Source organism: Scyliorhinus torazame, chromosome 12 (genome assembly GCF_047496885.1).
Source record: "Scyliorhinus torazame isolate Kashiwa2021f chromosome 12, sScyTor2.1, whole genome shotgun sequence".
Classification (NCBI taxonomy): domain Eukaryota; kingdom Metazoa; phylum Chordata; class Chondrichthyes; order Carcharhiniformes; family Scyliorhinidae; genus Scyliorhinus; species Scyliorhinus torazame.
This window is the reverse complement of record NC_092718.1, coordinates 93,292,411-93,403,401: the sequence shown is the minus strand read 5'-3', so window position 1 is coordinate 93,403,401 and position 110,991 is coordinate 93,292,411. Positions and strand designations below refer to the sequence as shown.

The following is a 110,991-nucleotide window of genomic DNA, read 5'->3' as shown; positions in this document are numbered from 1 at the left end:
CGCAATGAGGCGGAGAACCGCTACAATGATGCCCATGTAGCGACAAGGGGAGTGATAGAGAGGTGCTTTGGCGTGCTGATGATGCGTTTCAGGTGCCTGGACCTCTCTGGGGGCGCCCTCCAGTATCGGTCAGATAGGGTCGGCCGCATCATTGTGGTGTGCTGCGTCCTGCACAACATAGCCCAGCAGAGGGGCGATGTGCCGCAGGCAGAGGAGGGCGGAGTGGAGGAGCAGCAGGAAGAGGCGCAGTCCTCCCCAGATGAGGGGGATGGGGGTAATGGTCAGGGCAGATGGGGTAGACACAGGCGGGTGGCTGTCCACCGTTACTGGCTGGCCCAGCGGGCACGGGACAGACTGATAGCCGCCCGCTTCACTGACTAGATGGGCGTGGGAATCGGGTAGTATGGCCACAGACCGCACACCATGGCAACAGCCGACCACCCACACCCCCCACCCATCCACCCACCCAGCACCCTCACCCCCCTCCCCAACCCCACCCACCCCACCCGCATGCACACCACCCCCCCCCCCCCCATTGCCCCCCTGCGGCACAACGGGCCGGGCTCACATAGTTGCGGGTGGATGCGTGTCTATTGCAGGCCATGGAGGATGATGACAACCCGCCCTGCGGTGAGCTCCTGGCTCTACATCGTTGGACTATGTCTGACCCATGCCCACAGTACCACCGTCCACCCGGACCATTCCTGCATGCGGCTGTGACACTGCAGCGCACGGTCCTGTCCTCTGCCCGGGGGATGTTGATGGCGGCCCAGGGGGAAGGGGGAAGACTCACCTGGGGCTGAGGTAAGACCACCCCTCACACATACACTTGCGCTCAACGTACATGACACCCCCGCACGCTTTGGACAGAGCACAAAGGCAGCTTCTGTAGGAGTTCATGCACGTGCCCGAGCCCCTAAAACTCATCTGTGCCCTGCACCCGTGCCATCTTACTCAGTGTCTAATTGTTTGGCCTTACGGGCCCTTTGACTACGTCTACGTGGTTCCCCAGACGGTACAGCAGAACTGGAGGTGGACTCCTGTGATTCCTGCCCTCTGACACTGGATCCCTTTGGCGGCCGTTTCCTGGGGCGTCCTGGCCTAGATGGGCTAGGCTGCAGCCCGGGCGACTGGGATGGCGAGCTGCCAGCCTGTCCTGCCCGTTGCCCACCCGATGCACCTGGGACGGAAGGGGGGGAGTCCGAGGTGTCGCGGTGTACCGGGACCTCCCCTACAGGGGGAGCCGGGACGGACCACACCACCTCCTCCTCCCTCGGGGTGCCCGATGGCCCCCAGGCCTCTACATGGGTGGGGGTGCGAACGGACTGGCCATTCGACGCCCCCCCGACATCTGGCGCTGCCAGTCCTGGAGGCCCGTGCTGGTATCGACAGGGGTCTGCAGGTTTGCAGCCATGGAGCCCAGGGGGTTGGCAAACCCTGTCTGTGACAGTGCGACGCCGGCTCGCACATGGCCACTGGCGCCGATGCCCTAAGCGATGGCCTGCAGAGACTGGGCCATGGCCTGCAGAGACTGGGCCATGGCCTGCTGAGACTGGGCCATGGCCTGCAGAGACTGGGCTATGGCGTTGAGCGCCTCTGCCATCTGGCGCTGGCACTGGCTCATGGCCTCCTGTGAGAGGGCAGCTATTTCCTGGGCCACAGACGCCGCCTGCACGGAAAGCCCCAGGCCTTGCAAACCGTTCCCCATGTCTGACACCGTCACACCCATTGCCTCCATCGCGGACGCCACCCGTGCGGTGTCAGCTTGGGTGGCACGCATGACCGGCACCACTCCCAGCTCCTGGACGTGGGTGGACTCCTCCACCTGCGACCGCAGCCGCCGCGAGCCGCCCGTCACCCTCTTCGCTCGTCTCCGGGTCGGTGGTTGCATCGGATCTATGTGTGGGTGTGGTAACTCCAGGAACCCGGGATCCATCTGGGCGGCAGATATTCGCTTGGGCTGGGCTGCCCTCCGACCGCCCGGCCCCTCTGCTGCTCCTACTTCCACCTGCTGTACCGGGACGGCTGTGTTGTGCGCACCAGTGAGTGTACCAGACACCTCATCACTAAAGTGCCCAACCAAGGTGAGTGTTTCTGCGATGGTGGAGGGTGTTGGTGACAGCAGTGGTGTTGTGCCGTGCTCTTCGTCCCACTCTGAGTCCATGGCACTTTGGGGTGGGGGTTCGTCTCCACCCATCCACTCTGAGTCACTGTCCGGTATTTCGTCTTCCTGGGTAGTGCTGTCCCGGGTAGGGGTGTCCTGGGCAGTGCTGTCCCGGGTAGTGGTGTCCCGGGTAGTGGTGTCCTGGGTAGTGGTGTCCTGGGTAGTGGTGTCCTGGGTACTGGTGTCCTGGCTCGGATGTGACGGGGGCCTGTGGCTGCCCCCCTCGTCGCTGGGTGGTCGCTCCCGCACGTGACGGGGGTGTCGTCTCCCTGTTGCTCCAGGTCTCTCCGTCTCCCGTGGCCTCCGAGGGGCATCCTGCGGGCGTCGCATGCTGGAGGGTGCGGGTCTCTCCGTCTCCCGTGGTGTGCGAGGGGCATCCTGCGGGTGTCGCATGCTGGATGGTCCGGGTCTCTCCATCTCCCGTGGCCTCCGAGGGGCATCCTGCGGGCATTGCATGCTGGAGGGTGCGGGTCTCTCCGTCTCCCGTGGTGTGCGAGGGGCATCCTGCGGGCGTCGCATGCTGGAGGGTCTGGGTCTCTCCGTCTCCCGTGGCCTCTGAGGGGCATCCTGCGGGCGTCGCATGCTGGAGGGGTCGTGTCTCTCCGTCTCCCGTGGCCTCCGAGGGGCATGCTGCGGGCGGTCTGCATCTGCGGGGATGGGTGCCTGGACGTTTGGTCCTGCGATACACAATGAAGCATGCATGGTTAGACATCAGGCAGTGATCAGGTGATATGGGGGAGGGGGATATAGGGGAGGGGGGATATGGGGACGGGCTGTCAGTGGCTCACTTGCTACTACGCCCCCGACCTCTGCATCAGCAACCTCCCGGTCATCAGGTCCGCCAGCCAGTTCCAGGGCCCTTTCCTCGTGTTCGGTCAGTGGCCTCTCATCAGCGGGGCCTCCTCCAGTCCTCACATGCTCCCTATTGTTGTGTGCGCGCTTATCCTGTGGGGGGGGGGGGGGGGGTGGCAGGGGTAAAAGGCAACACTGTTAGGCAGGTATATGAATGCACGCCATCGGTTGCGCGTGCATTGCAGAGGTTAAGGTTAGGGCTGGATTCACTTGGGGATATGGGGGATATGGGGGAGGGGGGATATGGGGGAAGGGGGGATATGGGGAGGGGGGATATGGGGGAGGGGGGGATATGGGGGAGGGGGGATATGGGGGATATGGGGAGGGGGGATATGGGGGAGGGGGGACATGGGTGAGGGGGGATATGGGGAGGGGGATATGGGGAGGGGGGATATGGGGGAGGGGGGATATGGGGGAGGGGGGATATGGGGGAAGGGGGGATATGGGGATGGGGGAAATATGGGGATATGGGGGAGGGGGGATATGGGGAGGGGGGATCTGGGGGAGGGGGGATATGGGGGATATGGGGAGGGGGATATGGAGGAGGGGGGATATGGGGAAGGGGGGATATGGGGAGGGGGATATGGGGAGGGGGGATATGGGGAGGGGGCATATTAGGGAGGGGATATGGGGGAAGGGGGGATATGGGGAGGGGGGATATGGGGAGGGGGGATATGGGGGAGGAGGGAGGGGGGATATGGGGGAGGGGGATATGGGGGAGGGGGGATATGGCGGAAGGGGGATATGGGGGGATATGGGGGAGGGGGGATATGGGGGAGGGGGGATATGGGGGAAGGGGGGATATGGGGAAGGGGGATATGGGGGAGGGGGGATATGGGGAGGTGGGATATGGGGAGGGGGGATATGGGGAGGGGGGATATGGGGGAAGGGGGGACATGGGGAAGGGGGATATGGGGGAGGGGGGATATGGGGAGGGGGGATATGGGGGATATGGGGGAGGGGGGATATGGGGAGGGGGGATATGGGGTGGGGGGATATGGGGGAGGGGGATATGGGGGAGGGGGGATATGGGGTGGGGGGATATGGGGAGGGGCATATGGGGAGGGGGGATATGGGGAGGGGGATATGGGGGGTATCGGGAGGGGGGATATGGGTGAGGGGGATATGGGGAAGGGGGATATGGGGAGGGGGGATATGGGGAGGGGGGATATGGGGGAGGGGGGGTTATGGGGGAGGGGGATAAGGGGTGGGAGGATATGGGGGAGGGGGATATGGGGAGGGGGGATATGGGGGAGGGGGGTATGGGGGGTATGGGGAGGGGGGATACGGGTGAGGGGGATATGGGGAGGGGGGATATGGGGAGGGGGGATATGGGGAGGGGGGATATGGGGGAGGGGGGATATGGGGGAGGGGGAGATATTAAGGAGGGGGGATATGGGGAGGCTCACCCTGCCTGCTCTGACGAGGTCGTTCACCTTCTTGTGGCACTGGGTGCCTGTCCGTGGTGTCAGGGCCACAGCGGTGACGGCCTCTGCCACTTCCCTCCACAGACGCCAGCTGTGGTGTGGGGCAACTCTGCGGCCGTGCCCGGGATACAGGGCGTGCCTCCTCTGCTCCACCGCGTCCAGGAGCGCCTCCACATCCCGTGACTCGAACCTCGGGGCTGAGCGTCGGCCAGCCATCCAGTCGGGTGTTGCGGTCGGGTGTTCCGGTCGGGTGGGGGGGAGCAGCGCGGCCTTATGAGCCGTCACGCCGTGCGGCGCGTATGACGCTGCACGGCGTGAACCACTGCGCAAGCGCGGATCCCGTAACGTCGCTGCTCGCCCATTTCGGGCCGGAGACTTTCGACCCATTTTTCCGACGTGACACAAGTCGGATTTGCGCCGTTTTTTGCGCCGGTCGGCGGACTTTCCGCCGATAACAGAGAATTTCGCCCCTGGACTCACTCATTTAGGACAAAGATGAGGAAAAACATTTTCTCTGAGAGGATTGTGAGTCTCTGGAACAGTGGCGCCAAAGCTTCTGAATATGTTTAAGGCAAGATTCTTAATTTATAAGGGGGTGATAGGTTATCACGGGTGAGGCAGGAATGTGGGGCAGGAGTTACAATCCGGTCAGCCATGATCTTATTGAACGTTCGAGGGACCAAGTGGACTAATGTTTGTGTGTGCATACGTTCCAGCCCCTACAACCCTCTGAAAGTCCGTAATCTCTTCAATCCCCCGACAGCACTCCCTATCGCGGTAACCTCATCCAGCCGCTACAACCCTTCCTAACTCTGTAACTTTCTCCAGCCCCTACAACCCTCTCTAAGACCCTATCCTCAAACACATATAACCCTTCCCATCTCTGTAACTTCCTGTAGCCCCTACAATCCTCCCTATCTCTGTAACGTGCTCCAGCCCCTACAACCCTTCCTATCTCTGTAACCTCCTTCAGCTCCTACAATGCTCCCTATCTCTGTAACGTCCTCCAGCTCATCAACCCCCATCTCTGTAACCTCCTCCAGCCCTTACAGCCCTCCCTATCTCTGTAATCTCCTCCAGCCCCTACCACCCTCCCCGTTTCTGTAACTTCCTCCAGTAACTACAACACTCCCTATCTCTGTAATCTCCTCCAGCCCCTACCACCCTTCCTGTTGCTATAACTTCCTCCAGTCCCTCCATCTCTTCCTATCTCTGTAACCTCCTCCAGCTCCACCACCCACCAACTTCTCTGCGCTCCCTGCAATCCCTGCCTCTTAAGTAATCCTGCTTTTCAACTATCCATCTCTCTAGCATTTCATCCACCAATCTATCACTCTGTCTGTCTATCTCTCTGTCTGCATATCTGACTGTCTCTCCGTCTACCCTCTCATGCACCTTCGCAATCTTACAATGAATTGAAGTTATTTGGAGAATTCTCACCCACTGTCAGTGTGGCTAAGATAGTTCTGCAGTTCAGGTTCAGAGCCGGATCACATACTTCCTGCTGTGTACACTTTTCTGTTGGACTTTCACAACTGAAACACATCAGAGGCGAGGCTGGAACAAAGCAAACAGGGAAAAACCGTCAGTCGCCGTTTCAGTCATGTGGAACGAAGATAATGTACAAATCTCATAATCGGGCACAATGTTCCTGAGCATTTCAAATACAATGTTGTCGGTCTGAAGTGGAGCCACTGTTGTGATAAATGGAAATCCAATTAACACACAGCAAGATCCCACTAAGATCACTGAGATAAATGACCAAATATGTGATATTCCTGAGAGATAAACTTTGGCCCAGGACACCAGGGAGAACTCACCTTCTCTTCTGGTAGCCGCACAATCTTTTATGCCCACCTGAGGGAGCAGACAGGGTCTCAGTTTAACGTCACATTGAAAACATGCACACGGTCCACATCATTCAGGTGCCCAAAAATGGAACCTATTACATAGAATTTACAGTGCACAAGGAGGCCATTCAGCCCATCGAGCCTGCACTGGCTCTTGGAAAGAGCACCCTACCCAAGTCCACACCTCCACCCTATCCCCATAACCCAGCAACCCCCTCAAGCACTAAGGGCAATTTTGGACACTAAGGGCAATTTAGCTTGGCCAATCCACCTAACCTGCACATCTTTGGACTGTGGGAGGAAACCGAAGCACCCGGAGGAAACCCACGCAGACACGGGGAGAACGTGCAGACTCCGCACAGACAGTGACCCAGCGGGGAATTGAACCTGGGACCTTGGAGCTGTGAAGCAATTATGCTAACCATCATGCTGCCCTATTGACACATGGGGTCAAACCCTTTTCTATAGGTTGGCTTTTGTACTCTATGCCTCTAGTTATAATGCCCATCGAAAGCTAAGATTTCAATATGATGACCTTTACAACCACGGCTTCATCAGACAATTACACACCACTCATATTATGCAACAAGCTCTGCTTCTTTGATACTGTGATGTGGAGATGCCGGCATTGGACTGGGGTGAGCACAGTAAGAAGTCTAGCAACACCAGGTTAAAGTCCAACAAGTTTGTTTCGAATCACTAGCTTTCGGAGAACTGCTCCTTCCTCTTTGAAACTGGCCCTATGCAAATCCAGAAAGCAACATCCAAAAGACTTGAACCTCACTGCAAACAACAATCCTACGTACAAATGAAAATATCTTTGACGTGACATGTTCTATTGGTACATGACGCCTGGTTTTACTTCCAAGTTTAAGAGTAGCAAAATCTTGCAGTAAACTCGCATCTGACAATCCCACCTGTAACAATGTACTATTTCTATCCAAACAGTGGGCTTTTTTGGATTTGTCTCGTGTACCGAGATACAGTGAAAAGTATTGTTCTACGTACAGTTCAGACAGATCACTCCATACATGAAAAACATGGAGCAAAACATAAATTCACAATGTAAATACATAGACACAGATATTGAGTGAAGCATGCAGGAATGTAGTACTACTCAGTAGAGATGTGTGAAGAGATCAGATCAGTCCATAAGAGGCTCGTTCAGGAGCCTGGTAACAGCGGGGAAGAAGCTGTTTTTGAATCTGTTAGTGCGTGTTCTCAGACTTCTGTATCTCTTGCCCGATGGAAGAAATTGGAAGAGTGAATAAGCCGGGTGGGAGGGATCTTTGATTATGCTGCCCGTTTTCCAAGGCAGCGGGAGGTGTAGACAGAGTTAATGGATGGAAGGCGGGTTCGCGTGATGGACTGGGCCGTTCACGACTCTCTATAATTTCTTACGGTCTTGGGCCAAGTAGTTGCCGGACCAGACTGTGATGCATTCAGATAGGATGCTTTCTATGGTGCATCTGTAAAAGTTGGTAAGAATCAGTGCGGACACGCCGACTTTCCTTAATTTCCTGAGGAAGTATAGGCGCTGTTGTGCTTCCTTGGTCATAGCATTGACGTGGGTGGACCATGATAGATTGTTGGTGATGTGCACCCCTAGGGAATTGCGCTGTCAACCAGCTCCCCCTCAGCACAGTGGCGCAGTGGTTAGCACTGCTGCCCCACGACGCCGAGGTCCCAGGTTCGATCCCGGCTCTGGGTCACTGTCAGTGTGGAGTTTGCACATTCTCGACGTGTCTGCATGGGTCTTGCCCCCACAACCCAAAGATGTGCAAGGTAGGTGGCTTGGCCATGCTAAATTGCCCCTTAATTGGGAAAAAAAATAATTGGCTCCTCTAAATGTTTTTTTAAAAAATCATCTTCATCTCAGCCCTGTTGGTGCAAACAGGGGTGTGTACGATACTTTGCTTCCTGAAGTCAATGACCAGCTCTTTAGTTTTGCTGGCGTTGAGGGAGAGATTGTTGTCATTACACCATGCCACTAGGTTCTCTCTCTCCCTCCTATACTCTGACTCAACATTGTTCGAGATCCGACCCATTACGGTCGTGTCGCCAGCAAACGTGTAGATGGTGTTGGAACAGAAAACTGACACTTTGTATAGAGTGATTAAGTTGAAACGAACCACATTAACAAATGCCCAGGGTGGAGCTTATAGTAAGTGAGTAAAGTATTGACGATGCTGGAAATCTGAACTACAGACAGATAATGCTGGAAATGCTCAGCAGGCCTGGCAGCATCTGGAGAGAGAGAAACAGAATCGACGCTCCAGGTCCCCAATCTTCACTCGCCCTGACGAAAGACCTCTGTTTCTCTCTGCACACTGACCACCAGGCATGCTGAGAATTTCCAACACTTCCCATTTCTAATGGATCAAAAGCGACTCCTTTTGTCAGCTCTCCAAAAGAAACAATCACACTCCAGTGAGCCTCTCCTTCCCCTTAAACCATAAACACAGCAGCAGCTGCCTGGGATCCAGTTTGGCATTTGGCACAAGACATGAAAAAAAATGTTTAGGTATGAACAAAACATAACTTGATGAGCAAGAAAAGTCAATGTCAAGGTTCGCACGGTAGCATTGTGGATAGCACAATTGCTTCACAGCATCAAGGTCTTAGGTTTGATTCCTGCTTGGGTCACTGTCTGTGCGGAGTCTGCACATCCTCCCCGTGTGTGGGTGGGTTTCCTCCGGGTGCTCCGGTTTCCTCCCACAGTCCAAAGATGTTCAGGTTAGGTGGATTGGCCATGATAAATTGCCCTTAGTGTCCAAAATTGCCCTTAGTGTTGGGTGGGGTTACTGGGTTATGGGGATAGGGTGGAGGTGTTGACCTTGGGTAGCGTGCTCTTTCCAAGAGCCAGTGCAGACTCGATGGGCCGAATGGCCTCCTTCTGCACTGTAAATTCTATGAAGGTGATGATTTAATAATTTAAAAAGAAGTAACATAAATGACCAGTAAAAGTGCCAAGCGGCAGAGCTAATGGAGAAAACCTTTATTGCCCTTTTGGTTAGAGTTCGAGAGAGACAGACTAGGCCTCGAGCACTGGTCACCGGGAAAGGGGTGGAGGGCAGGGGCTGAGATAAGGAGTTGGGTTTAACTAACACTGACCTTGCATTCGCCTCTGGCGACGCTGCAATCAGTGGAATTCATGCAAAGGTTGGGGTTGTAAGTATGTTGTTCAGTCAGGATTTCCCTTCCCTTCTGGCCAATTGTGTGGATAGGGGTTGAGATTCTCTGATTCCCATTGTTATAGCCCCAGTGGAGGTCCTGGGATCAGGGCTATGATTTTCCAAGACGTCACTGTTATATGAACTTCCCCTTTAAGATAGGCAGGCCTTCCCCTTTAAGGGGGGCGGGGTTCCTCCTTTACAAGGAGAGCCTCAGTTGTGTAAAAACTCCGGCCTACCTGCAGGTAGAGGAAGGAGACCCTTGGGAGACTGGAGGAGTATTGTAATAGTATTGAAGTAAACTGTGTTCTGTAATTTTTACTTTCGTCCATGCGTTCTGCCTACCACAGATTCAACAATGGCGATATTGGAGCTGCCGTCGACACCAGTTGCTACACGCCCAATCACCTCATCCAAGCTTTGGCAGGCCCCACTACTAACCACCGAAATGCCACTCATTGGAAAGTTGGAACCTTTTGATGCAGGTACAGACGATTGGGGGCAATATGTTGAACGCCTGTACTATTTTTTCCAAACAAATGCGATTACTGGCGATACAAGAAAAACTGTGATATTACTGACGACATGTGGAGGGCCCACCCACAGTGTGATAAAGAGCCTGACTCACCCGGACGCCTCAGATTCCCCGATCGTTTGTCACCCTGGTAACCCTGGTGGAGGAGCATTTCAACCCGAAATCACCGCTCATCGTGCGCCGTTTCCGGTTCTACGCGGTTGCTCAGGTCCAAGCCGAGTCGGCGAGTGACTTCCTGGCCCACCTCCGGAAACTGGCTGAAACTTGCGAATTCGGAATGATGCAGAATGAGACACTCAGGGAACGTTTGGTGCGTGAACTCTGCGATGCGGCAAAGCAACAGAAATTACTAGCTGAGGTCCACCTGGACCTGCAATGCATGGTGGGGCTGGCTTTCTCCAGAGAAAGCGTTGAACAAGGGGTCCAGGAACTCCAGGGATTGACAGTGCTCAGTCTGGGACGCAATCACAAGCACCTTTCACACTCGGCTAGACCTGCAGAGGCTGCTCCCCGGCAACAGGACACAGACTGCCGTAATAGAGGCTGGGGACGCCGCCGAATGTTCTCCCCTGACCAGGTGGAACAGGACTATGAACTCCAGCCAGCGTGGGCTGCAGAAACCAGAGAGACAAGAGACCATGCGGGGATCTACCTGCCTGCCGACCCACTAGGCGTGACCACCCCCCACATGACAGGGACTACTACGTGGATGATGCGCAGAGCGCCTACCAGCAGTTGCACTGTGAGGCTGCGCCAAGAGTAGCACCATTCCAGATCTCCCTGCGGATTAATGAACATCCAATCTGCATGGAACTCGACACTGGGGCATGCGTGTCCGTAGTCAGTCACTGTACGTTCAACCGCATTATGTCTGGCCTTCTATCACTGACCCTGTCAGACTCCAACACCAGGCTGGCCACTTATACGGTGCAAGCACTTCAATGCTTGTTGAGTCTGGTCAACAGATTGCAAACCTTCCTCTGGTGGTCATCCACGGGAGCGCTCCGAGCTTGTTGGGCGTGACTGGCTATGCCACTTGTGGTTAAATTGGCAGTGGGTGTGCCACATGCACCCACATGGCCCTGAGGGATTTCTGATGAGGTTTCCATCGGTATTCCAGGATGGCTTGGCACCATAAAAGGAGCTCTGGCCGGAATAAATGTGGAACCCATTGCTCGACCGTGCTACTTCCGTGCCCGACCTGTTCCATATGTCTTGCCACTCAAGGTGGATGCTGTGTTAGATCAGATGGAGAACTTGGGCATCTTCCACCCAGTACAGTTCTCCGACTGGGTGGAACAGTACGCTTGTGTGGTGACTACAAAATCATGGTCAACTGTGTGTCTTGACTGGACCATTACCCAGTTCCCTGGATCGAGGACCTTTACGCAAAGCTCAGCAGAGGGCACATGTTTATGAAACTCACGCTTACCTCCAGTTGATCCTGGCCTCAGAATCCAGACGCTTTGTAACCGTGAACACGCACAGGGGGCTATATGAATACACCCGCTGCAATTTGGGGTTTCCTCTGCCTGTGCGATATTCCAGCGAGTAATGGAGAATATCCTGCATGGTGGTCTATCTCAACGACATTCTGATCACAGGCTCAAACACCAACAAAACCTGTCCGATGTGTTGGGGCATTTTGAGCATGCCGGCATCCGCCTCAGGTGGGGAAAATGTGCGTTCAACACTGGCAAAGTAATGTACTTTTTAGCTCGGCATGGAAAAGCAAACATCGGGATACTGGGAGACTCGCTTAGCAAGGTTCTTATTTTGCTACCAGACAACCCCTCCGCAACAACGGGCATCACACCAGCCAAGATATTGATAGGTTGCGGTCTCCACACCGGTTCTTCCGGATATTGTCAGAAAGGTCCGCCGTGCTCCGGACCGAACCGAGGCAGACACAGGTCTCCGCAGGTCACTGCGTTGATTCACACCAGGAGTCGCAGTACACGTCCGGAACATCGACGGAGGGGCCGATGGATCCTGGGTGTTGTTTTGTTGAAAACAGGTCCGGTTTCTTACCAAAGACGGGCACAGGGCTGAGAGTCTAATCGCCACATGGACCATCGCTGAAGCTGCGTGCCAGATACTCCTGCCATACTGGCCGATGATTTGGACATCTCGTCTTCACCGCTGCACCGGCCACAGCTGTTGGCACCAAAGCACCCAGCTCCGCGGATTGCGGAGGATTCAGCGGTGATTTTTGAGGACACTGGGATGCCGGATAAAGAATCGCACAGCTCTAACTCGGAAACTGAGGTGGACATTCTTTCACAACTGGAGGTGCCCACGACGGCTCCCGTGGCCATGCCGCATTGCTGTCACCACCCAGAAGCTTGTCACAGAAACACCACTCCCCAGTCCGATATACGCCCCCTGAAGCCGCAAGGTTGGCGCCGGCACGCCATCCACAGGCAAAACGGTCATAAGGCACACTTGGATGTGGACGTTGTTCCGGATTTAGGGGGGCAGGGCTATACGATTTCCCATGACCTCCCTGGATTATGAACTTCCCCTTTAAGATAGTCAGGCCTTCTTTCTCTTTAACGGAGTGGGATTTCTCCTTTTATAAGGAGAGCCTCAGTTGTATAAAAACCCTGGCCTAGCTGCAGGTTGGGGAAGGAGACCCTTAGGGGAGTGGAGGAGTATTGTAATTGTATCAAAATAAATCAGGTTCTGTAATTTCTACTTTCGTCTATGCGTTCTGCCTACCACGGACTCAACACCCGCTGTGGCACACTGTTCGCTGGCGGAGGAATGCTCTCTAATCCCGCTGCTTGTTAATGTGATTTCCCATTGAAGACATCCATGCCTCTGGGAAACCCATGGACAGTGTTGCACTGTGGTGGGAACAGAGGATCCCAACTGGAGAATTCCGGCCCGGGTTTTCGGGAGCGGAGAGGCGGAGAAAAGGGATGGGTGTCCCTGCGCTGATGTGTGCGCGCATCCAGCTCAATCCTGCACAGATAGCATGGAGCACAGTGGTTAGCACTGCTGCCTCACAGCACCAGGGACTCGTGTTGAATTCTGACCTCGAGTCTTCTCCCCATGTCGGTGTGGGTTTCCTCGGGGTGCTCCGGTTTCCTCCCACATTCCAAACATGTGCAGGTTAGGTGGATTGGCCGTGCTAAATTGCCCCTAGATGGGGTAACGGGGTTAGGATGGGAGATTGGACCGAAGTACAGTATTCTTTCAGAGGGCTGGTGCAGACGCAATTGGCCAAATGGCTTCCTTCTGCACTGTGAGGATTCTATTAATCCCAGTTTTAAAGTTCTCACACTCACCCCACCTCCATTTTTCAGAATTCAGGGACCACAGTTTTTAGAAAATGGAAATTCCCCATCCATAATTGCCCTTGACAAGGTGATGGTGAGCTGCCATCTTGAACTGATGTAGTTCAGGTACACCCACAGTGCTTTTAAGGAGGGAGTTCCAAGATTTTGAACCCAGTGACCGTGAAGGAGTGGCGATATATTTCCAAGTGAGGATGGTGATTGACTTGGAGGGGAACATCCAGGCAGTGGTGCTCCCAGGTATCTGCTGCTCTTGTCCTTCTGTATTGATGATTTCTGTTATTCACTGGAGAAGCCCATGATGTGGCTTGCTCCCCGCTGGCATAATCAATAAACTGGTTGACGTTTGGAACAGACCCGAGGGTTGAGTGATTCTGGATCCCGTCCCACTAATGGCAGGGGATGGGGTTCAAGAAGGACGCTCACCACCACCTTCTAAAAGAGCAACTAAAGTTATACATTGAGCACCCATATATCAATGAGAATATAAATATCTCAATAGTATATCAGTCATCAGTACAAAATGCAGATGTGCGTATACAAACATTTATTTATATATACATATATATATATATATATATATAAATACATATGTATCACACTGTGCTACTAGCTCAAGACGATTGAAATATTTAATCTGAAGCAGATTAATAAGTGACCTATTTAATGAAAATTCTCACCTTCAGTAACTAGAGCACAAATGATGAAAATGATGGTGAAATACTTCATCTTGCTTTGATTGTAGATGTTCCTCGTACAGACCAGTGACACAAAGCTCTTTACATCAACTCTCCGTCCATCAGACACTTTATATATTCACAAGTAGGTGTGGGCAGATCCAGCATATGCTGCTTCCTTGTGCCTTTGCCAAGGTGATTTTTATTCCATACCAATGACGGCCAGTGTGTATCGACCCACCCACATCACTCCCTCAGAGACTGGGCTGGAGGTTCCACACGGCCGTCTCGCTCTTGCTGGTTCTGTATGAGAGGGATGGTTGGATTGAAGAAATCCAGACAGAGCCCGTCTCACAAAACATCACTGACATTAAAACCAAAAGATAAAAACCCTCTGAGTTGAATCATTTAGTTTTGTTTCGGGTTTGCGGTCCAACCAGATCTGAGACAAGCAGAAGGCTTTAGGCTCTTTTTTAAAAAATCCTCCTTCTGGATTACAATCTCTCTGGATCAGTGAGCACAGGCTCTGTTTCTTGCTTACTCCTTACATAGTTCGTCCACACGCTACGGAATTGTCCTCGAATGGGTGATTTATTAGGGGTTTTTTTCTAACGCACGGGGTGGGATTCTCTGCCGGCCACACAAAAATCAGAAAAGGCGATTGGGTGGAGAATTGGTTGTGAGTCCAAATCGTAGCCGGCGCTGGGCATCCAGCAGATGCCATGCCCTGGCGCCTCGACAGCGGTGTCAATGCATTCTACTCCGCATGTGCAGTAAATGGCGTTCACATTACCGGCCTTGACTGGTATTCTCTCGGGCCTCCGCAATGCTCCACCTTCCCCAGGAGGAATTACCAATGGTGTGTTTCACTTGTGATTTCAAACATCTGGAAACAGGCGTCGGGGCTGGTGAGAGGGAAAGAGGTAGGACATGCAGAAGCACGATTGTGAGCTGCAGGACCTGCTACTGACATGACTAGCTGAGGGTGGGGGGGAGAGGGGGGTGACTAGGGAATGGGCGGTGAGGTCGGGCTGACCCCCCCCAAGGGTCCGGGGCTCCCAGACATGGACTGCAATTGCCGCAGCCTGCAAGGCAGCCATCTTGCTGCGCACCCCACTGATCGCCCACTGTGGCGCATGGTTATGCACAGTGACACCTGCCATATGGGTGCACCCATCAGGAGTGGAGGCAGCCTGCTGCGATTCCCACCCTGTGACTTAGGTTCCCTTTGGCGGCTGTCTTCAAGGACGACTGGGCTTGGATGGGCCCGGCAGCTGCTGGGTGTCCCAGGTGGCTTGCTTGCTTGCTGATGAGCCCGGGGCAAGAGGGGAGAGTTTGAGGTGCTGCGGTGTTCTGGCACATCCCCTGTAGGAGTCACTGGCATTGGGTCCATCACCTGCTCCTCCCTCAGGGTACCCGATGGCCATGGACTATTCCTTGAGACAGTGGTGTAAGAAGAGCTAACCCCTGAGGCTCCCACACCACATGGCACTGCCAGTCTTGGAGGTCCGCTCCCATCTCAACCAGGGTCTCAATGCTCGCGGCCAAAGAGTACAGGGAGTGGACCACCTCCCTCTGGGACTGTGCCACATCATCCAGCAACTGAGTCACCTCCCTCTAGGTCTGTGCCACATCAGCCAGTGACTGTACCACCTCCCTCTGTAGCTGGCCCAGGTCAGCCAGGGTCCGGACAATTACGCTGATGTCCTTAGCCCCAATACCTTCACACCCAAGGCGTCCACTGCCGACACCCATGTGGTGTTGGCCTTGGTGGCATACAAGGTCGACACCACCTCCTGCCCCTGCAGGTGTTTGTATTCCTCCAACTGCACCGGCAGGCGCTGGATGATAGTTGACAACCCCTCATGCAGTCCCAGGCTCTGTGACTGCATCTCCACTATCGATGGGACTGCCCTTTCCAGAATCCTGAAACCCATCTGAATGAAAACTAGTCCCTGGGGTTGGCCCGCCATCTGACCATCCAACCCCTCGGAGTTTCCTACCTCCACCTGATATATCGCAGCACCTGTGTGGTGCGCACCAGATAGTGCCCCAGGAACCTCTGCGCTAAAGTGCCCAGCCAAGGTGAGTGCCGCTGGGATGGTGGAGAATATTGGAGACAGCTGTGTTGGGAAGTCAGTGCCGTCCCAGACTGGTGCTCCGGTCCCGGACTGGTGCCCCGGCGTTCGCTGTCTATGTCCACTTCCTCGCTGCGATCCAATTGGGGTTTGGGTTGGGGTTGGAGGGGTTGGTGACACACATGCCATTGGGGACCGCAACTCAGTAGGGTCTCACTTGCACGACCGATGCCAACATCTGCCTTGGTGACTGCCCTCTCTACGGGCCCACCAACCAGTTCCAGTGCCCGCTGCTCTGTTGTGGTGAGGGGCCATAGGTCCGACAGTTCCCCACCAGTCTTTTCCCTCTCCCGCAGTTGTGGGCCACCGCCTTGCGTGAGGGTGGGGGGGGGGGGGGGGGCGGGGGGGGGGGGGGTGGACGGAAAGTTCACAATGTTAGACAGTCAGATGCGTGCAGCACAGGAGTTGGGTAGCTGGTGGCCTTTGTGGCAAGGCATCTAGCCATGGCGGCCGGTATGGGTGCTGGCATGTGGTGGTTTGGTTTGGTCGCCCTCTGGAGGGGGCATGTGTGGGATGGGGGTTAGTTCCAGGGGCACAGAGCTGCCTCCTACCCTGGCTGACCTGAGGAGATCGTGCAGCTTTTTGCGGCACTGCTGACCGGTCCTGGTGGTGGGGCCCGTATCGCTAACAGATCTGCCATCTGCGCCCAGCCCTGATGTACGGCGCCGGCTGGCAACCTCCTTCCCATCCGGGGTTCAGGTTAGCCCGCCTCTCCTCCACAGCGTATGGCAGGGTCTCCAGCTCCGCATCTGCAAACCGGGGTGGTGCTCTCTGTGCTTCCATCTTGTTGGCTGGAATGAGTGTGTGTGGGGAGGGGAATGCTAATATGCGGCTGCAGCTTGTCAGCCTCTCAAGGTGCAAATTTTGTTGTTGTAGAAGTCCACCATTTCTGTCCTTGCCTCAGTACTTAGTCTCTGAAACAGAGAATCCTGTCCACGGTGTTTCCGAAAATGGTATGAGACAGGCATCATGTTGGCACAGTGGTTAACACTGCTGTTTACAGCACCAGGGACCTGGGTTCAAAGAACAAAGAAGAATACAGCATAGGAAGAGGCCCTTCAGCCCTCCAAGCCTGTACCAGTCATGATACCAACCTTTACCAAAACCCTCAGCACTTCCTTGTGCTGTATCCCTCTGTACCCATTCTACCTATGTGTTTGTTAAGATGGCGTTTCAACGCCGTTAATGTATCTGCTTCCACAACTTCCCCCGGCAACGCGTTCCAGGCATTCACCACCCTCTGCGTAAAAAACCTGCATCACACATCTCCTCTAAACTTTGCCCCACCGACCTTAAACCTACACCCCCTGGGGACTGACTCCTCCACCCTGGGAAAGAGTGCCTGCCCATCCACTCTATCCTTGCCCCTCATAATCTTCTATCAGGTCACCCCTTAACCTCTGTCTTTCTAATGAAAACAGTCCAAGTCTTTTCAGCCTCTCCACATAGCTAACACCCTCCAGACCAGGCAACATTCTGGTAAACTCCTCTGCACCCTCTCCAAAGCCTCCGCATCCTTCTCGTAGTGTGGTAACCAGGATTGTGCACAAAATTCTAAGTGCGGCCTTACCAAGGTTCTACACAACTGTAGCATGACTTGCCAGTTTTTATACTTGATGTCCCGCCCAATGAAGGCAAGCATTTCGTATGCTTCCTTGACTACCTTGTCCACTTGTATTGCCACCTTCAAAGATCTGTGGACTTGCACGCCCAGATCTCTCTGACTTTCTATATTCCTAAGAGTTTTGCCATTTACGGTATATTTCTCTTTTATGTTCGACCTACCAAAATGCATTACCTCACATTTGGCCGGCTAAACTACATTTGCCATTTCTCTGCCCAAGTCTCCAACCTATCTATGTCCTGTTGTATCCTCTGACAATCCTCAATACTATCTGCCACTCCACCAACCTTGGTGTCATCCGTGAACTTACTAATCAGACAGGCGACATTTTCCTCCAAATTATTTATGTACACTGCAAAAAACAGAGGCCCAAGCATAGATCCCTGTGGAACACCACTAGTCACAACCTTCCATTCAGAAAACATCCTTCTCCTGCTACCCTTTGCCTTCTGTGACCGACCCAGTTCTGTATCCATCTTACCACCTCCTCTCTTTGGATCCTCACAGAAATCTTTGGATCCTGTCTTCAGGGGATGTCCCGGAGGACTGGAGAATAGCCAATGTTGTTCCTCTGTTTAAGAAGGGTAGCAAGGATAATCCAGGGAACTACAGGCCGGTGAGCCTTACTTCAGTGGTAGGGAAATTACTGGAGAGAATTCTTCGAGACATTGGAAGCAAATGGACGTATTAGTGAGAGGCAGCATGGTTTTGTGAAGGGGAGGTCGTGTCTCACTAACTTGATAGAGTTTTTCGAGGAGGTCACTAAGATGATTGATGCAGGTAGGGCAGTGGATGTTGTCTATATGAACTTCAGTAAGGCCTTTGACAAGGTCCCTCATGGTAGACTAGTACAAAAGGTGAAGTCACATGGGATCAGGGGTGAGCTGGCAAGGTGGATACAGAACTGGCTAGGTCATAGAAGGCAGAGAGTAGCAATGGAAGGATGCTTTTCTAATTGGAGGGCTGTGACCAGTGGTGTTCCACAGGGATCAGTGCTGGGACCTTTGCTCTTTGTAGTATATATAAATGATTTGGAGGAAAATGTAACTGGTCTGATTAGTAAGTTTGCAGACGACACAAAGGTTGGTGGAATTGCGGATTGCGATGAGGACTGTCAGAGGATACAGCAGGATTTAGATTGTTTGGAGACTTGGGCGGAGAGATGGCAGATAGAGTTTAATCCGGACAAATGTGAGGTAATGCATTTTGGAAGGTCTAATGCAGGTAGGGAATATACAGTGAATGGTAGAACCCTCAAGAGTATTGAAAGTCAAAGAGATCTAGGAGTACAGGTCCACAGCTCATTGAAAGGGGCAACACAGGTGGAGAAGGTAGTCAAGAAGGCATACGGCATGCTTGCCTTCATTGGCCGGGGCATTGAGTATAAGAATTGGCAAGTCACGTTGCAGCTGTATAGAACCTTAGTTAGGCCACACTTGGAGTACAGTGTTCAATTCTGGTCGCCACACTACCAGAAGGATGTGGAGGCTTTAGAGAGGGTGCAGAAGAGATTTACCAGAATGTTGCCTGGTATGGAGGGCATTAGCTATGAGGAGTGGTTGAATAAACTCGGTTTGTTCTCACTGGAACGAAGGAGGTTGAGGGGTGACCTGATAGAGGTCTACAAAATTATGAGGGGCATAGACAGAGTGGATAGTCAGAGGCTTTTCCCCAGGGTAGAGGGGTCAATTACTAGGGGGCATAGGTTTAAGGTGAGAGGGGCAATGTTTAGAGTAGATGTATGAGGCAAGTTTTTTACGCAGAGGGTAGTGGGTGCCTGGAACCCGCTACCGGAGGAGGTGGTGGAAGCAGGGACGATAGTGACATTTAAGGGGCATCTTGACAAATACATGAATAGGATGGGAATAGAGGGATACGGACCCAGGAAGTGTAGAAGATTGTAGTTTAGTCGGGCAGCATGGTCGGCACGGGCTTGGAGGGCCGAAGGGCCTGTTCCTGTGCTGTACATTTCTTTGTTCTTTTTCTCTGATCCCGTGTGACCTCACCTTTTGTACCAATCTGTCTTAAGGCACCTGGTCAAAGGCTTCACTGAAGTTCAATCTTGGTGACTGTGTGGAGTTTGCACTTTCTCCCCTTTTCTGTGTGGGTTTCCTCCGGGTGTTCCGGTTTCCTCCCACAGTCCAAAGATGTGGAGATTGGGGGGGTTATGAGGATAGGGTGGGGAGTGGGCTTCGGTAGGGTGGTCTTTCAGAGAGTCATTGCAGACTTGGTGGGCCGACTGGCCTCCTTCTGCACTGTCGAATCATAGAATCATAGAATTTACAGTGCAGAAAGAGGCCATTCGGCCCATCGAGTCTGCACCAGCTCTTGGAAAGAGCACCCTACCCAAGCCCACACCTCCACCCTATCCCTATAACCCAGTAACCCCACCCAACACTAAGGGCAATTTTGGACACTAAGAGCAAATTAGCATGGCCAATCCACCTAACCTGCACATCTTTGGACTGTAGGAATTTTATGGTTAACCAAAGCCATGTCCTGCGATCCACCTTGTTGAGAGAATGAGAATATTTCAGCACAAGTTTGATAGAATTATATAATGATCCAATGGAGAAGGAGGACATTCAGCCCATTAGCACAGTGGTTAGCATCGTTGCTTCACAGCGCCAGGTACTCGGGTTCAATTTCCGGCTTGGGTCACTGTCTGTGCAGAGTCCGCACGTTCTCCCCGTATCTCCACGGATTTCCTCCGGGTGCTCCGGTTTCCTCCCACAAGTTACAAAAGACTTGCTGTTAGGTAATTTGGATATTCTGAATTCTCCCTCAGTGTACCCGAACAGGCGCCGGAGTGTGGCGACTGGGGGATTTACACAGTAACTTCATTGCAGTTAATGTAAGCCTACTTGTGACAATAAAGATTATTATTATTTTCATAAGTGCTTTTTAAAATATTGATTTGTGGGTGTGGGCGTCGCTGACTATGCCAGCATTTGTTGCCCATTCCTATTTGATCCTTTGAGAAGTTGATGGTGAACTGCCTTCTTGAACCGCTCTAGTCCCTGTAGGTACACCCACTGTGCTGTTAAGGAGGGAGCTCCAGGATTTTGACCCAGCGATAGTGAAGGAACAATGATATATTTCCAAGTCAGGATGGTGAGTGGTTTGGAGTGGAACCTCTAGGTGGTGGGGTTCCCAGGTATCTGCTTCCCTTTTTCTCTCGATGGTTGTGGTTGTGGGGTTTGGAAGGTGTTGTCAAAGGAACCTTGGTGAACCCTGTTCATCAGTGGTGCAGGGATTGAATGTTTGTGAAAGGGATGCCAATCAAACTGGATGATGTTGATCTTCTTGAGTGTTCTTGGTGCTGCACTCATCCAGGCAAGTGGAGGGTATTTCATTACACTCCTGACTTGTACCTTGTAGATTATGACACATCCTGGGGGCTACCATTGACAGCAAATGAACTGGACTAGCCCTATTAATACTGAGGTAAGCAGAGTAAGTCAGATACTGGAAACCCTGCGGCGAGTAACTCACCTCGGCACCCATCAAAGCCAGTCCAACCTGCCAGCCGTGTGGTGGAACTGTGCCTGTTCCTGCTGTTTGAAAGAAATCATTTCCACTTCCTGAGCTCTTTCCCTATCGTCCTGTAAAATTTCCCATTTCGAGTATTTTTCCAATTTCACTTGTGAACTTTGGAATCTGTTTCCTCCATCCTTTCAGGCACCGCATTCCAGATCACGACCCACTGTGTAAAACCTTCTCCTAATTCCTCCCTGTGATTATTTGCCAATTAGCTTCTACTGGCCCCACCCTCAACCCAAACCTCTTGTAATTCAAGTAAAAGATTCTGGAATGTACCTGCACTATAATTATCTGTGAAATTCATCCCACCATCCTGTAGTTGTGTAACAGTCCTCTGACATTCACCCTCCAGCTCATTCCATATCTCTCTTACCACTGATCAAGTTACTCTGGTGAAAGTGAGAAGGTGAAATAGAGAGAGAGACGGAGAGAGACTGATTGGCTGTGAGTGATGGAGACAAACAGAAAGACGAGAAAGATAGAAAGTGAAAGAGACAGGAGACGGCTGAGAGAGGGCGAGACACACACAAACATGTAGATGGACAAAGAAGGAAGGAGAAAGTAAGACAGCCAGGCAGAGAGACAAAGAGTTAACAGTGAGGGGCAGTGACAGAGTGTGAAAGCTGGAGAGATAGAGACAGAAAGGTAATGTTTGTGCTGAGAGTGAGTGAGAAAGGAAAACAAAGTGAGAAAGAGAGAGAGTGGCAGAGGGAAAGAGGACCTGAAGACCTGTGTTGAGAGGGCAAGAAGATGAAATGAGAGCGAGAGATGGAGAAACACATATAGAGATTGTGAGTGAGAGAGTGACAGAGACAAATGGAGAGGGCATGAGACTGTGTGCTGTGTTGGAATGTGCCTTTAAGGTGGGATCCGGCCCATCATACTTTATTACCGGCACTCGGGGAGATTGTAAAGCGCAGTTCCCGCCGGGTACTCTGGGCCAGCCGTCACCATGTTCTGATGCCTGTTCCTTGGCCACAGTCACCAGAGGCCCAAATTGTGGGGAGGGAGCAAGGCCCGCGATCTCGGATAGGGAGGGTAAAGCACCGGCTGCCGATTGGGTGCCCTGGGTCAGGGGAGAAAGGGAGCAGGACACCCGGCTCGATCAGTGGCTCAACCCCCTCCCCCTCCCAGGACAAGGGCTCAGCCCTAGTTGCTGATACACCATCAATAACACACGACGAGTGATGAACGTAACTGAGGCTTTAATACACTAAACAGCAAGCCTCCTGTCTCTGGACCCGAACTGGGTTGGAGGCGGAGACTTGCCACCTTTATACATAAGCCCGAGGGGAGGAGCCACAGCTGGAGCCAGCCTGGACAAGCCCAGGCATGCACAATACAACACAATGCCATATAATGCAATACCGTGGTTTACCACATTCACCCTCTGTTTAAAAAAGAGTCCGGTGGGGGTGAAGTGGTCTAAAAGGTCAAGTCGGTCGGGGGCCTTGACCTTCCGCCACGATCGCCTCAGTCCCGGCTGTGGTGTGGGCGCCGGTGTCGAGACCTGCGCATCTGGGAGCGTGTTGTCCTCTTCTTCACCCATTTGTTGAGTCGGTGGAAGGGGGGGGCCGTGTATGGGCGGAGGTGGTGGTGCTTGTCGCCGGTGGGCCTGCGGGTGTTGGTTCGTGATGAAGGTGGGCAGGAGTGGGGGAGACAGTGTATGGTGGGGGGTGGTGGTGATGGTCGCCGGGGAACCTGCAGGTGCCAAATCCTGAAGGGAGACCGTATCCTGCCACCCGTCCTGGTGTGCCACGTAGGCATATTGGGGGTTTGCATGGAGGAGCAGGACATTCTCGATGAGGGGGTCGGTTTTATGACTCCTCGCATGCTTCCCGAGAAGGATGGGCCCCGGGACTGTCAGCCAGGACGAAAGCGAGACCCCAGAGGTGGATTTCCGTATCTGGGTGTATGAAGCCGTCTGTGCTCCTGGAGTCGAAAAGGCAGGCCGTCTCGTGCCCATTGATCCGGACGGTCATCGTGGACTAGGCGAGGTGGTGCGGTCGGAACTGATCAAGTGTGACGGAGGCGAGCATCGGAAAGCGGTCGGCAGGCTAGTCGGAGGTAGCGGCGGCCAGCGTACGTTTGGGTGAGCTGGTCTCCTGGGAGGCTGCGGAGTGGTCCCAAGGTGGCGGCCCCATGAGTCGCGGGTGGCATCGGCGATGGCATCCAAGGTGGCGGCCCCCTTGGGTGGCGGGTGGCAGCGGCGATGGCATCTAAGGTGGCGGCCCCCATGGGTCATGTGTGGCGGGTGGCAGCGGCGATGGCATCCAAGATAGCAGCCCCCGTGGATCGCACGTGGCGGTCGAAATGGAAGATGGTGGCGAAGATGGTGGCGGTCACAAATCGCACATGGCGGGTGGTGCGGCAGCTGGGGGTTGCCCCGACAGGCAGCAGGCAGCGCTGCCGGGCCTAGAAGATTTAGCGGGGGATCGGGCCTGGCAAGCTTTTGCGAAGTGGCCCTTCTTCCCACAGCCGTTACAAGTTGCGTTCTGTGCTGGGCAGCGTTGTCTGGGGCGAATACACTGACTGCAGAAGTAGCACCTCGGGCCTCCGGCGTTGGCGGGTTGCTGCGCGGCACAGGCTTGCATCGCATCCCGGGTTGGTTGATGGCTGCGCCCATGAGGCCTACGAGGGTGCCGCGTGGTCGGAGGTGTAGGCCCCCATGTTCTGGGAGGCCACCTCCAGCGAGTTGGAGAGTTGTACTGCCTCTGGGAGGCCGAGTGTCCCCCCTTCTAGTAATCACTGGCGGATATAGTTCGAGTACATGCCTGCGACATAAGCGTCCCTGATCAGCAGCTCCGCGTGCTGGGTAGCCAATATCGCTCGGCAGTCACAGTTCCGGCAGAGCATGCGTAAGGCGCGCAGGAATTCTGCAAGTGATTCCCCAGGGCATTGGCGTCTCGTGGCGAGGAGGTGCCTAGCATATACCCGGTTGACGGATTTCACGTATTGTCCTTTTAGCAGCGTTGTTGCCTCCGTGTACGAGGGGGCGTCCCTGATGAGACAAAAGACTCTTGGGCTCACCCGTGCGTGGAGGGTCTGCTTCTTCTCGAGGTCTGTGAAGTCTTCGTTGAAGGATGCGAGGTACGCTTCGAAGCAGCTTAGCCAGTGTTCAAATATTTCTGTAGTGTCGGCTGCCTGTGGGTCCAGCTCCAAGGGATCAGGCTTGAGTGATGAGTTCATTTTTAGGAGTTTAGTGTATTAAATTGATACACCATCAATAACACACGACAAGTGATGAATGTAACTGAGGCTTTAATACACTAAACAGCAAGCCTCCTGTCTCTGGACCCGAACTGGGTCGGAGGCGGAGACTTGCCACCTTTATACATAAGCCCGAGGGAGCAGCCACAGATGGAGCCCAGGCACGCACAATACAATACAATGCCATATAATGCAATACCGTGGTTTACCACAGTTGCAAACTGAGGAACAAGACCAGGCTCCAGGCCCAGCTGCAGCCTTGGACTGGGAGTTGATCAGGACCTTGGTTTGTTGGGTCACTGCCATGGGCTAGCTTGGGCGTGAGACAGATGGGGAAAGGAGAGTGAGGGAGAGATAGAGAGAGACAAAGTGGAAAAGGAGAAAGAAAGACTCGGGGGAAAAAAAGAAACTGATGGAAAAGGAGAGAGGGCGAGAGAGAAAGTGGGCAAGGAGAGGGAGGGAGAGAGAGGGGCAGACAGACAGCTTGGGAATTGAAAGAGACAGACAGATTGGGAAAGAAGAGTGACAGACATAGTAGGAAAGGAGAGTGACAAAGTGGGAAAGGAGAGTGCCAGAGTGGGAAAGGTCAGTGACAGAGTGGGAAAGGAGAGAGAAAGAGAGGTTTACTGAATGGAAAGAGAGAGAGAGACCGAATGGAAAGGGTGAGCGATAGACAAGACAGATGGATAAGGAAAGGAGAAAGAGAGAGAGAGGCAGACAGACAGACAGACTGGAAATGGATTGAGAGAAACACGGGAGAGAGAGAGAGAGACAGAGGGCTTGATTCTCTGGCCTTGTTGCGCTCTCGCTCGAGCAAAACGAGGTCGGTGAATAGCGGGAAAGGCCAGAATGAGAACCGCGCCAGGCACCAAACAGTTTGCGATGCAACCGGCCTGCTCCCATAGGCGAAATCGGGATCTCACTCATGGCGAGAAACCAATTATCACCACTTAAGCCATTTTCCGTACAAGTAACGGAGTGACCCCATATCCAATGCCCTCCTGTCATTCATCGGCCTCCCCAGCAAGTGGTCACACTGGGGTGAGCCGCCAAGGGAAGGGAGGGGGAGAGGCTGGAGGCACTTGGGGATCACCATGGATCATGTGTGCCCATTCCGTGGGCAACCCTAGCCCCTGCCCGTCTTCCCCACCGACAACCCATAACCCCCACCGACTGCCGAGGTCTCTGGGCGTGTAGCTGAAGGCGATTGCTAATAGGGAATTGGCAATTATGGTTAAGTGAGCATTTCACACAACCCAAGTGGATTCCCATGGGTGAGGGAGCCATGTAGCATGTGAGAGTCATTGCCTCGCATCCCAATCAGACCGCGATGCCTGGACATTGTGCTTTAACACTGCGGGAGGCAACAGCACACGTGCAACAGCCAACATTCGAATACCCAGGGAATGGGACACAGCTCCGGGGCCATGTCCATGACTGTAGGGTGGGTAAGTCCTACAGGGATGGGGGGATGCCTGGAGAGATGGGCCAAGAGTTCAGCGGTCACGCCACATTGCGGAAAAAGGTGACAGAGGCATCATTGTGGTCAAGGATGTTTATTATGTTTTACAATTCCCCACTCTCTTGATGGTACTGCTCCCTCCCCAATCCTCCTCCCCACCCCTCTTCCCCAACCCCCTCACCCCCTACGTACCCTCCTCCCCCGGTGCCCTCATTGATCCTCAATGTGCTTTGCCTTTCTAGTTCTACCACTACGTCTAGGTGTGTCCACAGCATGCATATCAGAGGTGGAGGCAGCCAGCTGCTTACCTCGTCCAATGGTCTTCAATGCCCCTGGCAGGAGTCCTCCTGGGATTCTGAGGCTGAAGGGCCCCTATGCACTTGTCGGCGGCACATGAGACATGGCCTCATCAGAGGGGTGGAACTCTGGGCTGCTGGAGGCCACCAACGCCACTCTGTGGGCCGGTCCGGCTTGCCACACAGCGCTCCCTTCTCCTGGTCAGTACCCACAGGGCCCTGGGGTTCACTTTGGGACAGAGGGTCGACTGGTTCAAGCCCCGGCTGCCCCTGCATCATCTGGCTCTGCCAGCCCTGGTGGCTCCCCGATGCCTGCACCATCGTATTGACACCCTCGACAATGCTCCTTGGTAATTGGGCCAATGCTCTGCAGTGCCTCGGCAACGCCCACCTGTGACTGGGACAAGCTCTGCAGCGCCTCGGCCATCCCCATCTGAGAGCGTGGCATGTCCCGCAGAACCTCATCAAGGTCAGCCTGGCACTGGGTAACATCCCCCAGCCAACCGGACATACTGTCGAGACCCTCAGCCATGGCCATCACTGACTGCATGATGCTTTGGCCACCTACAGTGATGGTGCTGACGTCATGGACCAGGCTTTCCACTGCCACCCTAGCAGTGTTGGCCTTGGTGCCATGCATTGCCGGCGACACCTCCTGTGCCAGTAGCCCCTGGGACTCCTCACAATCGGCAATGGATCTGCCATATCTCCCTCTGAATGGCCTGACCACTCCCTATCATCCCATCAGCTCTGGAATGACCTCTTCCACAGACTCAGCATCAGGCTGGGACACCAGCTGGGTCCTGGGATCCAGCAGACCTCCAACTGCTGTCTCATCTGGGGGTTCCTGCCTCCACCTGATGTACATCATTAGCTGTGTGGTGCTCACCAGATTGTGCCCCGAAGCCTGTCCACGAACATTTCCAACCAAGGTGCGTGTATCTGTGCTGGTTGAGGGTGGGGATGACAGCTGTAACACCTCAATCGTATTTACCTCGGAGCTCCCCTCCAATGTGGTCTGGGAGGCTGGAGAGGGGGCCACCCAGGATGGGCTGGCACTGTCGGCCGGAGGACCTGTGGGAGAATGGACATGTGATCATGGGAGGGATGGGTCAGTCAGTAAGGCAATAACTACTCACGTTTGACAGGTCCTCTGGTGGAGCCCTGTGATTCCTCACCTTTGCGGCACCACCAACCTCCATGTGGGTCACTTCCCTCGAAGGAGGTGAGGAATCGTAAGTCCGGCACCCCTCTGCCAGTCTTGGCCCACTCCCGGCAATTGTGGGAGAGATTTTCCTCAGGAGACACAGGGCAGCACGGTAGCTTTGTGGATAGCACAATTGCTTCACAGCTCCAGGGTCCCAGGTTCAATTCCGGCTTGGGTCACTGTCTGTGCGGAGTATGCACATCCTCCCCGTGTGTGCGTGGGTTTCCTCCGGGTGCTCCGGTTTCCTCCCACAGTCGAAAGATGGGCAGGTTAGGTGGATTGGCCATGATAAATTGCCCTTCATGTCCAAAATTGCCCTTAGTGTTGGGTGGGGTTACTGGGTTATGGGGATAGGGTGGAGGTGTTGACCTTGGGTAGGGTGCTCTTTCCAAGAGCTGGTGCAGTCTTGATGGGCCGAATGGCCTCCTTCTGCACTGTAAATTCTATGTTAATCTATGTTAGTCACATGTATGGTTCACAGTGGTGGGAGGGAGGGTTGTGAAGGAAGTGTTGAAGGGAAGGGGCTGAAGGGAGTGTTCGGGGTTGCATGGTGAGTTGGGTGGTGGAGGATCTCACGTGCGGGGGGGGGAAGGTCTCGTGGGGGGGGGCAATGGGGGGGAGGTGGGGGGGCAATGGGGGGAAGGTGGGGGGGGGGGTTGGAGGTCCTTTGGTGTCTACACACTCGTGCTGCCCGGTGTAGGTCGTTGACCTTTTTTCGTCACTGGAGGCCAGTCCGCCTGGAGCTTACAGCCAACACCACCTCATCCCAGGCAGCGTGGCTGCCCTGTGGCTCACCCTCCAGGACTCTCAGGGGAACAGGCCATCCCTCCTGGCCTCCACTGCATCGAGACGTCTCCCCACATCTGCATTCCCAAATCTTGGGGCCTGTCTCCTGGGCGCCATTGTTGCGAGCTGACTGGGATTGGCTGAGAAGTGCTGTTCGAACATGTTAGCGGGAGGCTGCGAGTGCAGAGCCGGCGAATTGGCAGGCGAGCTTTCATTTGCGGCGAGAGGCCCGTGGGGCCTCGTTAAGTGGACCAATTAACGTTGAATTGCATTGCCGGCCTCGCTGGGCCGAGCGCCGGGAAGCTCGCGGCAGTCCCGCTCGCTCCCACACTTAGAAATCGTTCCAGACAATCACGCCCAAAGCAGGGAAGGAGAAAGAGAGATAATGGGAAAGGAAAGCAAGCAAAATGTTGAGTTGAGTTTCACCAATGCGGCCTTTGAAACACAGTGGCTGTGAGACTCATGCAGGACAAGCTGATTCAGCCATCGCATCAAAGCAGTGAGTGAGTTGAACATTTCTGTATTCTCTTTAAAAATAATGAAGTTGACTTTGATGTGCCTGTGTGAGTGTGGCCCGCAGCTGATTCAGCCCTGGGTAAGACAGAGGTTTCCGACACGTGCTTCATGTGTAGCAGTATAGCAGGCAGCGGTAAAGGAGTGTGCCATGCAATCCTCTGTTTAGTTTCACTTCTGCTTGCAGCAGAGTACAGCTCTACAACTCTCATGACCTGGAGCTTTATAACCCCTTTAAATATGTGCCTCGTCTTCAAAAATGAACCACAATGTGTTTACCCAATCCTTTCAGAGTGACGTGTGCCTTTGCACCATTGTAACACACCGATGGAGAGACAGAGAGAGTATGCGTTATATAGAGACAACAGCAGCTGGGCGGGAGGGGGGGGTCATGATTCATTGAATTGCTGGGGAATCGGATTGTCCACACCTTTTACAAAATGTGGGAAATCTTCATGCCTCACTTACATTGAACAATAAACTGACTTATCAAGTGGTCGTCTGGCGCGAGAGTCGCTTTTGGAATCTCACTTAGGTTCCGAGTCGTACTCTAGATGAACAGGAATGAGTGAAGATGACAATTAACACGTGAAAACAACAATTTTATTGAATATTAAATAATGACTATAATGACAATAATATGGCAATTTTAATTGATCATATAAAAAAGTAAAATGAAAAATTACTTTACTGAAAGGAGGTGCATATATATTATTTATATGAAGTGCTTTCTGCTTTCAATAAAGATATACATAATCAGAAGGAAAAGAGATTTGCTTCGAAGCACGAACATTAGCCCCAATTTGATCTGCTCCATGACAGCGCCCCAAAATTGGTACATGTGTTATCATCCCCTTGGTACAGACATTACCCAGCAACCCAGCATGTGGGCACCACAGTCAGTTACTCTGATCCTGGCCCTTCCTCCCATCTACAGCAGTCGACTATACCACTACGACTACAGCGCTGAGTCGTTGAAGTGGCATCCCTTTTTGCCAAACTTCTGGCCCTGTGACAGCCTTCCAAAAAGAATCTCAGTCCACCTCACAGCCACGCGGACTTTGCAATATCCATTTTGTTTACCCAACTTGTTGGCCTTCTCGCCTGCCATCAATCAGGAGTTACATCCAGCAGTCAAACTCTATTTTGTGATACTTCAGTGGTTGACCACCCCAAATAAGGCCACTCATCGTCCTTGCTTGTAGTTCAAGGGTCACTGGGGTCAATACAATAAGAACAGTCCTCTTTTTAAAGCAATGGGGGCTGGGGCGGAGAAATCACTTTTTGTTAAACCGGCGTCTACAATATTCAGTAAAAGTAGGAGCTGTGAAGATGACGTACAAGGAAAACCCTTGGGGGATAAAGATCAAATGTATCAGTTAACAATGTTACCGAGTGCCGTATTTTCCGGTGTATAAGTTGCTGTGGTGAATCAGTCCAATGGGTGGGATTCTCCAGCCTCCCAGCCTCGTGTTTTTCGGAGACGGGAGGCGACACGCCATTCACTGGCAACAGGATTCTGTGCCCCCGCCGCTGTCAATGGGAATTCCCACTGAACCCACCCCACGCCGCCAGGAAACCAGCTGGTGGGGATGCGCTACCGATGGGATCAGAGAACACAGCGAACGGCTGGAGAATTCCAATTTTTCCAAACTCCATTTCTATACAGGTTGAAGCGGTGTATAAGGCGACACCAGACCCGAAGACCGGTTCAATTTAAACCTCTTGTTCTTTTCTTCATCAATGAAAATGGAAAATCATGTGATGCGACCATCAATTTACTCGAAGACACGTGGAGAAGTAAACCGTGGTTTTAATCAGCTTAGAACTGAGCCTGCCTGTGACCGGACCAACACTGAAGGCAGCCCCGCAGGTCGGCAGCTCTTATACTTCCTGTAAAGGGGGTGGAGCCATGGGCGGAGCCCGTACATGCCCCAATATCCCCTGTGGGTGAAGCCACACAATGGCCCATAGATAGAGCCCACAGGGTTAACAACATGACACAATGCACTGGTGAATTATCAGTAATTATACATTCACCGCATTCACCCCCTGTTTAAAAATGAAGTCCGGCGGGGGTGACGGGCTCATAGATTCAGTCGGTCTGGTGCCCGGATCGTACGTTGTGACCGCCGAAGCACTGGTGTTGCAGCCACTTCGGGTGGCTGTGGAAGTGGGTCCGGAGCGGGCACAGGCGTGGACTCCGGGAGCGGCTCTTCCGGAGCTTCATTCCCGTGGACCGGTGTGGCGGGTGGGAGGGAGCACGGGAACCATAAAGGGGTGGGGGCGCTGAACATGGGAGGTTGGACAGGACATAGTGTGGGGGATGCAGTAGTGGTAGTGGTGTTGGAGCCTGCGGGCACCAGGTCCCGGAGGGAGACGATATCTTGCCGGCCATCGGGGTGTTCGACGTACGCATAGTGTGGGTTGGAGTGCAGGAGCTGGACCCTCTCTACCAGGGGGTCGGTCTTATGGCTCCGAACATGTTTTCGGAGTAGGATTGGACCCGGTGTCATCAGTCAGGGCGGAAGCGAGGCCCCTGAGGTAGCTCCCCTAGAGAAAACAAACAAACGGTCATGAGGAGTCTGATTTGTGGCCGTGCAAAGGAGGGAGCTAATAGAATGGAGTGCATCGGGGAGGACCTCCTGCCAGAGAGAAACTGGGAGATTCCTGGACCGCAGGGTCAGTAGGACGATCTTCCAGACCGTCGTGTTCTCCCTCTCCACCTGCCCGTTTCCCCTGGGGTTATAACTGGTAGTCCTGCTCGAGGCGATGCCCTTACTGAGCAGGTACTGATGCAGTGCATCGCTCATGAACGACGAGCCCCTGTCGCTGTGGACATAACTGTGAAAACCAAACAGGGTGAAGACACTATGCAGGGCTTTAATGACAGTGAGGGTGGTCATATCAGGGCAGCGCATGGCAAAAGGGAAGCGGGAGAACTCATCTATGATGTTAAGGAAGTACGTGTTGCGGTTATTGGAGGGGAGGGGCTCTTTGAAATCGATACTGAGGCGTTCAAAGGGCCGGGATGCCTTTACCAAGTGGGCCTTATCCGGTCGATAGAAGTGCGGTTTACACTCCGCCTTAAATAGTGGGCGGGCTTTGTCTGCATACTGGGGGACCCACTGGGCGTAGTAGGAGAAAAATCCAAGGCACCTCTTCAGGGCCTTGGGACAGTGAGGGAGAGGGAGTTGTAGGAGCGGGGCATACGGTCAGGGTCGGGCCCTAGGACCCCGTTTTCCACGACGTAGCCGAGGATGGTTAGCCTGGTTGTGCAGAAAACACATTTCTCCTTGTTGTAGGTGAGGTTGAGATTTTGGGCGGTTTGGAGAAATCGGTGGAGGTTGGTGTCGTGGTCCTGCTGATCATGGCCGCAGATGGTGACATTGTCCAAGATCGGAAACCTGGCCCGCAGCCCGTACTGGTCCACCATTCGGTTCATTGCTCGTTGGAACACCGAAACCCCGTCCGTGACGCCAAAGGGGACCCGGAGGAAATGGAAAAGGTGGCCGTCTGCCTCAAAAGCGGTGTAGTGGCGGTCCTCCGGGCAGATTGGGAGCTGGTGGTATGCAGACTTCAGATCCACCGTGGAGAACACACGGTAGTGCGCGATCTGATTTACCATGTCTGCAATCCGGGGAAGGGGGTACGCATCGAGATGCATAAACCGGTTAATGGTCTGGCTGTAATCAACCACCATCCGGAACTTTTCCCCGGTCTTGACGACCACCACCTGAGCTCTCCAGGGGCTATTGCTGGCCTCTATGACCCCCTCCCGCAAGAGACGCTGGACCTCGGACCTACTGAACGTCCTGTCCTGCATGCTATACCGCCTGCTTCTGATGGCTACTAGCTTGCAATCGGCGGTGAGGTTTGCGAAAGGGGGGGGTGGGGGTTGATTTTTAGGGTCACGAGGCTGCATATGGTGAGCGGGGGCAGGGGCCCCCCGAACTTACGAGTTAGGCTCCTGAGGTTGCACTGGAAGTCGAGTCTCAAAAGGAGAGGGGCACAGAGGTCTGGGAGCACATACAGTTGAAAATTAGCGTACTCAGTGCCCTGTATCGCTAGGGTTGCAGTAGTGCACCCTTGGATTTGAACCGAGTGCGACCCAGAGGCGAGGGATATGGTTTGTTGCATCGCGAATATTGGGAGCGAGCAGCGTCTTGCCATGTCCGTGGCTGGTTTAGCACACTGGGCTAAATCGCTGGTTTTAAAGCAGACCAAGGCAGGCCAGCAGCACGGTTCGATTCCTGTACCAGCCTCCCCGAACAGGCGCCGGAATGTGACGACCAGGGGTTTTTCACAGTAACTTCATTGAAGCCTACTCGTGACAATAAGCGATTTTCATTTCATTTCATTCTTCATTTCATTTCATTTCATGAAGCTCTCTGTGCTCCCGAAGTCGAAAAGGCAAGGTGTCTCGTACCCGTTAACCCGGACGGCCATCATGGAGCTCCAGAGGTGCTTCGGTCGCGACTGGTCCAGGGTGACCGCGCTGAGTTGTGGGTAGCCAGTGGCGTGCTTGGAGGTGCTGGGGCGGCCCTGCGATGGCTGTCCGTGTAGGTCGTACGCGTCGAGCGGCGTAGCAGTTGGCGGCCAAGATGTCGGCCCCCATGGATCGCACGTGGCCGGCCGCGTGGGGGAGGATGACCAAGTTGGCGGCCCCCATGAGTCGCACGTGTTGTGCGGAGGCGGAGTCGACAGAACACACTGCCACCTTGCGGGGTCTGCGGGCCTGTGAGTCTGTGGATCGGGTCTGTGAGTTTGAGTTCTTAGACCTGGCCAGGCAGACCTTGGCGAAGTGTCCTTTTCGCCCGCAGCTGCTGCAGTTCGCGTTGCGGGCCGGGGAGTGCAGTCGGGGGTGTTGGGACTGGTCGCAAAAATAGCAGGGCAGCCCCCCATGATGGGCGGGCGGCCGTGCGGCACAGGCCTGGGGTAGTCTCGGGTCGGGGGCCCACGAGGGGGTCGCGTGATCGGCAGGGAACGCAGTAAGGCTCTGAAAAGCGGCCTCCAGAGAGGTAGCCAGTTTTACCGTGTCGTCCAGGTCCTGGGCCCCTTTTCCGAGTAGGCGCTGTCTCACATAGTTCGATGGGACCCCCGCCACGTAAACGTCTCGGACGGCGAGCCCCATGTGCTGAGTGGCCGTAACGGCCTGGTAGTTACAGTTGCGCGCGAGGGCTTTGAGGTCACGTAGGTAATCATCTAGCAATTCTCCGGGGCACTGGCGGTGAGTGGTGAAGACGTGTCGCGCGTATACCTCGTTCACAGGCCGCACATAGAGGCGTTCGAGTGGTGCGAGGGCCTTTGTATAGGAAGCAGCTTCGTCGAGCTGGACAGAAATGCGATGGCTCACCCGTGCGTGGAGGAGGCTCAGCTTCTGTTCGTCAGTGACGGATGGCGTAGACGACGTGCCGAGATAGGCCTTGAAGCATCAAAGCCAATGTGAAAAAATGTCTTTCGTCTCCGCGGCCTGTGGATCGAGTTCCAGTCTGTCAGGTTTGAGGGCTAATTCCATAGTAGTATTTTAAGCTGATTAAATTGATGCGACCATCAATTCTCTCGAAGACACGTGGAGAAGTAAACTGTGGTTTTAATCAGCTTAGAACTGAGCCTGCCTGTGACCGGTACAACACTGAAGGTGGCCCTGCAGGTCGGCAACTTTTATACTTCCTGTAAAGGGTGTGGAGCCATGGGCGGAGCCCGTACATGCCCCAACATATCCCCTGTGGGTGAAGCCACACACTGGCCCATAGGTAGAGCCCACAGGGTTAATAACATAACACAGCGCACTGGTAAATTATCAATAATTATACATTCACCACATCATGCACAACATTGTTTTCATCAAATCCAAATCAGGTTCATTAAAAATGGTAGCGGACGTAACTCCCAAGACAATACAAAACTGCTTATTAGCGCCTGTATCACTGGCCATGAACAATTTCAACACAGGTTACTCTACATCAGCTAAGTCTTTGGATTCTTCATCCTCGGTGCCTGGAGAATGGTTCTGCCGCTCGCTCAAGGCAGAGGCCAGGAGCGATGTTTCCTTTGACCTCCATGTCACAGACTTTGCATACATCCCGTGTCCGCAAAACTATGTTCTTCCGTAGACATCCAACTTTCCCAAATCATCTTTGGCTCTTTTAGACCATCTTGAGCCTGTCCCAAACATTATTCCTTGCTGGCTTCGTACTTACTCTTCTTTCAGCGCCACTGTTTTCCTCTCCACTTCCAGCGTGGACGCCGCCATAGAAAATGGGCGTGACTTGACTGGAAGTATTTTGGTACAAGGCATGGGGTTTGCACGCGTTTATTTATTACACGCCAGCGTCTAAAACCTACTTAAACGGTAGGTAAGTCGAAGTGGCGTAGAAGACGAGGCCTAATCCTCTGGGAGGAGGGGTTGACCTATCTTATACACCTCAAGATTGGGAATATAATTGATCAGTAAACAAAGCACAATCACGTCTAGGTTTATATCAACCTTTACAAAGTAAGACTCAATGCAAAATAACTTCAAATAGTCAACATAGGCTTAAAAGAAAGAATAAAGCAGAAATAAAACGCAAAGTTGCGCTGGTAGCCCTCAGGTCTAGAGTGGTGTTTATCGCCTTTCATTTAATACTTTTAATTCCAAGAAACCTCTTCCATTGTGTGGGGACTTTGGTCTGAATCTCAGAGAGTGTGATTGTCAGCCTCAGGGATGGTGACATCTGTGAGGGAGAATGAGTGAGGGAGCGTGGCATAGTGGACAAGCAATCCAGAGGCCAGATTAATGCTCTGGGGGAAATCTAGGTTCAAATACTACCAAAGTAGATTGTGAAATGTGAATCCAATAAATCTCTGGAATTAAAAGTTCTATTGATTGTTCATCTATACACTATCGAGGTGGAAATCTGTCATCCTTAACTGGCCTGGCCTACATGTGAGTGCAGATCCACAGCAAATGTGACTCTTAAATGCCCTCTCAGTTTAGGAATGGGCGATAAATGTTGGCCCAGCCCCTTAAGCCCACATCCCATGAATGAACAAAAAAAAAAATACAAATTGTGTGATAAGTTGTCAAGGGGCAAGAATGTGGGAATGCACTGGTGATGTCACTTGAGGCAATGTACTTCATTGGCTGTCAAACACTTTGGGATATCCTGAGGTCACGAGAGAGTCCACATGAATGCATTTTGCCTATTTTATTAAACACAGCGTACAAACAGTTTAAACAGCTTAAACTCCAACAACACCCAAGAAGCTTGGCACCATCCAGGACAAAGCATGCGACTGGATTGGCACACCATCCATCATCTTCAAAATTCCCTCCTTCCACAACAGCGCTCAGTGGCAGCACAGTGTTCCATCTATAGCATGCAATGCAACAATTCATTTTGTTGAGTTCCTTCAACAGCACCTTCCAAACCCACAATCTTTACCAGCTAGAAGGACAAGAGCAGTCGATAACTGGAAAGAGATTGGGTCGACTGGGCCTGTATTCATTGGAGTTTAGAAGAATGAGCGGAGATCTGAGTTAAACATATAAAATTCTGGCAAGGCTGAACAGACTGGATGCAGGGATGTAGGGATGTTGTTTTCCTCTGGCTGTAGGGGGGGTATCTAACATAGGAACACAGGGATGAGGAGCAGAAGTAGGCAATTCAGGCCTTTGGGCCTGCTCCGCTATTCAATCAGATCATGGTTGATCTGTTCCTGGTCTCAAATCGACCTCCCTACCTGTTCCCCATATCCCTTCATTTTTTTAAAATCAGAAATATATCTAACTCGTTGAAACATTTAGTCTCAGAATACGGGGTAGGCATTTAGAACTGAGATGAGGAGAGAGGGTGATTAATCTGTGGAATTCTTTACCACAGAAGGCTGTGGAGACCAAATCACTGAATATATTTAAGAACAACTTAGATATCTCAACTTTAAAGGTATCAAGTGGCATGGGGCAAGCGCTGGAGTATCGTGTTGAGATAGAGGATCAGCCATTGTCATAATATACACCAGTATATCATTGTGCAGACACACACTGATGGACATACAGTGGGACCAATCAACACACACAACACCGCAGCCAATCACCAGTGAGAGCACACACTATAAAGACAGGGGGCATCAGAGTTCCCGCTTATTCGAGCTGCAGCTAGCTAGGAGGACAGAGCTCACAGCCTGTAACACAGACATTCACCATGTGCTGAGTGCATCGACTGGTTAGGACAAGGTAAAGGTCTTTAGTTAAAGCTAGTATTGTATTCACCCACAGTCTGCATATGTTTAAACAGTTAATGATTCAATAAAATAGTGTTGCACTATTTCAAAGTGTTGGTGACCTGTATGTGATCCAGAACACCCAACACATCAGCCATGATCATATTGAATGGCAGAATAGGCTCGGAGGGCCGAATGGCCTACTCCTGTTCATATTTTGTATGTTTCTATCAACACCGCTATCTGTAAGTTCCCCTCCAAGTCACTCACCATCTGACTTGGAAATATATCAGCCGTTCCTTCACTGTCACTGGGTGAAAATCCTGGAACTCCCTGCCTAACATCATTGCGGGTGTACGTACCGCGTATGGGCTGCAGCAGTTCAAGATGGCTCACCACCACCTTCTGAAGGGCAATTCAGGATGGGCATCAAATTGTGGCCTAGCCAGCTACGCCTACCAACCTATGAATGAATAAAAGGAAACAAGTGAACAAATTGCAGATTAGCGAACACCAAGCCATAAGCGGCATTAGCTTGAGTTGATTAGCGACCAATTAATAACCCCATAGGAAATCTTCACAACCAGAATTGCTGACTTTAACATGCAAAGCTCCTCCTTTCACCAGCTAGTGACAGGCGCTGTCTCATATTTATTTTCTTTTATTCCCTTTTCTTCTCATGTACTTAATGATCTGTTGAGCTGCTCGCAGAAAAATACTTTTCACTGTACCTCGGTACACGTGACAATAAACAAATCCAATCCAATCCAAATATTGTCGTGAAGAGGCAGAGAAATAGATAGTCCCTTGGAAGTGATATCCTTCTCGAGTGATACCAAATACCAAGCAATTAGAGAGAGACTGTTGCGCAGTCACCACCAAGGGCAGCAGGAGCTTCAGGTCACCAGGTATTCCAGAAATCCAGGATCATGCTTTGAACACATCACACAGGTCCGGACTCTATATTTGGAGGAAGTCAAGACAGGGATTCAGATACAGGAATGGCAACATCTTGTACTCCTATTCCGCCTTCAACGCACTACTACTCACTAAAGTGCTTCACAGAAGCAGTATAAAACAAACTTTGACCCTGTACCACACACTGGTACAGATGACCAAAAGCTTAGTCAAAGTGGTTGGTTTAAAGGAGCTTTTTAAAGGAGCAGAGAGAGACAGAGAGAGAAAGAGAGAGAGAGGTAGAGAGATTTAGGGAGGGGATTCCAGAGCTTGGGTCCCCCCATGCAGCTGAAGTACCGCCACTAATGGCGGAGCGATGAGAATCGAGAGGCTGGAATTGGAGGAGGAAAGAGATCTCAAAGGGGTATAGGGGCTTGAGGAGGTTACAGAGATGGGGAGGGCTATAGGGGCTGGAGGAGGTTACAGAGCTAAGGAGGGTTGTAAAGGCTGGAGAAGGTTCCAGAGAGAGGGAGCATTGTAGGGGCTGGAGGATGTTACCAAGATAGGGAAGGGTGTAGGGGCTGGAGAAGGTCACAGAGATAGGGAAGTTGTCGGGGCTGGAGGAGGTTACAGAGATAGGTTGTAGGGGCTGGAGGAGGTTATATAGCTGGGCAGTGTTGTAGAGCTGGAGGATGTGTTATGGGCCAGGGTTTAGAGAACCCCAAAGTGTATCATGGAGTTCACCTGATCCACAACTTTTAATAGATTGTGGTATGGGGAGCACACGGTCTACTCTACAGGTGTGGTACAGCAGAAATCGAAAAGTAATTTTTAAAGCAAAACAATGTTTATTCTATGAACTCAAGTTAGCCTTTTTAAAACATACAGTGAACATCTTAGCAACCATCAATTCAAATACAACCCCCAAAGAATACAACACTAAGTAATCCTTAATAACTTCCCAAACAACATCCAGAAGACAAAAGAAACACCTTTTAACAGAAGCACATCAGGTTTACATTCACTACTGAAAACATTTATAATTCTGAATTCGCCAAATGATCAAGAGATAGTTTTTTCATGGCAGAGAGAACAGCAGTACACCTGTTTTGTCTGGCTTCAGCTCCAACACTGAAAACGAAACTAAAACACACCCTGCAGCAAACAGCCTAAAACAAAAGTAAAAAGCTGACAGACAGTCCAGCTCCACCCACACTCTGACATCACTGATAAACACCCATTTCATAAAGGTACATTTCTTAAACACCCATCTCGTAAAGGTACTCTCACATGACAGATGTTACAGAGATAGGGTGGATTGTCGGGGCTGGAAGAGGTTCCAGAGATAATTATTCTGATCAGACTACACCATGTGTTTTGAGTCAATTGATATAGTCCTGAAGAGATTTGGGGCTACTAATTGGATATTTGTTTATCAAGGGCCCAGCCTAAACACAACAGGGAGAAAGGACTCCTTTCATGTTTTGTGATTTTATAAATGAAGCAAAAGTAATTTTTTTTTCACAAGGACATCGCACTGACCTCTTTTATACTTGTGGCAAAGGCAACATACCCCCACCATTATCAGAAAACCAACTATGACTCCAATCACCGATCCAACAATACACCCTACGTTTCCTACAGAAGGAATTGGAAATGCAAGTTAATAAATGACAACATTGTTGAGTTGGGCTGCCTGTTCCACAATGTTGAGCAAGTGTCAGGGGCCAGTAAAGACTGGGAATTGTTGCCTCGGCCACCCAGACACAAGCCTTTTAAACTCTAACATAGGAACAGGAGGAGCCCATTCAGCCTCTCGAGCCTATTACACAGGAACAGGAGCCCATTCAGCCCCCGGAAACTTGTTACACAGGAACAGGAGGAGCCATTCAGTCCCTTAGCCTGTAACACAGGAACAGGAGGAGCCTATTCAGTCCCTCGAGCCCGTTACACAAGAACAGGAGGAGCCCATTCAGCCTCCTCTGACCTGTTACACAGGAACAAGATGAGACCTGTCACAGGTACACAGATCCCAGTTCATTTATACACGTCTATTGATTCTTAGAATAAAATATGATGTGAATTCATACCCTTGCTGTCAGCTGGCCCTTTGCTGCTGATTTCTGGTGTCACTGGGCTCTTTGTTATGACTAATGATCGACCAATCAGGGAAAGAGAAGAGAAATGAAGAGATAATTTAATCAATTATCTCAGGGTATTCCAAACACACTTTTGATTGGGTATACTACGTACCCAATCTTAGGCTCAGGGCTTGTGAATGTGGAGGTCGGTCAGGATTATATAATCATAGAGGATAAGGCCATTGTTCCCATTATGCCCTTTACTAGCTCTTTGAACGATCTCTCCAACTTGTCCCCACTCCTCCTCCTGCTCTTGCCCCCTCATCATTCCTGCAAACTTTCGCCCCTTCCAGTATTTTTCTAATTCCCACCTTTTCAGAGTTCCTATCAAAACTGCTTCCACCGCTCTTTCAGGCAGCATCTTCCAGATCAGATCACAACAACTCGCTGTGCAGAAAGAAATTCTCCTCATCTCCCCCAACTCCTCTGGTTCTCTTCAATCTATGTCCCCTCTGGTTGCCCACCCTCCTGCGAACTGTGAAGAAACGCCGTGCTGTGTTTAATTTAAAAAATGTTAAAAGATGTTTCTGCTTTCTATATTTGGATCTGTCAATGCCATGACACTCTATATCTCTCTCTCTCTCGTTCTGTCACTCATTCTGTTTTTCCTTTCATTTCTCCTTTCCTTTCTCTATCGTTTTCCCCCGTCACAATCTCCCACCCTTTTTCCTCTCCTTCCTATCTCTTTCAAGTTTTGGTGTTGATCAATTAATTGCTCTCCGCTCAGGGCCTGTGCCCCCATTCCCCTTGCCAACCCCTGCCCCGCCCCGGCCCGCAGGTTACCTGGCTCCGGTGTGGAGGTGCCTATCTCGGGGTCACCATTGCAGAAGTCCCCCTTACAACACGTGGGAAGCTCGTTAAACCGCATTCCGAATTCAATCATGCTGTCGACTGCCTGGCAGATTTGCGCAGAGACACAGCCCTTGCCGAAGAAAGTGAAACCAGGCACTAGAAACAGACAGAATAGAGGTTGGATACTGAGGGGATTATGCATCGGCCTCTGCTGTTTACAAGGTTTCAAAATTGTGGGCAGCAAATTGGGACAGTCGAGTGGCAGTGTTTGACCCGTGTTTAAGCTGTTTGGGACACATTTGCTGCTTCAGCTGAACAACAAGATAACAACAACTTATATCTTTGCAGCACCTGGAATATAATGAAACACCCCAAGGTGCTTCACTGTGCAACACCAGACCACATTAGGAGATGTTAGCTGGAATTCCCCAGCCACTTTCTGGCGGTGGGATTCCCTGGTCCCGCGGGCAGCGCAACCTCACCCGCGGGTTTCCTGACATCGTGGGGTGGCATCAATGAGAATTCCCATTGAGAGGCCGCCAGCGAATGGCGCGCCACCGGCGAGCAGGTGGTTGGGGGAACAAGAGGCTCCAGCCCTGTTATCACATTTTTTAAAAGAAGCGAGAGTGAGAGGCGGAGAGATTTCGAGAGGGAGAGCACAGGTCAGGACCCAGGCAGCAGAAGACATGGGTGGCCATGGTGGAGCATTTGTAACCGGGCAAAATCAGGAGGTTCAACACTTTGGAGAGTTCTGGGAATGCAGGAGGTTTTAAGATTTAGGGATTGATGGGGGGCGGGGGGGGGGGGGGGGAACAACGCCATCATGGAATTTGAAAAGAAGGATGAGAATTTTAAAGTTAACTGGTTGGATTCTTCATTCCTGGGACTAAGTGTTGATGCCAGGGCAGGATTAGTGGAGTTCTACAACAGCGAAACTGGGACCGCACCTGGACCAATTCAGCAACCGTTAAGGGGCTAGCATCGGCGTCATGTGGAACACGATCGATTCCAATGAGTAATGGTGCGGGATTCGCCGGGTTCAGAATGGACACCCGGAGGCTGACAAGCTGCAGCCACATATACACACTGCACTCCACACACACACCATCCCAGCCAACAAGATGGCAGCAAGACGAGCAGCCCCGAGGTTTACAGATGCGGAACTGGAGACCTTGCATTAAACCGTGGAGGAGAGGCAGGCGGCCCTGCAGCCCAGGATGGGAAGGAGGCTGCCGGCCGCCGCCATTCACCGGGCCTGGGCGCAGGTAGCAGAGGGAGTCAGTGCCATGGGCAACACCATGAGGACCGGCCAGTCGTGCCAAAATAAACTGCACAACCTCCTCAAGGTGCGGTCAGGAGAAGGCTGCAACCAGCGAGATAAACAAAAGAGATTATTATTTAAATGATAAAATATTAAAACATGCTGCTGTGCAGAGAGACCTGGGTGTGCTAGTGCATGAGCCGCAAAAAGTTGGTTTACAGGTGCAACAGGTGATTAAGAAGGGGAATGGAATTTTGTCCTTCATTGCTAGAAGGATGGACACAGTAAGAAGTCTTACAACACCAGGTTAAAGTCCAACAGGTTTGTTTCGATGTCACTAGCTTTCGGAGCGCTGCTCCTTCCTCAGGTGAATGAATAGGTATGTTCCAGAAACATACATATTGACAGATTCAAAGATGCCAGACAATGCTTGGAATGCGAGCATTAGCAGGTGATTAAATCTTTACAGATCCAGAGATGGGGTAACCCCAGGTTAAAGAGGTGTGAATTGTGTCAAGCCAGGACAGTTGGTAGGATTTCGCAGGCCAGATGGTGGGGGATGAATGTAATGCAACATGAATCCCAGGTCCCGGTTGAGGCCGCACTCATGTGTGCGGAACTTGGCTATAAGCTTCTGCTCGGCGATTCTGCGCTGTCGCACGTCCTGAAGGCCACCTTGGAGAACGCTTACCTGGAGATCAGAGGCTGAATGCCCTTGACTGTTGAAGTGTTCCCCGACTGAAAGGGAACATTCCTGCCTGGTGATTGTCGCGCGATGTCCGTTCATTCGTTGTCGCAGCGTCTGCATGGTCTCGCCAATGTACCACGCTTCGGGACATCCTTTCCTGCAGCGTATGAGGTAGACAACGTTGGCCGAGTCGCATGAGTATGTACAGCGTACCTGGTGGGTGGTGTTCTCACGTGTAATGGTGGTATCCATGTCGATGATCTGGCACGTCTTGCAGAGATTGCCATGGCAGGGTTGTGTGGTGTCGTGGTCACTGTTCTGAAGGCTGGGTAGTTTGCTGCAAACAATGGTTTGTTTGAGGTTGCGCGGTTGTTTGAAGGCAAGTAGTAGGGGTGTGGGGATGACCTTGGCAAGATGTTCATCTTCATCGATGACGTGTTGAAGGCTGTGAAGAAGATGTCGTAGTTTCTCCGCTCCGGGGAAGTACTGGACGACGAAGGGTATTCTGTCGGTTGTGTCCCATGTTTGTCTTCTGAGGAGGTCGGTGCGGTGTTTTGCTGTGGCGCGTTGGAACTGTCGATCGATGAGTCGAGCGCCATATCCCGTTCGTACGAGGGCATCTTTCAACGTCCGTAGATGTCTGTTACGCTCCTCCTCGTCTGAGCAGATCCTGTGTATACGGAGAGCTTGTCTATAGGGGATGGCTTCTTTAATGTGTTTAGGGTGGAAGCTGGAAGCATCTCCACATCATAGAGGAATGGAGTTTAAGACGAGGGAGGTTATGCTGCAATTGTATAAGGTGTTAGTGAGGCGACATCTGGAGTATTGTGTTCAGTTTTGGTCTCCTTACCTGAGAAAGGACGTACTGGCGCTGCAGGGTATGCAGAGGAGATTCACTAGATTAATCCTAGAGGTGAGGGGGTTGGATTACGAGGAGAGGTTGAGTAGACTGTACTCATTGGAATTTAGAAGGATGAGGGGGGATCCTATAGAAACATATAAAATTATGAAGGGAATAGATAGGGTAGATGCGGGCTGGTTGTTTCCACTGGCGGGTGAAAGCAGAACTAGGGGGCAGAGCCTCAAAATAAGGGGAAGTAGATTTAGGACTGAGTTTAGGAGGAATGTCTTCACCCATCAAAGGGTTGTGAATCTATGGAATTAATTGCCCAGTGAAGCAGTTGAGGCTTCTTCATTAAATGTTTTTAAGATAAAGATAGATAGTTTTTTGAAGAATAAGGGGATTAAGGGTTATGGTGTTCGGGCCGGAAAGTGGAGCTGAGTCCACAAAAGATCAGCCATGATCTCATTGAATGGCGGAGCAGGCTCGAGGGGCCAGATGGCCTACTCCTGCTCCTAGTTCTTATGTTCTTGTGAGATGCGAGAAGATTGCAGTGGGACTGTCGGACGTGCAGCCTCTCACCGCAGCAGAACAGAGGGCACTGGACGAGGTTGGAGGGCCTGAAGAAAGAACAGTCACCCAGGGACTCACTGCAGTCCAGACGGGTTTCGGGCTTCTGGAACGGACGGTTCCATCGATTGTGGAGATGCAGTCGCAGAGCCAGGGACTACATGAGTGTCAGCGAGCATCCAGCACCTGCAGGCGCAGGTTTTAGAGTCCAATCGCAAGCAGGAGCAGGAGGTGGTGCCACCCATGCATGCCACCCAAGCCAACACCGCACGGGTGGCGTCCGTGGTAGAGGACTCGGGGCCAAAGATTCCGGCCATGATTCACAAGTTCAAGGCCTGGGGCAAGCTGTGGAGGCTGTGCCTGAGACCCAAAACAGGGCTGCCCAATCAAAGGCAGCCATATAGCAGAGCCACCCGGATATTGCAGCTGCGCTCCAATGTATGGTCCAATTATAGCAGGCCATGGCTGAGAGTGTCGGCAGCATTGCCCTGGCTCTGGCCTACATGGCACAGAGCCAGGGGGAGGCGACCCAGTCTCAGAGGGGGATGGCGCAGTCATTGGCTCATGTGGCACAGACCAAGAGGGCGGTGACAAAGTCGCGCAATGATGTGATACAGTCCCAGACGGAAGTTGCCTGGAACTGTATGCAGCATGAGAGCATGCAGATCCTGGTCGAGACGAGAGCAGCCTCCAGGACTGGCAGCGCCAGGTGCCGGATGGCCTCAGGGGTTAGCTCCGCTCGCAATCCCGTCCCATGAAGTAGCCCAGGGGCCATCAGGCAAACCAGGGGAGGAGGAGATGATGGGATCCGTGCCGGTGAGTCCTTCAGGGGCGGTGCCGGAACACGACTGTTGGTTAAATTCCAATATCCATTGTCTGTGGGGGATGAAAGGTCATGGTGTCCCGTCCCCCCCGTGCCCAACCAGGCCCAACAGGCTATATGGTGGCTCTGGTTGGCACTGCAGACCTGCCCCACTTGTCTCCCTTCCCTCCCATCCCGCATCCCTGGCCTCATCGGTGGGGGCCTCTGACCCTGGCGCCCGTCCCTGCTTCCAGGGACACCATCGGCTAATGTTGTCCATGCCAGCTCTACGCTCCACGGCCCAACCTTCAGCGATCCCTGTAGGGGCTACTGTGGACATTGTCCTTGGATGGGTAGAGTAATGCCCTGCCGGCGACTGACGGCCGGTTGGGGGGGAGGGGGGTGGGGGGGATGGATGCAGAGGGTGATGGGATGGAGGGTGGGGTGTGCAGGGTGGTGGGGTGGGGGCACCCATACAGCCAAAACCATGGGCCACGTTGGGTGGTCAGTGGGCTGCGCAGCAAGATAACTGTCTTGCTGGCCACATCGATATGGTCCATGCCTGGATATCCCGGTCCGATGGGGGGTCACCCTGACCCCACTGCCCATCCCCTGGTCACCCCCTGTTTCCACCCAGCCCTGGCAGGCCCCCCCACGCAGCCAGCCCGGCCAGTGTCAGGACCGGCACCCCACGGTCATGCCTCTGCATGTCCTATCTCCTCTCTCTCCCTCATCAGCCACGGCGCCTATTTACCAATTTTTAAAAACACAAATGAACCAAGCCGTCGGGAATTCCCCAAAGGATGCGAATGATCGCGGAGGCCCTGGAAAAAACCGGGTCAGGCCCGCGACTGATATGCGAATGGCATTTACTGTAGGTGCGGAGTAGAACGCATTGACACCACTGTCGAGGCATCGGAGAAATGTGATTTGGCGTGAACCCAGCGCCCGCAATGATTTCACTGTCAAGACTGATTATCCGCCCAATCCTCTTTCCAGATTTTGCCGTCGACTGATGGGGAATCCCGCCCAATGTGTTGCTTGACCGGGATTCAGTGTGGTTCAGTGAGCATAGTGGTGATAGGGGAGGGGAACTTTGTAAAGGGTAAAAACATAAGAACATAAGAACTAGGAGCAAGAGGAGACTATCTGGCCCCTCGAGCCTGCTGATCGTTTTGTGGACGCCGTTCCACTTAGCAGCCTGCTCACCATAACCCTTAATTCCTTTACTGTTCAAAAATCTATCTATCTTTGCCTTAAAAACGTTAAATGGGTTAGCCTCAACTGCTTCACTGGGCAGGGATTTCCACAGATTCACAACCCTTTGGGTGAAGAAATTCTTCCTCAACTCGGTCCTAAATCTCCCCCCTTATTTTGAGACTATGCCCCATAGTTCTAGTTTCACCTTCCTGTGGAAACAACCTCCGTGCTTCTATCTTATCTATTCCCTTCACTATTTTATATGTTTCTGTAAGAACCCCCCTCAATCTTTTAAATTCCAATGAGAAAAGGCATAGTCTAATCAGTCTCTTCTCATAAGCCAATCCTCTCAACTCTGGAATAAACCAAGTGAATTTCCTCTGCACCCTCCCCAGAGACAGTACAACCTTTCTTAAGTAAGGAGACCAAAACCGTACACAGTACTCCAGGTGTGGCCTCACCAGCACCTTATACGACTGGAACATAACTTCCCTGTTTTTAAACTCCATCCCTCTAGCAATGCAGGACAAATTCCCATTTGCCTTCTTAATTACCTGCTGCACCTGCAAACCAACTTTTTGCGATTCATGCACAAGGACACCCAGGTCCCTCTGCACAGCAGCATGCTGCAATTTTTTACCATTTAAATAATAGTCCATTTTGCCATCTTTCCAACCAAAATGGATGACCTCACATTTACCAACTTGTACTCCACTTGCCAGACCCTTTCCCACACACTTAAACTATCTGCATCCCTCTGCAGACTTTCAGTGTCCACTGCACACTTTGTTCTACGACTCATCTTAGTGTCATCTGTGAACTTTGACACATTACACTTGGTCCCCAACTCCTAATCATCTATGTAAAGTGTGAACAATTGCGGTCCCAACATTGGTCCCTGAGGCACACAACTAGCTCTGATCAACAAACGAAAAACACCCATTTATCCACATTCTTTGCTTTCTGTTCGTTAACCAATCCTCTACCCATGTAAATACATTAGCAGGAATGCTGTACACCTTTATCTAGCAGCAGCCTTTTGTGAGGCAGCTTGTCAAATGCCTTCTGGAAATCCAGATACACCACATTCCCTGTTGTCCATCATGTTCATAATCATTCCAGTAAATTAGTTAAACATGACCTGCTTTTCATGATCCCATGCTGCGTCTGCCCAATGGGACAATTTCCATCTAGATGTCTAGCTGTTTCTTCCTTGATGATAGATTCAAGCACAGGGGCTGGTCTAGCACACGGGCTGGTTTAGCACAGGGCTAAATCGCTGGCTTTGAAAGCAGACCAAGGCAGACCAGCAGCACGGTTCAATTCCCATACCAGCCTCCCCGAACAGGCGCCAGAATGTGGCGACTAGGGACTTTTCACAGTATCTTCATTTGAAGCCTACTTGTGACAATGACGATTTTCATTTAATTTCATTTTCATTTCCCCCACTACAGAGGTTAAGCCAACCAGCCTATAGTTCCCCACCTTTTGTCTACCTCCTTTTTTAAACAGTGGCATCACATTTGCTGTTTTCCAATCTGCTGGAATCACCCCAGAGTCCAGCAAATTTTGGAAAATTACCACAAGGGCATTTGCTATTTTCCTCGCCATCTCTTTTTGGAATCCTGGGATGCAATCCACCGGGGCCAGGAGACTTGTCTACCTTTAGTCCATCAGCTTGCCCAACACTACCATCATAGTGATAATGACCACCTGCCATCGCCTTCTTGCCATCAATTATTGCCGTGTTATTTGTGTCTTCCACTGTGAAGACCAACACAAAATACCTGTTCAATGCTTCGGCCATTTCCTCGTTTCCCATTATTAAATCCCAGACAGCAGATTTTGAAGTAGATCCAGGAGCATACCGGAATTGTTAGATCCAGTGGTAACAAAGTGTTGCAGCCAGTAGATAAGCTGAACACAAAGACGCAGTCGAGAGGGGCAGAACTCCCATTCAGTTCATCCAAAGGTGACTTTGGGATCTTTTACATTGAGCAGAGAGAGCAACCCACAGTTGAAGGCCTCCTCCGAAAGGTGGCACCACTGACAGAGCAGCACACCCTCTATGTGGACATCATAGAGTCAGGGGAGAGGACCCATCAGTAAACAAAATGTGATGGGGGGGGGTGAGGAGGAAGGAAATTAATTGAAAGCCTCACGCCGCTGGCAGAGGATTGTACGTACAACGGTCCGTGATGCCTGAGACATTCATGCAGCGATTTTCTGCCCCAACGCACTTCACCGTCTGTTCAGAGTCCCTGCAGGAATCGGACGAGTTGCTGAAACACCCTCGACATTGCAGTCCATTCGCCGTGTCATTCAGAGGTGCTGAAATACAAATAAAAGCTGTTATGACCAGAGGAGATGGTAATCAGCCAGTAAACCAAATCCCAGAGCGAAGCTTGGCTTGAGGGTCATATCCTGTTTTGTGTATTCTGAAAATGAGAAGGACCCCAGCAGCAAGAAGTCTGGTAACACTTTGTTAAAGGTTTATTGAGGAGAAGAAAAGAAAACTTAAACATGCAAGACTATGATTACACAGTTAAAAACAGACTTACAAAATATTCTCCTCAAAAGACTCCATTATTAGGCAGACCCCCAAGTAAACACCTCCAAGGCAACACTAGATAATTAAAAACAGAAAATGCTGGAAAAAATCAGTAGGTCTGGCAGCATCTGTGGAAAGAAAGAGAAAGAGCGACAAGAGTTAATATTTAAGACTGTATGATCTTTCTTCAGAGCTCTTTTACTCCCTCATAGCTATGAAAACTATAATAACTATAAAAATCCATTAATGGTGACTTCTGGTGACGAGGATATGCTGTGAAGTCGCACATCAGCTGTCTCCGACCCTCCTGCGAACCTCAAAAATAGCCACTTTTCACCTGAAAAAAAGAGCAACCCATCCCCACGGTTTTAGCAGAACAGGGAATAAAAGGATGTCGAACAAAAGTTAATCCAGGTGCCGACCAGAGACCAGGAGTGAGAAGAGCCTGGAGCAGCAACGGGCGGATGAACCGACCGGAGCATGAGACGTCGAAATCCGAACTTCGTCTGAGCGAGAAGGCACGACTAGCCGCACAAGAAGCCCTCCCTCAGCAGGGGATTGCTGGATGGCGTTCCTTTCAAGAGCATTGAGGGAGCACATAGGCGAGACAAAATCGGACATTCAGGCAGCGGTGAAGGGCATTGTAGAGGAAGCCCTGGCACGCATGCAACTGGCCCTGGACAAAGCTGAAAAGCGATTGGAGGTCCAGGAGGGGACGATCACGGACCTGGGAAGGGCAGCAACGGACCAGAGCGACCGGATCGTCGTCCAAGAAAAAGAGGTGGCGAGGCTGGTCGCGACACAAGACATCCTGAAAGGAAAGGTCAAAGATCAAGAGAACCAGACGAGGAGCCCGAACTTGCGAATCGTGGGCCTACCAGAGGGGATCAAAGGTAAGGACCCCACAGTTTTCGTGGCCCAAATGCTGGGTAACCTGGAGGGAAGGGAGAGCTTCACCAACCCACCAGAGGTAGACAGAGCACACCGGGAGAGAATTCTGCGCTGGGCCAGGCATTCCAAATACTGCTGCTGGGAAGGATATAAGATCCGGATATACCAGGACATTGAGGCTGACCTGGCCAAGCACTGGGCCGAGTTCAAAAAAGCAAAGGCTGCGCAGTACAAGAACAGCTTAAGATTTGGAATGCTGTACCCAGCCAATCTCCGACCATGCTCCACACTACATGGATGTGAAGTTGGAGACGGGCAATGCCCAATGCCCCCCATGGAGGTTGGACATGACCCTCCTGGCTGACAAGGATTTCTTCGAGAAAATATCACAGGCCAGAGACGCGTATATTACTAACAACCAGAATGGGGAGGTCTCCCCCTCCATGTTCTGGGAGGTGTTAAAGGCTGTGATCAGGAGACAAATTAAGGCTTTTAAAGCACAAAGAGACAGGGAAGAGAGGGCGGCTAGGCAACAGCTAGTTGACTCCATACTGGAGGTGTACCGGCGATACTCCGAGCACCACTAGCTTCATGCAGGCAGGGAAGGCACCGGCATCGGACGGATTCCTGGCAAACCTCTACAAAAGATTCACACTGCCGCCTATGCTAGCACAAGCCTCAATCTCACTGATACCTAAAGAAGAAAAAGACACAACAGAATGTAGTTCCTATAGCTACTAAATGTTAATGCAAAAATAATGGCCAAATTTCTAGCCAAAAGGCTAGAGGACCTCGTGCCTGAGGTGATTGCAGAGGACCAAACGGGCTTTGTCAAAGGTAGAATTGAATGCAAGTACCTCATTGAGGTACTGGAGTGGCTCGGGCTTGGAGCAGCGTTCACCGCCTGGGTGAAACTCCTGTACAGCATTCCCACGGCAAGCGTAGGGACAAAACACCACCAGCTCTAAGTACTTCCAACTGCATAGGGGCACAAGGCAGGGATGCCCATTATCCCTGCTGCGGTTCGCCTGAGCAAAACTCATCTTATTACAATACAGTGTCTGATTGTGAATAACCATGGGAAGCATGATTAGCACTGCTGCCTCACAGCTCCAGGGTCCCAGGTTCAATTCTGGCCTCAGGTGAATGTCTGTGTGGAGTTTGTACATTCTCCCCGTGTCTGCGTGGGTTTCCTCCGGGTGTTCTGCTTCCCTCCCACAGTCCAAAGATGTGCATGTTAGGTGGATTGGCCATGCTAAATTATCCTTCGAGTCCAAAGGTTTGGGTCAGGTTACTGGGTTATGGGGATAGGATGGAAGCCTGGGCACTCTTTCCAAGGGCCGATGCAGACTCAATGGTCCTCCTTCTGCACTGTTGATTCTATGGTTCTATGAACAGGTTTCACCGCCTGGGTGAAACCCCTGTATAACGCCCCTACGGCAAGCATATGGACAAACACCACCAGCCCCATGTACTTCCAGCTGCACAGGGGCAGGGATGCCCGTTATCCCCGCTGTTGTTTGCCTTAGCGATAGAACCACAAGTGATTGCGCTCAGAGCGGCAAAGAATTGGGAGGGGATCTAAAGAGGAGGCACAGAGTCTCACTCTACGCAAATGACCTGCTCCTCTACATCTCAAACCCGCGAAGCAGCATAGAAGGAATCATGACACTCTTGTAGCCTTCTCGGACTACAAACTCAATGTGAGCAAAAGCGAGATTTTCCCGGTGAACCCGCGAGGGGGAGGGACAGAGCTGTTTAAACAGGCTGGGCACAAATTCCACTACCTGGAGAACCCAATCGTCCATAACTGGACAGGGGTTCACAAATGGAACTGACCAGCCTGACGAAGGACGGAAAAAAGAACCTGCAGCGATGGAACACACTCCCACTCTCCCTGGCAGGAAGCACGCAGACGATCAAAATTAACGTACTGCCCAGGTACCTCTTCCTACTTCGATCCATCCTGATCTATATCCCCAACTCCTTTTTCAACTTACTGGAGAAACTCATTATGGCGTTCATGTGGGCGGGCGGGTGGGGGGGGAGGGGGGGGGGGCGGGAGAATGCAAGGATCCCAAAGAAAGTACGATCGGGAACAAAATCCATGGGGGGTCTCGCCCTCCAAACCTGCAATATTACCACTGCCAGATACAACAGAGAGAGTAAAGGGGTGGATAAAAAAGCCGGAAGCTGAATGGGTGCTCACAGAGGACGTTTCCTGCAAGGGGATCTTCCTCTGGGCCCGAGCCACGGCATCACTCCCATCCCCACCCAAGAAGCATTCAACCAGCCCAGTGGTGGTGGCAACACTCCAGTCATGGAATCAACTGCGACAACATTTCGGCCTAACCGAAATGTCTGACAAAGCTCCCATCTGTAACAACCACAAGTTTGTGCCAGCACTCATTGATGCCTCCTTCAAAAGGTGGAGACCGGACTGGGGATGCTGACAGCTCGGGGCCTGTACACTGACAACAGCGTAACAATGCTCGAAGAGCTGACGGAAAGATTCCAACTTACAGGGGGCAATGAGTTCAAGTCCCACCAACTCAAAAACTTTCTGTGAAAAGAAACAAGGACATACACACGACCGCCACGACAGTCACTCCTAGAGGAACTGCTGGACGTGGACATCATCGGGAAAGGGAACTGTTGTGACATGTACAAACGACTGCTAAGGAGGGCCGACACCGGACGAGACAAGGAAAAAGTGGGAGGAAGACTTGGGATTTGAAATAGGGTGGAGACTCTGAAGCGAACCACTGCACAGGGTCCACTCCATCTCCACACGCGTGAGGCTCAACCTAACACAGCTAATAGTGGTACATAGAGCCCACTTGACAAGGACCCGAATGAGCAGGTTCTTCCCGGAGGTGGAGGACACATGTGAATGGTGCCAAGGAGGCCCAGCCAACCACGCGCACATGTTCTGGTCTTGCTCCGACTTGCTGGGTACTGGACAGCCTTCTGGAATATAGTGTCCAAGGTGGTGGGCATGAGGGTGGAGCTGGGAGAATGTGCAATTTGAATCAGCCATCTAGTCAAGACAGAAAAGCTTTGGGTTACCAAAAGCATTCACCAAGGTGGTGGGGATGAGGGTGGAGCTGTGCCTGAGAGTGGCAGTCTTCGGGGTATCGGAACAGCCAGATCTCTTCATGGGGAAGAGGGCCGACGGACTTGCCTTTGCTTCCCTGATCACACTCCGGAGAATCCTGCTCGGTCAGCAGCACCACCCAAAGCTGCAGACTGGCTGTCCGAGCTATCGGAATTTCTCCAAATGGAGAAAATCAAATTCGCCATCCGTGGGTTGGAGGATGGCTTCCACTAAACGTGGGAGCCGTTCATTCGGTTGTTCCAAGACCTGTCTGTAGCCAACAACTAGGTAGCCAAAGATCAAGAAAGAGTTGCCATGACATAGAAAGGAAGAAAGGGGGGGGGGGGGGGAAGAAGGGGGATTGGGAAACCAGAAATTCCACCAAACCCAACAGGAGAGCCAGGGGAATCAAGGGAGGGTGGTGGAGGGCAGAAGTAACAACAATGGGAATCAGGGGAGTGAAAGGAGTGAGGAAAACAGTCAGGGAGTGATACACGGGACCAAAACGGCCACAGCAAACGCTGTGAGCGAAGGACAAAAGAACAGAAAGGGGAAACTGTGATATATCCATGTAAATAGTTAAAACTGATCTCGATGTAAATAACTCTAATGGTATTCCCTCTGTACTCTCATACACAACTCTCACTGTTCTGTTCGTATTTATATTTGTTTTGTACACCAAAAAAAACAATTTAAAAATTTTTTAAAAATAAATGTCCAGAAATATTACCCACGCTGCTGTTATTTTAATAAAGGCATACCACATGACCTCTCATGCCAACTTCCACTCTGCTGTGGAAAACCAAGAAACCTTAAGACACAAGAATGCTTTTGATAACAGAAGACTTTTCTGTCTTGACTAGATGGCTGATTCAAAATGCACATTCTCCCAGCCCGGAGCTCTTTTCAGCAGGCCTTCCCCCATTGTGACAAAATATCATATTTTTCAATATTTTCCCAATACCACTGTGCTATACTGTGAAACAGGCTTGTGTGTATGTGTGTTCAGGTGGGTGTGACTCATGGAATCAAACTAAAGGCACTTTGACTGCAAGATCAAAAACGTCAAAAAGAGGTTTGGTGTGAAAGCAAGTATTTGGAAGTCGAGATGAGCAAGGTGGGAAGAGTGAGCAGCATAAATAGAAATTTGCATTATGGAGTTAAGTGGTTGGGGGGGGGGGGGGTTGACCTGAGGTTTAACTGTTGTATTTCAAAAGAAAAATGTACAATTGGCAGAGATTGCAAATTAATATGGCAAAATATTAATTTTATATATACCCAAAAGTGGTAGGCATAAAATAACATGAACAATCGACATGTTCTGAGAAAGAGATCTTCCAAAGGGATGTAAATACAATGATGAAAGGGCAAAAACATGTTAAAAGAGAGATGCAAGGTTGTTAAGCAGCACCCTCAGAGAAGAAAATTATTTTATCATTGGCTTTCCAGTGTCCAATGAGAGAGGGAGAAACCTGGAAATATTTTTCCTGTAGCAACAGTGAATGTTTGTGGTAATCTTCCTGGAATTCTTATATTGAAAATCCATGAGGACTGGTGCCTAAAAGAGCTCTGAGTTTAACTAAGAAGAAATCTTTTCGGAAGGTTTTTTTGGAACGACTTTAACTGTGTAATTGTAATCTTGTGTGTTTAGGATTTTTTCTTCAATTTTATGTTTATATTTATTATTTAAAGTCTCCAAAATAGGTTTGAAACTTTTGCTCCTGACTTCAGTGCAGATTCCTAGTCATAATAAAATACAAATTTCAAATCATTGTGATGGTTTGATCCAAGTTTCCTTTTGGGAGTTGGTCTGCTCGACAATGACCAACTGAATATCATAACAAAATTGGGGGCTTTTTATTTTTTAATTCCTTGATTCGCTTGGAATTGGTGAGTCTGAAGGCTATGAGTGTGAGGATAACACTGAAGTCAGAAGTTGGTGTTGGAAAATATGTCAAAATTATAAGAGATGCAGGAGCTAGTCAGTCCTTAATGTTCTGAGACAATGTTACTTCTTGTCCTGAGGGGGTATTGCAGGAAAAGTATTATTAAGTGGAATTCAAGGAAAAACTGAAAATATTACACTTGTAAGGAGAATTTAAAAAGTAGTTTGAAAACAGGCAAAGTGATTGTTGGGGTAGTGGAGAAATTGCCCATCGCAGGGATTCAAGTTATTCTCGGAAATGATGCAGCTGAGTCATAGAATCATAGAATTTATTGTGCAGAATGAGTCCATTCGGTCCATCGAGTCTGTACCGGCTCTTGGAAAGAGCACCCTACTTAAGCCGATGCCTCCACCCTATCCCCGTCACCCAGTAACCCCAGCTAACCTTTTTTTGGACACTTAAGGGCAATTTATCATAGCCAATCCACCAAACCTGCACATCTTTGGATTGTGGGTGGAAACCGGGGCACCCGGAGGAAACCCACGCAGGCACTGGGAGAACATGCAGACTCTGCACAGACAGTGACCCAAGCAGGGAATCGAACCTGGGACCCTGGAGCTGTGAAACTACTGTGCTAACCACAAAGCAGTCAAAAATGTTGGCAATGCCAACAGTAGTCGACCCAGCCTATGGGGATGCAATCAATAGAAGTGTTGCAGAAAGAATATCCTGGATTGTTTCCAGACTGTGTTGTAACAAGATCACAGGCTCACAAGTCAAAACAGGAAGAAGAGAAGTACAAAAGCAAGAGGAAGGATCTTGAAATTCAGTTTGTGGAAACTATATTTTGAAAAGATTGTTCAGACGGGGAAGTTTGAAGAGAACGAGGCTGAAGTGTTTAGCTCAGTGAAATTTGTGGAGTTACAGCAGTAAGATCATGAAAAAGCAGTTATACTGGACAGCTTATTCTGAAACAGAGGCAGAATGCGACAACAATCTCTCCCTCAATGTTGAGTCAGAGTATAGGAGGGAGAGAGAGAACCTAGTGGCATGGTGTAATGACAACAATCTCTCCCTCAATGCCAGCAAAACTAAAGAGCTGGTCATTGACTTCAGGAAGCAAAGTACTGTACACACCCCTGTCAGTATAAACGGGGCCGAGATGGAGATGGTTAGCAGTTTCAAATTCCGAGGGGTGCACATCTCCAAAAATCTATCCTGGTCCACCCACGTCGACGCTACCACCAAGAAAGCACAACAGCGCCTATACTCCTCAGGAAACTAAGGCAATTCGGCATGTCCACATTAACTCTTACCAACTTTTACAGATGCACCATAGAAAGCATCCTATCGGGCTGCATCACAGCCTGGTATGGCAACTGCTCGGCCCAGGGCCGCAAGAAACTTCAGAGAGTCGTGAACACCGCCCAGACCATCACACAAACCTGCCTCCCATCCATTGACTCCATCTACACCTCCCGCTGCTTGGGGAAAGCGGGCAGCATAATCAAAGACCCCTCCCACCCGGTTTACTCACTCTTCCAACTTCTTCCATCGGGCAAGAGATACAGAAGTCTGAGAACACGCACGAACAGACTCAAAAACAGCTTCTTCCCCACTGTCACCAGACTCCTAAATGACCCTCTTATGGACTGACCTCATTAACACTACACCCTGTATGCTTCATCCGATGCCAGTGCTTATGTAGTTCCATTGTATATGTTGTGTTGCCCTATTATGTATTTTCTTTTATTCCCCTTTCTTCCCATGTACTTAATGATCTGTTGAGCTGCTTGCAGAAAAATACTTTTCACTGTACCTCGGTACACGTGACATTAAACAAATCCAATCCAATCCAATCCAAGAATGTACTCCAGAGTGTTATTCCCTTAAGATTAATGTATTTAATGAGAAAGTGGAGACTTCCTTGCATTCTGAGAAGTGGGTGGTAGTCAATCAGACAGTAATAGGCTGGGATTCTCCCGCAATTGGCCCGACGCTGACGCGAACCACTCCGGCATCGAGCCGCCTGGAAGTTGTGGAATCCTCCGCACTTCTGGAGGCTATGCTGGCGCCAGCGGGGTTGGTGCTGCGCCAACCGGTACCGAAGGGCCGCCATGGGCCGCCGCAAGTTGGCGCATGCGCAGAACCGCCGGAGTGTTATGGAACATGCGCAGAAACGCCGCCGTGTTTCCTGCGCATGCGCTGGGGATTTCTCCTCCGCACTGGCCATGGCAGAGCCTTACAGAAGCCAGTGTGGAGGGAAAAAGTGCCCCCACGCCACAGGCCCGCCCGCAGATCGACGGGCCCCGATCGCGGGCCAGGCCAGGCCCGCCCCAGCCCGGAAACTGCGCCGAAGAATTCGGCAGGCGCCGTCGGAGCGGCGGGGCGGGATTCACGCCACCCCCCAGCGATTCTCCGACCCGGCGGGGGGTCAGAGAATCCTGCCCATACTGTCTGGGTATGAGAAACTGGAACTGCCTTTTAGAATGATGACAGTTCATTTTTCAGTCAGGACAGAAATGTTACAAAATACAATATCTTTCAATACTTTCCCCAATATCAATGTGGGAAACTGTGAAACAGGCTGTGTGTGTGTGTTTGCATGGGTGTGGCTAATGTAATTCAACTGCAGAAAGTTAGACTGCAAAGTCAAAAACATCAAAAAGGGGTTTGGTGTGTAAGCAAGTATTTTGAAGGGGCAATGAGGAGGGCTAAGATGGGAAGAGTGAGCAGTATGAATATACATTTGCATTGGGAAGATAAGGGGGTGACAAAGTTTAACTGTTGTATTTCGAAAAGAAAATGTCCAATTGGCAAAAATCATAAATGAATAAAGCAAAGTATTACATTTATTTTTTGAACCCAATGGCAGTCGACATAAAATAATACAAATGATCTGTATGTTCTAGTAAAGGGAAATTCCAAAGGGATATAAACACAATTAATTTAAAGATGAAAGGGTGAAAACATATTAAAAGAGAGATAGGAGGCTGACTAGGGAGGAGTATGGTCATGAGATTCTAAAGAGCATGTGTGCTGAAACGGACCTGTGAGGAAAGAACCTGCAGCTACACTCAAAGAGAAGACAACTATTGTGACTACAAGGCTTTCATACAAGCTTTGCTTCCCAGGGTTAAATGAGAGAGGGAGAAGCCTGTCAAATAATAACATAATAACAATGCATGCTTGTAGCAATCTTACTGAAATTTGTACGTTGAAAGTACATGAGGACTGTTACCTAAAAGAAGTGTTTAGTTCTGAGTTTAACTGAGCAGAAAATATTGGCCAAGTGTTGGTAGAACTACGGTTAACTATGGAATTGTAATCTTGACTGTTTAGGTTTTTTAAATTAATATTTATGTTTATTACTTAAAGTCTCGAAAAGTGGTTTGAAATGTTTGCTCCTGATATCAGTTTAGATATTTTCTCATAATAAAGTGCAAATTGCAAATTGTTGTGCTAGCTTGCTCAATTTTTCCTTTGGAATTTGGGCAGCCAAGCAATTACCACCTGTCATTGGTAACAGCCACGTAGCCAACAACAAATCCGTTCCTTAAATATCCGTTTTCCCTTTTATCTCCGATTCCATTTTTCTCAGCACTTCTTTGAATGCACCTGTTACAAAACATGTTTTCTTGTTCCACTTTATTCCACTTTAGGATCAAATTAAATTGAATAACCTTCCCATTTTTATTTATGAAACCGTTTCGAGCTGTAAAAGCCTTTTAGTTCCACAACTGAAAACAACAGCTTCCTATGTATCTCTTAATGCAAATTTCTAAAACCAGTCTAATTATTTATAAAGTCACTTAAAGGTAGTTTCATTACAGGTACACACATTTGGCATCTCTACGCTGTTTTCCTCAACTCCTCCGCACAAATTGTATCCATTAAACTTTCCCATACTTAAATTATTCTTTACAGAATAACAAAATATTCCTTGTTAATGTTGAAAAATATCACCCACTCTCATAATGGGCCCATAGATCACATACAAACATTAGCTCAGCATTTCTCAACCAGTCGACTGTTTTCAATGGAAAGAATTGTAGATGTGCAGGGCTAAGGTGGGAAGAGCGAGCAGTATGAATAGAAATTTGCATTCGGAATTTAAGGAGTTGACTTAAAGTTTAACTATTGTATTTCAAAAGAAAAATCTACAATTGGCAAAGATCATGAATGAATAAAGAAAAGTGTACTTTTTACCGAAAAGCAGTAGTCGTAAAATAACATGAATTTCAATTCCGAAACATGTTCTTTACTTTGTTTCAAAGGGGGAGGCTATCTTTGGGTGTTGTTCCTCTGTGCGCTTCTATCCTTCCTTGCCAGCATCTTGGATAGCAAACATAGCTCCATGTCCTGTCATAACCTTAATCATTAATAATGTATCAGGAAAGGTTGAATCATTTCACTGTCCATGAGCCCAGATTCCCTCAACACAGGGATTTTTTTAAAAAAGAGTTTAATCGGTATATAACCCTGTGCTGTACCTGTCCTGGGAGTGTTGGGGACAGTGTGGAGGGAACTTGGAAGTGTTGGTTTTGTTCAATTGCAGTATAACTCAGTAGGCAATCTCATTATCAGATTAATCTATCAGAATATGAATTGAATTGTGATGCAATGGAACCTTACCTGTATCTACCTGTGTATTACAGAGATCAGTGTCACAACAATTGCTGCTCTGGGAGACGACCACACTCCCACAGTTAAAGGATACAGGATCAGAGCACGGACCACAGGAATTACTAATCTGCTTTTTGGTTATTCCCCCTGAAAACAAGCAAAGGTTTTAGATACAATTTCACACATTCTGTTCACCACTGAAGGAAATTTCACACATTCTGTTCACCACTGAAGGAAAGAAAGAGAGAAGGAGGCTGGTGGAACAATAGACAGAGAGCGGGAAATAGTGTAACGAAGAGAAAACCGAGAGAAAGAAAGAAGATGTTCAGAACAGAGGGCATCAAAGTGGGAAAATGAGAGAAAGAGTGCAAAGGAGAGACAAATAAAAAAAGCAAAAAAGACAGATGTCATGATCACCTAAGGACTGATAATTTTAAGAATAAATTAAAACTTTCAGTTCATAGCTAAGGGGAGACAATAACAAGGTTTCCCATTTGAAGACATTGAATGTAACAAATAGACACTACTGACAAAGCACTATTTTTTCAAGAAACCTATACTTTAAACTCCTGTCATGTGAGCATACCTTTAAGAAATGGGTGTTTATCAAATACCTGTAGTGGATGTACCTTTCAGAAATGGGGTTTATCAAATAGCTGCAGTGATGTCAGAGTGTGGGTGGAGCTGGGCTGTCTGTCTGCTTTACTTTCGCTTTGAGCTAGCAGCTACAGGGTGTATTTAGTTTAGTTTTGCAGATTGGGTGCTGCATCCAGAGAAACAATGTGTAATTCTGATCTCTCTCTGTATGAAAAGAATGCCTTCAGATCACTTGCTAATTTAACAGTGATAACTGCTCTCAGTAGAGAATTTAAACCTGCTGTCTTTCTATAAAAAGGGTCTTTTGTCTTATGGATGTTGTAAGGAAAGATTAAGGGTTACTTATAGAGTACTGTATGTTTTGGAGGGGGAGTATTTGAGTTGATAGTTGCTAAGATGTTTACTGTGTGTTTATTAAAATGTTAACTGAATTCATAGAATAAACAATGTTTTTGTTTAAACATACTTTAGTTCTCTGTTGCACCACACCTGTAAAGTGGGCCCTTGTGCTCCCCATAACCAAAATCTATTTAAAGTTGTGGGTCAGGTGAACTCCATGATACACTTTGGGGTTCTCTAAACCCTGGCCCGAAATACTACAGAGCAGAACGTTGTGCTCCTCAAGCCCATTTCCCTGTAAATGTGAGTTCCATGAGCCTTATATCCAGGCAGAAATGTGAAGTACCTATTCTTAAGAGCCCAGCTCTCTTTCATCTTGTCCACTAAATGGACAAAACAGTTGAAACCAACATTCTCAAAAAAATTTTAAGGACATTGGAGATGCACAGACTATCCACTGTGTGCGCACAGGTTGCTGTCAATGTCTACAAGTGTAAGCACCTCACCCCTTCTTCGCAGTAAAACAAACTGGACCACTTTTAACCTGAAGCAATCAATGCAGCCAGGATTGCTGATGGGCAGATTTCAGAACAGATCACATGACTCCCTTCATTTCACCCTGTTTTAAAGACACAGCCCCAAAACTTAATAATCTTATAAATCTCTTTGTAACAGAGAGAAAATGGAAAGGAGAGAAAGAAAGCAAGAGTGAGCAAGAGCAAAGGGAAGAGAGAAAGAGAGAGAAAAAGGGTCAGAGAAAGGGCAAGAGGGAAAGGAAGATATGGAGAGCACGGCCATATGAGGAAGAGGGAAAGAATGAGAGAGAGGGAGAGAAGGGAAAGAGAGCAGAGAGAGAGAAAGAGAGGGAGAGACTGAATGAAGCGAGACAGAGAAAGAGGGAGAGATAAGGAAGGAATGAGAGAGAGGGATAAAACAAATGGCTAACAAAATGAAAGAGAAAATCTTACCATCAATTTGTGTGCTCGAAGTGGTCCTGCAGACGGTGGTTCCTAACTTACATGTCGATGATTCGAATATGCAGGTACCAGACATCCCTGAACATTGGTTACAGTTTAAAGGTTGCACTGAGGGGGGAGAAAAAATGGACCAGAATGAGTGGCATTAACAATTCACAGCTAAAGACAATAGTTCAGTGTAGCCCCTCAGCCCAATCAGCTTGGCCACATAGAGAGAACCTTTAAAGACCCCCTTGGGCTGATTCTCCCCTCAAAGCCACTCTGGGACCAGCCACCATATAGCAAACAGGAGAAGGCCATTCAACCGACCCAGGCCCTGCCAGCTCTCTGCAGAACAACCATGTCAGTCCTGCACTCTATCCTTGCACCCCTACAAGTTTACTCCCTTCAAGTTTCCATCCGTCTTCAATTTGAGTTTCTGATTTTTTTTTTGTTTCCCTTCTCATGGACAGAGTTCTAAGTCACTTTGGCAAAACATTTTTCCTGCCATCCACCCTCCCTCCTCCCCCGCATCTCTTGCCCAAAACCCTAAATCTGTACCCCCATATTCCTATACTTTCAGCTCATGGGAGCAGCATTTATTTGTCTGACCTTTTCTAAACCTGTCGTCATCTTGTCCACCTCCATCAGATCTCGCCTCAATCTCCTTCACTCCAAGGAGAACAACCCTGGTTTCTCCAATCAACCCGTGTTGCTAAAATCTCTCACACCTGGAACCCTTCTGGTGAACCTGCACCGTACCATCACATCTCCTCATCACATGACCTGTGGTGACCAGAACTGGATTCAAGTCTCTAGTATGGTGGATGTAAGAGTTTCAGATATTGTATTATATGTATTTGGTGCAGTAAGGGTTAAAAGCCTGGGTTAGTGTGTGCATGACTGCTGCAGTCATGTGTTTAACAATCCTGGTTTGAAAGGCAGCAGACCCATTTTGGAAACAGAGGTACAATTAAAGGATCATAAAAGTAAGATCATAATACATTACAGCCAAGGATATTGTTTGCTGAAGTTGGATTAGTGGAATTTTGTTTATATACTCCCCCCTGGGGAGTACAGAATTAGAGACATAGGGTGGGATTTTCCATCCCGCCGTATCAGATTTCTGGTGCGGTGCTCCCCCCGGGATTCTCCATCTCACCAGCCGGCCAATGGGGTTTCCCATTGTGGGCAGCCCCATGCCGCCGGGAAATCCCCGGGCTGCCGGCACAATGGAGAATCCCGATAGCGGAGAATCCAGCCCATAGTGTTTAGTTTTAGTAAGATGATGTAGTTAATGGGAGGAACCAGTGGTTGCAGTTTTAAAAATTCAGTTTTAGATTCGGATTTGGACAAGAATCTGTGCTCTCAGTACTGTTCAGTTAAAGATCTGCCTGTGAGCAGACGAGCGATTCCTGGGGAAACAGTTAGTTAAAGATTTGACTGGGGACAGACCAGCAACTTTTCTCAAAGTAATTTTGGTAAAATGATCCCTGTGAATAGAATGGCAGTTTCTGGAAAGGCTGGCAGTTTAAACAGTAGTTTGAGACAGGCAAGAATCTGTAAGCTAATTCCTGGAGGATCTATCTCTCAAAGTGGTTTATCCAAGACATCACTTTACAGCAAGTCGTCCTGAGTTGACTAATTGTATTTAAATATGGATTTTGACCCGAGATGGGTTTTGCTTGAGCAGAGATAACAGATAGCAGTTAGGAGTGTTCCATTGTCATTGTTTAGCATTGTTTAACTGGTAATTGAAAGCTATTTGGCTTTATAATGTTAAAGTTAGCAATATTGTGTTGGCAATGAAGTTTGTTTTGGCATATTTTTAAAAGGATTTAAGAGTAGCCAATTCCTTTTGCTAATTAATGGTTCATTTAGAGTGGCCAATCCCCCTACCCTGCATATCTTTTTGGGCTATGGTGGTGAGACCCACGCAGACACGGGGAGAATGTGCAAACTCCACATGGACAGTGACCCGGGGCCAGGATCGAACCCAGGTCCTCAGTGCCGTGATGCAGCAGTGTTAAGCAATGCACCACCTTGCTACCCCAAGTTTGTTTTTATATACCACATCCCAATTTGTGCCTGGGATAACTCCTGGAGTGAAGTGTCCTTTCCTCACAGTCTTACAACTTAATTTAAATATTGTGGGTTCTGTCCTGTAGCCTAGCAACTGTTGGGATCTGGTCTGGGAACGTGAGACTATTTGTGGCCTGACCAGAGCTTCAGAAAAGTGCAGGATAAATTGTCTGCTTTTGTAGCCTCCTCCCTACCTACAATGTCACTCAAGGACCCAGTAATACTCCAAGTCTGTCCAACAGAGGAACATGATCGACTGGAAAATCTCAGGTAGCCCACACAGCCCAAGAGCAGAGGTGGAAGATATTAGTGCTGGAGGAGTCGTGGCATTGACACCAAGTTGTAGGTTCGCTGCTGGAGAGAGCACATTCAGTGATGGGCACTCTCCTCAGCTGTTGTGCCTACCCCTCCTCACTGGCTAATACAGCAAACTCAGTATGGTGGCCACGATAAAAACTTGCATTCATATAATGGAGCAAAAATATCAGGGCACACCAAAGGTGCTTATGGTGAACAACGAGCGAAGTAAAGAGATAAACACGCATGACGGAGAACGAAACAGAAATGCAGCATATTTCTTAAATGGAGGGAGACAACGGATGCTGCAGTACAAAGAGACCTGGGTGTCCCAGAGGATTGAAGGTCAGCAAATGTTTAAAATTTAAAAAGGGTGCAAGGGATAGGCCAGTAAACTATGGGCCGGTCGGTCTGACTTCGACAGTGGGAAAATTATTGGAAGCCATTCTGACACATTGAGCCTGTGCTAACGCTCCAAAAGAGCAACCTCCCTCGGTCCAAGCCCCCGCCCTATCCCCATAATCCCACGTAACCTTTGGGCACGAAGGGGCAATTTATCATGGCCAATCCACCTAACCTGCACATCTCTGGACTGTGGGAGGAAATCGGAGCATCCGGAGGAAACCCACGCAGACACCGGGCAAACTTTACACAGTCACCCAAGGCCGGAATTGAACCCCGGTCCCTGGCGGTGTGAGGCAGCTGTGCTCACCACTATGCCGCCCTTACTAACTTAACTGTCTTACTAACTTAACAAAAAATTTTGAGGAAGTAACCAGGAGGATTGATGAGAATAATGTGGTGGAAGTCATCGACATGGATTTCAGTCAGGCACCTGGCAGGGTCCCACATGGCAGACTGGTAGGAAAAGTGAGATCTCATGGGCTACAGGTTGGTGGCAGGTTGGCACCAAAATTGACGAAGCGACAGGAAACAACGGGTAATGGTTGTTGGATGGTTTTGGGATTGAAAAAAGAATTTGCAGCTGGTGTTCCACAGGGTTCAATCTTGGGTCCTTGCTGTTAGTTGTAGATGTCAATGATTTAGGCTTAAACCAGGGTGGCATTATCGGAAAATTTGCAGAAGACACCAGAATTGGTGGTGTGGTTGATAGTGAAGAGGATAGCTATTGACTCCAGAATGACACCAATAGTTTGGCTGAGTGGGCAGAAAAGTAGCAAATCGAATTCAACTGGGAAAAGTGAAAGGCAATGGGTGGGATTCTTCGGTCTACGACGCTGAAATCACGTTCGGCGATTGGCCCGAGAATACTCGTTTGCGCTGAAATCGGGGGCGGCGCTGCTTTTGCGATGCTCCACCCCCTCGAGTACGCCGTCGGGGCGGCCTCAGGACGTTATCAGAGGCCCACGCCCGATGCTCGGCCCCTGATGGGCCGAGTTCCCGAGGACATGGAACACTTATCCAATTTTTATTCGGGAATCCGGCGTGGCAGCTGCGGACTGAGTCCAGCACCACCACAGTCGGGTGGGAGTCATTCATCGGGCAGGGGGGACTTTGGTGGGGCCTGGGGGCACTGAACATAAGAAGATAAGAACTAGGAGCAGGAGTAGGCCATCTGGCCCCTCGAGCCTGATCCACCATTCAATGAGATCATGGCTGATCTTTTGTGGACTCAGCTCCACTTTCCAGCCCGAACACCATAACCCTTAATCCCTTTATTCTTCAAAAAACGATCTATCTTTATCTTAAAAACATTTAATGAAGGAGCCTCAACTGCTTCACTGGGCAATGAATTCCATAGATTCACAGCCCTTTGGGTGAAGAAGTTCCTCCTAAACTTAGTCCTAAATCTACTTCCCCTTATTTTGAGGCTATGCCCCCTAGTTCTGCTTTCACCCGCCAGTGGAAACAACCTGCCCACATCTATCCTATTTATTCCCTTCATAATTTTATATATTTCTATAAGATCCCCCTCATCCCTCTAAATTTCAATGAGTACAGTCCCAGTCTACTCAACCTCTCCTTGTAATCCAACCCCTTCGGCTCTGGGATTAACCTAGTGAATCTCCTCTGCACACCCTCCAGCGCCAGTACCTCCTTTCTCAGGTAAGGAGACCAAAACTGAACACAATACTCCAGGTGTGGCCTCACTAAAACCTTATAGAATTGCAGCATAACCTCCCTAGTCTTAAACTCCATTCCTCTAGCAATGAAGGACAAAATTCCATTTGCCTTCTTAATCACCTGTTGCACCTGTAAACCAACTTTTTGCGACTCATGCACTAGCACACCCAGGTCTCTCTGCACAGCAGCATGTTTTAATATTTTATCATTTAAATAATAATCCCTTTTGCTGTTATCCCTGCCAAAATGGATAACCTCACATTTGTCAACATTGTATTCCATCTGCCAGACCCTAGCCCATTCACTTAGCCTATCCAAATTCCTCTGCAGACTTCCAGTATACTTTGCACTTTTTGCTTTGCCACTCATCTTAGTGTCGTCTGCAAACTTGGACACATTGCCCTTGGTTCCCAACTCCAAATCATCTATGTAAACTGAACAATTGTGGGCCCAACACTGATCCCAGAGAGACACCACTAGTTACTGATTGCCAACCAGAGAAACACCCATTAATCCCCACTCTTTGCTTTCTATTAATTAACCAATCCTCTATACAGGCTACTACTTTACCCTTAATGCCATGCATCTTTATCTTATGCAGCAACCTTTTGTGTGACACCTTGTCAAAGGCTTTCTGGAAATCCAGATATACCACATCCATTGGCTCCCCGTTATCTACCGCATTGGTAATGTCCTAAAAAAATTCCACTAAATTAGTTAGGCACGACCTGCCCTTTATGAACCCATGCTGCGTCTGGCCAATGGGGCACTTTCCATCCAGGTGCCTCACTATTTCTTCCTTGATGATAGATTCCAGCATCTTCCCAACTACCAAAGTTAAGCTCACTGGCCTATAATTACCCGCTTTCTGCCTACCTCCTTTTTTAAACAGTGGTGTCACGTTTGCTAATCTCCAATCCGCCGGGACTACCCCAGAGTCTAGTGAATTTTGGTAAATTATCACTAGTGCATTTGCAATTTCCCTAGCCATCTCTTTTAGCACTCTGGGATGCATTCCATCAGGGCCAGGAGACCTGTCTACCTTTAGCCCCATTAGCTTGCCCATCACTACCTCCTTAGTGATAACAATCATCTCAAGGTCCTCACCTGTCATAGTCTCATTTCTATCAGTCACTGGCATGTTATCTGTGTCTTCCACTGTGAAGACCGACACAAAAAACCTGTTCAGTTCCTCAGCTCCCATTATTAAATCTCCCTTCTCATCCTCTAAAGGACCAATATTTACCTTAGCCACTCTTTTTTGTTTTATATATTTGTAGAAACTTTTACTATCTGTTATTATGTTCTGAGCAAGTTTACTCTCATAATCTATCTTACTCTACTTTATAGCTTTTTTAGTAGCTTTCTGTTGCCCCCTAATGATTTCCCAGTCCTCTAGTCTCCCACTAATCTTTGCCACTTTGTATACTTTTTCCTTAAATTTGATACTCTCCCTTATTTCCTTAGATATCCATGGTCGATTTTCCCTCTTTCTACCGTCCTTCCTTTTTGTTGGTATAAACCTTTGCTGAGCACTGTGAAAAATCGCTTGGAGGTTCTCCACTGTTCCTCTGGTGGGGAGTGGTCCGGGATGGCGAGCCTGGTCAAAGGGGGGCAGTTTTTGGCAGGCCTGGTCCGCACATGGCCAGTGCCATGTTGCACGGCGCGGCCGCTGCAAGCCGACACCGTGCGCGGCAACGGACCCGGCAATTCTCCGGCTGTCTCCGCAGCTAAAGCTGGGGGCTCTAAGCTGCGTGCCTGCTAGCCCCCCACCTGACGGCGGATCGGTGCAGCTTTTGCAGGCGTAAAAGGCCACGGTACCCACCCCGGCGTCAGCAGTTAGTCTTCAAATCGGAGAATCCAGGATAATGCATTTGGGGAGGGCAAACCAAGGAAGGAAATGCTCAATAAACGGGAAGACATTTAGAGGGGGCGGGGAGGAGGTGCTAGATCTTGGCGTTCATGTCCACAAGTCCTCGAAGGTCACAGGACAGGTGGTCAAGAAAGGAGTATCGACAGGGGGGGGGGGGCTGGTAGGAAGGCCCTGTGAAGCACAGACACCGCACCGGGTAGATGGGCCAGTCTGTTCCCCCGCCCCCATCCGTGCTGTCACATTTTCAAAGTTGTGGATTTCTAAAATGCGTCTCGCTGCCCCAGGACTTCCAGAAGCGCTTCGAGACAGACCGGGAAGTAACTTTGAGGCCTGCTAAACTGTTGTACTTTCCGAAACGGCAGCTACCAACTTCTGCACAACAAGAGACCACAAAGAGCAACGCAATCAAATGCGGGTACCGTGTGGCCCTGCTCTGAGCGGTTCATACTGCGTGGGTCCCCGGAAAATAATTCTCTATTTTGCTGCAATGTCAGGCAAATGTTGTAGGACATTTATCCAGATAAACTGACATTCAATATGGAATATAAAAAGGACAAACATACCTTCATGTAGCACTGAACAGAGGACAAAGCCTGAGTAGAAGATGTTCAAGTATCTTTTCCACATACTTGTTGCTCGATCAGGGCAATGTTTACTGCGTGCTTCAGGCGCTTCCGAGCAATGATAGACCGCCCTCAAATTGCTAACAAAGTGATGACACACCGCAGTTCCCGTAAATCTACCAGCTCTGGTACTCAAGCTGCTCTCTCAGTGCACATTAACCCATTGGGTAAGTTTTGCACTGAATCTTACAGGGTTTTTTTTATCAAAAGGTCGACTCTGCTCTGTGTAAGGCTGAAAGATGATGGTTCAACTGGAGGCAGGAATCTCTGATCCTAACACCCTCCTCCCAGTAGACTCCTCTGTGTTCACATGATGGGAAATGTGTGTGTGTGTTTACTGACTGGGAGTGAGTGTGACTGTGTGTTCACTGATTGGGATAGTGTGAGTGCGTGTTCACTGACTGGGGGAATGTGAATGTGTGTGTGTGTTCACTGACTGGGATTCTGAGTGTGCGTTCACTGCGTGGGAGAGTGTGAATGTATGTTCACTTGGGAGGGTGATTCTGCGTGTTCTCTGGGAAGTGTGTGTTCATAATCGAGGTGTATTGAGCAAAGATGTTGTGCCTCCTGTAGCTGGAACCAGAAAGGCTGCAGCACCTGCGAGCGCACACATGTATATGCTGCCTACTGGGCGGAGCCAGCAAGCAGGGATTTACCCATGCACCTCTACTATACGGGCCTTACCATAATACATGTAATAATAATTAGTGGTGACTACCACATTCACCCCCTGTAAAAAAAAGAGTCTGGCGGGGGTGGTGGATAACATTACAAGTTCAGTCTGTCGGGGGCCTTTGTGAAAGTCAATACTTTCGCTTCTGTGAGAGAAAAATTCAACACACTCGTTAAGACAGAATAACAAGCTTTATTTTCGAAAACAACTGCTTGCAGTAATGGCTGAAACTTGAAGTCAGAGAGAAGTCAACAAAACTGCTCAGTCTGTCACAGGTTCCGCGCTTTGCGGACAATTTAGGTAATATTTATACATTAACTTTATCAAGATTATGTGACAACAGTTTGGTCAGGAGTTTAATCGGAAATACAAACGGAAGCAAAGACCAGACCATGTTTGGTCATATCACTCATACCATTATTTAGTCCTCGGAGGGAACATTGAAAGGTTAGAATAGACGTGTTTCTTCCTGAACTATCTTTGTTTTAAATTCCTCCGGCCCTGGGTTATGACGAGTTAGTTTTATCAGGAGTTGCCGAGGTCGTGTGTTTTGGAATGGCTCGACCTTCGCTGATCTTTTCAGACTTCAAGTTATGCAGAGTTGGCCTACGGCCATACAGCTCTGAAAATGGTGAGGGCAGCATTCTTTACCTGGGCCTGGTGAGCTGGAATGAGTAGTTTCAGTCTAGCTGGTATTGTCTCAAACCTTTTGACCAGTCTTCCCATTGACCAGTTTTCCCATCATGCCATTACTTAATTCGTACCATATCACACTTGACCCTCCTCTGCGATCGCCTCAGTCCTGGTGGTGATGTGGGCGCCGACTTGGTCACCTGTGACTCCGGGAGCGTGTTGTCCTCGTCTTCGTCACCCCTGAGTGGAACCAGTGGGAGGACGGATCCCGCTGGGGTGGGGACTGCGGTGAGGTTCGCTGGGGGGAGGGGGAGTGGCGCAGGGGTGGGAGAGGCAACCGGGGTGGGGGGTGTGTCAGGTCGGTGGCCGGAGGTAGGGATCCAACGGGTGCCGCCGGAGGGAGATTTGTGTCCTGGCACCCGTCGGGGTGTGCCACGTAGGCGTACTGCGGGTTTGCGTGGACTCTTTCGACCAAGGGGTCCGACTTATAGGTCCGCACATGCTTGCGAAGGAGGACAGGTCCAGGACCTGTCAGCCATGTTGGGAGCGAGACCCCGGAGGTGGACTTCCTGGGGAAGGCAAAAACGCGTCCATGAGGGGTCTCGTTAGTCGCGTGCAGAGGAGCGATCGGATGGAGTGGAGCGTGTCGGGGAGGACCTCCTGCCAGTGGGAGACCAGGAGATTTTTAGACCGTAGGGCCAGCAGGATGGCCTTCCAGACCGTCCCGTTCTCCCTCTCCGCCTGTCCGTTTCCTCGGGGATTGTAGCTGGTCGTCCTGCTCGAGGCAATGCCTTTGCTGAGCAGGAACTTACGCAGCTCGTCGCTCATAAAAGAGGATCCCCGATCACTGTGGATATAGGCAGGTAAACCAAACAGAGTGAAGATGCTTTGGAGGGCTTTAATGACCGTGGCAGAAGACATATCCGGGCATGGGATGGCAAAAGGGAACCGGGAGTACTTGTCAATCACGTTAGGAAGTATGTGTTGTGGTCGGTGGAGGGGAGGGGCCCTTTGAAGCCCACGCTGAAGCATTCAAAAGGGCGGGAGGCCTTCACCAGGTGCGCTCGATCTGGCCGCTAGAAGTGCGGCTTGCACTATGCGCAGACCTGGCAGTCTCTGGTAACGGTCCTGACCTCTTCAATGGAGTAGGGCAGATTGCGGGCCTTGCGAAATGGAAGAACCGGGTGACCCCCGGGTGGCAGAGGTCATAGTGGAGAGCCCGGAGTCGGTCCACTCGTGCGCTGGCACATGTTCCATGGAATAGGGCGTCAGGGGGCTCATTGAGCTTTCCCGGGCAATACAAAATCTCGTAATTATAGGTGGAGAGCTCAATCCTCCACCTCAAGATCTTGTCATTTTTGATCTTGCCCCGCTGTGTGTTATTGAACATGAAGGCAACCGACCGTTGGTCAGTGAGAAGAGTGAATCTCCTGCCGGCCAGGTAATGCCTCTAATGTCTCACAGCTTCCACAATGGTTGGGCCTCCTTTTCGACAGAGGAGTGCCGAATTTCGGAGGCATGGAGGGTGCTGGAGAAGAAGGCCACGGGCCTGCCCTCCTGGTTGAGGGTGGTGGCCAGAGCTACGTCTGATGCATCGCTCTCGACCTTAAAGGCGACCTAAATCGTGGCCTTGGCGATGTCTGCCTTGATGCGGTTGAAGGCCTGGTGGGCCTCAGCTGTCAGGGGGAAAATTGTGGACTGAATGAGTGGGCGGGCCTTGTCTGCATAATTAGGGCCCCACTGGGCAAAGGAGGAGAAAAACCCCAGGCATCGTTTCAGGGCCTTGGGGCAGTGAGGGAGAGGGAGTTCCATGAGGGGGCGCATGCGGTCGGGGTCGGGCCCTAGAACTCCATTTTCTACGACATAGCCAAGGATGGCTAAGCGGTTGGTGCTGAACACACATTTCACCTCATTGTCCGTGAGATTAAGGAGTTTGGCGGTCTGGAGAAATTTTTGGAGGTTTGCGTCGTGGTCCTGCTGATCGTGGCCACAGATGGTGATGTTATCTAGGTACAGGAAGGTGGCCCGCAATCTATACCGGTCAACCATTTGATCCATCTCTCGCTGGAAGACTGAGACCCCATTAGTGACACCGAAGGGAACCCTAAGGAAGTGATACAAGCAGCCATCTGCTTCGAATGCAGTGTATTGGCGGTCCTCCGGGCGGATGGGGAGCTGGTGGTAGGTGGACTTCATGTCCACTGTGGAAAAGACTCGATACTGCGCAATCTGATTGACCATGTCAGATATGCGTGGGAGGGGGTACGCATCAAGCTGCGTGTACCGATTGATGGTCTGACTGTAGTCAATGACCATCCTGTGCTTCTCCCCGGTCTTTACTGATGTGTTAAGTAAGCTGGTTCAATGTTGACTGCAACTGGATGCAGTGAAACTAGAAACAGGCTTCTGACACAGGAGATGGTCCAACACTGTTTTATTGAACTTCCTGATTGCTGTACATAGTCTGCTGTGAGTTGACACTCTATCAGTCTAACTGATAACCTCCTACTGGCTTGATCAGACTAACTCTCTACCTCATGGTGATAGTGCTCACTGGCTTGTGCACTCTTACTATCTCAGTAGCTGTGTCCTGTAGAGAGAGAGTCTTGATGCCCTGTGTGCTTTATAGTGCCGGTGTCCTGTCTGGTGATTGGTTGTTATGTGTCGTGTGTGTTCATTGGTTATCAAGTGTGTCAATCACTACCTGTCTGCATCTCATTATATACATGAGTGGATAATATGACAACTCCCCATTTTGAAGTAAATTTTGGAACGTGGCGATATATATACATGCACGATTATATACAAGTGGTGAGTGAATGAACATATGTACATGGGAAGGTATCTATCGTGCAGATGCAGAGCAAACTGAACAAAATCTACAAGATTTAAGTCTATAGATTCAGTCTTTGTGGCGGGCGACAAACTCTTGTCGATCGCCTCAGAGGTGGGGGGGGGGTGACGCCGGCACTTGGACAGGCTGGATTGCTGCCATGTCGGTGGCCTCAATGAGAGGTGGGATTGCTGCCAGATTGGTGGCCTCGTGTTGCGAGATGTCTGGAGGCGCCATGGTGACATGCAGAGAAGTGCGGCCAGGCGGTGGGCAGGGAACATTTCGTAGCGCCCTCCTGTTGCACCATAGAATGGAGCCATTAGCCATTTGGACAATGAAGGACCTGGGGGCAGCCTGCCTGACGACAATAGCTGGGGCTGACCAACCTCCCTCAGGCAACTGGACGCGAACAACATCGTCTGGAGCCAGCGCAGGTAGATCCTTGGCATGAGCATCATACGTGATCGTCTGCTGGTCCCTGGATCGCTGCACTTTCTGCAGCACCGTGAGGCAGTCAAGGTCTGGAACATGGATGGCTGGAACAGTCGTCCTGAGTTTGCGGTTCATGAGCAGCTGCGCCGGAGACAAACAGTTGACAGAGGGGTTGCCCTGTATGCCAACAGCACCAGGTTGAAGTCCATGGCAGAGTCTGCAGCCTTGCCCAGCAACCGCCTGACAATATGGACCACTTTTTCGGCCTTCTCGTTTGATTGCGGGTAATGGGGACAGGATGTGATGTGACTGAAGTGGTAGGATCGTGCAAAGTCGGACCACTCTTGGCTGTAGAAACATGGGCCGTTGTCACTCATTACTGTGAGTGGTATCCCGTGCCTGGCAAACGTCTCTTTGCAGGCTTTAATGACTGACTTGGATGTGAGGTCCGACAGTTTCACCACTTCCGGGTAGCTGGAGAAGTAGTCGACCAAGAGCACGTAATCACACCCATTTGCATGAAAGAGGTCTATCCCCACCTTGGACCACGGAGAAGTCACGACCTCGTGCTGTTGCAGTGTTTCCTTGGGCTGAGCTGGTTGAAACTTCTGGCATGTTGTGCAGTTGAGGACCGTGTTGGCAATGTCCTGGCAGATGCCAGGCCAGTAGACTGCCTGCCGAGCTCTGCCTCGACATTTTTCTCATTCTCATTCTCATTTTTCTCACATATGTGTAAAAGGCCTTGGGGTTTTCCATGATCCTACCCGCCAAAGATTGTTCATGCCCTCTCTTAGCTCTCCTAATCCCTTTCTTCAGTTCCCTCCTGGCTATCTTGTATCCCTCCAATGCCCTGTCTGAACCTTGTTTCCTCAGCCTTACATAAGTCACCTTTTTCCTCTTAACAAGACATTCAACCTCTCTTGTCAACCATGGTTCCCTCACTCGACCATCTCTTCCCTGCCTGACAGGGACATACATATCAAGGACACGTAGCACCTGTTCCTTGAACAAGTTCCACATTTCACTTGTGTCCTTCCCTGCCAGCCTATGTTCCCAACTTATGCACTTCAATTCTTGTGTGACAACATCGTATTTACCCTTCCCCCAATTGTAAACCTTGCCCTGTTGCACGTACCTATCCCTCTCCATTACTAAAGTGAAAGTCACAGAATTGTGGTCACTATCTCCAAAATGCTCCCCCACTAACAAATCTATCACTTGCCCTGGCTCATTACCCAGTACTAAATCCAATATTGCCCCTCCTCTGGTCGGACAATCTACATACTGTGTTAGAAAAGCTTCCTGGACACACTGCACAAACACCACCCCATCCAAACTATTTGATCTGAAGAGTTTCCACTCAATATTTGTGAAGTTAAAGTCGCCCATGACTACTACCCTATGACTTCTGCACCTTTCCAAAATCTGTTTCCCAATCTGTTCCTCCACATCTCTGCTACTATTGGGGGGCCTATAGAAAACTCCTAACAAGGTGACTGCTCCTTTCCTATTTCTGACTTCAACCCATACTACCTCAATAGGGTGATACTCCTCGAACTGCCTTTCTGCAGCTGTTATACTATCTCTAATTAATAATGCCACCCCCCCACCTCTTTTACCACCCTCCCTAATCTTATTGAAACACCTATAACCAGGGACCTCCAACAACCATTTCTGCCCCTCTGCTATCCAAGTTTCCGTGATGGCCACCACACCGTAGTCCCAAGTACCGATCCATGCCTTAAGTTCACCCACTACACACTTCAACCCATCTCCGTGCCTGCAAGTACTCTCCTTTGTCAGTGTTCCCTTCCCCACTGCCTCATTACACGCTTTGGCGTCCTGAATATCGGCTACCTTAGTTGCTGGACTACAAATCCGGTTCCCATTCCCCTGCCAAATTAGTTTAAACCCTCCCGAAGAGTACTAGAAAACCTCTCTCCCAGGATATTGGTGCCCCTCTGGTTCAGATGCAACCCGTCCTGCTTGTACAGGTCCCACCTTCCCCAGAATGCGCTCCAATTATCCAAATACCTGAAGCCCTCCCTCCTACACCATTCCTACAGCCATGTGTTCAACTGCACTCTCTCCCTATTCCTAGCCTCGCTATCACGTGGCACCGGCGAGTGTGATACTGGCAGAGGGTCCGTACTGAGGGAGTGCTGCACTTTCAGAGGGTCAGTACTGAGGGAGTGCTGCACTGTCAGAAGGTCAGTGCTGAGGGAGTGCTGCACTGTCAGAAGGTCAGTACTCAGGGAGTGCTGCCCTGTCAGAGGGTCAGAATTGCGTGAGTGCTGCACTGTCAAAGGGTCAGTACTCAGGGAGCGCTGCACATTCAAAGGTTCAGCACTGAGGCAGTGTGTACTGTCAGAGGGTCAGTTCTGAGTATATTTGGCACGGTTAGAGGGTCAGCACAGAGGGAGTGCTGCACTGTCAGAAGGTTAGGACTGAGGGAGTGCTGCACTGTCAGAGGGTCCGTGCTTTGGGAGTGCTGCACTGTCAAAGGGTCAGTACTGAGGGAGTGCTGCACTGTCAGAAGGTGGGTTCTGAGCGAATGCTGCAATGTCAGAAGGTCAGTGCTGATGGAGTGCTGCACTGTCAGAGGTTCAGTACTGAGGGAGTGCTGCACTGTCAGAAGGTCAGTGCTGAGGGAGTGCAGCTCTTTCAGAGGGTCAGTACTGAGGGAGCGCTGTAATGTCAGAGGGTCAGTACTGAGGGATCGCTGCACTGACAAAGGGTCAGTACTGAGGGAGTGCTGCACTGTCAAAGGGTCAGTACTGAGGGAGTGCTGCACTGTCAGAGGGTCAGTACTGAGGGAGTGCTGCACTTTCAAAGGTTCAGCACTGAGGGACTGTTTCCTGTCAGAGGGTCAGTTCTGAGTGTGATTTGCACGGTCAGCGCGTCAGCACAGAGGGATTGCTGCACTGTCAGAAGGTGGGTTTTGAGCGAATGCTGCAATGTCAGAAGGTCAATGCTGATGGAGTGCTGCACTGTCAGAGGGTCAGTACTGAGGGAGTGCTGCACTGTCAGAGGGTCAGTACTGAGGGAGTGCTGCACTGTCAGAGGGTCAGTACTGAGGGAGTGCTGCACTGTCAGAGGGTCAGTACTGAGGGAGTACTGCACTGTCAGAAGGTCAGTGCTGATGGAGTGCTGCACTGTCAGAGGGTCAGTACTGAGGGAGTGCTGCACTGTCAGAGGGGTCAGTACTGAGGGAGTGCGGCACTGTCAGAGGGACAGTACTGAGGGAGTGCTGCACTGTCAGAGGGTCAGTACTGAGGGAGTGCGGCACTGTCAAATTGTCAGTACTGAGGGAGTACTGCACAGTCAGAGGTTCAGTAATGAGCGAGTGTGATACTGGCAGAGGGTCCGTACTGAGGGAGTGCTGCACTTTCAGAGGGTCAGTACTGAGGGAGTGCTGCAGTGTCAAAGGTTCAGCACTGAGGGAGTGCTGCACTGTCAGAAGGTCAGTACTCAGGGAGTGCTGCCCTGTCAGAGGGTCAGTACTGAGGGAGCGCTGCAATGTCAAAGGTTCAGCACTGAGAGAGTGTATACTGTCAGAGGGTCAGTTCTGAGTGTGATTTGCACGGTCAGCGGGTCAGCACAGAGGGATTGCTGCACTGTCAGAAGGTGGGTTCTGAGCGAATGCTGCACTGTCAGAGGGTGAGTACTGAGGGAGTGCTGCACTGTCAGAAGGTGGGTTCTGAGCGAATGCTGCACTGTCAGAGGGTCAGTACTGAGGGAGTGCTGCACTGTCAGAGGGTCAGTACTGAGGGAGTGCTGCAATGTCAGAACGTCAGTGCTGAGGGAGTGCTGCACTTTCAGAGGGTCAGTACTGAGGGAGCGCTGTACTGTCAGAGGGTCAGTACTGAGGGATTGCTGCACTTTCAGAGAGTCAGCACAGAGGGCGTGCTGCACTGTCAGAAGGTGGGTTCTGACGGAGTGCTGCACTGTCAGAGGATGAGTACTGAGGGAGTGCTGCACTGTCAGAGTGTCAGTACTGAGGGAGTGCTGCACTGTCAGAGGATGAGTACTGAGGGAGTGCTGCACTGTCAGAGGATGAGTACTGAGGGAGTGCTGCACTGTCAGAGGGTCAGTGCTGAGGGAATGCTGCACTGTCAGAGGGTCCGTACTGAGGGAGTGCTGCACTGTCAGAGGATGAGTACTTAGGGAGCGCTGCACTGTCAGAGCGTCGGTACTGAGGGAGTGCTGCACTGTCAGAGGGTGAGTACTGAGGGAGTGCTGCACTGTCAGAGGGTCAGTACTGAGGGAACTTAGAATAAAGAGCAAAGAACAAAGAAAAGTACAACACAGGAGCAGGCCCTTCGTCCCTCCAAGCCTTCGCCGACCATGCTGCCCGTCTAAACTAAAATCTTCTACACTTCCAGGGTCCATATCCCTCTATTCCCATCCTATTCATGTATTTGTCAAGATGCCCCTTAAACGCCATTATCGTTCCTGCTTCCATCACCTCCTCCGACAGCAAGTGCCAGGCACCCACTACCCTCTGTGTAAAAAACTTGCCTCGTACATCTACTCTAAACCTTGCTCCTCACATCTTAAACCTATGCCCCCTAGTAATTGACCCCTCTACCCTGGGGAAAAGCCTCTGACTATCCACTCTGACTATGCCCCTCATAATTGTGTAGACCTCTAGCAGGTCGCCCCTCAACCTCCGTCGTTCCAGTGAGAACAAACCGAGCTTATTCAACCGCTCCTCATAGCTAATGCCCTCCATACCAGGCAACATTCTGGTAACTCTCTTCTGCACCCTCTCTAAAGCTGGCATTGTCAAACTTGTGGGCGTGACCCGCGGCTGGGTTGCGGACGGGTGTAGGGAGGGTCGCAGAGCTGTCCGTCGCGGCGCTCCCGATCGCGCAAATCTGTGCGCAACAGCCGCAGCAGCCGGCTGTTAATAACGCTGGCTGCAAGCGGACTTCAAAATGTACGTGAACATGTAAAAAAAATGCGGCCACACTGCTCATGCATGCCACATCATCGACGCGCATGCGCAAAACTATGCGCATGCGTGCCGATGATCAGGCACGGATGCGCTGTGTAGCCACTTTTTTTTTTAAACGGTCGCAGCTTTTTGTTTTACAATTTCGGGGGATTTTATTCATTTAATTTTAATTTTTTTCATTTATTTTATTCATTTTATTTATTTTTTTACAAGTTCGGGGTTTGTTATTTGATAATATTTTACGGGAAAGAAATGCAGAACTTTGGGCAGATGGAGACTCCATACTTTCCCACACCAGAAGGCTTTACCTTCATCCAACAGGTTTCATTGGAGGAGCGTGTACGAGGACCAAAGGGACCCAAAACCATTTCCTACATTTTTGTCAGCAGCAAACAGGATCAGAGAAAATGGTGGGTCGCGCAGGTCGGCAGGCGTTCGTTGCGAAGGTCGGCCGGGTTGGGTCCCGAAGGTTGGCCGGTTGGTAAAAATGAGTCCCCGGAAAATAAGTTTGAAGAACACTGATCTAAAGCCTCCACATCCTTCTGGTCGTGGCGACCAGAATTGAACACTATCCTCCAAGTGTGGTCTAACTAAGGTTCTATACAGCTGCAACATGTCTTGGCAATTGTTATACTCAATGCCCTGGCCAATGAAGGCAAGCATGCCATATGCCTTCTTGACTACCTTCTCCACCTGTGTTGCCCCTTTCAATGACCTGTGGACCTGTACACCTAGATCTCTCTGACTGTCAATACTTTTGAGGGTTCTACCATTCACTGTATATTCCCTACCTGTATTAGACCTTTCAAAATGCATTACCACACATTTGTCCGGATTAAACTCCATCTGCCATCTCTCCGCCCAAGTCTCCAAACGATCTAAATCCTGCTGTATCCTCTGACAGTCCTCATCGCTACCCCCAATTTCACCAACCTTTGTGTCATCCGCAAACTTACTAATCAGACCAGTTACATTTTCCTCCAAATCATTTATATATACTACGAACAGCAAAGGTCCCAGCAAGTCACAGCCCTCAAATCAGAAAAACACCCTTCCATTGCTACTCTCTGCCTTCTATGACCTAGCCAGTTCTGTATCCATCTTGCCAGCTCACCTCTGATCCTGTGTGACTTCATCTTTTGTACCAGTCTGCCATAAGGGACCTTGTCAAAGGCCTTACTGAGGTCCGTACAGACAACATCCACTGCCCTACCTTCATCAACCATATTTGTGACCTCCTCGAAAAACTCTATCAAGTTAATGAGACACGGCCTCCCCTTCACAAAACCATGCTGCCTCTCGCTAATATGTCCACTTGCTTCCAAATAGGCGTAGATCCTGTCTCGAAGAATTCTGTCCAGTAATTTGCCTGCAACTGATGTAAGGCTCACCGGCCTGTAGTTCCCTGGATTATCCTTAAAGGAACAAAATTGGCTATTCTCCAGTACTCCGAGGCGTCCTTTCTTGGGGGACGTGAGCGTTCGTCACCGAACAGGGTCACACGTCCTTGTTGAAGGACCTCCACAATGGACACCCAGGGGTGGCCAAAACGAAGATGCTGACTGGCAGCTATCCTTGGTGGCCCGGGATGGACACAGAGATTGAGAGAACGACCCATAATTGTGGTCATTGCCAGGATCACCAGAATGCCCCACCGGTGGCCATGATGCACCTATGTTAATCGCTGGTAAACCACGGTCCCACCTCCACATGGACTTTGGCGGCCTGTTGCAGCCAGTCACGCTCCTTATCCTGGTAGATGCCCATTCCAAATGGCTCGAGGCCCATTGGGTACCAACCGTGACTAAACGGGTGAGCGTCGACAGGCTGCGACACATTTTAGCATACATGGAATACCAAAGTCCTGGTGACCAATAATGGGACAGCATTCACCAGCGAAGACTTTGCACTACTCAGTCCGGCATGTGAGGATTACAACAGATTGGCCAAATGGGCAGTCAAGACCTTTAAGCGGGTCTTGAAGAAGATGACCACCGTACATTGGGCGACACGGCTGGCTCACTTTCTCTTCAGCTACCGTACGGCGCAGCATGCCACCACCGGTGTTGCACCGGTGAATTGTTCAAGAGACGATGGCTCAGAACTCACCTTAGACTTGTATTCCTCGACATCGGCACATGGATCTGCCAACGGCACGATCACTCTGAGGCGGACTCACATAACCTCTTGCCACTATGTACTTTTGAGCTGTGTGGATTCCTGGTGTGGTCCACCGAGCGACGGGCCTGGTCTCCAACGCAGTCCAGGCGCAAGGGCGTGAAACGAACCATCACCTTGACCACATTCTAGAGCTAAGACAGGATGCACCAGGATCAGGATATGGGCAAAATCCCCTTTGCAGCCTCAGAGGCCCCCCGAGGAATCACCTGGGCCAGAGCACCACTCGCCGTCGCCATCATTAGACATTGAGAAGCTGAGGTGTCGGATGCACCCGCAGGGCCGTCCAACGACAATGACAATGGCTCCAAAATGGACACTGGCCCACCTGACAACAGCATGCCAGTGCCATTAGCAACTATAGAATTGGCGGACGAGCTACACCCACCTCGACGCTCTTCACGAACACGACGGTCGCCCGTGTGCTACACGCCTCCCAGACCGACCTAACCGCCATTGGACCACTGTCCGCTTCCCTAGAGGTCACTACCTGGAACCACTACCTGAAACAATGGACGTTTCCACAAACTTGTGGGGTGGGGCGTCCATATATTGTGAACGGTTCCCCTCCTTGGAGTATGGACTCCCCAGGTGATTGGCTACCTCCCCACTGATTGGGAGGAACATCACAGGATATAATCCACAACCTGGGAGCAGGTAGGGAAGGTGACCCTGCGGGGTGAGAGTAGTGTAATATAACATCAAAGACATTCCCTGAACTTGATAGTCCTCACTTTACTCCTTTGCCGCCCCCCCCCCACCCCCTCTCATATTCAGGGACAAATTGGTTCCAAAGGAGGTGTCCCAGCCATGTTCAAACAGCATTGTTAGTCTGCATTAAAATTACATCCTCTTTACCTCGTGGCTGGTTCCCTGATTCTCTCCACAGGTGGAACCCTCAGCTGGAGTGTTCCGGAACATTATTAAAAACTCAGAGAGGTGATAATAATGGGCCCTAGGGGAGGTATTGTGAAAACGCAAGTTACCCCCTCTGCAACCATTCTAATACCTGCCTGTTGTACCCCCAAACTGTGACATGCCTCAGATCATGACCGGGATTCTCCCCTACCCCGCAGGACGGGGGATCCCGGCGGGAAGGAGTGGCGGGAACCACTCTGGCGTCGGGCCGCCCCAAAGGTGCGGATTTCTCAGCACCTTTAGGGGCCAAGCCCTAACCTTGAGGGACGAGGCCCGCGCCGGAGTGGTTGGCGCGCCGCCGGCCGGCGTGAAAGGCCTTTGGAGCCACGCCAGCCGGGGCCGAAGGGTCTTCAACGGCCGGCAGAAGTCCATGCTTCCGCAGGAGCGTCATTGGCTGCTGACGTCTTCCCTGCGCATGCGCAGGGGTGGGTCCCTTCCGTGTCGGCCATCGCGGATGCTATGGCCGAGGCGGAGGGAAAAGAGTGCCCCCACGGCATAGGCCCACCTGCGGATCGGTGGGCCCCGATCGCAGGCCAGACCACCGTGGGGGCACCCCCCCCCCCCCCCCCCCCCGGGGCCAGATCGCCCCCCCCCCCCCCCCCCAGGACCCTGGAACCCGCCCGCACCGCCATTCCCGCCGGTAAGAGAGGTGGTTTAATTCCCGCCAGCGGGACTGGCATGACAGCAGCGAGACTTCGGCCCATCGTAGGCCGGAGAATCGCCGGGGGGGGGGGGGGGGGCCCGCCGACCGGCGCAGCGCGATTCCCGCCCCCGCCAAATCTCTGCCGCCGGAGAATTCAGCGGCTGGCGGGGCAGGATTTACGCCTCCCCCCCGACCCGGCGGGGGATGGAGAATCCCGCCCCATATCTGGGGGAATTGTGTCACCCCCTCCCAGTCTAATACCTCCAGCCCCTTTATCTCTAATCAAATTGAACAATATCCAAATAAACCTTTGAACAGTCCCATTAAATTTGCCAAGTGAAGGAACACTTCACTCAGAGTTACTCTCTGAAACTTATTGTGACCCCTGACCAGACCCCAACAGTAGCTTGGGTACTCGACCAAAACCCCCAATATTTTATTTTGGATTTTAAGGCTTTGTGGGAAGAATGATTCAGCCCAGGAGTGATTGCATGAAGAAATAGGGCTTGGTTATGTTTAAAACAAAACTTTATTTTGAATAACAATATTACATTTTTAAACTTCAAAGCTGAAAAGAACAGTGCAGCCGTACTTTCTACCATTTAATTTCCCTTCAAACAACAACAAAATGAACATACAGCTCTCAATCCAGCTCAAGCAAGCGCCTAAGCCCCAAAGAGATACTTGCACCACAAAGCATTTTCTGGCTCAATGGTTGCTTCACTTGATTTGTTTCAGTCTTTCCCTTGTCTCCAGACAAGGCTGCTCTGCCTCTAAAATATTATCACTGTGTAACCTATCTTACTTGGAAAAGTCTTGTGGACTCGGAGCCAGGCAGATGGGAACTCAGAGCTTCCCTGAACTCACTGCCTCTCTGCCTTTACTTGTGGTCTCAAGAAAAACAAGGGTTACCAGATCAGAGCTCAGACCTCACTTCCATAAGCCTTTCTCCCAAAACCCTGGGCTGGATTCTCCGTTTGCGAGACTAGGTCCCCACGCCGGTGTAAAAACGGTGGTGTTTAAAAAACTGCCGCAAAACGGCCAGCGATTCCCTGCTCGGGGGAGGGGGGGCTAGCATCCAGGCAGCGTAGAGCTCCCAGCTCTAGCTGCCGATAAGGCCTGGAGCATTGCCGGCTCCATGGCCAGGTATGCGCACAGCGACGGACGTGCCGTGCTTGATGGCGGGTGCAGCCCGTCGCCCCGGACCTCAAAAATAGTCCCCTCCCCCACACCTTCGGCCGCCTCGCGTGCCCCGGACTGCACCACCCCCCACAATGTCCCCAGCCGCGAGCAGTGCCCCCCCTGTCCACGGATCAGTCCTCCCCCGACTGTGGCTGCTGGACTGAGTCCGCAGCCGCCACGCTGATTTCCCGATGGGTGAGACGACCCGTGTCCCACGCCATTGGGAACTCGGCCGGTCAGGGACGGAGCATCGTGGGGCAGGGCTCAGGCACGGCTTGAGGCCGTGGATACGGCGTGCGGCTGACTCCTAGAGTGCTCTGCTTTTCAGGGGGCGGAGCATCGTGAAAGCGGCTCCGCCCCCGATTCTGTCATCATCGGGGATTCTCCGCCCTGTCGCCGATCTCAATTTCGGCCGAGCAAATCGGAGAATCCAGCCCCCTGTCTTTTAAACAGTTTTTTTCCAAACTGCCTCCCTCCACAGCTTCTAACAAAAATGGCTCTGTGCTTCTCTTAGCTCCTCCCATCACTGACCTCATCTCTTCAAGAAGCTTCCAAGGGAAGCTTCAAATCATTAACTCTCCAGGGACTTCTGGAGTTGAATTCTATGATTCAATGATCTTCCCCCAGTCAAACCACACTGACCACAGACTTTAAACCCTTAAATTACCCACGACATTTAATATCAAATCTCCTAAAGTCTTCCAATCGTCATAAACTGAAATCTCCGATATCACTGGCAAAGATGTGCTGGAGGGGTATAAACAGTGAATGTGTAGTGATACAGAGAGACACCAGCAGAGGGAGACAGAGTATAGTCATGTAATAGATATTAATTTAAAGATTGAAAACAATGTTCAGTGGCGAGGAGCAGATTTAGAGAGAGAGAATATCTGAACACTGTAATTAAAAGGTGACTTCCTGCAGTCCAGCATTTACTATATTTCCCTTCAATTGTAAGAGTGGGGCAGTGTGATTAGTTTGGGATCGATAGGCTAGGGCTGGTTTAGCACACTGGGCTAAATCGCTGGCTTTTAAAGCAGACCAAAGCAGGCCAGCAGCACGGTTCGATTACCGTACCGGCCTCCCCGAACAGGCGCCGGAATGTGGTGACTAGGGGCTTTTCACAGTAACTTCATTGAAGCCTACTCGTGACAATAAGCGATTTTCATTTTTCATCAGAGGGCTATGGGGAGAAAGTGGGGCAGTGGGATTAGTTTGGGTTTGTTACATGGCTATGGGGAGAGAGCAGGGAGTGGGATTAGCTTGGGATTGATATAGGGACATGGGGAGAACGTGGGGCAGTGGGATTAGTTTGGGATTCATTCAGGGCAATGGGGAGAGAGTGGGGGAGTGGGATTATTTTGGGATTGATACAGGGTTAGGCTGTGGGGAGAGAGTGGGGCAGTGGGATTATTTTGGGATTGATACAGGGCCATGGGGAGAGAGTGGATCAGTGAGATTAGTTTGGGATTGATACAGGGTTGTGGGTAGAGAGTCCGGAAGTGAGATTAGTTTGGGATTGATACACAGTTGTGGGGAGAGAGTGGGGCAGTGGAATTAGTTTGGGATTGATACAGGGCTATGGAACGAGAATGTTCCAGCAGGATTAGTTTGGGATTGATGTAAGGCAGAGTTAAAGTGGACATGATGGTTGAAATGGCCTCCTACTAGACCTGTGATCAAATATTACACAAACATTGTCATTGTTGAGCAGACACCCGTAAATACCAGAGCCAAGATATAACCCAGTTTGAGAGGGAGTAGACTGAATACTTTCACATTGCAGGATATTGAGGGAGTTGATAAAGCTGTTGGACAAGAGAGTTTTGACGACACTGTGCATGCTGGGATTCTCCATTCCTCTCAGGAACCCTCACTCCACCCTCAAGAAACTGCACCCAGTCGAAGAGAGTTGAAGAGTTGAAGCATTGTGTTCACAGCACAAATTTGAGGAAGACCAGGAGCAGTGTGCTGCCAATAGAGGCATTGAGTTGGGTTGGGCCGGAGTTGGAAGCAGTTGTGTTGTTAATGGAAGCATTTAGTTGGGTTGAGCTGGGAGTCATTGTCGGAATTGATGTGGAGATACTGTTTTGGGTTGGGTCAGAGCTGGGACTGGCTGTAGGGTCAGGTTTGGTGAAGTTCCGTGACACAAGGTTGCACAGGTTGTCCTTGCAGCAGTAGAACCCGATGGTCGGATTGATGCCGTAAAATCCGAGAGCGTTGTTGGGATTTCGACAGATAAAGTCAGAAACACAGCCTTTGAGCTCATATGTAGTCAGGAACGCTGTTTGGAGCAAGGGAGAAATATCAGTTTAACACCTTCAAATTAGATTGCATATCATCAATTTTCCTGTCAGCTTCTACCACATCCAATATTCCATCTGCGATGCTCGACATTTCTCATGTACTAAAATGACACAGTTACCTGTACAGGAACAGGAAGAGGCCATTTCCCGCTTCACCCTTTTCCATTATTCACATGCGATATGTGCTTCAACCCCATCTCCCAGCCATGCAACAAAACTGTGAATCATCTCCATTTTGACATTTAAAACTGATGCCTCCCAGCCTCAACAGCATTTTGGGGACAGAGTTCCAAGGTTCTGTGTGTAAGAGTGTCTCATGAAGTTGCCCTTAAATGACAGGGCTCTAATTTTGCAGTAACCAACGCAAACATCCAAAGAAAATAGATTCTTAGGACCTTAAATGTTTGTGAATCCTTCAAGGTACATAAACACCTTGTTAGATCAGCATTTAAAGTTCAAGTTGCAAACCTATCCAAAAATTTTAACTGCAATAATGTTAAGAGCGGCAGTACTGAGGGATTGCTGCACCATTGAGGGTCAGTACTGAGGGTCCATGGCATTGTCAGAGAGTCAGCATTGAAGGAGTGCTGCACTGTCAGAGGATCAGTACTGAGGGAGTGCTCCAGTCAGAGGCTCAGTCCTGAGGAAGCGCTGCACTCTCAGCGGGTCAGCACTGAGGGAGTGCTGCACTGTCAGAGGGTCAGTACTGAGGAAGTGCTGCACTGCCAGAGGGTCAACACTGAGGAAGTTCTTCACTGTCAGATGGCCAGTACTGAGGGAGTGCAGTGTTGTCAGAGGGTCAGTACTGAACGAGTGCAGCACAGTCGGAGGGTGAGTACAGAGGTTGTGTCTCACTGTCGGAATGTCAGTCCTGAGGGAGTGCTAAACTGTCAGAGGTCCAGTACTGACGTAGCACTGTACTGTCCGAGTACTGAGGGAGAACTGCACTTTGTGGTCAGTGCTAACAGACTACTGCACTGTCAGAGGGTCAGTCCTGAGGGAGTGCTGCACTGTCAAGGGGTCAGTACTGAGGGAGTCCTGCACTGTCAGAGGGTCAGTACTGAGGGAGTGCTGCACTGTCAGAGGGTCAGTACTGAGGGAGTGCTGCACTGTCAGAGGGTCAGTACTGAGGGAGTCCTGCACTGTAAGAGGGTCAGTCCTGAGGGAGTGCTGCACTGTCAGGGGGTCAGTACTGAGGGAGTCGTGCACTGTCAGAGTGTCAGTACTGAAGGAGTCCTGCACTGTCAGAGGGTCAGTACTGAGGGAGTCCTGCACTGTCAGAGTGTCAGTACTGAGGGAGTGCTGCACTGTCAGGGGGTCAGTACTGAGGGAGAACTGCACTGTCAGAGTGTCAGTACTGAGGGAGTCCTGCACTGTCAGAGTGTCAGTACTGAGGGAGTGCTTCACTGTCAGAGTGTCAGCACTGAGGGAGTGCTGCACTGTCAGAGTGTCAGTACTGAGGGAGTGCTGCACTGTCAGGGGGTCAGTACTGAGGGAGTCCTGCACTGTCAGAGTCAGTACTGAGGGAGTCCTGCACTGACAGAGGGTCAGTACTGAGGGAGTCCTGCACTGTCAGAGGGTCAGTACTGAGGGAGTGCTGCACTGTCAGAGGGTCAGTACTGAGGGAGTCCTGCACTGTCAGAGGGTCAGTACTGAGGGAGTGCTGCACTGTCAGAGAGTCAGGACTGAGGGAGTGCTGCACTGTCAGAGGGTCAGTACTGAGGGAGTCCTGCACTGTCAGAGGGTCAGGACTGAGGGAGTGCTGCATTGTCAGAGGGTCAATGCTGAGGGAGTGCTGCACTGTCAGAGGGTCAGTACTGAGGAATCGGTGCACTGTCAGAATGTCAGTTCTGACTGTGTTTTGCACAGTCAGAGGGTCAGCACCTAGGGTGTGCTGCACTGTCAGGTCAGTATTTTATTTTTAATAAACAATTTTATTGAGGCATTTTTGGCATAGTAAACAGAACAGAGCAGTGTGCAAAGAACAATAAACATAGTTGCAAAACCGGCTCCCATCCCACAAGGACCCGCCTAATTAACCCCTTAGTCTACATTACCCTAACCCCCCCCCCCCTCCTGCTGTGCCCCTGCCCCCGCCCTCCCCCCCCCCCCCCCCCCTGCTGACGATTAACTTTCCGCGAAGAAGTCGATAAATGGTTGCCACCTCCGGGCGAACCCTGACAGTGACTCTCTCAGAGCGAACGTAATTTTCTCCAGGCCGAGAAAGCTCGCCATGTCCGATAGCCAGGCCTCCGGGAGCTTTGAGTCCCTCCATGCCAGCAGTATTAGTCGCCGGGCTACCAGGGAAGCAAAGGCCAGAACGTCGGCCTTTCTCTCCTCCTGGACCAGAAGGTCAGTATTAATGGAGTGCTGCATTGTCAAAGGTTCAGTACTTTAAAAAAAAAATTCGAGTACCCAATTCATGTTTTCCAATTAAGGGGTAATTTACTGTGGCCAATCCACCTACCCTGCACATCTTTGGGTTGTGGGGGTGAAACCCACACAAACATGGGGAGAATGTGCAAACTCCACAAGGACGGTGACCCAGAGCAGGGATTGAACCCGGGACTTCGGCGCTGTGAGGCAGCAGTGCTAACGACTGCTATGCTGCCCGATAGAATCAGTACTGAAGGAGTGCTGCACTGTCAGAGGGTCAGGAGATGAGTTACCTGCCACAGAATCCCCAGCATCTGACTTTTGCATGTAGCCACCACCTATCTATAGCTGGTGCAACCAAATCTGATCAACAGTAACCACCATGGTGCTGATAGTGGGGGATTCAGTGATGGTAATGCCATTGAATGTCAAGGGACCATGGTTTGATTCTCTCTGATTGGAGATGACCACAGCGAGTGGCTGTGACCATAGCAAGGGAACATTCAATGGGAGCTGGATAAACCCATGCGGGAGAAAGGAATGTGTTGATTGGGTGAACAGATGAGGGGGTGGGAACCAGCCAGCAAGGGGCAGTTGGGCCGATTGGTCTGTCTCTATGCTATAAAAGTCCACACATTGTGTAGTTCCCGCCAGTGTATTTATATCACTCTGTAAAACAATGAGTAAAGAGTTGGACCCACCTCCTTGAAGTAAGCCTGAAGTGTGGGCACAACGATCTTGTTGTCCTTTGCATTTCACGACGGACAGCAAGTTGGCACAGGTCCCATTAACAGCCAAACAGCCCATGCATTCCAGACCATTCAGTGTTCTGTTTTCTATCTCTGCAATGCAAACAGACAACAACATTAACCTGTCCCCATTCTACTCGTCAGAGTAATTCAAAGCATCAAACACCACCCAAAACAGAAACACAGGACCGTGCTCATTAACAGACACGGGGCCTCAGTGACCTGGATACGTTGGACAGGCTGGGCTTGTTCACCCTGGAGAAGAGATTTGATAGAGTTGTTCAGAATCAAGAGGGAGTCTGGACATTGGAGATAGGGAGAAACTGTTCCCATTTTCGGAATGATTGAGTACTAGAGGAACGCTGATTTCAGGTGATTGAGAAAAGAAGCAAAAGAAGACATTCAGGCCCGCAGGGTAAAGGGAGGGGAGAGAGACTCACTAAGTTACTATTGCAGAGTGCTAACTGGACATGATGGATTGACTGGCCTCCTTATAATTTGTCACCTTTCTGTAATGGACAAAGCATTTTCTGGAAATAAACTGTGGGGTGAATTCTCCGCCTCGCGAGCTACTCGGTGGCACGTTGTTGCGGGCAGTGGGATTTCCATTGTAGCCACCCCATGCCACTGGGAAACCTGGAGGCGGGGCTGAGCTGCCGACAGAATGGAGAATCCCGCCAGCGGAGAATTCACCCCTGAATGTACAAAAGGAAAAACGTGAAGATCAATCTTTTGACCTGATGCCCTGGGAATGGACAGACTTCCTCAAAGCTAAACGGAAGAGAAGGGGAAGGGTAGGGGTTGGTGGGGGTGAAATGGGCAAAATGGACAATCGGGTACAGGCTGAAGCAGAGTGAACGATTTTGTGAGGAAATGAAATTGCTCAAAGAGAAAATAAATAGAGAGCCAAAGTGGACAGAGCCACCTTAAACTCAATGAAATTGAATTGTGCTTTGGAATTAGGATGTTGTGGGTTCAAATCCCACTCTCACAATCCACACCCTGAAACCTGGCTGGTATGTCCAGTGCAACACCAACGGAGTGCTGTCTTTCAGATCAGATGGGAACCTGGGGGGGTGGGGGGGCGTCCCTGTCAACACTTCCAGGTAATTGCAAACGATGCCTTGATGCAATATTTATCCCTGGACATCACTTTAGAGAGCAGCAACTTCCAGATGGTGTTAATCATATTGCTACACACGGGATCGTGCTGTGTACAAAACAAACTGCCCGGGTCATGCAACACATCCAAGACGAATACGAGGACATATTGTGGGTCCTTTTGATTTTGTGATAGACACGGTATGAATGCAAGTTCTTTCTTTAACTTGGGGATTCCAGATAAATTGGTTCTCTGGACAAAGATTGAAATAAGTGAAGTACAGAATGCGAAACCGGACTCCCTCGCACACCCTCTCCTCTCAATATTGGTGCTGATCAATACTTACCTGGTTCAACATCATCATTGCAGAGGCTGGAACTGCAACAGCTGGTTTGCAAATATCTGGACAGACGCCCAGTGTTGAAGGAGATGAGGCCAAAACAGCTTCCGCAGCCACTCAGGATGGCCTGTCCTAGTCCACCTAACAGAACAGATCATATCACGACACATCAGCGGAATAACACAAAGCAACTCTGCACAATCTGTCCACATCAATGTAACCTTTTAGCCCTGGCATTATTCCGGTGAAGTTACACAGTACACCTCCAAGACTAATGTAGCCTTCCTGTTGTACAGTATCTAGAATTGAGCACATTTACTCCAGATGGAGTCCATCCTAAACTCTGGAAAGATTGAAAACAGCTTACACCTCTTTGTATTCAAGTCCTCCTGTGATATAGGCCAGCATTCCATTGGCCTTTTACATTTTTCCTCCACCTGTCCACTCACCTTATGATTCTGTACACTGCGCTAAACTCTCTGTTCCTCTACAATTGTGAGCATTTCTCCCCCTGCTCCCATAACTCTCCCTGGGCGAAATTCTCCGTTATCGGCGGAAAAAAACGCGCAAATCCGACTTGCGTCATGTTGGAAAAATGGGTCGATAGTCTCCGGCCCGAAATGGGCGAGCAGCGACGTAACGGGATCTGCGCTTGCGCAGTGGTTCACGTCGTGCAGCGTCATACGCGCCGCATGGCGTGACGGCTCATAAGGCCGCGCTGCTCCCCCCCACCCGACCGCAACACCCGACCGCAACACCCGACTGGATGGCTGGCCGTTGCTCAGCCCCGAGGTTCGAGTCACGCGATGTGGAGGCGCTCCTGGACGCGGTGGAGCAGAGGAGGGACGCCCTGTATCCCGGGCACGGCCGCAGAGTTGCCCCACGCCACAGCCGGCGTCTGTGGAGGGAAGTGGCAGAGGCTGTCACCGCTGTGGCCCTGACACCATGGACAGGCACCCAGTGCCACAAGAAGGTGAACAACCTCGTCAGAGCAGCCAGGGTGAGCCTCCCCGTATCCCCCCCTCCCCCATATCCCCCCTCCCCCATATCCCCCCTCCCCCATATCCCCCCTCCCCCATATCCCCCCCTCCTCCATATCCTCAAGTGAATCCAGCCCTAACCTTAACCTCTGCAATGCACGCGCAACCGATGGCGTGCATTCATATACCTGCCTAACAGTGTTGCCTTTTACCCCTGCCACCTCCCCCCCCCCCCCCCCCCCCACAGGAGAAGCGCGCACACAACAATAGGGAGCATGTGAGGACTGGAGGAGGCCCCGCTGATGAGAGGCCACTGACCGAACACGAGGAAAGGGCCCTGGAACTGGCTGGCGGACCTGACAACCGGGAGGTTGCTGATGCAGAGGTCGGGGGCGTAGTAGCAAGTGAGCCACTGACAGCCCGTCCCCATATCCCCCCTCCCCTATATCCCCCTCCCCCATATCACCTGATCACTGCCTGATGTTTAACCATGCATGCTTCATTGTGTATCGCAGGACCAAACGTCCAGGCACCCATCCCCGCAGATGCAGACCGCCCGCAGGATGCCCCTCGGAGACCACGGGAGACGGAGAGACCCGGACCCTCCGGCATGCGATGCCCGCAGGATGCCCCTCGGAGGCCACGGGAGATGGAGAGACCCGGACCCTCCGGCATGCGACGCCCGCAGGATGCCCCTCGGAGACCACGGGAGACGGAGAGACCCGCACCCTCCAGCATGCGATGCCCGCAGGATGCCCCTCGCACACCACGGGAGACGGAGAGACCTGGAGCAACAGGGAGACGACACCCCCGTCACGTGCGGGAGCGACCACCCAGCGGTGAGGGGGGCAGCCACAGGCCCCCGTCACATCCGAGCCAGGACACCACTACCCAGGACACCACTACCCAGGACACCACTACCCAGGACACCACTACCCAGGACACCACTACCCGGGACACCACTACCCGGGACAGCAGTACCCGGGACACCACTACCCAGGAAGACGAAATACCGGACAGTGACTCAGAGTGGATGGGTGGAGACGAACCCCCACCCCAAAGTGCCATGGACTCAGAGTGGGACGAAGAGCACGACACAACGCCACTGCTGTCACCAACACCCTCCACCATCACAGAAACACTCACCTCGGTTGGGCACTTTAGTGATGAGGCGTCTGGTACACTCACTGGTGCGCACAACACAGCCGTCCCGGTACAGCAGGTGGAGGTAGGAGCAGCAGAGGGGCCGGGCGGTCGGAGGGCAGCCCAGCCCAAGCGAACATCTGCCGCCCAGATGGATCCCGGGTTCCTGGAGTTACCACACCCACACATAGATCCGATGCAACCACCGACCCGGAGACAAGCGAAGAGGGTGACGGGCGGCTTGCGGCGGCTGCGGTCGCAGGTGGAGGAGTCCACCCGCGTCCAGGAGCTGGGAGTGGTGCCGGTCATGCGTGCCACCCAGGCCGACACCGCACGGGTGGCGTCCGCGGTGGAGGCAATGGGTGCGACGGTGTCAGACATGGGGAATGGTTTGCAAGGCCTGGGGCTTTCCGTGCAGGCGGCGTCTGTGGCCCAGAAAATGGCTGCACTCTCACAGGAGGCCATGAGCCAGTGCCAGCGCCAGATGGCAGAGGCGCTCAACGCCATAGCCCAGTCTCAGCAGGCCATGGCCCAGTCTCTGCAGGCCATGGCCCAGTCTCAGCAGGCCATGGCCCAGTCTCTGCAGGCCATCGCTGAGGGCATCGGCGCCAGTGGCCATGTGCGAGCCGGCGTCGCACTGTCACAGGCAGGGTTTGCCAACCCCCTGGGCTCCATGGCTGCAAACCTGCAGACCCCTGTCGATACCAGCACGGGCCTCCAGGACTGGCAGCGCCAGATGTCAGGGGGGCGTCGGATGGCCAGTCCGTTCGCATCCCCCACCCATGTAGAGGCCTGGGGGCCATCGGGCACCCCGAGGGAGGAGGAGGTGGTGTGGTCCGTCCCGGCTCCCTCTGTAGGGGAGGTCCCGGTACACCGCGACACCTCGGACTCCCCCCCTTCCGTCCCAGGTGTATCGGGTGGGCAACGGGCAGGACAGGCTGGCAGCTCGCCATCCCAGTCGCCCGGGCCGCAGCCTGGCCCATCTAGGCCAGGACGCCCCAGGAAACAGCCGCCAAAGGGATCCAGTGTCAGAGGGCAGGAATCACAGGAGTCCACCTCCAGTTCTGCTGTACCGTCTGGGGAACCACGTAGACATAGTCAAAGGGCCCGTAAGGCCAAACAATTAGACACTGAGTAAGTTGGCACGGTTGCAGGGCACAGATGAGTTTTAGGGGCTAGGGCACGTGCATGAACTCCTTTGGTTATTAAAGTCAATGTTACACCTACAGAAGCTGCCTTTGTGCTCTGCCCAAAGTGTGCGGGGGTGTCATGTACGTTGAGTGCAAGTGTGTGTGTGAGGGGTGGTCTTACTTCAGCCGCAGGTGAGTCTGCCCCGTTCCCCCGGGCCGCCATCAACATCCCCCGGGCAGAGGACGGGACCGTGCGCTGCAGTGTCATAGCCGCATGCAGGGATGGTCCGGGTGGATGGTGGTACTGTGGCCATGGGTCAGACATAGTTTAACGATGTAGAGCCAGGAGCTCACCGTAGGGCGGGTTGTCATCATCCTCCATGGCCTGCGATAGACACGCGTCCACCCGCAACTGTGTGAGCCCGGCCCATTGTGCCACAGGTGGATCGGCAATGGGGGGGGGGTGGTGTGCATGCGGGTGGGGTGTGTGGGGTTGGGGAGGGGGGTGAGGGTGCTGGGTGGGTGGATGGGTGGGGGGTGTGGGTGGTCGGCTGTTGCCATGGTGTGCGGTCTGTGGCCATACTACCCGATTCCCACGCCCATCTAGTCAGTGAAGCGGGCGTCTATCAGTCTGTCCCGGGCCCGCTGGGCCAGCCGGTAACGGTGGACAGCCACCCGCCTGTGTCTACCCCGTCTGCCCTGACCATTACCCCCATCCCCCTCATCTGGGGAGGACTGCGCCTCTTCCTGCTGCTCCTCCACTCCGCCCTCCTCTGCCTGCGGCACATCGCCCCTCTGTTGGGCTATGTTGTGCAGGACGCAGCACACCACAATGATGCGGCCGACCCTATCTGACCGATACTGGAGGGCGCCCCCAGAGAGGTCCAGGCACCTGAAACGCATCTTCAGCACGCCAAAGCACCTCTCTATCACTCCCCTTGTCGCTACATGGGCATCATTGTAGCGGATCTCCGCCTCATTGCGTGGCCTCCGTATAGGTGTCATCAGCCACGATCGCAATGGGTAGCCCCTGTCGCCCAGCAACCAGCCCCTCAGCCGGGGATGGCGCCCCTCGTACATGCCAGGGATGGATGACCGCGACAACACGAATGAGTTGTGTACACTGCCTGGGTGACGGGCGCAGACGTGCAGGATCATCATGCGGTGGTCGCAGACCACCTGTACGTTCATCGAATAGGTCCCCTTCCTATTAGTGAACACGGCCCTGTTATCTGCAGGTGGCCGCACGGCGACGTGCATCCCATCGATCGCGCCCTGGACCATGGGGAACCCGGCCACGGCAGAGAAGCCCACGGCCCGGGCATCTTGGCTGGCCCGGTCCACGGGGAAGCGGACGTAGCGGTGCGCCATGGCATATAGGGCATCTGTCACTGCCCGGATGCACCGGTGCACCGATGTCTGCGATATGCCGGACAGGTCCCCACTCGGTGCCTGGAATGACCCCGTTGCATAAAAGTTCAGGGCCACCGTAACCTTGACGGACACGGGGAGAGGGTGTCCCCCGCCAGTGCCACGCGGTGACAGGTGTGCCAGCAGGTGGCAGATGTGTGCCACGGTTTCCCGGCTCATCCGGAGTCTCCTCCTGCATTCCCGGTCCGTGAGGCCCTGGTATGACTGCCTGGGCCGGTACACACAGGGCGCCCTCGGGTGCCTCCGTTGCCGTGGGGCCGTGACGTCCTCCTCCCCCTCCTCGTCCTGTCGGTCGGGTGTCCCTCCAGCCTGGGCGGCTGCCGCCTGCCCCTCTGCAGCAGCCTGCGCCGCCTCTCTGGCACGCTCCTCCTCCTCCTCCTCATCCAGGGCAACATAGACAGGAGCGGCTGCCGCCACGGCGGCCAACATCGCTGGATGATCTGAAAACATGACGGCCTGGTGGGGGGAGGGGAACGACGACATGTCATCATTGCCCATATCCCCTCCTCCCCCCAGCCAGGTGGCATGGACCGCATGGGTCCAACTGTTGGAGGCTGGCACCTGGCCAGGTGGACCAACTCACTTGCGCTCCCATCCCCCGCCCCAGCAGGGACCCCCCCCCCCCCCCCGGCACGGACCCCCCCCCAACCTCCACCCCGGCAAGGACCCCCCCCCCAACCTCCACCCCGGCACGGACCCCCCCATCCCCCTCCCCGGCACGGACCCCCCCAACCTCCACCCCGGCACGGACACCCCCATCCCCCTCCCCGGCACGGACCCCCCCCCAACCTCCACCCCGGCACGGACAGCCCCATCCCCCTCCCCGGCACGGACCCCCCCCCAACCTCCACCCCGGCACGGACACCCCCAACCTCCACCCCGGCACGGACACCCCCATCCCCCTCCCCGGCACGGACCCCCCCCCCAACCTCCACCCCGGCACGGACCCCCCCCCCAACCTCCACCCCGGCACGGACCCCCCCATCCCCCTCCCCGGCACGGACCCCCCCCAACCTCCACCCCGGCACGGACCCCCCCCCAACCTCCACCCCAGCACGGACCCCCCCCCATCCCCCTCCCCAGCACGGACCCCCCCCCCCCAACCTCAACCCCGGCACGGACCCCCCATCCCCCTCCCCGGCACGGACCCCCCCCCAACCTCCACCCAGGCACGGACCCCCCCATCCCCCTCCCCGGCACGGACCCCCCCCCATCCCCCTCCCCGGCATGCCACCCCCCCCCCAACCTCCACCCCGGCACGGAGCCCCCCATCCCCCTCCCCGGCACGGTCCCCCTCCCGGCACTCCCCCGGAGCCCAGCCTATTCCAACCACCCCCCCCCCCCGCCACACACACACACACACAAGCCGAGACACACCTCTCCTCACGCATTCAGACTGCGGCCACGCCATCGCCTGCCCAGAGCCAACCCCCCAGGCCGTCACTCACCTCCACACTGGTCGGCGTGAACCTGGAGCACAGGGTCACGCCAATGAAAAGGAGGTTTAATTTACGTCGACGTGAACGGTCATCACGCCGACGGGACTTCGGCCCATCCGGAAGGGAGAATATCGGCAGGCCGAAAATCGGCTGCCTTGCGCAGACCCGTGACATTCTCCAACGGCAGCGGCGACGTTAACGCTCCGCCGACTTTTCTCCCTTCGGAGTCTTCGGCAACCGGCGGGGGCGGGGTTCACGGCGGCCAACGGCGATTCTCCGACCCTCTGGGGGTTCGGAGAATGACGCCCCCTATCTCTCAAACCTCCTCCAGCTCCTACAATCCTCCCTCTCTCTGAAACCTCCACCATCCCCTCCAATCCTCACTGCCTCTATTACGTTCTCCAGTCCCCACAACCGTCCCTATCTCTGTTACCTCCTCCAGCTCCTACAACCTTCCCTATCACTGAAAGCTTCTCCAGCTTCTGCAATTCCCCCTATCTATCTAACCTCCTCCAACTCCTCCAACTCTCCCAGGTCTGTGCGTTCCTTCAATTCTTCCCTCTTACGCATTTCCCCAATTTCCATTGTTTCAAGCTGCCTTTGGGATCCCCTTCCTAAACGTACACCCCCCCCCCCCCCCCCCAAACCCCCTCTGTCTCTCTCTCTCCTTTTTCTCTCTCTCCTTCAAGACACGCCATTAAATCCATCTCTTGACCGGGCCTTTGGTCACGTGACCTATCTCTCACACTGCGACTGGGTGTCAGAGTTTTACTCTGTCACACTCCTGTGGAGCACTTTGGGATGTTTTGCTAAATTACAGGCACTATCTAAGTGCAAGTTGTTGCTGTTAAAGTCTCACAGTGGAATGTTGCACAGTACTTACCAGGAATGTCATTGATACTGATTGACCTGCATGTTTCATGGAGTGTTCTGTTACACGCAATTGTGGTGTTTGAGGTACAGCTGCCAGTGAGACTATTACATCTGCGACAAACCAGTGAGTAACCTGTAGGAACAGAAGAGGACAAGTTTATATTTAGTCAATTTTTGGATATGGGTATCAGTGGCTAGGGCAGCATTTATTGGCCAGCATTTATTGCCCATCTCTAATTGCCTTCGAGAAGGTGGTGATGAGCTGCCATCTTGATCCACTGCCGTCCTTGTGGTGTAGGTACATACACAATGGTATGAGGGAGGGAGTTCCAGGATTTTAAGCTAGTGACAATGTGGTAAACCACTGTTGCACCTGTATTCGGTGATGTAAGGTAGGACCTATACTACAGGTTCGCCGGATGTCCCTGCCTGCTGGCTCTGCCCTGTATGCGGAGTATAAATATGCGTGTCCTCCATTCAGCAGCCATTTCGCCAGCTGCTGTGGGAGGCCACATATCTTAGAGCAATAAAGCCTCAGTTGTATCCAACTCTAGTCTTTGTTCAATTGATCGTGCCTCAATTTATTGCGCTAAGATTTTCTAAAAGGTGGACCTCCGAATCAAACCAGATCGCCTGCAGCTGGATCCGCAATCAAGCGACGCCAAATAGGACTTTAATCACTGGCTAGCTTGCTTCGAGGAGTGCATCAACTCAGCGACCACCCCTGTTCCGGAGGCTCAGGAGATACAGATCCTGTACTCAAGGTTGAGCTCCAACGTGTTTCCGCTGATCCAGGACGCCCCGAACTACGCCGACGCCATGGCGCTTCTCAAAGAAAACTACGCACAGAAGACGAACACGCTCTTCGGCAGGCGCGTACTCGCCACTCGCTCTCAACTCCCTGGTGAGTCCATAGAAGACTTCTGGTGGGCCTAATCCCACTCGTCCGGGACTGTGATTGTCAGGCCGTTATGGCCACTGAACATTCCAACCTTCTTATGCGGGACGCGTTCGTAACGAGGATTGGGTCGAACCTCATATGCCAAAGACTGTTAGAAGGGCCACGCTCGACCTAGCTGAAACAAAGAAGCTAGCACTCTCCATGAAGGTTGCCTCACATAACATTCAGGCCTACCCCATCAGCCGCGCGGCCCACCCCTTCTACCCCTCGTGGACCCCACAGATGGCCGCCCCAGCAGGGGCCTTACCCAGCCAGTACGCCTGCGCCACACGCCAGCCCGCGCATCCCTGGGGTCCCCGATGTTACTTCTGCGGCCAGCAGAAACACCCTCGCCAACGCTGCCCGGCCCGCGTGGCCCTTTGCAAGGCTTGCTGCAAAAAGGGTCACTTCGCCGCGGTGTGCCAGGTCCGCGCTGTCGCCGCTATCGCCCCCACCCCCCTAGCCTACATACAATGGACGCCGCCATCTCCATCTCCCCGGGCCACATGCAGCCAGTGGGCGCTGCCATCTTAACCTCCCCGGACCACGCGCGGCCAGTGGGCGCTGCCATCTCCACCTCCCGGGGCCACACGCAGCCATGGGCGCCGCCATATTGTCCAACCCCCGCAGGATCTTCAGGCGCCGCCATCTTGTCTCCCCCACGGGACATGGACACCGACAGCATTCCAGGACTTGGGCCCCCAGGCTCCCCATCATCCGACGTCAGCGATGACCGACCACGACTCGCCTCAGTGACGATCGACCAGTCTCGTCCACGCAACCTGGCCACCGCATCGAACAGTGTGAAAATCAGCCACGTGACCTCTTGCCTGCTGGACTCCAGGAGCACTGAAAGCTTCATACACCCGGATACAGTAAGGCGCTGCTTCCCCGTGGTCCACCCCGCTAACCAAAGAATTTCCCTGGCCTCCGGATCCCATTCCGTCGTGATCCAGAGGTTCTGCACGTTCACACTCACGGTCCAGGGCATAGAATTCAGTGGCTTCCACCTCTACGTCCTCCCTAACCTCTGTGCTGCCCTACTACTCGGCCTGGACTTCCAGTGTAACCTCTAGAGCCTAACCCTCAAATTCGGCGGGTCCCTACCACCCCTCACTGTGTGCGGCCTCACGACCCTAAAGGTCGACCCACCTTCCCTCTTCGCAAATCTAACCCCGGATTACAAACCCGTCGCCACCAGGAGCAGACGGTACAGCACCCAGACAGGATGTTCATCAGGTCCGAGGTCCAGCGGCTGCTTCGGGAAGGCATCATCGAGGCCTGCAACAGCCCCTGGTAGTTGTTAAAATGGGGGAGAAACACAGAATGGTCGTGGACTACAGCCAGACCGTCAATCGGTACACGTAGCTCGACGCGTACCCCCTCCCACGCATATCTGATATGGTCAATCAGATTGCACAGTACCGGGTCTTCTCAACGATAGACCTTAAATCCACCCACCACCAGCTCCCCATTCGTAAATCAGACCGTCCATACACCGCTTTCGAGGCAGACGGTCGTCTCTATCACTTCCTCAGGGTTCCCTTCGGCGTCACTAACGGGGTCTCGATCTTCCAAAGGGAGATGGACCGAATGGTCGACCGGTACGGTTTGCGGGCCACCTTCCCGTACCTAGACAACGTCACCATCTGCGGCCATGACCAGCAGGACCACGATGCCAACCTTGCCAAATTTCTCCACACCGCCACTCTCCTCAACCTCACCTACAAAGAGAATTGCGTGTTTAGCACGACCCGTTTAGCCATACTCGGCAATGTGGTCCAGAACAGAGTTCTGGGGCCCAATCACGACCGCATGCGCCCCCTCATGGAGCTTCCCCTCCCCCACTGCCCCAAGGCCCTCAAACGCTGCCAGGGGTTCTTCTCGTACTACGCCCAGTGGGTCCCAAACTATGCGGACAAGGCCCGCCCACTCATCCAGTCCACCCATTTTCCCCTGACGGCCGAGGCACAACAGGCCTTCGCCCGTATAAGAGCCGATATCGCCAAGGCCGCGATGCACGCAGTGGACGAGACACTGCCCTTTCAAGTAGAGAGCGACGCATCGGACAGCGCCCTAGCCGCCACCCTCACTCAGGCAGGCAGACGCGTGGCATTCTTCTCCTGCACACTTCATGCCTCAGAAATTCGGCACTCATCTGTTGAAAAAGAGGCCCAAGCTATCGTTGAAGATGTGCGGCATTGGAGGCATTACCTGGCCGGCAGGAGATTCACTCTCCTCACTGACCGATGGTCGGTAGCCTTCATGTTCAATAATACACAGCGGGGCAAGATCAAAAACGATAAAATCTTGTGGTGGAGGATCAAGCTCTCCACCTATAATTACGAGACTTTGTATCGCCCCGGCAAACTCAACGAGCCCCCAGACACCCTATCCCGAGGTACATGTGCCAGCGCACAAGTTTACCGACTCCAGACCCTGCACGACAGCCTTTGTCACCTGGGAGTCACACTGTTGTACCATTTCATAAAGGTCCGCAACCTGCCCTACTCCGTTGAGGAAGTACGGACAATCACCAGGGACTTGCCAGGTCTATGCAGAGTAGAAGCCGCACTTCTACCGCCCGGACCATGTGCGCCTGGTGAAGACCTCCCACCCCTTTGAGCGCCTCAGCATGGATTTCAAAGGGCCCCTCCCCTCCACCGACCGAAACACGTATATTCTCAGTGTGGTTGATGAGTACTCCAGGTTCCCCTTCACCATCCCATGCCCCAACATGACGTCTGCCACCGTCATCAAAACGCTAAACACTATCTTTGCTCTGTTCGGTTTCCCCGCCTAGATCCACAGTGACGGGATTCTCATTCATGAACGATGAGCTGCGTCAGTTGCTGCTCAGCAGGGGTATCGCCTCCAGCAGGACGACCACCTATAACACCCGGGAAACGGGCAGATAGAGAGGGAGAATGGGATGGTATGGAGGCCGTCCAACTGGCCCTACGGTCCAGGAAAGTCCCAGACTCTCGCTGGCAGGAGGTCCTCCCTGATGCACTCCACTCCATTCGGTCACTGCTGTCCCCAATGGAGATATCACTGAAATAAAACACACCAACACTCACTCACCAATGGAGATATCACTGAAATAAAACACACCAACACTCACTCACCAATGGGGATATCACTGTAATAAACACACCAACATTCACTCCCCAATGGAGATATCACTCTGTAATAAACACACCAACACTCACTCCCCAATGAGGATATCACTGTAATAAAACACATCTACACTCACTCCCCAATGGGGATATCACTGGAATAAAACACACCAACACTCACTCACCAATGGAGATATCACTGTGTAATAAAACACACCAACACTCACTCACCAAAGGAGATATCACTGTAATAAACACACCAGCACTCACTCCACAATGGGGATATCACTTTGTAATCAAACACACCAACATTCACTCCCCAATGGAGATATCACTGTAATAAAACACACCAACATTCACTCCCAATGGGGATATCACTATGAAATAAAACACACCAACACTCACTCCCAATGGGGATATCACTCTGTAATAAAACACACAAACACTCACTCCCCAATGGGGATATCACTCTGTAATAAAACACACCAACACTCACTTCCCAATGGGGATATCATTTTGAAATAAAACACACCAACATTCACTCCCCAATGGAGATATCACTGTAATAAAAGACACCAACACTCACTCACAATGGGGATATCACTCTGTAATAAAACACACCAACACTCACTTCCCAACGGGGATATCACTCTGTAATAAAACACACCAACACTCACTCCCCAATGGAGATATCACTCTGTAATAAAACACACCAACACTGACTTCCCAATGGGGATATCACTCTGTAATAAAACACACCAACACTCACTCGCCAATGGAGATATCACTCTGTAGTAAAACACACCAACACTCACTTCCCGATGGGGATATCACTCTGTAATAAAACACACCAACACTCACTTTCCAATGGGGATATCACTCTGTAATAAAACACACCAACACTCACTCCCCAATGGGGATATCACTGTAATAAAACACACCAACACTCACTCCCCAATGGAGATATCACTGTAATAACACACACCAACACTCACTCGCCAATGGGGATATCACTCTGTAATAAAACACACCAACACTCACTACCCAATGGAGATATCACTGTAATAAAACACACCAACACTCACTACCCAATGGAGATATCACTCTGTAATAAAACACACCAACACTCACTCGCCAATGGAGATATCACTCTGTAGTAAAACACACCAACACTCACTTCCCGATGGGGATATCACTCTGTAATAAAACACACCAACACTCACTTTCCAATGGGGATATCACTCTGTAATAAAACACACCAACACTCACTCCCCAATGGAGATATCACTCTGTAATAAAACACACCAACACTCACTCCCCAATGGAGATATCACTGTAATAACGCACACCAATACTCACTCGCCAATGGGGATATCACTCTGTAATAAAACACACCAACACTCACTACCCAATGGAGATATCACTGTAATAAAACACACCAACACTCACTACCCAATGGAGATATCACTGTAATAAAACACACCAACACTCACTCGCCAATGGGGATATCACTCTGTAATAAAACACACCAACACTCACACCCCAATGGAGATATCACTGTAATAACACACACCAACACTCACTCCCCAATGAAGATGTCATTGTAATAAAACACACCAACACTCACTCCCCAATGGAGATATCACTGTAATAACACACACCAACACTCACTCCCCAATTGGGATATCACTGTAATAAACACACCAACACTCACTCGCCAATGGGGATATCACTCTGTAATAAAACACACCAACACTCACACCCCAATGGAGATATCACTGTAATAACACACACCAACACTCACTCCCCAATGAAGATGTCATTGTAATAAAACACACCAACACTCACTCCCCAATGGAGATATCACTGTAATAACACACACCAACACTCACTCCCCAATTGGGATATCACTGTAATAAACACACCAACACTCACTTCCCAATGGGGATATCACTCTGTAATAAAACACACCACCACTCACTCACCAATAGAGATATCACTCTGTAATAAAACACACCAACACTCACTCCCCAATGGAGATATCACTGTAATAAAACACAGCAACACTCACTCCCCACTGGATATATCACTCTATAATAAAACACACCAACACTCACTCGCCAATGGGGATATCACTCTGTAATAAAACACACCAACACTCACTCCCCAATGGAGAAATCACTGTAATAAAACACACCAACACTCACTCCCCAATCGGGATATCACTCTGCAATAAACACACCAACATTCACTCCCCAATGGGGATATCACTCTGTAATAAAACACACCAACACTCACTCCCCAATGGGGATATCACTCTGTAATAAAACACACCAACACTCACTCCACAATGGGGATATCACTCTGTAATAAAACACACCAACACTCACTCCACAATGGGGATATCACTCTGTAATAAAACACACCATACTCACTTCCCAATGGGGATATCACTTTGTGATCAAACACACCTCAGTTTCCAAAGGGGGACATCACTCCCTGATATAACACTGGGCTACACTATTTGTCATAATTTGTTTTAAAACACAGGAACACTATTATTCGTCAGATTCTCACCCCAATACCATCAATCCGCCCTCTGTTTGGCTAAAGCACAAAGCTTCATTCGACAGCAGGTTCCTTCGTCTTTGCTATTTTATCACAATAATCGATATATCTTTGTGAAAAGTATAGGAGAGATTGAGAAGACACTGTGACCCCTCAGTTACATTACCTCCTGTCACCAAGGCGATGAGAAGCACTGCTCCGAGCAGCAACTTCATTTTCTTCTCTATCTCTCTCTGCACTCCCAAGACTTGGTGGATCTGCTCAGAATAAAGATCCTCATCCCATTTATATGCTTGGTGACGGCGTGGGGAATATTTTTTTTTAATACCCAAATGGAACAGGAGCCAAAACCCATGAATGGATCCACCCTGTGGACTCTGAGGTATCAACAGGTGAAATGTTGGCCAAGACCCAGAGGAAATTCCCGCTGCTGGTGGCAATGGCTGGGAGCCGCGGAAGGAATTCGGCTGGAGTCCAACCAGGTGAACCGCGGTTCAGAGTGAGGAATGGGAATGTGGCTTAACCTGTCCCCACATCTCCGGCGTTATCATTGACCCGATCAACTCTTTATCCATACTTTATTTCCACCAATCTGTTTTTTTAAAAGGGAGTGTTGGAGGCGCTTTCTTGATTACGCAGTCGCAGCAACAATAGTTTTCTGGGAAATATCTTGCAGTGAACATTCCATTGTCAGGATTAACCAAGGCAGAGAAAGATCCCAGCAGTTTGAAATTGCAGCTTCACATGACAGGGGGATGGGTCTGTAAAGATATATCTCTCCGGTCAATTTACTCCTGACCTGGACCATCCATCTTTCTCTCTCCTCTTTCAGTCTCAGCCTCTAAAAGGCAGGTGCCTGGGACAGACAGCCTTTACCTCAGCAGTCACTGGATATGAGTCCCCATCACCACAATTCCACTCTCTCCCGTGACGACCAAAGTTCTGGAGGACATGGCCTGAGATCCTCACTAACCTGTGCTCCTCAACTCACTTTAAGTCCAAGATCCAATTATTGTTGTCTTCTGCGGGTTTTCACCCCCCTCCCTTCGCCCTTTACAGTTCCAGCCCTTTTCCATCCCCTCCCCCACACTCCACTTTGCCAGGCTCTTACTTTTCCAACTCCCCCACTTTTCTAGCCCGCCCACATTTCCACCCACCCTCAATTTTTCCAACACCCCCACTTTTCCACCCCCGACATTTCCACTCATCTTTCCATTCTCCCCAACTTTTCATCCACTCCACTTTTCATCCCCTCCACTTTTCCTTTCCCCTTTACTTTTCTGCACCCCCACCTTTCAATTCCCCTTTTTGTAATCTCTCCGCTCCTCGTCTCCTACCCCTCCCCTCCCTTCTCCTCCCTTCTCCCCCTTCTCTGCCCCTCCCTTCTCCCCCTCCCCTCCCTTCTCCCCCTCCATTCTCCCCCTCCCCTCCCTTCTCCACCTCCTCTCCCCTCCATTCTCCAACTCCCTTCACCCCCATTCTCCCCCTCCCCTTCATTCTCCCTCTCCCTTCTCCCCCTCCCTTCTCTCCCCTCCCTTCTCCCCTCCCTTCTCCCCTTTCTTCTCCCCCTTCCTTCTCCACACTTCTACTCCCTTCTCCCTCTCCCCTCCCTTCCCTTCTCCCCCTCCATTCTCCCCCTCCCTTCTCCCCTTCCCCTTCTCCCCCCCCTTCTCCCCCTCCCCTCCATTCTCCCCCTCCCTTCACCCCCATTCTCCCCCTCCCCTTCATTCTCCCTCTCCCTTCTCCCCCTCCCTTCTCTACCCTCCCTTCTCCCCTCCCTTCTCCCCTTTCTTCTCCCCCTTCCTTCTCCACACTTCTACGCCCTTCTCCCTCTCCCCTCCCTTCCCTTCTCCCCCTCCATTCTCCCCCTCCCTCCTCCCCTTCCCCTTCTCCCCCTCCCCTTCTCCCCCTCCCCTTCTCCCCCTCCCCTCCATTCTCCCCCTCCCTTCACCCCCATTCTCCCCCTCCCCTTCATTCTCCCTCTCCCTTCTCCCCCTCCCTTCTCTCCCCCTCCCTTCTCTCCCCTCCCTTCTCCCCTCCCTTCTCAGCCTTTCTTCTCCCCCTTCCTTCTCCCCACTTCTACTCCCTTCTCCCTCTCCCCTCCCTTCCTTTCTCCCCCTCCATTCTCCCCCTCCCTTCTCCCCTTCCCCTACTCCCCCTCCCCTTCTCCCCCTCCCCTTCCTTCTCCCTCTCCCTTCTCCCCCTCTCGCCTCTCCCCTCCCCTCCTTTCTCCCCTTCCTTCTCCCCACTCCTACTCCCTTCTCCCTCTCCCTTCCCTTCTCCCCTACTCTCCAGACTCCCCCCTCCCTTTTCCCACACCCCTCCCTTCTCTCCCCACCCCTCCTTTCTCCCCTTCCTTCTCTCCCCACCCCTCCTTTCTCCCCTTCCTTCTCCCCACTCCTACTGTCTTCTACTCCTCCCCTCCCTTCTCCCCCTCCCCTCCTGTCTTCCCCTCGTCTCCACACTCCCTTCTCCCCTCCCTTCTCCCCCTCCGCTCCCTTCTCTCCCCTCCCCTCCCATCCCCCTTCCCTCCCATCCTCCTTCCCTCCCTTCTCCCCCTCCTTTCCCCACTCCCCCTCCCTTTTCCCCTCCCTTCTCGCCCCTCCCCTCCTTTCTCCCCCTTCCTTCTCCCCACTTCTGCTGCCTTTTCCCGCTCCCCTACCTTCTCCCGCTCCCTTCTCCCCCTCGCCCTCCCCCTTCTCCCCCCTCCCTTCTCCCTTCCCCTCCCTTCTCCCCCTCACTTCCCTTCTCCCCCTCCCCTCTTCTCCCTTCTCCCCCTCCCCTCCCTTCTCCCCCTCCCCTCCCCTCCCTTCTCCCCCTCCCTTCTCCCCCTCCCCTCCCCTCCCCTCCTTTCTCCCCTCCTCTCCCTTCTCCCCCTCCCCTCCCTTCTCCCCCTCCCCTCCCCTCTCTTCTCCCCCCCTTCTCCCCCTCCCCTCCCCTCCCTTCTCCCCCTCCCCTCAATTCACCCCTCCCCACATCCCTCCCTTTACCCCCTCTCCCCATCCCCTCCCTTCTCCCCAGCCCCTTCCTTCTCCCCAGGCCCTTCCTTCTCCCCAGCCCTTCCCTTCTCCCCCTCCCCTCCATTCTCCCCTCCCCACACCTTTTTCCCCCTGCCCTCCCTTCTCCCCCTGCCCTCTGTAGCACCATCGATCACACACGAGGCGAGACATAAAGAACTTCAATCGAGGCTTTATTGAGCAGACTTGTTCAGACTTGTTCCCCAGCAGCTCAGTCATAGAATGCAGCTGCGGGGATTAAACCCAGGTTCTTATACCCCGACTATCTGGGTGGAGCCCAGTAGGCGGCGGATCCAATCGGGATCCAGCATCTGTCCTCCAATGGCTCCTCGGCATTCATGGTGTACCGTATTACCCTTAATACATACCACCACATTCTCCCCTTGTTAAAAAAGAACCCGGCGGGGTGGTGGGTGGTAGGGGTTTACAGGGTCGGTACCTTAACCATTGAACTATAGACAATCATGCCGCTTTTACTGGGCCACCGAATTATTCACATTTTACCCGATTTGCAGCGTTAACTATTTACAACAATGCCGCTTTACTGGGCCACTGAATTATATACATCTTAAGTCGATTCGATGAGTCACGATGGTTCTCTGGTCGCCCTTTCCGATCGTCTCAGCCCGGGTGGTGGTGTTGGTGCTGGCTCGGGTCCGGTCGACTCTGGGAGCATTGCCCTGTCCCCCTCTGTTTCCTTACCCCTGGATGGGCCTGGGAGGAGAACTGATCCCCCCGGGAAGGGGGTGTCTGTGGGGTGCACCGGCGGGAGTGAGGGGAAGGTGATTTGTGTTGGGGGGGGGGTGGGGAGCTCCGGCGGGCGCCAGGTCCCGCAGAGAGACCGTGTCCTGTCGGCAGTCTGGGTATGCCACGTAGGTGTACTGCGGGTTAGCGTGGAGTAGATGTACCTTTTCCACCAGCGGGTATGATTTGTGCGCCCGCACATGTTTCCGGAGCAGGATGGGTCCCGGGGCTGCCAGCCAGGTCGGAAGTGACGTTCCAGAAGCGGACCTCCTAGAGAAGACAAGGAGGCGCTCGTGAGGCGTTTGGTTAGTGGTGGTGCACAGCAGGGACCGGATAGAGTGAAGGGCATCCGGGAGGACTTCCTGCCAACGGGAAGTTGGGAGACTCCTAGACCGTCGGGACAGTAGGACAGTCTTCCAGACCGTTCCGTTCTCCCTCTCTACCTGCACGTTTCCCCGGGGGTTGTAGCTGGTCGTCCTGCTCGAGGCTATGCCCTTGCTGAGCAGGAATTGACGCAGCTCGTCACTCATGAAGGAGGGCCCCCTGTCGCTATGGATGTAGGGGGGGAAACCGAACAGGGTAAAGATGGTGCCGAGGGCTTTAATGACCGTGGCCGCGGTCATGTCGGGGCAGGGGATGGCGAAGGGGAAGCGGGAGTATTCGTCAACGACGTTAAGAAAGTACGTGTTGCGGTCGGTGGAGGGGAGGGTGCCTTTGAAGTCCAAACTGAGGCGTTCAAAGGGACGGGTTTAATGTAGATCTCCTTCAGCAAGTTGAGCGCCACTGGGAATTCTTCCGCGTCCTCGATGAGTGAGTAGATTTCGGGACTCACCCTGGAATGCAGGACCTGGATCTTCTGGTCTTCTGTTGGTCTGCTGGGGGCTGTTCGGAGGTATCCCTCAAAGCACGCCAGCCAGTGTTTAAACGCCGATGTTGCGTTAGCTGCGTGGGGGCCGATTCGCAGGCACTCCGGGGTGATCCGGAGCTCCATATTCCTTTTTAAGTCTGCTCAATGAATTGTAGCACCATCGATCACACACGAGGCGAGACGTAGAGAACTTCAATCGAGGCTTTATTGAGCAGACTTGTTCAGACTCAATGGGCAGCACGGTAGCCTTGTGGATAGCACAATTGCTTCACAGCTCCAAAGAACAAACAAAGAACAAAGAAATGTACAGCACAGGAACAGGCCCTTCGGCCCTCCAAGCCCGTGCCGACCATACTGCCCGACTAAACTACAATCTTCTACACTTCCTGGGTCCGTATCCTTCTATTCCCATCCTATTCATATATTTGTCAAGATGCCCCTTAAATGTCCCTATCGTCCCTGCCTCCACTACCTCCTCCGGTAGTGAGTTCCAGGCACCCACTACCCTCTGCGTAAAAAACTTGCCTCGTACATCTACTCTAAACTTTGCCCCTCTCACCTTAAACCTATGCCCCCTAGTAATTGACCCCTCTACCCTGGGGAAAAGCCTCTGACTATCCACTCTGTCTATGCCCCTCATAATTTTGTATACCTCTATCAGGTCGCCCCTCAACCTCCTTCGTTCCAGTGAGAACAAACCGAGTTTATTCAATCGCTCCTCATAGCTTATGCCCTCCATACCAGGCAACATTCTGGTAAATCTCTTCTGCACCCTCTCTAAAGCCTCCACATCCTTCTGGTAGTGTGGCGACCAGAATTGAACACTATACTCCAAGTGTGGCCTAACTAAGGTTCTATACAGCTGCAACATGACTTGCCAATTCTTATACTCAATGCCCCGGCCAATGAAGGCAAGCATGCCGTATGCCTTCTTGACTACCTTCTCCACCTGTGTAGCCCCTTTCAGTGATCTGTGGACCTGTACTCCTAGATCTCTTTGACTTTCAATACTCTTGAGGGTTCTACCATTCACTGTATATTCCCTACCTGCATTAGCCCTTCCAAAATGCATTACCTCACATTTGTCCAGGTTAAACTCCATCTGCCATCTCTCCGCCCAAGTCTCCAGACAATCTAAATCCTGCTGTATCCTCAGACAGTCCTCATCGCTATCCGCAATTCCACCAACCTTTGTGTCGTCTGCAAACTTACTAATCAGACCAGTTACATTTTCCTCCAAATCATTTATATATACTACAAAGAGCAAAGGTCCCAGCACTGATCCCTGTGGAACACCACTGGTCACAGCCCTCCAATTAGAAAAGCATCCCTCCATTGCTACCCTCTGCCTTCTATGGCCTAGCTCCAGCGTCCCAGGTTCGATTCTGACTTGGGTCACTGTCTGTGCGGAGTCTGCACATCCTCCCCGTGTGTGCATGGGTTTTCTCCGGGTGCTCCTGTTTCCTCCCACAGTCCAAAGATGTGCGGGTTAGGTGGATTGGCCATGATAAATTGCCCTTACTGTCCAAAAAATTGCCCTTAGTGTTGGGTGGGGTTACTGGGGTATGGGGATAGGGTGGAGGTGTTGACCTTGGGTTGGGTGCTCTTTCCAAGAGCCGGTGCAGACTCGATGGGCCGAATGGCCTCCTTCTGCACTGTAAATTCTATGATAATCCATGATAATCTATGATAATCTATGACTCGTTCCCCAGCAGCCCAGTCACAGAATGCAGCTGCGGGGATTAAACCCAGGTTCTTATACCCCGCCTATCTGGGTGGAGCCCAGTAGGCGGCGTATCCAATCGGGATCCAGCATCTGTCCTCCAATGGCTCCTCTGCATTCATGGTGTACCGTATTACCCTTAATACATACCACCACACCCTCCCTTCTCCCCCTCCCCTCCCTTCTCCCACTTCCCTCCCTTCTCCCCCTCCCCTTATTTTTCTCTCCTAACCTCCCTTCTCTCACTTCCCTCCATTCTCCCCTCTCTTCTCCCCCCCCTCCCTTCTTCCCCTCCCCTCCCTTCTCCCACTTCCCTCCCTTCTCCCCTTCACCTTTCTCCCCCTCCCCTTCTTTTTCCGCAGCCTCTCCCTTCTCTGCTCCCCTCCCTTCGCCCCCTCCCCTCCCTTCGTCCCCCTCCCCTCCCTTCTCCCTCTCCCCCTCCCCTCCCTTTCCCCACTGCTTTCTCCCCTCACCCTCCTTCTCCCCTCCCCTGCCACCCTCCCCTGTCCCCTTCCACCCTCCTTCCACTCATCGATGGGACATGCGGAGGCGACGGACCTGCGGAATATGCATTAATTTAGTCGTGCAGTTTCCTCATTCTCTGGAGGGGAATTGTTATGACTTCAAAAATGTCGATGTCCTCAGGGCACAATAGGGGATTTTAAAAGTTGTGTGGGTAAAGGCAGCAGGTTCCAGTAATGAACTGGCAACTGGACAGGAACAATAAGAAGTTAAATATCTTCATAATTAGTGGTGACTCAGCCAAAACGACACAAACGAACTCTTCTGATTAATTTCTCTGCTGTTCACTGTTCGCTTCTTGAACATTTCATGCGGAAGAAGGCGGGAACCTTTACCTCATTTGAATCCCCTCGCCTCACGAAAGGGGAAACAATAAAAACTGCGAAATAGGAATACTGGTCCGGATGGTTTTCCCTATTGAGCTTCTAAAAGTGGTGAGGTCTCTGCCCCAGAAATGAAGTAGGTCAGTTCCTGTTGGCAGGCAGTGAGGAGAGTTCACACCCAATAAAACCAGTCCTTTGTCCAAAGAGGGTCAACAGTTCTTTAAACTCAATTTAGATCTTTTTCATCTGCAACTCCGACAATGAAACATCCCCTCAATACATCCCACGGCTGTGCAACAACCCTCAGCACTGACCCTCTGACAGTGCAGCACTCCCTCAGTGCTGAGCCTCTGACAGTGCAGCACTCCCTCAGTACTGATCCTCTGACAGTGCAGCACTCCCTCAGTACTGACCCTCTGACAGTGCAGCACTCCCTCAGCACTGACCCTCTGACAGTGCAGCACTCCCTCAGTGCTGACCCTCTGACAGTGCAGCACTCCCTCAGTACTGACCCTCTGACGGTGCAGCATTCTCGCAGTACTGACCCTCTGACAGTGCAGCACTCCCTCAGTACTGACCCTCTGACAGTGCAGCACTCCCTCAGTACTGAACCTCTGACAATATAGCACTCCCTCAGTACTGACCCTCTGACGGTGCAGCGCTCGGTCAGTATTGACCCTCTGACAGTGCAGCACTCCCTCAGTACTGACCCTCTGACAGTGCAGCGCTTGGTCAGTACTGACCCACTAACAGTGCAGCTCTCCCTCAGTACTGACCCTTTGAC

At 51.6% G+C, this 110,991-nt stretch overlaps 1 protein-coding gene across 1 annotated transcript; it reads right to left on the bottom strand.

Annotated features, from left to right (window-relative positions):
• Nucleotides 1-35,937: 35,937 nt before the first annotated feature.
• Nucleotides 35,938-103,438, bottom strand: LOC140386564 (uncharacterized). Its single transcript, XM_072468986.1, has 11 exons — nucleotides 103,177-103,438; nucleotides 96,394-96,516; nucleotides 89,394-89,528; nucleotides 87,898-88,038; nucleotides 61,115-61,231; nucleotides 59,220-59,357; nucleotides 48,347-48,490; nucleotides 40,789-40,953; nucleotides 39,955-40,014; nucleotides 39,407-39,502; nucleotides 35,938-37,927 (listed from the first exon to the last, which is right to left on the bottom strand). Exons 1-11 carry the CDS (start codon nucleotides 103,223-103,225, stop codon nucleotides 37,911-37,913), a joined length of 1,185 nt encoding a protein of 394 aa, XP_072325087.1. The 5' UTR covers nucleotides 103,226-103,438; the 3' UTR covers nucleotides 35,938-37,910.
• Nucleotides 103,439-110,991: the final 7,553 nt, after the last annotated feature.

What these genes read in the sequence shown, in the direction of transcription:
- LOC140386564 (XM_072468986.1), bottom strand. Translation starts at nt 103,225, where the DNA reads ATGAAGTTGCTGCTCGGAGCAGTGCTTCTCATCGCCTTGGTGACAGGA. An exon ending in CAATGATGATGTTGAACCAG is followed by an intron (nt 88,039 to 89,393) that starts GTAAGTATTGAT and finishes TTTGCATTGCAG; the next exon opens with AGATAGAAAACAGAACACTG. An exon ending in TAATACACAGGTAGATACAG is followed by an intron (nt 48,491 to 59,219) that starts GTAAGGTTCCAT and finishes TTTGTATTTCAG; the next exon opens with CACCTCTGAATGACACGGCG.